Raw genomic sequence first — 144,179 nt, forward strand, 5'->3', positions numbered from 1 at the left:
AACATGGGTCACATTGCATGCACTTCATACACAAACATGGGGTCAAATGCTAATCTGGTAACATCCATAAAACAATGCAGTGCGCATCATACCTCCATCCTGTGTGTCAGTGTCAAGTATTTAAATAATAAGGCCTGATAATCCCATTGTTATCTTCTCCTATGTCTTTTACTGTGTTACATGAATGTAACACAGTAAAAGGCAAATACACCCACACTTCTGGTTATTCGGTCCTACAGCTGAGCAGGGAAGCCATTTTGGATTATATGGACACATATAAGCCCCTGAACATTGCCACCCACAGACATTAGGCACTACACAAGTGACCATAAATAACAACATTAGTGTAAAACAGTAAGAGGCATAGGAGAAGATAATTGACACATGGGATGGAGGTATATTATGTACTGTATTGTTTTATGGATGTTTCCATTTTAGCATTTGACCCCATGTTTGTGTACTAAGTGCATGCAATGTGACTAATGTTGTTTAGAACAGTATGCTGATGTGACTTGTGATCCCACCCCTCTGTGGAGGGCGAGGGACTTGACACCATGGTTGATACCATAGTATGATATATAAGCTGGTGTTCAGTCATCCATACTTTTGGCTAAGAGGAAGAGGGCTTGACCTTTGAAACGCATAAGCCATTTTGGATACTATGATGTCTTCCCAAGTCATCAGTTGAGCGCTGTGGACCTGGAGTCAGTCTAATTTGTATTCCTTGATACACTTGTGCATATCATGTGCTTGTGAGTATATCATTTGCAATATATAACACCTGGGAGTAGGCAGACTTAACCCTTTTCTAACTCCTGGGCAGCCTTCCCACTTACTAACACAATACTGACATAACAGATGTACCCATACATATTTTACAACTCTCTTAAACAACACAGTAAAAATGAAGTGAACTTCATTTTGTACCACACACCTGTAAACACCTGCTTACAGGATCATGGGGCGGTTCACTCCATTCTGAAAAAACATCAGAGTGAAAATGATAATGAGACGGGTCTACTCAATTCAGATCTGTCAATATAATCAAGCTAGACAAGAAGTTTCATTTCTTTTGAAAAGAGATGTTTCTGTGGATGGAAAAACAGGTTGTACAAAGGAAACAAAACCACCAGAACCCAGTGGGTGATAACACACGATGACCACACAGAGATGGAGAAGACCTTCGAGGCACTACACACACACACAAATACATATGCTGCAATAATGTTTTCAAAATACGTATATGAAAGAAGTGTAAAAAATATTGCCATATGAGAAGATTTCACATTTAGCCTCACCTTGCTGAATGAGTAATCGTCACATATGGCCATGCAATTTTTTTTATACCACCTTACCTATTAGTCCTGAAACATCCTCACGCTAACAAACATTTTATTATGTACTAGCCCTTGTCCCCACGGGAGAGATTTCCCATCTGGGAGCATACTGAGCAGCTAAATGAAGTCTGCTCTGCTCTCAACATTTTTCTATTTTTTTTTAAAGCTTCTTAAAATGTTTCAAACACATGGATACTCATTGGATCTGCCTGAGTAGGAGCAAGCATGATACAGCTTGGGTGTAGACTGGTGGAATGTTGTACTATGAAGACATTTAGGTCTAGCTTCAAAATCTATCAGTCAGCTCGAAAAACAGTGAACTTTGAGTTTGGACATTGGTCAGTTAAATCATTCCTTGTTTTATATCTTACAGGTTTCAGTCCCCATAAGTTCCATACATTGGTTCTTCCCAAGGTATGTGGTAAATTGTATTCTATTTTAATTGATTTTAAACTTTGAGTTAAGGTTATTGGATGTAACGAGCCCCTGCTTGCTCGGTTCCACTCTCCCGACACCCCTCTGCGGCTATAGATCCAGATTGCAGATCGCAACATCTGATGGTTCGGTCATCCGATGCTCCGGGACTAGAACTACAGCTATGTGCCGTTCTAATCCAGTTGTGTAGCTCAGAACAAACACCAGGCAGGCTGTATGTAAGTTCAACCAGGAATCTCTTTTATTGAGGAATACAGGCTCTTTTATACAGTAAAAGAGGAGGTGCATATCTCCTGCTCATATTACTCTGAACATACACCTGTGACCAGAAACCGAATTAACCTGGGCTAATTAACTAATCCCTTTAGACAGCCTAGATGACTCAGACATGACCTTTAGGCCAGACTGGCTGTCTTGTAGCTCAGAAAACCCAATCAACATTATCACAAATCCACACCGAACTTTTCTTCACACAATAGCAGAGTTAATTAACACAAACAACAATGGGGATCGAATGACTCTAGACTTATTTACAATATACATTCTAGCAGGCAACAGACAGACAGGTGGCTGGAATTGACATCAGCATCTCCTAACAGTATTTGTCCCAGCATTATGAATCGGCCACTATTTCTAATATGGCAAATCCAGGGTCCCCAGAGTCTGTGTGTCCTGGGGGACTAGGACCCGAATCCACAGTAATACCACCTCAAGGGTCCCCAGGCATACAGCTCACAAAGAGCACCGTTCCCCCAAATGCCAGGGCCCAGGATCAATCAGCAAAAGGCTAGCATTCAGTCCCCTCCAAAAGTCTCTCTCCCGGCTAGGTCTGTCACATTGGATATTTATTTTTGTATTTTGTTTTATTTAGTAGATCATGGAGGACAGCTGAAGCTTTTTACATATTGTTGCATTGATTTTTTGCTTTGGAGTCAAGGTGCCTCCCCACTTTTTTGGGGGATTTTCGAGTTATTGTTTGAACTGGATTTTCCAATATATATTAGCTTGTAACCTCCTCATTTATAGAGTATGTAGTTATAAAATGTAATTAAAGCTCGGGCCAGAAACTTCCCTTCCCACTAAACATAATACATACCAACACTCTCCTCTTATTAATTGTCTCAGTATATGTAGAAAAAAAATTCCAAATTAATTTCCTATATCTATGGTCATGTGACACTTGGGATCCCAACTTCCTTCTGGAAGGAGGTTCCTTCTTCAAGTATCCTTGTCATTGCCTGTTGACATGGACACTTTTTATTGGGTCCATTAGCAGGATTCTTACAGGGCCCTGAAGACTCCATCAGAAGAGTGATGATGTCTCAATGAGGAGCAGCAATAAGACAACCTGGTCATGGGCCCAAACTGCAGCAGTGGATCACTGGTTGTCAGGGAATTCCTGTGAGACGTCTGGCTAACAGAAATGCGCATGCATGTACAAATCTTTGCAGAAGGGCTATCAGGAATGCGCACACGCGAACAGGCACATGCACAATGTATGTTGGCGCCAGACACACTATTTAAGGATGCCTTTGTCTGTGCTCTAATGCTGACTGGTCTTCAGCTGTTCCATGTGTCCTGTGTACTTCCAGTGTGCTCCCTCGGTTGGTGACCGGGCTTATTCTTGACCTGATCTCGGATCCTGCATGTCTTGATGCTAATTCCTGACCCGGCTCGTTCCTGACTTTGGCTCTGCTCCGGATTCGGTGCCTCGCTGCCCGCCTGTTGACGACCCTGCCACACACTCGGGTCCTGCAGTGCAAGTGGAGTTCTTCCTTAACCTCAGCTGAACTACGGTGCATGGCTACTACTCCTGATCTGACGGTTCTCCTGTTTCCTTGGAATCACATCTCTTGCTGCAAATCCCTGGGTCTATACCTACAGGCACTCTTTTTCCTCCTGTCCCTCGGCACCCTCTGTTTCACTCTCAGTGGGTCCTGGGTTGGAGATACAAGAGAGGCCGACCTCATTTCAGTCTCTCTTCAGGTACGTGACAGCACCAGCCAGTGATGGAGTCTGAAAGAAGGTGGGGGGCAGGATTAGGGCTAACAGGGGGGTTTGGGGGGGATTTGTGCTGGGCGGGGGTGGGGGGATTTTGGCAAAAAGGGGGATTGGGGGAATTTGTGCTAAGAGGGGGGTTTGGGGGAATTTTTGCTTGGAGGAAGTGGGGGGATTTGGGCTAAGAGGGGGGTTGGGGGGATTTGTGCTAGGAGGGGGAGTTGGGGGGGATTTGTGCTAGGAGAGGGTGGGGGGATGTGTGCTAGGAGAGGGTGGGGTGATGTGTGCTAGGAGGGGGGATTGAAGGGACTTGTGGTAGGGGGGAGGCGGGATTTTGGCTAAGAGGGGGATTTGGGGGGATTTGTGCTAGGAGGGGTTTGGGGGGGAATTGTGCTAGAATGGGGAGTTGGGGGGATTTGTACTAGGAGGGGGTGGGGGGGTGCTAGGAGGGGGTGGGGTGATGTGTGCTAGAAGGGGGGATCTGAGGGATTTGTGCTAGGTGGGGGAGGCAGGATTTTGGCTAAGAGGGGAATTTGGGCTAAGAGGGGGTTGGGGGTAATTGTGCTAGAAGGGGGAGTTGGGGGGATTTGTGCTAGGAGGGTGTGGGGGGTGTGATAGGAGTGGGTGGGTGATGTGTACTAGGAGGGGGGATTGGAGGGGGGATTGGAGGGACATGTGCTAGGAGGGGGAGGTGGGATTTTGGTTAAGAGGGGGATTTGGAGGGATTTGTGCTATGAGGAGGGTGGGGGATTTTGGGCTAACAGGGGGTATTGGGCGGGTTTGTGCTAGGAGGGGATATTGGGGGGGATTTGTGCTAGAAGGGGGTTGGGGCATTTGGGCTAAGTGGGAGTTCGGGGGAGGGAATTGGGGGGGGGAGAGCGGGATTGGAGGGCAAAGATTTGTGCTGGGAGGGGGATTTGGACTGGGAAGAGGGGGATTTTTGTTTATAAAACTTTTTAAGGAGGGGAATTTTTGCATTTTTGTTTGGTGGAATTTTTGGCTTGCATGCTGTTTTTTTGGGGGGTGGGGGGATTTCTGCAGAGACATGATGCTTTCACATCATAAGGGGGGGTGCAGTTTATCATCCTCACCCTGGATGCCAGATGACCTTGTCCCAGTACTACCCACACTGCACAAAGGGCACTTAACAGATCTCCTCCTCTCAACACAGCACATAGCTGAGATCAGATTCCCTTACAGGCACAGCCTCAATCTGCTCAGTGTGTAGCTGGCTGCTATTTTGCAATTCTGACCTGTGAAATTCCCAGATCAGAATGGCAACTACATTCTGGGCAGATCAAGGCAGCGTGGGGAAGAGGAGATCTGTTGAGTGTCCAGGCTGTGTGTAGTGCAGGGATGGGAGGAGGAGCTTTGCTGAGTGCCCTGCCAGCAGCGACCCTGTCCTCTTCTCTGCTGAACACTATCTTCTGCCCTGCTCAACTCTGTTCACTGCACTACTGACCCATGTCCTCTAACCTGCTGACCCCCTGTACCCTGATGACCCCTGTACTCTGCCCTGATGACCCCTGTAGACAAGACAGGGGGCTTCCATCATAACAAATGTAGAGTGTGGTGGTCTCAACCCTTGCAAAATGAACCATAGAAAAAGAGATCCCCCTTTGATGGGACTTTAACAGGCCACCACCTATTAAAATGTAATTTTATTGAAATACTTAAAAAAGACGTAGAAGCGTCTATAACATACAAGATAAAAAGTCATTCCATACTCAATAAATACAGAATCAGATCACAAAATGTATACAGGGTGAAAAAGGTAGATATACTCTCACAGGGGTGGTGTGCCCCGATACCCGACGAGTTTCCGGTATTCTGGTACCTTCATCAGGGGTTTGAGAGTTGTAGGTATTTTGTACATATATGGATTCTACAAATACACAAACAAACATGTCAAAAAGAGCACATCACATTCTAGAGATGAACTGTGACTCAATACTGAGACCAAATGAGCACAAGTATAAAAAATAATAATTAAGCATGCACAGTGTGGTAATGTATAGAACATACATGTTAATAATAGTACATACCCCACTGAATGATTCTGTGTTCAGATAGCACCCATAGACCCTATGATCAGATAACATGTTTTCGTATATGCCAGACCATGGCTGTATGAGAATCATACATGTATTGGGTTACCGATATCTATAGAAGAAATGTACGTATAAAATGATTTTATGATTTCCACATGGGGTTGGTCCAGGTAGAGGGAAAGAGGCGGTGGGATGGGGAAACGGATAAAAAGGAGGGCCAAAAGGGTGAAGATAATGGAAAAGTGGAGTAGTGCAAAGAAGGTATCGATAAAGAACCCTTGCCCCAATGTAAGAGACACAGCCCATGTAGCAAACAGGGAAAGGATGTGGAAAGGGTAACAACAGAGGGTGTGCTGCCAAGGAGGTATAGTTAGCGAATGCCACTAGTGTGTTTAGAGATACAAGTAACAGTGGTATAGAGGCACCGTATAGGTGCGTGTGGTGATATATATAAACAAAGACTCTACTCAGGTTGTAAAGAAGTGGGGTGCTGGGAGTGATGACAGTGATCAGAGGATGACCCCTGTACTCTTTCCTGCTGACCCTTGTACCCTGCCCTGCTGACCCCTGTAATCTCCCCTGCTGACCCCTGTACTCTGTCCTGCTGACCCTTGTCCTCTGCCCTTGTGAACCCTGTTCTTTGCCCTGCTGACCTCCCATCCTCTGCCCTACTGACCCCTGTCCTCTGCTCTGATATTCCACTATACACTTCACTACCAACTGCTGGCCCTATCCTCTGCCCTTCTGACCCCTTGTACGCTGTCCTGCTGTCTTCTATACACTGCCCTGCTGACCTCAAATCTTCTGCCTCCCTGACATTTTTTTTACTGAACTCCCACATTAGGCAGACTGGATAGCAATAAAAATAAATGAAAAACTAAATAAGTGATAAAAAAAAAGGAAATTAAAATAAAATGTAATAATTCAAAGAAAATTAACTATAATCCCCATCATCCCACAAACACGTATAATTGCAAAAGCAAGCACAGGGTAAGTACGTTTATGTAGACGAGTGCTTCTTAACCTTTTTTCAGTCAAGGCACCCTTTAAAAATTATGGACAGTCTCGAGGCATCCCATTCTAAAGTGTAAAAGCTATTCTAATAGTTTTACATAATACAGCATCATCCACACACATATAACATCCAACATTAGAGGTGATTTATTCTTCCAAAGCAAATACACTTTTAAAAACTGACTAGTATTCCAGTGTTTCTCTTCTCGCTCAGTTCTTCAATAACTCTAGGGCAATAATTCATAGTTAACTCTAAATTGATACGCTATAAAGGTTTTTTTCTCACTGCCTATCACGGGCGCATGAAAATTTAGGTCTTGACGTGTTTGATATCTGTTTACTTAATGCAACCCAATCTTTTATATTTTACCAAAACATTGGGTATTATATTGTGTTTGTTTGCACTAAAATTCATTTTAGTGTATATTTTCTTGAAAAAGTGCGCTTGAAAACATTTGCGCAAAAAAATCTTTATTCTACAGGGCCTCTGCTTTAAAACGATATATAAAGTTCTGGGGAGGAAGGGGAGTTGTTAAGTCATTTTAAAACCAAAAAACAGATTTTTTAACGTGTGTAAAAAATGAAAAACAATTGCTCTAAAAGGGAAGTAGTTAATCTGTATTGGAGTTAGAAGTCATTGGCCAAGCTGTATTACTTTAAAAGAAGTGGAGAAAGGTGAGGTTGGAGACCTAGCTTTGATGTCGAGCAGGGGACACTGATTCTTAAGTTTGGTACTTCTGTTTAAATTACTTTTATTCAAATGTAAGAGTGATTAATAATGCACAAAATTATGTACATAACATATTAGTTCACAAGAGCTGTGTTTGTTCTTGGAAATGCACACACATGAAATGTTCTACTTGTCTTCAATCCTCTTTAAAAAAAAAAACACTATCATCAAATATAAAATCATAAAAATATAAAAGCTAATAATATATATATATATATATATATATATATATATATATATATATATATATATATATATATATATAATATATTTATCAATAGTACCTTAAAGAGGAGGGCCCATTAAAAAAAAAAAATTAAAGTCAGCAGCTACAAATACTGCAGCTGCTGACTTTTAATTGGACACTTACCTGTCCCAGGGTCCAGCGATGCGGGGGATCGAAGCCCCGCTCGTCTCCTCCTCCGTTCGGGGGCACCGGCATTGCAACTGTGGGCGCCGGGCTGTGGCTTCACAGCCGGGCACCCACTGCGCATGCGCGAGCGGCGCCACGCACCGTGATTGGCCGCTCAGTCACCTGGGACCTGTAATGGGTCCCAGATGATTGACAAGAGGGAGGGAGCAGAGCGGAGCCCTTCCTGTCCTGAGGGGAAAGTGATGTCACCAGCCCAGGCACTGAAAGAGGCAGACTACGAGGGACCCCCTAGCGACAGGCATTTAGAGGTGAGTTAAAAAAAAAAATTCCAAATGTTTTTTTTAATTTTTTTTTTTTAATTTTCATGCATTTTTTTTATTGGGTGGAACACCACTTTAAACTTCAACAAACAAAATAAAAATAAAGATATACAATGTAACAAAATAAAGCTGCAACTAACCTTACTTGTTTCGCCATCTAGTGGTAGAGAGATGGAATCAAGCTCAACATAACGTATATGGAATGTTCCCAAATATGTCTATTGGACAGATTTTTTTGCCTTCAAAAATGTAGATAGGTGAGTTGTATATGTCAGACGTGCTATTTATGCCCATTTAGGACGGAATGAGAGTATTACAGAAACCTCATCTGTGCGTCAAGCACTGAATCCAATATGTCATTTTCTATGTCTGCCTCCCTCCTGATTGTACAGTGATACGTTATAATACTCTAATACAGAGGTGCCCAAACTTTTGACCTTCCCAGACCACATTGGAATAAGAGGAACTGTCTTGGGCCGCACATAAAATACGCTAGCAATAAGGATAGCTGATGAGCAGAAAACGTTGGGCAGATGACAAGTTCAACAATCACTGATATAGTTAATGTATTTATCTGAGTAATAAAACTTAATTTTTTGTAATTTTTTTTTTTATTATAAAAGTAAAAGAGAGCAACATAAAACAAGTGCAAAATTTGATACAGTTTTTGATAAACTAGCGCAATATCTGGTTTGATGGATTGAGTAACATTTGTTAATGAATTCCCAAGGTGCTTATCAGATACTTTGGCTCTAATTTTGATCTTCATGTTCTTCACCCTTGAAAATAGTTATCATAAATATAGGTGCTGCCGAAAACTGATGACATGTGTAGCGCGCCCTCTGGTGTGCTATTAATTTTGTGCAGGCAAATTTATTGACTCATGGTAAGTGTGAGTCTGGAATCTGAATTAGGGTTTACTGCAGGTCAGGCTGGATGCAGACAAGTCTCTGGTGCCTCCCACTGGTTCTGGAAGTTTGGAGAAACTTCTAGGAGTTAGTGGGCGCAGGCCAGGAGGGTTGATCTGAATACTTAGGGGAACCTGGCCAATCCCCAGACGTACAGTCCTGGCAGGGTGGCTGGGCCAGCTCTTAAATATGATATGAGGCTAGCCTGGGAATCGGATGGAAGATGGAGTGCTGAGGAGACTGTTGGTGGCCTAGGAGGGGTCTCCTAGGTCTAGAGGGAACCCTTGTTCCTGGCTGGGCTCGGGCTGGCTCAGGAGGATCCATTCAGCAGAGGTGTTTGATTCTCACCTGAATAGCTGTGGGAGCAAGGAGGACAGAGTGAGTACATCTGTGCTGTGCTGTAATAGGGGAACCAGTCAGCAGCAGCCCCTGCTGGTAGTAGTGCTACACATGAATAAGGTGTGATTATGAAGAGTGGGAGATCTTTTCTTTGGGAAGATGAAACTTCTAAAAATCCTGTGGAGAGATCCTGTCAAATTTTTCTTCATCCGCATGTGTTCGTTAAGGCCCCTTTCACACTGGGGCGGTTTGCAGGTGCCATTGCGCTATAAATAGCGCCTGCAAACTGACCTGAAAGTGCCACTGCTTTGTCTCCAATGTGAAACCTCCGAGGGCTTTCACATTGGAGCGGTGTGCTGGCAGGACGGTAAAAAGAGTCCTGCTAGCAGCATCTTCGGAGTGGTGAAGGAGTGGTGTATACACCGCTCCTCCACCGCTCCTGCCCATTGAAATCAATGGGACACCGCGGCAATATCGCTGGCAAAGCGCCTCTGCAGAGGCGCTTTGCAGTGGTTTTTAACCCTTTCACGGCTGCTAGCGGGGGTAAAACTGCCCCGCTAGTGGCCGAATACCAACAGTAAAGCGCCGCTAACAATAGCGGCGTTTTACCGCCGACGCCGCCCCAGTGTGAAAGGGGGCTAAATGTAAACGCAATTTTCCACAAAATGTTTTTAGAAAAGCAACAATCAACAATGTCTGGGGGGATCAGAGGGCTTATAGCAGGCATGTCCAAAGTCCGGCCTGCAGGCCAATTGCGGCCAGCGTTCCGGTTTCGGATGGCCCGCCTGGTCATTTTGACATGTTCATCTTTTTGTGGCCCCAACGAATCCCCGAGTGCCAGGGGCCACAAAAAATGTACATGCTGGCTGCCTTGGAGGGGACAGGGAGGGGGCGGGATGAGTTCCGTACAGGAGTATTTTCTGTTTACACGGCGACCTCTGTAAAAGGAAGTCTCGTCTCCTGCGCTGCCATTAGATGACTGTTCTGTCCATCACAGGAGGCGGGACTTTCCATTAAAGAGGCCGCTGATAAAACAGGAGTTTCTCCTTTATGTCTGTCGGTGCTTGTCCCACCCCACTCCCTGTCTCCTCCAAGGCTGTAATAGCGAGTCTCCATTCATGTCAATAGGGATGCTGCATTCAGGACAAGGGGGGTGCTGCATTCAGGACACGGGGGTGTTGCATTCAGGACACGGGGGTGTTGCATTCAGGACAAGGGGGTGCTGCATTCAGGACAAAGGGGTGCTGCATTCAGGACAAAGGGGGTGCTGCATTCAGGACAAAGGGGGTGCTGCATTCAGGAGAAAGGGGTGCTGCATTCAGGACAAAGGGGGTGCTGCATTCAGGACAAAGGGGGTGCTGCATTCAGGACAAAGTGGGTGCTGCATTCAGGAAAAGGGGTGCTGCATTCCAGCCATAGGGGGTGCTGCATTCAGGACAAAGGGGTGCTGCATTCAAGAGAAGGGGGTGCTGCATTCAGGACAATGGGGGTGCTGCATTCATGACAACGGGGGTGCTGCATTCATGACAACGGGGGTGCTGCATTCAGGGCAAGGGGGTGCTGCATTCAGGGCAACAGGGGTGCTGCATTCATGACAACGGGGGTGCTGCATTCAGGGCAACGGGGGTGCTGCATTCCAGACAAAGGGGGTGCTGCATGTATGGCACTTGTGAGGCTGCATTAATGGGCACTGACCCTTATTTTGCTTCACAGTTCTTTATTTAAAATTTAAGATTTTTTTCCTGAATCTTCCTTCTTAAAGTGAAGGTGCGTGTTATACACCAATATATACGGTATATCCAAATAACACGCCCAAGCTCATGTCTTTACTCACACACAGCCACAGAGGCTAGAGAATTCTTGTTGGGCCGTGTATTAGTGCTCGGATGAACACACTTAGACCGAATTTTAATGGTTCACAGAATGTCGGCCCTCACGCATGTTCACTTCATCAAATCTGGCCCTCTGAAAAAAGTTTGGACACCCCTGGCCTATATAGTAGAGCGGGCTGTGTACGTGTCCGCTCTGCATATGCAGAGTGGACACAGACCTGTCATCTGCCCGTGCAGCTCATTGTGGCCCATGACCAGTTACCAAGTCGCTAAAGTGGCCCTCGCTCTTCAAGTGTTGGGCACCCCTGACATAGAGCTTGTTCATCCGCAGCAGGGACAAGGATGTTTTGCTGCTGAGCCTTCAATGATACATACATTTAGAAAATAATGACAGACAGCAATGAGAGGGATGCAGAGATCCTCTCTTTTAGAACCCAATCCACCAATCCACCAATATCCACCAATCTGTCCCTCTTTTCTTTCCAAATGTCCCTCTTTTAGCTCTGACATAGAGATTAGTATAAATAAATAAATATACTATTTCACTGGCAAAGTTTTTTTTGCACTAAACATGTTTTACTGTACATATACTGTAGGAGTGAGAATATTATGTATGTATTTGTTCTTTCGGTAACAGTAATGTGGAAATCGTTCAATAAATTGGGTCTACCCAAAGAGAGGAGACCTCACTTCCTTTGATGGGCTTAAGTACGTGTTTATGCATGAAGCAGACCCCATCATGATCTGAAGATCTTTGAAAAAACCCCAAACCTTTAAAGAAGAGACTGGATAATCACCTGCTGCCCGCACTTATGATCTGTAGGACACAGTTCATATATGGAGATCAGAAGGAGGAACAAGTGAGTGCTGTGTCAGACCACAGAGATCACAGTCCCAATATGTCAGTTTCTCTGCGTTGATGTCTTTTATTTTAAGGCTCTACTTGATACTTTGGAGGGAAAGAACTCTCAAACAGAGCAGAGTTGTGTAAGATGGCAAAAGTGGTAAGTATCAAGCCTTTTCAGATTCTCTCTCGGGATCTCGTTAAACCTCCAGAAATGTAACTTTTTTTAGGCTTGGATATATAGATGATGGCTAAGAATGCCTGCCAGGATTATATGGCTCAAGGAGGTGTGTAGAAAAAGAGATTCTCAAGGTGTGGTTGGCAGTCCTGATGAAGTTTATTTATCACAGTAATCATGAAACAGCCAATGTATTTTGGGAGAGCCAAGGGCCCCCCTTCATCAGGGCTCACTGAAGATGGACTACACAGGACCTGGCTACCAAACCAGCGTCCAGAGCAGATCTTGTGCTTTTATCAAATTGTAGCCTCAGAATTTTTTTTTGTTGGCCTAGACTTTCTATCCAGTGTAGAGCATACTCAGGGCCATCATGCCCAGCTGGTACATTGGTACTTTTAACATACACCGGGTCCATCACTCCATTTCTTCAGGATTATAATGCTGTCTGTGACCTCAGTGGGAAGATTTTCTTGTATTTTTTTTTTTTGGTGACCATTTTTTCCCAAAAGTTTACAGCTTTCAGTGGAACTGCAGATGAGGGGAAATCTCCCAATTGGGGACCCCTGTTCCAGTGATAGCTGTCTAAAGGCATATTTTCCATCACTTTCAGTAGCGTTTATCTCACTTCCTGTTGTGTCTCTGAAACAGGAATTGAGAGGAAATCTGGTAGCAGTTCCAACCATTCCCTAAGCTACCTAAAAGTTTGGGGAAAATTTTGTCAGAAGTTTTACTTTAAGGCCTAACTGAACTTTCAGGTTGTGTAAAATCTTACAGCCACAGCCTGAGTAGAAAAGTCTATCCCCTGCCAGCATACTATAGAGAATTACCCTAGGTCTGTGTGTAAGCAGTTGTCTCTCTGCAGAGGTCTGCTATGCCCCCTGCTGAGTCAGAGCTAGAGCTCTCCAATTAGCAGGGGCCTTGAGTTTTGCTAATTGCACAGCTATAGGTCTGCAGAGAGACCACTGCTTCCTCAAAGATCAAGGGTCCTTTTTTTCCTCTGTACACTTGGGGTCACTTGCTTGGAACCACCACCACTCAGAGAATGTCTTGTATTTTTTTAAATAAATAAATCTGAATGGAGGATGGGCAGTCCTTTCAATCATCCGTTTCTCCTCCATTCAGGGAGCTTGGGCTTTGCTAACTGCACAGGTTTAAAGTGATTGTAAAACCTCAGACATGGCATATGAACACAGCATATCCCTCTATAGTGTGTACTTGTCTCAATTAAGAACACAAAGTGTCATTTCTGTCTGCTGCCTCCTTCCTCTGATATCAGCATGGATCACTTCTGACACGTTTTCCTGACACCAAGAGAAAAATAGTGAAGGGGAGGGATCTCCAGCATGCAGCATGACAGTTCTGACAAGTTTATCCCCTTCCCTCCGACCGTACGCACATCTGCGTACTCGGCTTTCCGGGGTTATACCGGGATGATGCCTGCAGCTGCAGGCATCATCCCGGTACCGTTGTTTAGAGGGTGATCGGCTATCCGAGTATAACAACCGATGCGGCTAAAAGCTGCTCGGCTGTTATACCGGAGGAGCGGGAGGGGACATCCCCCCCTTCCGCCGCCTCCCGCTGCTCTTACCGGGCCTCCCGTGCCCGGTGTCCAATCGGCCGCCTTCGGCGGCTGGGGGCGGGCTGGAACGAAGCTGTGGGTGTCTTCGTTCCAGCCTTCTCAATGTAAACGCGGAAGCGACGTCATGATGTCACTTCCCGTTTACTCGGCTGCCAATGGCGCCGGTTTTAAAAAAATATACAGTGTTCAGAATCGCCGTTTTCAGGCGATCTGAATACTGTGAAGTGCAAAGGAAAGATCGGGGGTCTTTTAGACCCCCGATCCCTCCATAAAGAGTACCTGTCACCACCTATTACTGTCACAAGGGATGTTTACATTCCTTGTGACCGCAATAAAATTAAAAAAAAAAAAAAAATTTTTAAACACAATTTACAAGTAAAAAAAAAAAAAATAAATAAATAAAAAAAAAAAATGTAAGCGCCCCTGTCCCTGCGAGCTCACACAGCGAAGAAAACGTATACGGAAGTCGCTCCCGCATATGTAAAAGGTGTTCAAATCACACATGTGAGGTATCGCCCCGATCATCAGAGCAAGAGCAATAATTCTAGCCCTAGACCTCCTCTGTAACTCTAACCTGGTAACCGTAAAAAAAAATTAAAGTGTACCGTAGTTTGTTGCCATTCCACGAGTGCGTGCAATTATAAAGGATGACATGTTTGGTATCTATTTAACTTGTAAACACCACATTTCAAAAATAGGCTTAGTCATGAAAGGGTTATATATTCTGAACTTTGAACGGATGTAGAGAAGAGAAGGCCACAGACAGGGCCAGGACAAGGGGTGGGCAGGAGGGGCGGAAGATTGTAGGGGAGGGGATTTGTGTAATAAGGGTGAATTTGGGGGGGGTGGCAGGGGAAATATTGTTATTCTAGAGGGGGAAATGTGGGGGGGGGGTTGCTAAGAGTAGTTATTTTGGGGGATTTGTGTTGGAAGAGGGGGGAGGAATTTGTGCTGGGAAGGGGGGAGAAGATATGTACTAGGAGGGGAAATCTCAGAGGTAGAGAATTTTTGCTAGAAGGGGTACATTTTTGGGGGGGCTGGGGGGATAAGAGGGGCAAAGATTTGTGCTGAGAGGTGGGATTTCAGCAGGGGGTGGATTTATACTGGGAGGAGCGGAATTTATGCTTAGGGGGCATGCATGCAGATTAGTGCCTTTTCTGCAGCATGTTGGCAACAATCAGGCTGTGGGTGATTTTTTTTTAAAGAAAATGAACTATTCACCAGTCCAGCACTCTTCATAAACAATCATTGCCTTCTCTTGATCTGCCAATTCAATATGGCACTTTTTATTTATAGGCAGGAAAGAATGTCATGTGGATGTGCAGGGAAAATAATGTTCACCTATTTCTAAATAGAACAATGTCACAATAAAGTCCTTTGTCATAATGAAGAATGAAAGTTGCCAAATGTCAGAGAATGTCATTTTTGAATGTTGCACCAATAGCCACCAATTAGGTGTTCATACTCTGGGTGAATGGTGATCAAAGAATTTTGAGTGAATATTTGGCAGTTCCCTCCTAATGTTTAATAAATAGACCCCTAATGCCTCGTACACACGATCGGATTGTTGGCCAACAAAACCATGGAATTTTGTCTTGCATACACACGCCACATAAATGTTGGCCAACAATTACAAACATAGTGACGTACTACGTGGTTTTTCAGCTCTTTAACGCCACCCTTTGGGCTCCTTTTGCTAATTTTGTGTTAGTAGAAGTCTGGTGAGTGTTGATTTGCGCTTTTCTTTTTGCGTTTTTCATTTAGTGCTTTTCTTTTCGCGCTTTTCAGTTCATTTCTGAACGGACGTTCGTTAACCAGACATGTTGGGGAATCGGAGGAGATAACGTGTTATTTATTATTGGCCTTGGAGTTATTGCTTTGACATTATTTTTTGGGTTGAATAATAATGATTTGATTTGTTATATTTCCTAGATTTTTAGATGCATAGAATGCACTTTTTGGTTAAGTTCTCTTGGCAGATAGCATGTCTAATTTTATTTGTTTTCTTTTTTAATGCACAATAAAATAATTGTGTAGAATAATACTTGGCTATTTGTTTTACTTCAAATGACAGTTTGGGAGTCGGCAGTTACATTTTAAAAAATACAATGTAAAATTGACAAGAGACACCAACATAGTTGTATCTTTGATCTTAAAAACTATGGGATAATGGTGTTGTGGTAACTTGCCCAAATAAAAAAAAAAAAAACACAATAATATTATTCTTGATATCACTAGAAAAAAAAAGCCTTCGAAAATTCGTTTGCAATAACTCCATCAGTATCACCAGCAAAGCAGCTTCATTATTATCCCATTAAAGAAGAAGAGAATTGTGCGCTACATTTCAAGATTTCATAATTTGCTGCGTCACGAATGTTAATTCTCCATTACGAACGCTAGTTTACAAGACCGACCGCTTCTGGCTCATCCACGCTTCAGAGCATGCGTGTTTGTACTTTTGAATTTTGTCCGACGGACTTGTGTACACACGCTCGGAAAATCTGACAACAAACATTTGTTGGCGGAAAATTTGAGAACCTTCCATCCAACATTTGTTGCCCTAAAGTCCGACAACAATTGTCCGATGGAGCGTACAAACGGTCGGATTTACCGCCAACAGCCTGACATATTTTTATGTGTGCAGCATTTTTATCAAATGCAATTAAAAAAATATATATACACTAACGTATTTAATAAAAAAAAAAGCATTGTGTAAAAAAAAAAACCCAATATGATAACCAATTGTTTGGTACAATATAAAAGATGATGTTACGCTGAGTAAATCGATACCTATCATGTCACACTTTAACCACTTCAATACCGGGCACTTTTACCCCCTTCCTGCCCAGGACAATTTTCAGCTTTCAGCGCTGTCACACTGTGAATGTTAATTGCGCGGTCATGCAACACTGTACCCATATGACATTGTTATCATTTTTTTTCACACAAATAGAGCTTTCTTTAGGTGGTATTTAATTACTGCTGGGTTTTTATTTTTTGCTAAACAAAGGGAAAAAAATGAATATTTTGAAAAAATATATAGTTTCTGTTATAAACTTTTACAAATAAGTAAATTTTCTCCTTCACTGATGGGCACTGATGAGGAGGCATCGATGAGGCTGCATTGATAGATGGCACTGAAGGTGACACTGATGTGCACTGATAGACAGCACTGATAGGAACTGATAGGAGACACTGATAGGGGGAACTGATGGGCACTGATAGGCAGCACTAATGGGTAATGATTGGCACTAGTGGGCTGCACTGATCATCAGGACACTGATGGTCAGTGCCTTGATTATTAATGTAAATTTCCCATCACTGTTGCCGGTTACCAGCTCTTTTTCCTCACACTGTGACAACGCGTGAAGAAAGCAATGCCGATAACCAGCAAGTTTGTTTACATGTGATCAGCCGTGATTGGCCCTTTACCCTGATCTGTGATCAACTGTGTCCGAAGGATTTCGATGTAATATTTTATTGTGGGTGATCTGTGGTCTGTACAGAGTGTCTGTATGTTGGGAGGAATCTGTCAGATCTTCAGGGATCTCTTCTGACAAATCCAGCTGTGTTGGGATTGACAACGATCCTCATTATATCCAGAATCTGCTTCCCACCATACACAGTCTCCTGAGGATCCTGATAGATGAAATCTGTGTAATAAATAATAATGAGTAGTTATGAGTATTTATTGTTTTCTGGATGAACAACATTCATATTCTCAGTGTAGATGAAGAGTCACTTACAGGCCGGTATTATAGAGCCGACCGTCCACCCATCTCCATCCATCTCCATCTCTGTACAGACCAATCCAGAACTTTCTATCTGTTTGTTGGTTGATAGATCTGTTTATAAACTCCTGGGAGAAGAGAACATCATCTGTCACAATTAGGGTTGCCACCTTTTCTGCAAGCCAAACCCGAACACTTTAGCAGTATAGGGCTATTTTTTTTTTTTTTCACAGTAAACACTATAGGATTATAAAAGACCTGGGACATATTTGGGTGCCCCAAGGAGAGTAGTAATACAGCGAACAGTGGGTGTGGTGAAATTGCCCTTGCTGACATCATCGCCCCACTCTTCAGTGATGCTAAATCTGCCCCCAGACAGCCACCCGCAGCTCCCGTACGGCAACAGATTTGTGTGTGATTATCTCAGTTTCTTGGGGAGCCACAGCCCGGTCTGAATATTGTGTCCGGGTTTCAGGCTGACTGAAACCTGGACACATGATTAAAAACTCAGACTGTCCAGGTGAATCCTAGACAGGTGGTAACCCTAGTCATAATCCAGCCACAGACATCGGACACACAAATTGGATAGAAGTATGAAGATCTGTTTATTCCATTGTTTGTACAAAAGCTGTATGAAGATCCGTTAACTGGATGTATTTGTCAGTTTCCTGTTGCTCCATTGAAATAACAATCATTTTACATATCTAACCTTCTATATTAACCCCTTCGCGTCTAAGGGTAAAACAAATCTAAATGCCTAAAACCAATTTAGCATTTTTAACATGTGTTAGTAAAACCGTACATATTATCTGCTCCTTACTATCAACCACTTTGTGCATCCAGGTGGATTATACCACATCTTTTTTTTAGTACAAATTGGCTTTCATTTGGTGATAAATGGTAATGGATATCTCCTGATTTTTTTTTTTATTATCAAAAGAAAACTGACCCAAAATAGTAAAAAAAATATATTTTTTCTAAATTTAACTGTTAACTTCTTGCTACTACCATAACCAACCACCAAAGAACAAGGTAAGGTGTCAAACGGAGGAGCCTGCAGTAGGCAGATGGCTTCTGTGTCGGCGAAAGCGTCTTTTTTTTTTCAGGTGCGGCGAGCGGCATGATTGATGATTGGTCTACATTGGGGGACACTGTTTTTTATTTTTACATTTTTTTTACAAAGGATTTCTCAAAAACTGTCTCTGTGATTTTATTCCTTTTGGACACATCTTTGGTGAATGGGTAACCCATACTCATTCACACAGGGGGGCTGGGATCTGGGGCCCCCTTTGTTAACCACTTCAGCCCCGGAAGGATTTACCCCCTTCCTGACCAGAGCACTTTTTACAATTTGGCACTGCGTCGCTTTAACTGCTAATTGCGCGGTCATGCAATGCTGTACCCAAACTAAATTTGCGTCCTTTTCTTCCCACAAATAGAGCTTTCTTTTGATGTTATTTGATCACCTCTGCCGTTTTTAATTTTTTTGCGCTATACACGGAAAAAGACAGAAAATTTTGAAAAAAAATGATATTTTCTACTTTTTGTTCTAAAAAAAATCCAATAAACTCAATTTTAGTCATACATTTAGGCCAAAATGTATTCGGCCACATGTCTTTGGTAAAAAAAATGTCAATAAGTGTATATTTATTGGTTTGCGCAAAAGTTATAGCGCCTACAAACTAGGGTACATTTTCTGGAATTTACACAGCCTTTAATTTATGACTGCCTATGTCGTTTCTTGAGGTGCTAAAATGGCAGGGCAGTACAAAATCCCCCCAAATGACCCCATTTTGGAAAGTAGACACCCCAAGGAAATTGCTGAGAGGCATGTTGAGCCCATTGAATATTCATTTTGAATTCAAGTGATTGAATAATGACAAAAAAAAAAAAAAATTACAAAAAGTTGTCACTAAATTATATATTGATCACACAGGCCATGGGCATATGTGGAATTGCACCCCAAAATACATTTAGCTGCTTCTCCTGAGTATGGGGATACCTCATGTGTGGGACTTTTTGGGAGCCTAGCCGCGTACGGGGCCCCGAAAACCCAGCACCACCTTCAGGATTTCTAAGGGCATACATTTTTGATTTTACTCCTCACTACCTATCACAGTTTTGAAGGCCATAAAATGCCCAGATGGCATAAAACCCCCCCAAATGACCCCATTTTGGAAAGTAGACACCGCAAGCTATTTGCTTTGAGGCATGTTGCGTCCATGGAATGTTTTATATTTTGACACAAGTTGCGGGAAAGTGACAATTTTTTTTTTTTTTTTGCACAAAATTGTCACTAAATGATATATTGCTCACACAGGCCATGGGCTTATGTGGAATTGCACCCCAAAATACATTTAGCTGCTTCTCCTGAGTACGGGGATACCACATGTGTGGGAGTTTTTGGGAGCCTAGCCGCGTACGGGACCCCGAAAACCAATCACCGCCTTCAGGCTTTCTAAGGCCGTAAATTTTTGATTTCACTCTTCACTGCCTATCACAGTTTCGGAGGCCATGGAATGCCCAGGTGGCACAAACCCCCCCCCCCAAATGACCCCATTTTGGAAAGTAGACACCCCAAGCTATTTGCTGAGAGGCATGGTGAGTATTTTGCAGCTCTCATTTGTTTTTGAAAATAAAGAAAGACGAGAAAAATTTTTTTTTTTCTTTTTTCAATTTTTAAAACTTTGTGACAAAAAGTAAGGTCTGCAAAATACTCACTATACCTCTCAGCAAATAGCTTGGGGTGTCTACTTTCCAAAATGGGGTCATTTGGGGGGGTTTTTTTTTGCCACCTGGGCATTCCATGGCCTCCGAAACTGTGATAGGCAGTGAAGAGTGAAATCAAAAATTTACGGCCTTAGAAAGCCTGAAGGCGGTGATTGGTTTTCGGGGTCCCGTACGCGGCTAGGCTCCCAAAAAGTCTCACACATGTGGTATCCCCGTACTCAGGAGAAGCAACAGAATGTATTTTGGGGTGTAATTTCACATATTCCCATGGCATGTTTGAGCAATATATCATTTAGTGACAACTTTGCGCAAAAAAAAAAAAAAAAATAAAAAAAATTGTCTCTTTCCCGCAACTTGTGTCACAATATAAAATATTCCATGGACTCAACATGCCTCTCAGCTAATAGCTTGGGGTGTCTACTTTCCAAAATGGGGTCATTTGGGGGGGTTTTGAACTGTCCTGGCATTTTATGCACAACATCTAGAAGCTTATGTCACACATCACCCACTCTTCTAACCACTTGAAGACAAAGCCCTTTCTGACACTTTTTGATTACATAAAAAAATAATTTTTTTTTGCAAGAAAATTACTTTGAACTCCCAAACATTATATAGTTTTTTTAAAGCAAATGCCCTACAGATTAAAATGGTGGGTGTTTCATTTTTTTTTTTCACACAGTATTTGCACAGTGATTTTTCAAATGCATTTTTTGGGGAAAAAACACACTTTTTTAAATTTTAATGCACTAAAACACATTATATTGCCCAAATGTTTGATGAAATAAAAAAGATGATCTTAGGCCGAGTACATGGATACCAAACATGACATGCTTTAAAATTGCGCACAAACGTGCAGTGGCGACAAACTAAATACATTTTTAAAAGCCTTTAAAAGCCTTTACAGGTTACCACTTTAGATTTACAGAGGAGGTCTACTGCTAAAATTACTGCCCTCGATCTGACCTTCGCGGTGATACCTCACATGCATGGTGCAATTGCTTTTTACATTTGACGCCAGACCGACGCTTGCGTTCGCCTTAGCGCGAGAGCAGGGGGGACAGGGGTGCTTTTTTTTTTTTTTTTTTCCTTTATTATTATTTATTTTTTTTTATCTTATTTTTAAACTGTTCCTTTCATTTTTTTTTTTTAAATCATTTTTATTGTTATCTCAGGGAATGTAAATATCCCCTATCATAGCAATAGCTAGTGACAGGTACTCTTTTTTGAAAAAATTGGGGTCTAGATTTCTCCTCTGCCCTCAAAGCATCTGACCACACCAAGATCGGTGTGATAAAATGCTTTCCCAATTTCCCAATGGCGCTGTTTACATCTGGCGAAATCTAAGTCATAAAATGCTCGTAGCTTCCGGTTTCTTAGGCCATAGAGATGTTTGGAGCCACTCTGGTCTCTGATCAGCTCTATGGTCAGCTGGCTGAATCACCGGCTGCATTTTCAGGTTCCCTGTTGAGACAGGAGAGCCAGAGAAAAACACGGAAGACGTTGGGGGGGGGCATTCCTTCCCACTGCTTGTAAAAGCAGTCTAGAGGCTAATTAGCCACTAGGATTGCTTTTACATGAAAGCCGACCGCTGGCTGAAAAGAATGATACCAAGATGATACCTAAACCTGCAGGCATTATTCTGGTATAACCATTCAAAGTCGTGAATGGCGTACCTGAAGACAAAAAAATGGTTAACAATAAAGCACAGTAAACGGTAAAGTATGAAAAATTGTATACCTGAAAAACAAACATGATAAAACATAATAACAATAATACATTGCAGAATAGAATACAGTAAAAAAGAGCAGAACAATAGAGAGAGAAGAGAGAGAGAGAGAGAACAATGAAACAACAACTATTTTTTTTTATTTTATATTTTTGTTTGTGTTTTTTTTTTTTACACTTTTTTTTGTAACTGTAACTTTTATAACTGTAACCGGTTCCAGGTTCGGGTCTCTCAAAATGCGATGGCATCTTGGGAGACCCTGTGAAAGTATGCCTAGTCTGTGGAATGCTGTACCCTACGCTAATACTCAACTAGTGAATGGTAGCGTTCAAAACATTCACCAATGCAAAGACCTGGATTGTCAGGACAGGAGGGACAATAATACCGGGTGTCACGCCTATATCTGCACTTGCTGCAGACACAACATCTTTTTTGGGGGGTTCGCTGGGTAGGGGTACTCGGGAGGACATAAAGAAAATGCCTCTCATGCAGCCGACTGCATTTGGTTGGGGATGTGAATGGGGGGGAGTACGGGCGCTGCAGAAGCAGTGGGTTCCCAATTATTAGGATTGGCGAATGTAGCAGGAAGGGCACTATGGGCACCACGGGCCTGTGTTTGTCTTCTTGGTGGCAGCGGGACACTACTTGTGTGTGCCACTTCACCAGCTTGAACTGCACTTATGGGACTCGCCACGTCACCAAGTGTTACTGCAGTGCTGGTTTGACTACGACCGGGGTGTACTAGGCCACTGGTGCTTGCCAGTTCACCAAAACGCTACCAAAAAAACTGTTAGCAATCGCAGGGATCAGGCCTGACTCTGCGAACGCTGCAGTTATGCGTTTAGTGTTCTGTAAGTGTCAGTGATCGATCGATACTGCACTTGGGTGGGCTTGGCTGGGCCGGGCGGAGGGGCAAAACGCAGGTGCTAGCAGGTATCTGGGCTGATCCCGCTAACACTGCGTTTTTGGGAACCCTAAACTGCTGGGGACGCTAGTATAGATCTGATCGGATCAGATATTAATCCGTTCAGATACTATACCACTAAGGGAGGCGTATGCTGCGTGCGTGGGTGTTAGCGGTACTGGCGCTAATCTGACGCTGCCTGGGGCAGGTGCTTGCCAATTCACCAAAACGCTACCAAAAAAACTGTTAGCGATCGCAGGGATCAGGCCTGACTCTGTGAACGCTGCAGTTATGCGTTTAGTGTTTTGTAAGTGACAGTGATCGATCGATACTGCACTTGGGTGGGCTGGGCCGGGCGGAGGGAAAAAACGCAGGTGCTAGCAGGTATCTGGGCTGATCCCGCTAACACTGCGTTTTTGGGAACCCTAAACTGCTGGGGACGCTAGTATAGATCTGATCGGATCAGATATTGATCCGTTCAGATACTATACCACTAAGGGAGGCGTATGCTGCGTGGGTGTTAGCGGTACTGGCGCTAATCTGACACTGCCTGGGGCGACGCATATCACCGCCGGGCGATCAGGGGGCTAAACCTTTATTCGGTAATAAACGGCGGGTGCCCTGACACTATAAAAAATAAACGAACTAACCTGCATCACCCGTAATGGTTATAAGGTGATCAGGGGTGAAAGGGTTAACTAGGGGGCAATCAAGGGGTTAAAACATTTATTAGGTAGTATATGGGGGTCCCTGTCGCTATAAAACGCTGACGGCGAACTTCAATATTTACCTCCCTAACTAGCGTCACCAGCGACACTAATACAGCGATCAGAAAAATGATCGCTTAGTGACACTGGTGACGGGGGGTGATCAAGGGGTTAAAACTTTATTAGGGGGGGTTAGGGGGGTACCCTAGACCTACAGGGGGTAATACTCACTGCCCTAACACTTCTAACTGTCACAAACTGACACCTAGCAGTAATCAGAAAAAAAAAAAAATACTGCTTGGTGTCAGTTTGTGACGGGGGGGGTGATTGGGGGGGGATCGGGGGCGATCGGGGGGGGGATCGGGGGTGTTTAGTGTGCCTGGCATGTTCTACTGTCTTGTGTGTGTGTTTGGTGCACTCACTTGTCTTCTCTCCTCGGCGCTGGAACGGAAACTGCCAAGCCGAGGAGAGATGACATCACATCCTCTGCCTGTGTGAAACTACACACAGGCAGGGGAGGATTCCCATTGGCTGGGAGCGATCGCGAGGGGGGGGCCACGATCGGATGGTCTCCCCCTCGCCTCTCAACGCTCCCAGTCACAAGCCGACCGCTGCTGGCACCGGGGGGGGGTCCGATCGGGAGGAACGTGATTCTGCCTGCCCGTGCCATTCTGCCGCAGTATATCTGCGTTAGGCGGTCGGCAAGTGGTTAAAGGAGGCTTCCAGATTCCGATAAGACCCCCACAACCACTGGCCACGGTTGTGGGGATGAGGCCCTTGTACCACACTTCCCGGGGAAAGATCGACGCAAGCTTGTGCGGCAAACTACGCAAGGTCCGGCCCTCCTCCTTCTCCCCCCCGCTGCCTTCTGGGAGACACACAAGTCCCAGAAGACAGCAGGGACCATTCAGCACTCAGAGCTGAGGGACGGGTTGGCTTCGGGTGCCGACATCGTGGGCTCCCTGGACAGGTAAGTGACCTTATTTTTTTTTTTTTCAAAAGATTTTATTGAAATTTTACAGGTTAACATGTAATGTTTGCCATACATCTTAGAGAAAGAAACAAACAAACAATCAATGGGCAGCATGCACTTATAGAACAGCAGAGTATAAACATGAGCCAATATAGACCTTTGTAATCATGCATGAGGCTCAACAGTCTAACAAAGTAGGGATCGCCACTTACCACTATGGAGGCAAATTCAGATAGAGAGAGAGCGGGTGTGGTTTGCAGAGCAGGGCCAGACCGCCTTATAAGCAATCCCGCTTCCGTTCACCCCCGACGGGATCTTAGCTGTGAACGAGAACGGGATACCTGACAAGGCATGAATAGTAGTTAACATAACGGTCTGGTGACTGGAATTTAAAACCTGTACGAGGAGGTGAAGTCGTCCAAAGTGTAGGGCGGACTGAGGATGAATCAGTCGCTCGAAGGGGGAATCTATGAAGTCGCTATTGAGTAAAGGCGTGTATGATATGCATGTATACGGCAAGCATTAGGTTTCCTGAAAATGTCAGGTCTATATCTTTGGTGGGGGGAGGTATAGGGAGAGGGGGGACAGTAGGGGCGGGTGTGTTAACAAAAGTGGACACTAGTGCACTTGTCGTGTGTGCCTCTCAGGGGGACTGAGGGGTTGGTTGGGCCAAGGCCTGTTGCTTTTGTGAGCTTCTATACTCAGTCCAACAGGCCCACGTGGCCTGAAATTTGGTAGGAGTATCCGCTGCTTGAGCGATGAGTTGCTCCATTTCCGCTATTCGGTCTACCCTGAGAGTCCATTCTTGAACTGTGGGAGGGGAGGGGTTCCTCCAACGTGCCGGTATGCAAAGGTTGGCTGCATTAATCAGGTGTATAGTTAGGGTCTTTTTGTATGAGGAAGGGGGCCCTCGTCTGTGGTGCAATAAGTATCTGGCGGGGGAGAAGTCTGGAGTATATGTGGTGATTCGGGAGATTAATTCATGAATGTCTGACCAGAAGGGTTGGAGAAGGGGGCATTCCCACCAGATGTGAAGTAGAGTACCTCTAGCGGTATTACACCTCCAGCAGGTAGAAGGGACAGAGGGGTGGAAGTGGTGTATTTTGTCGGGGGTCCGGTACCATTTTGAGAAAATTTTGTATCTATTCTCCTGCGTCGTGACATTAATGGACCCCTTGTGCATGAGGGTAAATATGTGTTCCCACTCTGAGGGGGTGAGGTCTATGGCTAGGTCCTTTTCCCATTGTTGTGTAAGGGTGTCATCTTTAATTTTGTGGCCTGAGAACAATAGTGCATAATTTGAGGAAATGAGATGGCCTTGTGGTTCTGTTGAGGCGCAAAGCAATTCAAACGGCGTGAGGTCTCGGTGCCAGGCAGAGTTTTGGTTGGAGGGTTGGAGGAAATGTCTTATTTGCAAGTATTTGTAAAAGGGTATGTCGTAGTTAGGTAGAGTAGTGACAAGTGTCGGGAAAGAGAGGAAAGACCCATTTAGGAAGAATTTCTGTGCTCTAGCTGGGGAGCCGAGGGTATCCGGGGCAGGATCTTTTAGGAAAAGACCCGGGGGAAAGGCTGGGTTGTCGTCCAGCGGGGTCATGGGGCCTGGTGAGGGTGTGAGGGCTAGTATTTTGCATGCTCTTTTGAACACTGAAAGTGTGGTCCCAATGAGGGGATGAGTAGTGAATTCCTTGGGAACATTAGTGTGGGTCATCCATGGTGTGTTGGCTAAGGGCAGGTGTGTGAACGATGCTTCCAGTGCAATCCAGTCCTTGGAGGGATGATGTGTATGCCAATCCACCAATCTGGTCAGGTGGCAGGCCCAGTGATATTTTTGGAGGTCTGGGAGACCCAGACCCCCCAGTCTTTTAGGGAGAACAAGTCTGTCCCAGCCAATACGCGGAGTTTTGGAGGCCCACACAAAGGTTCGGGAGAGCAGTTTATAAGAGGCAAAGAAGGAGGTAGGTAACGTGATCGGGAGAGCTTGAAGGAGGTAGAGGAGCCTGGGTAGGATGTTCATTTTTAATATTGCAATTCTACCCAACCAAGAAAAGGAACCTAGGTTCCATTTCTGCAGGTCGCCCTGGATGGAGCGGAGTAAGGGGAGGAAATTTTTGGCGTAGAGGTCTTTTAGGTCAGTAGTAATTTTGATCCCTAGATATAGTATTTCGGCTTGCTCCCAAACGAATGGGAAGTTACTACGACATAGCTTCACCGTCTCCCTTGGTAAAGTGACATTAAGGGCCTTGGATTTACTAAAATTAATTTGGAGATTGGATAAGTTCTTGAAAAGGGTAAAGTCCGCCAGGAGGTTAGGTAAGGTCGTGATAGGGTCTGTCAAAAAAAGTAAAATGTCATCAGCGTATGCTGCTAACTTATATTGTTTTTGTTGGATGTTAATTCCCTTGATAGCCGAATTTGCTCTCAGTTTACGGAGTAGGGGTTCTAACGTTAGAATGAATATAAGGGGCGACAGAGGGCACCCCTGTCGCGTCCCATTGGATACAGAGAAGGCGTCCGACAAGCCACCATTGATCCGGAGTCTAGCGGTCGGGGAGGCATATAGCGCTAAAATCATGTTTAGCATGCGAGGTGGTAAACCCACTGCCTGCAAAGTAGCCTCCATATAATCCCAAGCTACCCGGTCGAACGCCTTCTCTGCATCCAGTGAGAGAAAAAATCCCGGTGTGGCCGTTTTAGTAAGCCAATGATGGATGTTGAGGGCCTTAGTGGTGTTGTCCCTGGCCTCGCGGCCCGGGACAAAACCGACCTGATCTAGAGAAACCAGGGCTGGGATGAAGGGGACGATACGATTGGCCAGGACTTTCGCGTACAGTTTCAGATCGACATTAAGAAGCAATATGGGATGATAGTTAGATACCAAGGAGGGATCTTTGCCCTGTTTCGGGATGAGGGTAATATGCACTTGCAATAAATCTCTATGGGCTACCGAGGTTGTTGTAAGGTCATTAAGTGCGTTGGATAGATGTGGTAGGAGAAGTTTTGGGAACGATTTGTAATAGGCTGCCGTGAGACCGTCCGGTCCCGGGCTTTTGCCTGTCTTCATGTGTTTGAGAGCAAGGAGAATTTCGTCCGACGTTATTGGGTGGTCTAGAGTCTGTGAGTCCTCTGGGGTAAGCGGGGTGGGTCCAAATTGTGCTAAAAAGTCAGTTAGGGTCTTCCTACGGTCAGCTGGAGCATCAGAACTTTCGGCATTCGGGAGGTTATATAGCTTGGTGAAGTATTGTACGAATTGCGCAGAGATGCCCTCGTTTGTGACCACTGCCTCTCCTTTGGGTGTAGTAAGCTTATGAATAGTATGAGAGGCTTTTTTAGACTGAAGAGCTCTCGCCAATAGTTTACCGGCTTTATTGCCGAATTCGTAATATAGCTTATGTGATAACGCATACTTGCGTTTGACCGCTGTCGTCAGTGTGTCTAAGAGTTCTTCCCTAGCCTGAGAGAGTTCAGCAAGTGTGGACTTGGCGAGGGAGGCCTTGTGTGTCTGCTCTAGTGTACGAATGCGAGCCAGCAACTCCGCCATGCGGGAGTTCTTGAGTTTGTTACGGTGTGCAGCTATATTCATCAGTTCCCCGCGGACGACACATTTATGCGCTGCCCATGTAACCGTGGGAGCCACGTCTGGGGACGAGTTATCTTGAAAAAAGTTGGAGAGGCAAGTGGTCAGTCTCTGAGCATATATCTCGTCTGTTAATAGGGAGCTGTCTAGGCACCAAATACGTGGTTTCCTGGTGGGTGATTGCAGTCGTAAAGTCATGGAGATGGGATTGTGGTCCGAGAGGATGGCTGGGTCAATGGTTGCGTTGGCTAGGTTGGAAAGATCTGTCTGGGAAAGAAAGAAGTGGTCAAGTCTTGAATATTTGTTGTGTGGGGGAGAGAAGAAGGTATAATCTTTTACTTTGGGGTGTAGTGTGCGCCACGTGTCATGTAGTAGGAGGTTATGAAATTGTTGCTTGATCGACTTTAGGGCCCTATAGGAAAGGGAAGAGGCTCCATTTGAAGTATCAATGGAGGGGGATAAAGAAACGTTAAGGTCGCCGCCCACGATGAGGGTTCCTGAGTGGAAGCTGGAGAGTTGCTGTAGAGTATGTCGGAAGAAGGTCACTTGGCCAGTATTAGGAGCGTAAATATTCGCAATGGTGAGAGGTATTTTGTTCAGGGTGCCTCTAATAAAAAGAAAACGTCCCAATGGGTCCGTTTGTACTTCCGTTACTTGGAGTGGGCAATTTTTGGCGATGAGGATGGTGACCCCCTTAGATTTGGCTTCCGGGTTGGAGGAATGGAATGCTGTGGGGAAGTAGTGATTTTTAAGCTTAGGGATAGAGTCTGACCGAAAGTGGGTCTCCTGTATGAGTGCGATGTGGGCGTGAGCTTGCTGTAGCGAATGGAGAAGTTTAGATCGCTTTTCCGGAACGTTTAGGCCCCGAATGTTTATGGAGTATAGTTTGAGTGAGTGTATTTGTTGTGAAGTAGTATCCGTAGAAGGGTTGGTGTCCTGTGTGCCCGCCATAAGTGAAGGGAAGGGGTAATAGAAGGGTAGTTAGAGGTAGGGGGGAAATCCGAGGGGCTAAGGATGTGAGTGAGTCAGATGAGTGTGTATTCTGAGAGTATCCGAAGAGGTGTGGAAGTACTTATCCAACAACCTCGAGAGTAGCAATCGGCGTAAAGCGGAGCACGGGTAGGAAGAGAGTCCTTACATACGGACAATATCCCTAACCGAGTCCGTGTGGGGGTTGGCCGAGAAACCTGGCAGCGATGGACGAAATGAGGGTGACGTTCAATGAACGGAATGTGAGCCGCCATCACGGGATGGTTTGTAGCTTGAAAGGGGTAGGTATATCTAATGGAGCACCTCTAGTGGGTGGGTTAACGTCCCAGTGGGTAATGTAATAACAAAACAGCTCCCCGAGGGTGGTGCGGCGGTGAGAGGTGAACCTAGCTATGGGTAATGTGCAGGTTAGCAGTAGGGAGCCTTACAGGTCTGCAATGCTCCCCAGTCAGGGAAGAGGGCTCTAAGCCGATCCTTCCCCACCCCCCACCCCCCACTCGGGGTCCGTGAAGGCGGGGAAGGGACGGTGGCAGCCGACACAAATCAGGCTCTGCAACCCCCAAAGACACTTAATAGGGAGATTTGTCTGGTCTTAGGGGGGTGACCTGTGCATGTCTGTATGTACTTAAAACATCTTAACAGTATAGTTAACCTCTAAAAACTCTTACGTTACTCTAGGCTGCTAGGAAAACAAATTGGTGCAGGTCAGCTATGCAGCCAACAGTCCGCTGTGTTGAAAGGGAAGCAAAAAAGAAAAACGGCTAACCAAAAAAATAGAACTTATACTTATAGACTTGTTGTAACGGCTGTGATGTTTCTAGGACAGTGTAGGTGTGAGTCCTTGAGTCTCTTGCCGATGTAAGTAGACGGACGTCTGTCGCAGTGTATCGGTCGGTCTGATCCTTTGATGACTAAGCAACCAGATCCTCAAGGCAGGACAGTCGGCCAAAGTGGGAGTTCTAAGTTCCGCAGGTCGTACACCTTGTTGTTGAATGAGGAGGAGCGGATCTCATCTCTTCGGATGGAAGGGTAGTGCTGGAGTCTGCGTGATCGAAAGATCCCAGTGCGTCCGCTGTAGGTTGCGTGATTGAAGAGACTCTGCTAGTGTTACGAAAATTGTAGTGCCGGGTTAGGAGTAGTTCAGCGTTGTGTCCTGAGGCCGTAACCAAAGAGGTCTGAGCGAAGGTGTGGGCCGTAAGCCACATGTAGATCTGTAAACGGACAGGTAGGCTTGAGAACGAGCCTGGGTATCCTGTGAAGATCTTGCGACCCTGCGGGCCTGAACGGGTGTAATTGAGGAGACAGCCTATAGACATTAGTATCCACACTTCTGTAGTGACATATGGGAGTCAAAAATTAGGTCCCAAAACAAAATTCTTCAGATAAGGGACTGAACAAAGCTCAACGAAACTAAAGGAAAGAGAAACGTGTAACAGAGATATAGAGTCCTGTCGCCCCGATATTAGCGGTCCCTGCGCCTCCTCCTTGATCTTGGGGAGGTGGTAACGTAGTCAGCTCCAGGACCGCTCCGGTAGGTGGGTTGGTTCCTATGGGTGGAAGGCGAGCGTCTTCTGCGGTGTCTGGATTCCTGAGCCTCCATGGGTTCATCTCTAGGTTGGTCGAGGTGTAGTGGGACCCTGCGAAAGGCGGCATACCAATTAGGCACTGGCACTGTGGCAATCCCAAGTGTGGCGCAGAACTGAGGCAGATCCTCTGGAACTTTGAGTATTGCTGTGCGGCCGTTGTTGGAAGCTGAGAGGCAAAAGGGAAACTTCCACTTATAGAGAATACGTTTCTCCCTTAAGACATCTAGAAGTGGCCTCAGGTCTCTTCTATGTTGAAGTGTGATCCCAGATAGATCTTGGTATATTTGGATATGGGCACCCGCGTGTGTGATTTGCTGGCTGCTCCTGGCTTGGTGTAGGATGTCCTCTTTTAGTTTGTAATCGACAATGCAGCATATTATGTCCCGGGGAGGATCTGTCTCCCGTCCCTTGGGGCACAGTGCGCGATGTATCCTCTCCATGTGAATGGGGGTTTGCGGGGGTCTGTGGAGAAGGCCGTTGAAAAGGCTGGTTACTTCTTGAGAGATCTGTTCCCCCTCAAATGCCTCCGGAAGGCCTCTGACACGGAGATTATGCCTCCGACCCCTGTTGTCAAGGTCCTCTAAGTGACGCTGCATGTCACGCATCTGCAGTGTGTGGGAATCAACGCAATCAGTGACTAAGTGAATAGCGGTGTCGTGGCATTCAGTTACTGTCTCAACTCTCAGGACTCTCTCGTTCAAGGCGCGAAAATCCAGCCGTAATTCCGCTATGGCTGCGGACAAAGTGTCCTTGATATCTTCAGCAATCAGTCTTATGTCTTGGATATTGAGCTGAGGCTGGGGGGTAAGTACAATTCCGTCTCCTGCAGCATTTGATCTGGTCTGACTAGAGTCAGACGTGTTTGGAGGCAGAGACTGTGCTCCTGAGTGCGGAGGGCCGTGAGGGGCAGGCGCCATATTGCCTCTGCCGGTTCTGAACATCTCCGGTATATGGCGGTTTCGGGATTCAGTTAGCTCCCTGGGGGATCTCGAGCGGGATGCAGAGGATGATCGAGAAGCCGTGCCCATTATCCACTGGTAGGATAGTGTGAGAGTACCTACCGGTTGCTTAGTGTGTCTCCCGTGATGGACAAAGCTCAGGGTTTAGGTGTCCGTCGCCATATCAAGTTGGGCGACGCCCCTCAGAAGAGAAATCAGGTGAGGTGATCCTGGGGGAGCAAGATGGCGGCCTTCTTCCACAGTTAGGCCAGGACCTCCTATTAACTTAGGCTGTGACCGGGGATTTGTGTGGCAGGCCGCGGGTGTCCGATATCGGCCTTTCCTATGTGGCTGCTGGTTTACGGGGCTTGTATGGAGAGGGCCTACCTTCCGGAGGTGTCCGCTGTACACCGGGCCAGGTTCGGATATGCTCGTACCGCCGCTCGCGGTACTCCCGTTCGGGGGAGCTGGAGGCTCCACAGGCTTCAAGATGGCGGCGGGCCGCGAGCGTTCGGGACCAATCTTCCAGATTTTATCAGTGCCAACACAGCGCCCGATCCTCCCTCGCTATATCTGTAGTGGATGGCGGCAGTGTGGCACCTCCGAGTTTGGCCGATTACAGCACCTGAGTCCGGGGATGAAGAGGGGCCGTAGGCCGCAAGATGGCGGCGAGTCTGTCGTGAGGAAGAGCGGGCCGCGAGCGTTCGGGACCAATCTCCCAGAGTTTGTCAGCTGCCACAGTGCCAATACAGCGCCCGGTCCTCCCTCTCTATGTCTGTAGTGGATGGCGGCAGTGTGGCTCCCCCGAGTTCGGCCGATTACAGCACCTGAGTCCGGGGATGAAGAGGGGCCGTAGGCCGCAAGATGGCGGCGAGTCAGTCGTGAGGGAGAGCCGGCCGGTGCTTCAGAGGGCCCGATCGAGCATGTAAAGTTCCGAAATTCCCCCTGGGTTCTGTGGAAGAGGTGCCCAGGAACTGGTGGGTGAAATTTTAAGGCTCCCCTGTTGGTCGAATACGCTGGATGGCGTTAGATTGTATGGGTCTCTGTGGAGCTATCAGTCCATACGTCCATTCACTGCGAGGTCCGGACACGCCCCCCGTAAGTGACCTTATATTGAAAGTCAACAGCTACTGTATTTTTAGCTACTGACTTTTTTTTTTTTTTTTACCCAGGAAATCTGCTTTAAGCCCTGCCTATGCTCTTCCTCCCTGCCTTGGTGCTTGTCTCCATGTGCACCTGACCTGTGTCCCTGCATCTTGTATCCTGATCCTGGACCCAGATCCCGACCCTGCAACCTGATCCCTTCCCATTTGCTCTCTCCGTCTCCTATTACCCTCTCCCTGTCCTGTCCGGCTCCTAGCTCCCTCTGCTTGATCTCCCGTATATGACCCTGGCTCTGTTACCACTATGCTTTGCTTATCCTGTTTGCTGTATATATTTGGTTTGCGCAGTTCATTGTATGTCACTATTTGTTTGGTTATCTGGTTTGTTTTACACAGTTTTGTTATATTGAAGGTGCATTTACGTTTATGTTATTCACTTATTTTTAAAGGGTAACTCCACTTTCGTTGGGGGAAAAAATAGCAAATAAAGAAAAAAGAATATAGCGTGTACAATTGTGATACAAGTCATATTGTAATTGAATGTTATTAAAAATTACCTTTCCTTTTCAATCTGCAGCCGTTGTAATTTTTTATAAATGCAATATGGCTAACATGGGGTTGTTCTGCACACAGAGTGTGTACTGACCACTCACCAGAAGCATCATTTCCTGCTTCTGTGATTGGCTCACCAATTCTCCCAGAAGTCTACACTAAGATACAAGTCAGATTTCAGGCATCCCCTGCAACAATAATGTCATTTTTGGTGAGATAATTCCAATTGGAACACGTCCTCATTAGAGCCCAGCAGCTGCCACAGCTGATTGAGAATTATGAAACCACTCTCATTAGACCCACTTAGCCCAGAGGCACAGACAAACACACAGGGATTCTTTCAGAATAACAAAAGATAGGAATCTGCAACAAAGGTTGTTATAATCCTCGCAGTGTACATCAATCACCCAGAGGGGAATGTTTTTTCCTCAACAAAAGTAAATTATATTATATTATAATATATATATATATATACTGTATATATATATATATATTATAAATATATTATTACATACATGTGCATTGACAAAAAATGTGTTCGTTTTCATTTTCGTTTCATTCATTTTTTCGGAAATTCGGAAATCCGAAAATTCGGATTTTCAAATTTCTGAAATTTTAGAATTTCCGAATTTTCAAATTTCAGAATTTTTAATTTTCTGAATTTGGAATTTTTAAACTTCCAAATTTTCAAATTGCAAATTTCTGAAATTTCGAATTCCGAATTTCGGAATTTTCAGAATTCGAAAATTCAGAAATTCAAAAATTCGAAAATCCGAAAAATCGAAAATCTGAAAAAAAGAAAGAAAATCTGTAAAGTTCGAAATAACTATTAAATTCTAGGTATTGGAATTTCCTTTCAAATTTGGCTGTTTGTGAACGTAACGAATACAAATTTATCTGAATTATCTGAAATAACGAATGCCACATCTAAACAAATGGTAACCTGGTGGATCCGGACATAAGGTAACCAGGTGGATCCGGACAATATTGTTGGGATCCATCAAGATCCTGGAGTTTCTCTACTAAGTCAGCTGAGAACAAGTAATAGCTCGCTATTAACTGATTCTGGATCACAGGAGAGTAACTGAAGTGCACTCCTGTGACCCAAAAGAGAAGTATTCAAAGTGTAACTAAACCCAGGAGCCTGCATTCACTATATCTGGTTTCCCACAGTACACAGAACATGGAAAGGCAATTATTTTAGTAAATATAAATTGCTAAATACCTTTTCTCATCAGCATTATATAGCAGTCTTGTGACGTCTGCCAGTGTCTGGTTAAAACTTGTAGGAGGAGTTTTCATTCTCCTCTGACTGTCCTCTGAGGCTGCAGGACCCCTGACCCTCTGTCTGGACAGTGCTGATTGGACCTGTGCTGATCACATGCACCCTTCTGAGAAAAAACTCTCTAGCAATACACACCAAACTGAGCATGTGCAGAGTGACTCCAAAGACTCTGTACTATCAGGAGATGGATTGGGGACAGTGGAAGAAGGGGGAAGATCAGAGAAGATCGGATCAAACAGACTTTTTACACAATGCAGAGGATTAACCCCTTAGGTTCCATAGTGAGTATAACAAGCATGTTTTACTGCATATACAGATGATTTTACTATTGTGCTTTTAGTAACACTTTAATTTGTATCACCATTGCTTTTTTGACACAAAGAAACGATCAGTATAATTCCACCTTGGCTGGGTCCAAATCAATCAAGAGCTCACTACTATACCTGCTGTTCCCGGTCCTCTATGACCAGTAGATGGGCTCCCATCCCTTCACACACTTCCCGACTCTCATTCCATGTTCTGTATTCTCCTCCAGATGAAATGTTATAACAGTTCTCTCTGTCCCACAACCAGCCACTGGGACAAAGCGCACAGACTAGAAGAAAATGTTTTAATTGCCTTTAAAATCTGTATAAATTAACCTTGTCCTTAAAAACTCAGTTGCCTTAGCCAAACAATTAGACAATTAGATATGTGTAGTTCATTTCATTTTCAAATTTAAATTCGGACAACTTTTTCATTATACAATAGTAACAAATTTAAACAAATTTTGGATGAAATTAAAATTCGAATAGTTTTCAAATCAAATTTGAATAGTTTTTAAATTGTTTTCAAGTTGAAATGGAAGTTTCTGAAGAGAATAAAATAGAATAGAAAATGAAGGAATATAATAGAATAAAATAGAAAAAATGTACCCATCTTCTCAAATTCGAATTTCAAATAGAATAAATTTTAATACAATAGAAAATAATAGAATAGCATATAATAGAAAAAAAAAGAATAGAAAAAATAGAATAGAATAAAAGGAATATATCCTTCTCCTGAAATTCAATTTTCAAATAAAATTAATTCAAATTCGAAAAGAATAGAATAGGATAGAAAATAAAACAATAACATAGAAGTTCGAATAGAATAAATTTGAAATTGAATAGAATAGAATAGAATAAAAAATAATAGAATAGGATAGAAAATAAGAGAATATAATAGACAAGAATAGAAAAGAAAAGAATAGACTAGACAATAGAGAGGAATAAGCTAGAAAGACTATATCAATATAACCGTTATCCAAAATTCTAATTTCGAATAGAATAAATTCTAATTTGAATAGAACAGAATATAATAGAAAATAAATAAAAAGAACATGAAATAAAAGAATAGAATAGGATAGAAAAAACAATAGAATAGAATGGAACAGAAAGAATATAACCATCTTCCAAAACATCCCACATATTTCTCTCATTCAAACTGTATTTTAACCACTTCAACCCTCATATGCATCTCTTATGAACCAGATCAACTTTTAACTTTTTAATATGGGCCTACTGTTTAGGCGTACCAAACACGCCCAATGTTTTTCAATTACTTTGTTAGGACATGTGTTCAAAGTCCATAACTAGTTCATTTCACTGCATATTTTCCATTTTGCCTTTTGGAACTGATGACTCATTGTTTGAGCACTTTGTACTACAAGGCGGTGGGACTGTTCACCATTTATTTATTTACTTGGAGTCACCATTAAGTATTTGCTGAGTTACCACATATGTGCTAGTATGATACTAGCCCTTTTGCACTGAGATTTTTCTTTTGATAAGTATTTGCTGAGTTACCACATATGTGCTAGTATGGTACTAGCCCTTTTGCACTGAGATTTTTCTTTTCTTCTGTTTCAGTATTTACATTATATTTTTTATGTGCTAGTAAGATACTAGCCCTCATGCTCATTATACCTTTATATTTTGTATAATTTTTTCATTTTTCATTCACCTCTCTATGCATTTGAGCTAGCCCCTTCCCCTTCCTCCTCCTTCCTTCCCCTCTTATCATAGCGCAATCACCACTTACTTTATTCACACTCATTTCACTGCATACTTACCAACTGTCCCAGATTTGCTCCTGTCCCTGTTTTGTTAGGAGTCCTGCAATGTCTACATCCCGCATTGTGTCCTGGGAGAGGCTCATTGAGGATTACTGTGAGTCAATGTCTACTACAGTTGACAGCCTAGTCTGTAGTTCAGTGATCTGGCAATGCCCCATAAATAGTGACCCCTGCTGGTCAATATGTTGCCTCCTCACTACCCGTTTTAACTCCTAAAAGCCTGAACCACTTTGCAGTTGCAGTGCAGACCCATTCACTTGAATGGTTCATGTTTGGCAGGAGGTACTGCCCGCCAAACACAACGGCGGGGATAATTTGACCCTTTGATGAAGCCACATGTTCAGTGACGCAACACGTCAGAGAGGAGCCAGGTGTCCTCACCTCCTGTCGTGGCCGAGACCAGAAGTTCCTTACTAAGCTGTACCGAGTGTTTTGAACTGTAAGTTCCTACTTGTTTTTTAATAAATTGGATTGAATTACTGCACTATGGAGCCCCCTTCTTTATTGCATGTCTATACTGCATTTGATGAGCCTGGAATCCACCCTGATACCGGCATTGCTGTGGATATCTGTGGGAGTCGATTGATCGCTGAGGATCCAGTGTATATTCATACAAAGGCCTGATTGTAACTGTAGTGGTCTTTCTATGAGGTGAGAGGCTGGGGCAAATGAATGGCGCACCTCAGGTGGTGATATCAATCGGATGAAGTGGATTTTTTTCGGTTGCTTTGCACATGCACTTTTTCTTCTATGAACTGTCACTTGAAGAATTTCTTCTTTTTGTACTGGACTTTTATTGCACTACTAGCACTTTGGAGCATTTTTTGCACTTTATTCCTATTTTTGCACTTTATTAGACATTATTGCAATATTCATTTATATTATTGTTACCTATGTTGAAGATTTGTTGCACTTTATTATCCAGTATATAGCTTTAGCACGGCCTCCGAAGTTCTATCTATTTAGTGTGTCCATTGCACATATTATCATTGATCACATTTTTACCATTTATATTTATTCATTTGAGTTAGCGCCACATACCTCTTTATTCATTTGCTATTCTGTGTGAAAACACTTTATGTTGGCAGCTTCTCTTTTAATTTATCATAGTTAGTCTACTTTTGCGCATTAGTTACCTTCCTTTTCAGCGGGGATAATTTGTTGCCATGCTGCAATGCAAACCATCACTGCTGCAGCATGTGTGTACCCCATACAGCTGCCTTTGCAGCTGAAGGTTGATGTGTTTTTACTGCTTCCCAACCGCTAGTGTACACTAAGCCTAAAACAATGTACAAGGATAGAAAACAGGAATGAATTGATGATGCTAAAGCTTTTGTGCACATTGCACTGGCATTAGTCTTATTTTAAATGGTTTATTTGTATTCTTCAAAGATAGGGAGGTTGATTTATTAAAGGCAAATATACTGTGCACTGCATGTGCATTTGCTCTAGATCTGAGGGGAAGCCCAGATGACTTCTATCATCCAATCGTGTACAAGCAAAAATGCTGTTTTTTATTTTCCTTGCATGTGATTGGGTATTCTTTGCAAAGTAAAGCCTGACCTCATTTATTACGCTCTGGAGCAACTGCACTTGCAGTGGTGTATTTTGGTTTTGTGCTGACCTAGGCAAGACTAAAATTGGGTGCCCCCCCTCTCATCTAAATTCATCCCACCCCAGCCGCAATTGTTCACAGTGAACAGTTGTGACCTCTTCATCAGACCCTGAGACATGATTCATCCAAGTACCACATATGTGGTCAATGGAGCAGAGGATGGGGTCAGTAGGGCATAGGATGAGGCGGCACTGATGAAGCTGCACTGATGGGCACTAATAGGTGGCACTGATGGGCAATGATAGGTGGCACTGATGGGCACTGATAGGCAGCACTGATAGGTGGCACTGATGGGTGGCATTGAAAGGTGGCACTGATGGGCACTAATAGGTAGCACTGATGGGCACTAATAGGCGGCACTGATAGGCAGCACTGATGAGGAGGCATTGATTGGCAGCACTGATGGGCACTGACAGGCGGCACTGATGGACACTGATAGGCAGCACTGATGGGCACTGATAGGTGGCAATGATGGGCACTGATAGGCAGCACTGATGGGCACTGATGGGCGGCACTGATGGGCACTGATAGGCAGCACTGATGAGGAGGCATTGATTGGCAGCACTGATGGGCACTGTTGGGACTGTACTGATCATCAGGACACTGATTATCAGTTCCCTGATTATCAGTGTAGATGTCCCCTTTTACACTTGCCAGTCACCAGCTCACTCCTCTCCTCATACTGTGACAGCATGAGGAAAGAAATGCCGATATCTGGCAAGCATGTTTAGATCGTGATCAACTGTAATTGGCTTTTTACCCTGATCTGTGATTAGCTGTGTCCGAAGAACACATCGATCACAGATCTTGCTGTGATCGATGCCCTCCCAGAACTTGGTGACCACGCTGTGGCTATCATTCGGCTATAGCGAGGTCGCCTGGAAAATGCTGCCCAAGGAAAATGCCTTGTTTGTCTAGCGGCAGGTACGCCCCTGGTGTACAGTATATTTTCCTTTAGTAAATCAACCATAAAAAATATAAAAAAGATAAAATTAAAAATGTGGAATGTTTTTTAAATATTTTATGCCAAATGCGTGTGCAGTGTAATTGGTGTTTATCACTGTGCTCTCTGTATAGGCCCATACAATGCTCATGTTTGGGAAATGACTTGTCACTGGGTGGGTGGAGCCTGATGAGGAACGGAGAGAGTAGTTTCCCATTGGGTCAGTTTCACTTTTGAGTGGCAGTGCACAGCACTGGGCGGATTCGAAAGTCTCTATTGGTCCTTTTAGCCTTTATGGATCCACCCACTTCCCAAGAGGGAAGTTTCCCACCTGGCTATGCCCACCAATAATATAAAAACTCTTCACCAAGCTCCCGTTAGTGTGATGGGCACAGTGGCCAGAGAGGGAGGGCACGAGTGAGTGAATTAGGGAAGGAGTGTCCGATGTGACGTTCCTTTTACAGTGCAGACGTGGACAAATTCATGTACCTGTCTGTGACAAGTACTTGAATTGTGCACAAGCACTAAGAGCCAACAAAAGAGTTTTCCCCGCACTAGTGTGGATCCAAACCAGGTATAAAGTGGATGATTCTCTCCAGAAGAGCCCCAGGTGCTGGCTAATGCTGATTCATACTGTGAGTAGACGAAAAATCCGTACAGCCGCACACCAGGAAGATATTATCCAAAAAGGTTTCTTTATTGTAAAATCAGGATCATACCATGTACAAGACACCGTAGACAAAATGTACAGGCAATCAGATAACCCGTTTCGCACTTATGCCAAGCGCTTACTCATAGCTATGAGTACATGGTATGATCCTGATTTTACAAGAAAGAAACCTGATTTTTCGTCTGCTCAAAGCACTAAGAGCCCTTTCACACCGGGCTGCCCATAGCGTCGGCGGTAAAACGCAGCTATTTTTACGGCCACGCTTTTACCCCCCGCTAGCGGTCGAGAAAGGGTTAAAACCGCCCGCAATGCGCCGCAATAGCGGCGTTTTGCCGGCCTTATCCCAGCGCTGCCGCATTGATTTCAATGGGGAGCAGCGGTGGAGGAGCGGTAAACACACCGCTCCTTCACCGCTCCAAAGAAGCTGCTGGCAGGACTTTTTTTTCCCGTCCTGCCAGCGCAGCGCTCCAGTGTGAAAGCCCTCGGGCTTTCACACTGCAGACAATGCTGCAGCTGTTTGAGGGCGGTTTGCAGTCGCTCTTTTTAACGCTATAGTGCCTGCAAAACGCCGTCGGTGTGAAAAGGGTCTAATACTGTCAGTGCTATACACTGATGGAAAGGGGGGGGGGGCACCCTTTTTGGATTCCCCTGATTGAGCAGAGCTTTGCTTCTATTCAGAAGATAGGAAAGTGACCTCCCTTGGAGCCACCTACATGGGAAAGCACACAAGTGTGAGCCTGGCCTAACATTTGGGATTGAAATATTTTTTTAGCTGGAGAGAGGTCACTGCAAGGTTCTCAAAATATCTTCATGGCAATGAATATAAAATGTAGCGCTAGAAAATAAACACATATACATATGTTTGTGATAAATCAAAAATTGTGTGATCATACAATAATGATAAAAATATGGAAAAGTTCAGTGCCTGTAACGGTCCTAAAAAAGACCAATATAAAGGCTTGGCTTTCTGCTTGTCACATTGCCCCCTATTTTTACTCTGTGATCACAGTTTTTACTCATATATTTATGATGGTTTTTAGAAATAAAAAAAACCCTTTTTGACCTACACCATATGGAGGCATTTTTTCTTTGCATATACTTTTGGACGAGAGTTCCTGTGTGGTCCAGTTTTACCTCCTGTACCCAAATTCCAGTCCTGGTATTTTTAACATCTAAAGTCCAGTACGGTGGCTGTTTACAACATTCCTTGGAGTCGTATTTGGAGGTCCTCAGTGACCTGGAGTCTCGTTTACTTGCCGAGGATCGGCATCCCTGCCTTTATGACTCGTTGTCGCTGACACTTGAGTCCACCTGTTCTGGTAAGAGTAGATTTACTTTACCTATTTCCTGATTGAACATGTACCACCTTTGATGCCCTCATTGTCAGAGTGTTCCAGTGTTTATATCTTTTATTAGATATTATTTGGTGGTGGACTTTATATTGGTCCTTTTTAGGACCGTTACAGGCACTGAACTTTTCCATATTTTTATCATTATTGTATGATCACACAATTTTGGATTTATCACAAACATATGTATATGTGTTTATTTTCTAGTGCTAAACTTTATATTCATTCACTTTTCAGCATTTTTGTCACGTTTGTGTAGCAGCTTCTTCTATTTACTTTTGATTTAGCGAAGTAATATCCACATCTTCATGGCAATGGCTACTAACTCTATGATGTGCAACATATATTACTGAGTCATTGTGAGCTGCCCCCATTTACTGTGTCTTTATAGACCCATTTCCTTCAAGGTTTGCATTTGTGCACCATTCCAATTATTCTCTACTTGATATGATCACATGGATAGTAGATAATAGGACATACCGTCAGGTTTCTCACCAGTGTTCACACAGAGCTGCTTCTTTATTTGCATCCTGATTCCCCCATCACAGAGCTGATCTATGAACAAGGAAAACAGTGGAAAAATAATTTGTAGGAGGTGTTCAATGTTTATCTTCACTTCTTGTGTGAAATAGGTTTGTCACTGTACACTGTACATATACACCATCTTGCCAAAAGTATTGGGACACCCATCCAAATCATTGGATTCAGCTATTCCAATCACCTCCATGGCCATAGCACGTAGGCACGCAGGCGGCTTCTACAAACATTCGTGAAAGAATGGGTCGCTCTCAGGAGCTCAGTGAATTCAAGCGTGGTACTGTGATAGCCTAGGTTGTCACCTATGCAGTAAGTCCATCAGTAAAATTTCCTTGATAATAAATATTCCACAGTCACCTATTAATGGTATTATTTAAGTGGAAGCAACTGATAACAACAGCAACTCAGCCACAAAGTGGTAGGCCACATAAAATGATAGAGCAGAGTCATACTGAAGCTCACAGTGCGCAGAAGTCACCAACTGTCTACAGAGTCAATAGCTACAGACCTCCAAACTTCGTGTGGCCTTTAGATTAGCACAACATTGCGTAGAGAGCTTCATGGAACAGGTTTCTATGGCCGAGCAGCTACATCCAAACCTTACATCACCAATGCAATGCAAAGCTTCGGATGCAGTGGTGTAAAGCACGCTGTCACTGGACTCTAGAGCAGTGGAGACGTGTTCTCTAGAGTGACAAATCACGCTTCTCTGTCTGGCAATCCGATGGACGTGTCTGGGTTTGGCGGTTGCCAGGAGAATGGTACTTGCCTGACTTCATTGTGCCAAGTGTAAAGTTTAGTGGAGGGGGGGCTTATAGTGTGTGGTTGTTTTCCAGGAGTTGGGCGCTCGCCCCTGAGTTCCAGTGAAGGGAACTCTTAAGGCGTCAGCATAACAAGACATTTTGGACAATTTCATGCTCCCAACTTTGTGAGAACAGTTTGGGGATGTCCCCTTCTTGTTCCAACATGACTGCCCACCAGTGTACAAAGCAAGGTCCATAAAGACATGAATGAATGAGTTTGGAAGAATGGTCAAACATTCCCATAGACGCACTCCTAAACCTTGTGGACAGCCTTCCCAGAAGAGTTGAAGCTGTTATAGCTGCAAAGGGGGGGCCAACTCAATATTAAACCCTGCAGACTAAGACTGGGATGCCATTAAAGTTCTTTTGCGTGTAAAGGCAGGGGTCCAAATACTTTTGGTAATATATATATATATGTATACACACACACACATACACATATATTGTGTAGCCCAGGCAGCGCTGACAGCATACCTCCCAACTTTTGAACTTCAGAATGAGGGACACTTGAGAGAGGAAGTGTCACTACGCACGCAGTGGAAAAAATGGGTGTGACCAAATGACTAAGAGTGGGAGGGGCTTATGGAGCGTGGTGAAACGAAACCCGGGCTTCCTATTTTGATTGCTGTGCCACAAGCAAGAGTCTTACAAACGCAAACCCCAGCACAATCGTTTAAAAAAAAAAAAAGAATAAAAAGCTTCCATTACAAATGGTTTTGCACACACTGTGGAAGAGTGTGTTACACAAAGTGTGGAAGGATTCAGTAGTGCATTACGTACAGAGTGTGAGGTTAGGAAGTGAGTTACATACAGAGTGTAAGGTTCAGGAGTGCATTATGTACAGAATGTAAGGTTCAGGAGTGCGTTACGTACAGAGTGTAAGGTTCAGGAGTGCATTATGTACAGAGTGTAAGGTTCAGGAGTGCGTTGCGTACATACAGTGCGTGTTATCCTATGCATACAGGAACTTCTAATTTCCCTGTAATTCAGGCTACGCTGGCAGTTATACTCCCCCTGACATTATCGACATGCTGGCAGTTATAGTCCCCCTGACATTATGGTCATGCTGGCAGTTATAGTCCCCCTGACATTATGGTCATGCTGGCAGTTATAGTCCCCCTGACATTATGGTCATGCTGGCAGTTATAGTCCCCCTGACATTATGGTCATGCTGGCAGTTATAGTCCCTTTGACATTATGGTCATGCTGGCAGTTATAGTCCCCCTGACATTATGGTCATGCTGGCAGCTATAGTCCCCCTGACATTATGGTCATCCTGGCAGTTATAGTCCCCCTGACATTATGGTCATGCTGGCAGTTATAGTCCCCCTGACATTATGGTCATGCTGGCAGTTATAGTCCCTCTGACATTATGGTCATGCTGGCAGTTATAGCCCCCCTGACATTATGGTCATGCTGGCAGTTATAGTCCCCCTGATATTATGGTCATGCTGGCAGTTATAGTCCCCCTGACATTATGGTCATGCTGGCAGTTATAGTCCCTCTGACATTATGGTCATGCTGGCAGTTTTAGTCCTCCTGTCATGGTCATGCTGGCAGTTTTAGTCCTCCTGTCATGGTCATGCTGGCAGTTTTAGTCCTCCTGTCATGGTCATGCTGGCAGTTTTAGTCCTCCTGTCATGGTCATGCTGGCAGTTTTAGTCCTCCTGTCATGGTCATGCTGGCAGTTGTAGCCACTCACCCTCTGCAGCCCCCTCTCGATCTCCCCGACCTTGGTTATGATGGGCCCCCTCACAGCATACAGCACCGCCGCCAGCACCCGGGGTTCAGAGACTGCAGGGTAAGGATTTGCCTCCACACTGCGGGGGCCTCCGGACCGTCACCAAACTCTTGGCCCTCCTGGGGGCCCTGATGTCCATCCTCTTCAGCCTGCCAAGCAGCAACGACCTCACAGTACCCTCGTGTCACCAGGTGACCGCTGCTCTGTGGTGGGCGGAGTCAGAAGGAGAGGCAGGGTGTTAAAAGGACATGCAGGGTGGCGCTCTGTGGTGGGCGGAGTTAAAAGGACGTGCAGGGTGCCGCTCTGTGGTAGGTGGGGTCAGGGAGGGACAGGGTGCCGCTCTGTGAGGATCGGAAAAGGGAGGAGGAGCAGGGTTCCCCTCTGTGGTGGGTGGGGTCAGGGAGGGGCAGGGTGGCGATACAGAAAAAGAAATTGACTCCTGCGCACAAGTGGTCAACCAGATGGATGGAAGGACGACACAGGCCTTGCTGCCCTCAGGGATGGGGAATCCTAACAGACAAAGAAATAAAAAGAGAGAGGGGCGCACCGGCCATGTGCATTATTTTTTGTAAAACATTTATTGAATAAAATGATAAAAGAAATTACTCACAAGCAGTAGTAAAATCTGGTGTCAAAAAACTCGAGCAACAACAAGCAGCTTGGTGGTGATGATGAGCGAAGCCTTCCAAAGGTCTTAGAGGAACATGTAAGCTTCACTACTAGCTGACGCGTTTCGAAGGGCACGTCCCTTCTTCATCAGAGCTCAGCAGTGAACCCTCCTTCAACACTCCCTGTATATATATAGAGTGTATGTGCCAGAAAGCCCAGTCAGTTGAGTAGGGCGGACATGTGGGGCCCCCCCCCCTTAATGGATCCCTCCCTCATGGGCAACTCACTTGTACAAGTGAGTGGATGGTGATAGATGCTAAATAAATAAATCAATAAAATTAAATGTAAAAAAATTGGATAAAAAATAATACATAATAAAAGAATGTAAATAAGGAGTTGAGAATGATATAAGATATAAATGTGTAATCTACAATCCAAAGGAGTGTCAATGTGGTTGAAAATGTCAACAAACCACAGCAAAAGTAAACCAGAAGTACACATGACATACAGTGATAGCGGCACAATGTTCAGAGTGGCACGGGGAAAGTGCACCTTTAGCAGGGGAAGTAGTCATATAGACAGCAGGCTAGCTTAATGTAACGAGGCACTGTACCTTCCATGCCCGATCCTGATCTCTGTGTGAGCGGCTCTGTGTATGAGAGCCGCTCACCGATCGTTTCCGCGTGTTTTTCTATGTTGGAACGCACGCCAGTGTGCTTGCGTTCCAGACAGGAGGAAGAGGCAGTGCGCGTCACTTCCTCTACGCCTGCTGTCGCCTGCCAGTGACGTAAGCTGCAATGGGTCGTTCGGCGCCATGTTACTGGGGGCAAACCTTCGATGGAAAAGGGGCTGGCACAGCGCAGAGTCAACCCGACGCCAGCCCAACCATAGGTCCGCCCCGCTGACTGTAGCTGCGCTACCCACTGCCAAAAGTGTGACACACGAAAACTATAGAGGTACTCATGAAGTAGAAGAGGTCACTGTACTACAGAAAATACACTATGCATATTTCATTCTCTTGTATAGTGCAGAGTATGCACCTGAAGAGAAGTGGGAAAGTGAATAACTACTACATTATATCACACATAGCATTGAAACCATTGTCGATAATATACACACATAAGTGCATATACATATATATACACGCATATAATGTGCATAGATAAATCAAACATTAATGTAGGTGCACATTCCATATGCCAATCCGCACATGACGAGCATGCCCATATCACTGACATATCATGAACCAACCCCGGGTGAATGAGGAGGTTGTGTAAATCAAGGGAAATTAATTTATGTGTACACAGGGGTGGTATTGAAGGAGTGGACACATGTGGTACAACCAGTAGCTGGCATGATGACCGCTCGGTATTAGTATGCAGATGATATTACTAGTGAGCCCCACAGGAAAGGGGGAGGGGGGGGGGAAACATGTTTCCCTAGCATGGGCAAAATACCAAGCGGTCCCTACCTCGCCACTGTGTGCAACATATGCGGAGTGACAGACTTGTCACTAACAAAAGAATACCCTTATCATATTGATGCTAAACATATCACTAATGGTAACACAATAATGATGTTATTATAATAGTAAAAATTGTAAAAATTAGTAGAGAATTAGAATACACTAATGATAGTACACTAATCATAGATCACTAGAACATGAGCAATATAATACGCTGGTTAAAAAACCTAATAGATATCAACAGACGAAGCCGACCTGATCTCAAAGGCAGAAGGGGCACGGAAAGGTGTGTATGTGTGAGTGTGTGTGGAGAGAATGGCAGTGGCATATGGTGGCACCATGGGTGGGCACTGCGGAGTCACGTGATTTTATGGACCTCAGGGTCCTCATTCAGGCCCCCGGGGGTCATGCTCCCGAGGGTGAAGATCCAATAGGCTTTGCGTTTGCAAAGCCTTTGGTGTCTTCTACCCCTATCGAGGCTACCTCCAATAGACTCTATCCCAAATACTTTCATACCTGACGGATCACCGTGATGGACTTCCTGAAAATGCCGGGGGACTGGATACTTGACCCGTGTATTCGTGATGTCGCATTTGTGTTCGCCAATGCGTACTCTCATGGGACGGGAAGTGCGGCCAACATAAAGGTGACCGCATGGGCAAAGAATGCCATAGACTACGTGGTCCGTCCCACAGTTGATAAACTGCTTCAAATGGTGGATCCTCCCGTCTCTGCCAGTGACTGTCTTTTTTCTGTGCCACATGTATTGACATGTGCCACAGTTCCTGACACTGCATTTGTAGCTGCCCTTTTGGTCAAAAATAGTTGACCATGCGTTTGTGGACCTATTTATGGGTTCCCTCACCATACTAGGGGCTATAAGGCCTCTCAGATCTCGTGGTTTCCTATATACTATATTTGGTCCATCAGAAAGGTACTCACTGGATCACGCTTTAAAATACTCCAGCTTTTCCGTAAAATACTTTGTATTTCAAAGGCTTTGTTGGTGTATTGTGTGGAAAAAGGGGCAGGGTGCCGCTCTGTGATGATCAGAGAAGGGAGGAGGAGCAGGGTTCCCTGTGGTGGGTGGGCTCTGTGTGTGTGTGAGGAGTGTCAAGAGGCCGTTTGAGCACAATGTGCCTGACGAAGGGGGCGGGACACCTGATAGGGCCCGCCCATCCCCGACATCAGAGGCAGAATCTGACAGCTACACTTTGTCTTACTGAAGTCAGCGGTACCCCAGCTGGCTTTCCCACCAATCACTGGCTGTGCTAGATGTACTATACGCTGCTGCAGGTCCTGCTCTTCTGTTACGGTGTTACCATATAATGGAGTAATGTGGGAATGCGGGACAAAGGCCCTGTACTCCGGGACTGCGGGACAAAGGTTAAAATGCGGGAAAGTCCCGCCCAATCCGGGACTGTTGGGAGGTATGTGACAGCACAGCCAAGTCTCTGACCTCCCTTTTCACCAATGTATCTAATCCTATACAGCCTGGTCAAAGCAGACAGTGGAGGAGCCACAGCTCACTGATGATGTTATCCCTGTGCTCTCTCTTTTTTTCTCCCTGTGTTGGACTAATGCCCCATACACACGATCGGACTTTCCAACAACAAAGAACGTGGAATTTTTTTGAATTTTTGTTCGAAGGTTGTTGGCTCAAACTTGTCTTGCATACACACGGTCACACAAATGTTGGCCAACAATTACGAACGTAATGATGTACAAGACGTACAGCGAGCCAATTAAAATGAAGTTCAATAGTGATATCTCCATTACGAATGCTAGTTTTTCAAGACCGAGCGCTTCCGGCTTGTCCTTGATTCCAAGCATGCGTGAACTTTTGTGCGACGGCTTGTGTACAAGCGATCGGAAAGTCCAACAACAAAAATTTGTTGTTGGAAAATATGAGAACCTGCTAGCCAACATTTCTTGGCGGAAATTCAACAAATGTTCGATGGAGCATACACAAGGTCAGACTTTCCGCCAACAATCTCATATTGGGGGCAAACCTTCGATGGAAAAGGGGCTGGCACAGCGCAGAGTCAACCCGACACCAGCCCAACCATAGGTCCGCCCCGCTGACTGTAGCTGCGCTACCCACTGCCAAAAGTGTGACACACGAAAACTATAGAGGTACTCATGAAGTAGAAGAGGTCACTGTACTACAGAAAATACACTATGCATATTTCATTCTCTTGTATAGTGCAGAGTATGCACCTGAAGAGAAGTGGGAAAGTGAATAACTACTACATTATATCACACATAGCATTGAAACCATTGTCGATAATATACACACATAAGTGCATATACATATATATACACGCATATAATGTGCATAGATGGATCAAACATTAATGTAGGTGCACATTCCATATGCCAATCCGCACATGACGAGCATGCCCATATCACTGACATATCATGAACCAACCCCGGGTGAATGAGGAGGTTGTGTAAATCAAGGGAAATTAATTTATGTGTACACAGGGGTGGTATTGAAGGAGTGGACACATGTGGTACAACCAGTAGCTGGCATGATGACCGCTCGGTATTAGTATGCAGATGATATTACTAGTGAGCCCCACAGGAAAGGGGGAGGGGGGGGGAAACATGTTTCCCTAGCATGGGCAAAATACCAAGCGGTCCCTACCTCGCCACTGTGTGCAACATATGCGGAGTGACAGACTTGTCACTAACAAAAGAATACCCTTATCATATTGATGCTAAACATATCACTAATGGTAACACAATAACGATGTTATTATAATAGTAAAAATTGTAAAAATTAGTAGAGAATTAGAATACACTAATGATAGTACACTAATCATAGATCACTAGAACATGAGCAATATAATACGCTGGTTAAAAAACCTAATAGATATCAACAGACGAAGCCGACCTGATCTCAAAGGCAGAAGGGGCACGGAAAGGTGTGTATGTGTGAGTGTGTGTGGAGAGAATGGCAGTGGCATATGGTGGCACCATGGGTGGGCACTGCGGAGTCACGTGATTTTATGGACCTCAGGGTCCTCATTCAGGCCCCCGGGGGTCATGCTCCCGAGGGTGAAGATCCAATAGGCTTTGCGTTTGCAAAGCCTTTGGTGTCTTCTACCCCTATCGAGGCTACCTCCAATAGACTCTATCCCAAATACTTTCATACCTGACGGATCACCGTGATGGACTTCCTGAAAATGCCGGGGGACTGGATACTTGACCCGTGTATTCGTGATGTCGCATTTGTGTTCGCCAATGCGTACTCTCATGGGACGGGAAGTGCGGCCAACATAAAGGTGACCGCATGGGCAAAGAATGCCATAGACTACGTGGTCCGTCCCACAGTTGATAAACTGCTTCAAATGGTGGATCCTCCCGTCTTTGCCAGTGACTGTCTTTTTTCTGTGCCACATGTATTGACATGTGCCACAGTTCCTGACACTGCATTTGTAGCTGCCCTTTTGGTCAAAAATAGTTGACCATGCGTTTGTGGACCTATTTATGGGTTCCCTCACCATACTAGGGGCTATAAGGCCTCTCAGATCTCGTGGTTTCCTATATACTATATTTGGTCCATCAGAAAGGTACTCACTGGATCACGCTTTAAAATACTCCAGCTTTTCCGTAAAATACTTTGTATTTCAAAGGCTTTGTTGGTGTATTGTGTGGAAAAAGGGGCAGGGTGCCGCTCTGTGATGATCAGAGAAGGGAGGAGGAGCAGGGTTCCCTGTGGTGGGTGGGCTCTGTGTGTGTGTGAGGAGTGTCAAGAGGCCGTTTGAGCACAATGTGCCTGACGAAGGGGGCGGGACACCTGATAGGGCCCGCCCATCCCCGACATCAGAGGCAGAATCTGACAGCTACACTTTGTCTTACTGAAGTCAGCGGTACCCCAGCTGGCTTTCCCACCAATCACTGGCTGTGCTAGATGTACTATACGCTGCTGCAGGTCCTGCTCTTCTGTTACGGTGTTACCATATAATGGAGTAATGTGGGAATGCGGGACAAAGGCCCTGTACTCCGGGACTGCGGGACAAAGGTTAAAATGCGGGAAAGTCCCGCCCAATCCGGGACTGTTGGGAGGTATGTGACAGCACAGCCAAGTCTCTGACCTCCCTTTTCACCAATGTATCTAATCCTATACAGCCTGGTCAAAGCAGACAGTGGAGGAGCCACAGCTCACTGATGATGTTATCCCTGTGCTCTCTCTTTTTTTCTCCCTGTGTTGGACTAATGCCCCATACACACGATCGGACTTTCCAACAACAAAGAACGTGGAATTTTTTTGAATTTTTGTTCGAAGGTTGTTGGCTCAAACTTGTCTTGCATACACACGGTCACACAAATGTTGGCCAACAATTACGAACGTAATGATGTACAAGACGTACAGCGAGCCAATTAAAATGAAGTTCAATAGTGATATCTCCATTACGAATGCTAGTTTTTCAAGACCGAGCGCTTCCGGCTTGTCCTTGATTCCAAGCATGCGTGAACTTTTGTGCGACGGCTTGTGTACAAGCGATCGGAAAGTCCAACAACAAAAATTTGTTGTTGGAAAATATGAGAACCTGCTAGCCAACATTTCTTGGCGGAAATTCAACAAATGTTCGATGGAGCATACACAAGGTCAGACTTTCCGCCAACAATCTCATATTGGGGGCAAACCTTCGATGGAAAAGGGGCTGGCACAGCGCAGAGTCAACCCGACGCCAGCCCAACCATAGGTCCGCCCCACTGACTGTAGCTGCGCTACCCACTGCCAAAAGTGTGACACACGAAAACTATAGAGGTACTCATGAAGTAGAAGAGGTCACTGTACTACAGAAAATACACTATGCATATTTCATTCTCTTGTATAGTGCAGAGTATGCACCTGAAGAGAAGTGGGAAAGTGAATAACTACTACATTATATCACACATAGCATTGAAACCATTGTCGATAATATACACACATAAGTGCATATACATATATATACACGCATATAATGTGCATAGATAGATCAAACATTAATGTAGGTGCACATTCCATATGCCAATCCGCACATGACGAGCATGCCCATATCACTGACATATCATGAACCAACCCCGGGTGAATGAGGAGGTTGTGTAAATCAAGGGAAATTAATTTATGTGTACACAGGGGTGGTATTGAAGGAGTGGACACATGTGGTACAACCAGTAGCTGGCATGATGACCGCTCGGTATTAGTATGCAGATGATATTACTAGTGAGCCCCACAGGAAAGGGGGAGGGGGGGGGGAACATGTTTCCCTAGCATGGGCAAAATACCAAGCGGTCCCTACCTCGCCACTGTGTGCAACATATGCGGAGTGACAGACTTGTCACTAACAAAAGAATACCCTTATCATATTGATGCTAAACATATCACTAATGGTAACACAATAATGATGTTATTATAATAGTAAAAATTGTAAAAATTAGTAGAGAATTAGAATACACTAATGATAGTACACTAATCATAGATCACTAGAACATGAGCAATATAATACGCTGGTTAAAAAACCTAATAGATATCAACAGACGAAGCCGACCTGATCTCAAAGGCAGAAGGGGCACGGAAAGGTGTGTATGTGTGAGTGTGTGTGGAGAGAATGGCAGTGGCATATGGTGGCACCATGGGTGGGCACTGTGGAGTCACGTGATTTTATGGACCTCAGGGTCCTCATTCAGGCCCCCGGGGGTCATGCTCTCGAGGGTGAAGATCCAATAGGCTTTGCGTTTGCAAAGCCTTTGGTGTCTTCTACCCCTATCGAGGCTACCTCCAATAGACTCTATCCCAAATACTTTCATACCTGACGGATCACCGTGATGGACTTCCTGAAAATGCCGGGGGACTGGATACTTGACCCGTGTATTCGTGATGTCGCATTTGTGTTTGCCAATGCGTACTCTCATGGGACGGGAAGTGCGGCCAACATAAAGGTGACCGCATGGGCAAAGAATGCCATAGACTACGTGGTCCGTCCCACAGTTGATAAACTGCTTCAAATGGTGGATCCTCCCGTCTTTGCCAGTGACTGTCTTTTTTCTGTGCCACATGTATTGACATGTGCCACAGTTCCTGACACTGCATTTGTAGCTGCCCTTTTGGTCAAAAATAGTTGACCATGCGTTTGTGGACCTATTTATGGGTTCCCTCACCATACTAGGGGCTATAAGGCCTCTCAGATCTCGTGGTTTCCTATATACTATATTTGGTCCATCAGAAAGGTACTCACTGGATCACGCTTTAAAATACTCCAGCTTTTCCGTAAAATACTTTGTATTTCAAAGGCTTTGTTGGTGTATTGTGTGGAAAAAGGGGCAGGGTGCCGCTCTGTGATGATCAGAGAAGGGAGGAGGAGCAGGGTTCCCTGTGGTGGGTGGGCTCTGTGTGTGTGTGAGGAGTGTCAAGAGGCCGTTTGAGCACAATGTGCCTGACGAAGGGGGTGGGACACCTGATAGGGCCCGCCCATCCCCGACATCAGAGGCAGAATCTGACAGCTACACTTTGTCTTACTGAAGTCAGCGGTACCCCAGCTGGCTTTCCCACCAATCACTGGCTGTGCTAGATGTACTATACGCTGCTGCAGGTCCTGCTCTTCTGTTACGGTGTTACCATATAATGGAGTAATGTGGGAATGCGGGACAAAGGCCCTGTACTCCGGGACTGCGGGACAAAGGTTAAAATGCGGGAAAGTCCCGCCCAATCCGGGACTGTTGGGAGGTATGTGACAGCACAGCCAAGTCTCTGACCTCCCTTTTCACCAATGTATCTAATCCTATACAGCCTGGTCAAAGCAGACAGTGGAGGAGCCACAGCTCACTGATGATGTTATCCCTGTGCTCTCTCTTTTTTTCTCCCTGTGTTGGACTAATGCCCCATACACACGATCGGACTTTCCAACAACAAAGAACGTGGAATTTTTTTGAATTTTTGTTCGAAGGTTGTTGGCTCAAACTTGTCTTGCATACACACGGTCACACAAATGTTGGCCAACAATTACGAACGTAATGATGTACAAGACGTACAGCGAGCCAATTAAAATGAAGTTCAATAGTGATATCTCCATTACGAATGCTAGTTTTTCAAGACCGAGCGCTTCCGGCTTGTCCTTGATTCCAAGCATGCGTGAACTTTTGTGCGACGGCTTGTGTACAAGCGATCGGAAAGTCCAACAACAAAAATTTGTTGTTGGAAAATATGAGAACCTGCTAGCCAACATTTCTTGGCGGAAATTCAACAAATGTTCGATGGAGCATACACAAGGTCAGACTTTCCGCCAACAATCTCATATTGGGGGCAAACCTTCGATGGAAAAGGGGCTGGCACAGCGCAGAGTCAACCCGACACCAGCCCAACCATAGGTCCGCCCCGCTGACTGTAGCTGCGCTACCCACTGCCAAAAGTGTGACACACGAAAACTATAGAGGTACTCATGAAGTAGAAGAGGTCACTGTACTACAGAAAATACACTATGCATATTTCATTCTCTTGTATAGTGCAGAGTATGCACCTGAAGAGAAGTGGGAAAGTGAATAACTACTACATTATATCACACATAGCATTGAAACCATTGTCGATAATATACACACATAAGTGCATATACATATATATACACGCATATAATGTGCATAGATGGATCAAACATTAATGTAGGTGCACATTCCATATGCCAATCCGCACATGACGAGCATGCCCATATCACTGACATATCATGAACCAACCCCGGGTGAATGAGGAGGTTGTGTAAATCAAGGGAAATTAATTTATGTGTACACAGGGGTGGTATTGAAGGAGTGGACACATGTGGTACAACCAGTAGCTGGCATGATGACCGCTCGGTATTAGTATGCAGATGATATTACTAGTGAGCCCCACAGGAAAGGGGGAGGGGGGGGGGAAACATGTTTCCCTAGCATGGGCAAAATACCAAGCGGTCCCTACCTCGCCACTGTGTGCAACATATGCGGAGTGACAGACTTGTCACTAACAAAAGAATACCCTTATCATATTGATGCTAAACATATCACTAATGGTAACACAATAACGATGTTATTATAATAGTAAAAATTGTAAAAATTAGTAGAGAATTAGAATACACTAATGATAGTACACTAATCATAGATCACTAGAACATGAGCAATATAATACGCTGGTTAAAAAACCTAATAGATATCAACAGACGAAGCCGACCTGATCTCAAAGGCAGAAGGGGCACGGAAAGGTGTGTATGTGTGAGTGTGTGTGGAGAGAATGGCAGTGGCATATGGTGGCACCATGGGTGGGCACTGCGGAGTCACGTGATTTTATGGACCTCAGGGTCCTCATTCAGGCCCCCGGGGGTCATGCTCCCGAGGGTGAAGATCCAATAGGCTTTGCGTTTGCAAAGCCTTTGGTGTCTTCTACCCCTATCGAGGCTACCTCCAATAGACTCTATCCCAAATACTTTCATACCTGACGGATCACCGTGATGGACTTCCTGAAAATGCCGGGGGACTGGATACTTGACCCGTGTATTCGTGATGTCGCATTTGTGTTCGCCAATGCGTAATCTCATGGGACGGGAAGTGCGGCCAACATAAAGGTGACCGCATGGGCAAAGAATGCCATAGACTACGTGGTCCGTCCCACAGTTGATAAACTGCTTCAAATGGTGGATCCTCCCGTCTTTGCCAGTGACTGTCTTTTTTCTGTGCCACATGTATTGACATGTGCCACAGTTCCTGACACTGCATTTGTAGCTGCCCTTTTGGTCAAAAATAGTTGACCATGCGTTTGTGGACCTATTTATGGGTTCCCTCACCATACTAGGGGCTATAAGGCCTCTCAGATCTCGTGGTTTCCTATATACTATATTTGGTCCATCAGAAAGGTACTCACTGGATCACGCTTTAAAATACTCCAGCTTTTCCGTAAAATACTTTGTATTTCAAAGGCTTTGTTGGTGTATTGTGTGGAAAAAGGGGCAGGGTGCCGCTCTGTGATGATCAGAGAAGGGAGGAGGAGCAGGGTTCCCTGTGGTGGGTGGGCTCTGTGTGTGTGTGAGGAGTGTCAAGAGGCCGTTTGAGCACAATGTGCCTGACGAAGGGGGCGGGACACCTGATAGGGCCCGCCCATCCCCGACATCAGAGGCAGAATCTGACAGCTACACTTTGTCTTACTGAAGTCAGCGGTACCCCAGCTGGCTTTCCCACCAATCACTGGCTGTGCTAGATGTACTATACGCTGCTGCAGGTCCTGCTCTTCTGTTACGGTGTTACCATATAATGGAGTAATGTGGGAATGCGGGACAAAGGCCCTGTACTCCGGGACTGCGGGACAAAGGTTAAAATGCGGGAAAGTCCCGCCCAAACCGGGACTGTTGGGAGGTATGTGACAGCACAGCCAAGTCTCTGACCTCCCTTTTCACCAATGTATCTAATCCTATACAGCCTGGTCAAAGCAGACAGTGGAGGAGCCACAGCTCACTGATGATGTTATCCCTGTGCTCTCTCTTTTTTTCTCCCTGTGTTGGACTAATGCCCCATACACACGATCGGACTTTCCAACAACAAAGAACGTGGAATTTTTTTGAATTTTTGTTCGAAGGTTGTTGGCTCAAACTTGTCTTGCATACACACGGTCACACAAATGTTGGCCAACAATTACGAACGTAATGATGTACAAGACGTACAGCGAGCCAATTAAAATGAAGTTCAATAGTGATATCTCCATTACGAATGCTAGTTTTTCAAGACCGAGCGCTTCCGGCTTGTCCTTGATTCCAAGCATGCATGAACTTTTGTGCGACGGCTTGTGTACAAGCGATCAGAAAGTCCAACAACAAAAATTTGTTGGTGGAAAATATGAGAACCTGCTAGCCAACATTTCTTGGCGGAAATTCAACAAATGTTCGATGGAGCATACACAAGGTCAGACTTTCCGCCAACAATCTCATATCCAACATTTGTTGTCCGAAAATCCGATCTTGTGTACGCGGCATAATACCAATGTATGTAAGCCTGATGGCCTCACAGTTCTGTCCCATAGGGGAGGAGGGGGCACAGACAGCTAATTACATATTTTGTTACTATTATTACCGGTACTTGTATATCACCATCAGTTTGTGCAGCACTTTACACATTTATATTATACATTCATATCAGTCACTGCCCTCAAGGAGCTTACAATCTAAGGTCCCTAACTCACATTCATACACATACTAGAGCCAATTTAGACAGCCAAGTAACCTCTCAGCATGTCTTTGGAGAGTGGGAGGAAACTGGAGTACCCGGAGGAAACCCACACAGGCACAGGGAGAACATGTAAACTCCAGGCAGATAATGCCATGGTTGAGATTTGAGCCAACAATCCTAGTGCTGCTAGGCGGAAGTGCTAACCACTTAGCCACTGTACTGTCCAATTTACTCATATATTAAAGCATTTATATAACTGGATTAACTATATGTTTTTATATCCATTTAAAGTTCTGCTTAACCCATCGCTGACCGTATAACTTAGATACTAGGTGGCCCTGCTGCGCCAGATCATGTACTAGGTACGTGACCCAGCACTTCCGGGTAAGGGGCGCGTGCGCGCCACCGGCAACACGGCCGTGCTGTGATTAATAACAGCAGATGTCGATCAGCAGGGGCCAGCCAATAGATCACCAGCTGATTGTCCTGAAAACACATGGGACAGGGCTTTGCCCTTTACAAACAAGGCAGAACTCCCTCATGTCAGTGGGGAAGGTTTGGATTCTCAAAGCAGGGAATGAATTCCATCACTTCCCTTAGTAAAAGCAGCATACACTGTACACTAAAACACTGGCTAGGCACACATTTAACCCCTTGATCGCCCTAGATGTATTAAACGTCTTCCTAGTCAGTGTCATTAGTACAGTGACAGTTCATATTTTTAAGCACTGATCACTGTATTTTGGTTCCCAAAAAGTGTCAAATATGTCATATTGTCCTCCGCAATATCACAGTCGCTGATCGCCACCATTACCAGTATAAAAAAATAAAATAAACAAAAATTCCAGTATACAGTATATCCCATAGTTTGTAAACACTATAAATTTTGTGCAAACCAATCAATATACGCTTATTGGGATTTTTTTTACCAGAAATATGTAGAAGAATACATATTGGCCTAAATTTATGAAGAAATTAGATTTTAATTTTTTTTTTTATTGGTTATGTTTTATAGCAGAAAGTAAAACAAATTTTTTTTTTCAAAATTGTCGCTCTTTTTTTGGTTTATAGCACAAAAAATAAAAACCGCAGAGGTGATCAAATACCAGCAAATGAAAGCTCTATTTTTTGGGGGAAAAAGACATACATTTCATTTATGTACAGCATTGCATGACCACGCAATTGTCAGTTAAAGTAATGCAGTGCCGTCAAGTGGTTCAAGAAAGAAATGCATGTGAGTCATTAGTTCTCAAATTCATCATGTCATTTAACTCCCACATGCAACACATATATACAGCTCCCAGTCCCCGTTTAAATTGGTAGCTGGTGGGACTGGCTCCTGATCATGTGACTGCTGTGTGAACCAATTACAGTGGTCACATAATCGCCAATCCTTCCTGCCTCCCAGGTGTACAGACCCTATTAACCACTTCAGCCCCGGAAGAATTTACCCCCTTCCTGACCAGAGCACTTTTTGCTTTTCGGCACTGCGTTGCTTTAACTGACAATTGCGCGGTCGTGCAACATTACACCCAAACAAAATTGACGTCTTTTTTTCCCCACAAATAGAGATTTCTTTTGGTGGTATTTGATCACCTCTGCGGTTTTTATTTTTTTGCTCTATAAACAAAAAAAGGTCGACAATTTTGAAAAAAAAGCAATATTTTTTACTTTTTGCTATAATAAATATCCCAAATAAATATATAAAAAAACAAATTTCTTCCTCAGTTTAGGCTGATACGGATTCTTCTACATATTTTTGGTAAAAAAAAAATCGAAATAAGCGTTTTTTTTTTGGTTTGGTTTGGTTTGCAAAAAAGTTACGTCTACAAAATAGGGGATAGTTTTATGGCATTTTTATTATATTTTTTTTTATTAGTAATGGCGGCGATCTGCAATTTTTATTGTGACTGTGACATTGCGGCAGACACAGCTGACAATTTTGACACTATTTTGGGACCATTGTCATTTATACAGCGATCAGTGGTATAAAAAGGCACTGATTACGGTGTAAATGACACTGGCAGGGAAGGGGTTAACCACTAGGGGGTGATCAAGGGTCTAAATGTGTTTCCTCAGTGTGTTCTAACTGCAGGGGGGGTGGGTTCACTAGAACATGACAGCAATCACTGCTCCCGATGACAGGGAGAGTAAAATGTCATTAATTAGGCTGATTAAAACAACTGATTTAAAACAATGATACCATTTTTTTTACATAGGATATCACAATCCAAGGAAAGGAAGCAGAGGAAGGAACTTTCCAGGAGACGTACAGTAAATGTGTTTTAATTATGTCTTTGAATCACAGTTTTTAACTTTTTTTTTTGTCTAATTTTAACCTTTGTTTAAAATGTATTTCAATGGATAAAACTTTGGTGTTTTGTTTACAAGGTTTTACAACTGCAAAGAAGAAACTGGCAAATGTAAGACATTAAATTTTTTTGAAATATAAATCAAAAAGCAAAGGTAAGTTATAATAGTTTTGGATCAATTTTATTTAATAAACATCTAATACATGAGAAGGAATTTTCCAGAGCACCATGGGTTAGCTAGAGAAAGCACTGTTAATGTAGTCTGCTTTCAGGTATGCTGTTTTTCACTAGACATGTGCAGAACAAAAAAAAAAATTTGTTTCGTTTTGATACGTTAATTACATAAATTAATTTAGTTAAATTAGTTTAATTGGTTTTCTGAATTTGTTTTGTTTATTCAAACTCAAAATGATTTGAATTTTCTGAATTTGACTGAATTTGGGAAAATATGAATCAATTCCAATTAAAATTTTGTCTGAATTGCATTTGAATTCAAATCAAATTCCCATTGAATTGCATTCAAATCTAATTCTGTTTGAAATTGAATTTGTTCTATTCAAAATTTGAATTTTGAAAGATGGTATATTCTTTCTATTCCATTCTATTCTATTGTGTTTTTTTTTTTCTATTCTATTCTTATATTTTCTGTTCTATTGTTTTCCTTTCAATTCTATTATATTTAAATTCAGATTTATTCTATTCTTAATTTAAATTTCGGAAAACGGCTATATTGTTATATTTGTTCTAGTCTATTCTTTTCTATTGTTTATCCCATTCTATTCTTTTCTATTTTATTATTTTATTTTCTATTATATTATTTTCTATTCTATTCGATTATTTTCTATTATATTCAAATTCAAATTTATTCTAATAGAAATTATAATTTTGGAAGATGGTTATTTTTTTTTCCTATTCTAGTCTATTTTTTTATATTCTGTTCTATTCTATTCTATTATACTCTATTCTATTCTTTTATTTTCTATTCTATTCAAATCTATTCTTTTCTATTCTATTCAAATTCAAAGTTATTCTATTGGAATTTTGGGAAATGGTTATATTCTTTCTATTCTATTTATTGTAATGTTATACTATTTTCTATTCTATTCTGTTCTATTTTTTTCTATTTTATTCCATTCAAATTCTAATGTATTCTATTTGAAATTCAAATTTAAGAGGATAGTTATAATCTTTCTATTTTATTTTATTCCATTTTTAATCTATTCTATTATTTTCCTTTATTTCCTATTTTATTTTATTCTGTTCTTTTATTTTCTATTCTATTTTTGTTCTGTTTTACTCTATTTTCTATTCTATTCTTTTATTTTCTATTCTATCCCTTTATTTTCTGTTCCATTTTTTTCTATTCGTTTATTTTCTATTCTTTACTGTTCTATTCTATTATTTAATATTCTAGTCCTTCATTTTCTATTCTATTTTAGTCTCTTCGGAAATTCAAATTCAAGTTTGATTTGAAAATTATTCATATTCAATTTGAATTTCCTCTGGAATTTTGTTTTGTTATTCCCAATTTGTTTAAATTTGTTGCTATTGTAATTCGGAAATTTGGATACATCCAAATTTCAGATTAATGAAAAATGTGTCTGAATTTCAATGCGGAATGAAACGAGCTGCACATGTCTCTCTTTCACTGAAACCTCAGACTGGACCTTATGATAAGGGGGAATTATTCACTTGTGTGTTCATTTTAGCTGAATCTATTAAGCTCTGTAAACAACAAACATTTTACAATATTAGGTACAGAAATGGGGTAAATATGTGAAAAGGAGAGCCCAGAGCTCCACTTGGCTAGATAAAAGACAACAGTTATATATGCAATATTTCATATTTTCATGACTAAAAATGTCATCTTTATTAGGGATGGGCCGGACACCCCCCAGTTTGGTTAGCAGCAGAACATGCAAACAGGCAAAAAATTTGTTCGAACATGCGAACACCGTTAAAGTCTATGGCACACGAACATGAAAAATCATAAGTGCTAATTTTAAAGGCTTATATGCAAGTTATTGCCCTAAAAAGTGTTTGGGGGGGGGGGGGGGTCCTGCCACAGGGAACATGTATCAATGCAAAAAAAAGTTTTAAAAATGGCAGTTTTTTCGGGAGCAGTGATTTTAATAATGCTTAAAGTGAAACAATAAAAGTGTAATATTCCTTTAAATTTCCTACCTGGAGGGTGTCTATAGTATGCATGTAAAGTGGCGCATGTTTCCCATCTTTAGAACCGTCCTGAGAGCAAAATGACATTTCTAAAGGAAAAAAAGTCATTTAAAAGTACTCGTGGCTATAATGAATTGTCGGTCCCGGCAATACACATAAAGGTTCATTGATAAAAACGGCATGGGATTCCCCCACAGGGCAACCCTGAACCAAAATAAAAAAAAACTGTGTGGGGGTCCTCCCAAATTCCATACCAGGCACTTCAGGTCTGGTATAGATTCTAAAGGGAACCCCGCACCAAAATTTTTTTTAAAAATGGTGTGGGGTCCCCCCAAAAATCCATACTAGACCCTTATCCAAGCACGCAACCTGGCAGGCCGCAGGAAAATAAGGGGGACGAGAGAGCGCCCCCCCCCTCCTGAACCGTACCAGGCCACATGCCTTTAACATTGGGAGGGTGCTTTTGGGTAGCCCCCAAAGCACCTTGTCCCCATGTTGATGGGGAGAAGAACCTCATCCCCACAACCCTTGCCCGGTGGTTGTGGGGGTCTGTGGGCGGGGGGCTTATCGGAATCTGGAAGCCCCCTTTAACAAGGAGACCCCCAGATCCCGGCCCCCCCTGTGTGAATTGGTAATGGGGTACCCCTACCATTTCACAAAAAATGTGTGAAAATGGTAAAAAAAAGACAATACACGTCTTGGGACAAGTCCTTTATTAAAAAATTTAAAAAATAAAACTGTCCCACAAAGTCTTGTTCTTCTCTCGCTCTGACAGACCGAAAAAGAAAAAAAAGCCTATGATCTGCTTCCATGGAAGGCACCCGCCATAATGACGGGCCTCTCAGGTGACAGTTCTTTTATAACTGAAGGCGGCGCCACATGATGACATCGCCGGGGAACCCTGCTCCCCTGTGACACACAGGGACATCCCTATGGCTTTTCAGTAGCGTCAGAGGAGGCGGGGTCACTCAGTTACATCATTTCTGTCAGTCGGAGCGAGAGAAGAAGAAGAACAAGACTTTGTTGGACAGTTTTATTTTTTTATTTTTTTAATAAAGGACTTGGTCCAAGGCGCGTATTGTCTTTTTTGTACCATTTTCACACATTTTTTGTGAAATGGTAGGGGTACATTTGTACCCCCTTACCACTTCACACGGGGGAGGTGGAATCTGGGGGTCCCCTTGTTAAAGGGGGCTTCCAGATTCCGATAAGCCCCCTGCCCGCAGACCCCCACAACCACCAGGCAAGGGTTGTGGGGATGAGGCCCTTCTCCCCATCAACATGGGGACAAGGTGCTTTGGGGGACCCCAAAGCACCCCCCTAATGTTGAGGGCATGTGGCCTGGTAAGGTTCAGGACAGGGGGCGCTCTCTTGTCCCCCCTCTTTTTCTGTGGCCTGCCAGGTTGCGTGCTTGAATAAGGGTCTGGTATGGATTTTTGGGGGGGGGGGGTTCCCCTTAAAACCCATACCAGGCCTGAAGGGTCTGGTATGGAACTTGGGGGGGCCCCATGCATTCTTTTTTTAATTTTGGTTCGGGGTTCCCCTGTGGGGGAATCCCATGCCATTTTTATCAATTAACTTTTATGTGTATTGCCGGGACCGACAATTCATTATAGCTGCAAGTAGTTTTAAATTACTTTTTTTCCTTTAGAAATGTCATTTTGCTCTACCCCCAGGTTCGAAATTTAAAAGAATATTACACTTTTATTGTTTCACTTTAAGCATTATTAAAATCACTCCTCCCGAAAAAACGGACGTTTTTAAAACTTTTTTTTGCATTGATACATGTCCCCTGGGGCAGGACCCAGGTCCCCAAACACTTTTTATGACAATACCATGAATATAAGCCTTTAAAACGAGCACTTTTGATTTCTCCCATAGACTTTTAAAGGGTGTTCCGAGGCTTTCAAATTTGCCATGAACACCCCAAATTGTTCACTATTCGGTAAACACCCGAACACCCGATGTTCGTGTCGAACGTAACCATCCCTAATCTTTATATGTTGTTCTGTCCATAATAAAACAGAAGAATGTGCAAAACTGCTATACATTCCCATTAAAGGATAAATGTACTTTTTGTATCTTATCCTTTAATTATATTATAGATATTTTTGTGCACTGCATATAGTGAATGCTTTTATATAATGACATAAACATGAAGTGCAATATAAATCTCACAGGGTCCCTCATAAGTTTTAGTTCTGGTTCCTGCCAGTTCAAAAGAATCTTCAATATGGAGTCAGTGGAACGTGTGATAATTCCTTAGACTGTATCTAATAACAATAAATACTGTATACCTGCAGATGACTGGTTGAGGTTCATCCACAGCTGGTTGTTCTTATTTTCCAAAGACTGACCTTTATAAACTGCAAGACACAAAGACAGGAGATTAAAATAAATGTAAAGGGGTGCCAACCAACCAACAAAAAAAAAATTGTTTTTGTGTAAAAAATAATATTTGTGAATAAAAAGTGCCAAGTGGTAAATAAGGCTGCTGTCTTTAAATGCCCAACATGCGCTATGGGGTTGATTTACTAAAGGCAAATAGATTGTGCACTTTGTAAAGTACAGTTGCTCCAGAGCTTAGTAAATGAGGGGAAGCTCTGCTGACTTACATCATCCAATCATGTGCAAGCAAAAATACTGTTTGGTTTTTTAAATTTTCCTTGTATGTGATTGGGTATTGTTTGCAAAGTGAAGCTTCCCCTCATTTTACTAAGCTCTAGAGCAGTGATTCTCAACCAGGGTTCCTCCAGAGATTGCTAGGGGTTCCTTCAGCATTGGGCAATTTCTGCCTCTCAGATAAGTTCCCACTGACACCATTGATCTTTTTTATCTGTAAGGAGGTAATTCTTCCCAATGACCACAAGTGTAAGGACCATTCTTCTCACTGACCATCACACTAATGTATTATGAGTTGTAGATTTCTAATTTTTAGATTTCTAAATTTTAGTCTACCTGAGACTGGAGAACCATTTCAAGGGTTCCTCTGTGTTGATGGGTTGAGAAAGTCTGCTCTAGAGCAACTAAGTGCACAGCCTATTTGCCTTTAAAAAATCAACCCCATAGTGATATATAAGAAATGAAAGCAAGCAGCTGCTACCAGATACACAATAAGCCCCCCCCCCCTGCAACATTTGGCACCTTTCGGGGGGGGGGGGGGGGGCGGCCGGTATCTGGTTCTGACAGGTACCCGCTCCCATGTCCAGCCGAGTTTGCCGCAGCCCCCCTCCTCCTTCCCCTGCCGCCAGGACATTCACAAAGCGCAGCGCGCTTCACGCATGTGCAGTAGGAGACTGACTGGTTTCCATTAGCCGAGATGGCGGCAGCACCTGAGAGCTGTCTGGATTTGTGGACAGGTAAGTGTCCTAGTATTAAAAAGTCAGCAGCTACAGTGTTTGTAGTTGCTGACTTTTATTTTCTTCTGAAGGAGCCTGGATCTTTTTAAGTCTCGGATCACAACTAACAAGTGGCGATCCATTAAGAGCAATGAAACCGTTCTGATCGGAGCGTCCCAAGTCGCTCCGACTTAGAAAAAGGTTCCGGCACTACTTGGGGGCAACTTCAGAATGACTTGCATTGACTTCTGTTAAAGACTTTGAATCCGTGCCAGTGTGAACCGACTCTAACTGCAAATAATTCATGTGCAAACCGTATATAAACATATGAAATAAGTAAAAATACATAAAAATATGTGATATAATGTATATTGTTTCACATATTTGTATGCATTTTTACTTATTTCATATTTTTGTTTATGGTTTGCATATGAATTGTTTGCAGTTAGGGTAGTGCCTAACCCATTTATCACAGTGCCAATCAGAGAGAATAATTATTTTTAATTTTTTTTTAATCTTCGTGTCTCTTCAGCAACCAATCAGATACTACAGTATATTGACTCCAAATACTCTCCCTTTTTATGGATTGTGTCTAGCATACTTGTCACGTATCTGATAGGGGACTGAAATAACAAGGTCGACTTCTCTTGTATCTCCAGCCCAAGCCCCTCTGAAGGTGGAACAGACGGTGTCAGGGGACAAAAGGAACACAAGTGCCTGTTGATGGAAGAACCTGTAGCAAGAGATGTGATTCCAAGGAGGCTGGCGAACCAGGGGGTCAGGAAGCATAGTAGTGTTCAGATGTCTAGCCCAGGTTAAAGAGGCATTCTGCTTACACCGTTGGTTCAGGACGTGCAGCTTGTTAGGACTCTCAGAAGACTTGAGGTGGGAACACTTAGTGATGCACAGCACTGGTATAGCCGACAGCCAAATAGGCACTTGAGCAGAACAGGAAGTCAGGATCAGAGACAGAAGCTTGGTCACAGGAATAGCCAGGCTCATCAGCAGGCAGGCAGCAAGGTACCAAATCATGAGCAAAGCCAAAGTCAGGAATGGAACCGGGTCAGTAATTAACAAAAAGTTAGGAGAATCCAGGATCAGGTGAAGAGCAAGCCTTCCCAGCATCAAGGGAATCATACAGAATAAACGCAGGACACTGGGAACAGCTGAAGATCAGTCAGCATAGAATATGGGTATGAGCATCCTTTAATATAGCCCCTCTGGAGCCAACAGGGATTGTACATGTGCGTGCCTGCCAATCAATCTGCAAGGAATGCCATGCGCATTCGCATACTGTATCTGCTCACCAGACGTCTCACTGGGAGTCCTTGACAATACTGTACAACTTACCCAGTGCTTCAATAATGCGGATGAGGACGATATTGGATCCCACAAGGAGGGTTATAATGACCCCTTTCCAGGAAGGACGCCAGAGTTTCTTCTCACTGTTATCTGTAGAGATTATCAATACATCACTCATTAATCATAATACTCCAGAACTCAGTAGCATGCAGAAATAAAGTGCAGTGGCGGGCTTCCTATCAAGTGGGCAATCAGGAGTCACTCCTATCTTATTTTATGGAAGAGGAAGAGATGTCACTGTGAGGCAACTTCCTCCTCTACAGAATTGCACAGCCTGGAAGTAGAGTGGAGCTGTGGAACTTCCCAGCCACAAGCCAATCACATGTTGATAGTAACAAGTCCCACATCTCTAATAAAGTCTAATCTAAACCCAAAACAAAAATGTAATATATTGCAGTTCACCAGTCGTTAGATGCAGTGGCTGTATTTGCTTTAATTTCTTAGGCTAACAAACTATTCAGTAATTACAGGAAACACCTGTTGATCTTGCCAGAAATGTCCATGCCACGTCCGTAAGCTGAAAGCAAAGTACTAACACAGTTATCTGCCTTTTGTAACCTGCTAGTCCCATCAATCCACTATGTATGGAGATGAACAAGTGCAAACATGTTTAAAGTCCAGAATATATATAAAAATGCAGAGCTAAACACAAAAAATATATAAAAAATATATATACACAATACAATGCATATATATGGCAATCAAACTTTCAGCGTGATGGTATGGAAACCATATGTGAAAATAAGAAAGAGGGGGGCATATATGCCCCAGTAGAAGGACCTCTCGTCTGAAACATGTTGGGTTGCTATTAGCTATTTGCCCTTGGTACCACGCTGTTTTATTTTCTATTGTGATCACTTTTAACCATTGCTGCTGCTGTCCGGATTTGTACCTTGTTTGGTTTGTAATAAACCTGTTTTTATGGATTCAAGCACTATGTGGGGTCTTCTCCTCCTTTTGCATGTTCCCACGTTTGCTGAGTAAAAGCTACACCCTCTGGTCATCTATTTGCCGGGAAGGTGACTACATATATACCCTGAACATCAGAAATCCCTAGGTCGCCTATGGTCGCCAGAAAGGAACCAGTTGAACCTGCCGCATACGCCTCTCCGCAAGCATCTATCTGGATCGGTTGATCCACAAGCCTGAATGACACCTAGCCATACGGCAAACGTGTCCACCCTCTCCAGTAAGCGTATTTGCTCCTTCTACTTTCACCTGTGGATGTCTAGTACAGGAAGATCACCTTTGCGATTCACATTGCACCTATATTATATATTCTTCTCTTTTGACACCGAAGAACACATGTTGTATAATTGAATGGACATTCATGCAATTATGAACTATAATGTTTCCCTTTGAAGCTCACCCCTCTTTCTTATTTCCACATATGGTTTCCATACCATCACACTGAAAGTTTGCCATATATATGCATTGTATTGTGTATATATATTTTTTATATATTTTTTGTGTTTAGCGCTGCATTTTTATATATATTCTAGTTTCTTTCACATTGTCACTACACTGTTGATGCTGGCTGCTATTTTTATTTTTATTTTATTATAATTTTTTTATAGTAGAGCAACAATATTTCGTACATTTTTGCTTTTCAATGTTTAAAGTCCAGCCATGGCCATACCTGGGAATATATCCATACCAGACCTGAAGGGCCTGGTATGGAATTTGGGGGGACCCCCACGCATTTTTTGTTTTTAAATTTTGGTTCGGGGTTCCCCTTAATATTCATACCAGACCCAAAGGGCCTGGTAATGCACTGTGGGGGAATCCCAGGCCGTTTTTTTCAATGACTTTTATGTGTATTGCAGAGACCCGACAATTCATTAATAGCCGCAAGTACTTTTAAATAACTTTTTTTTCCTATAGAAATGTTATTTTGCTCTCGGACTGTTCTAAACACAGGAAACATGCGCCCCTTTACAGGCATACTATAGACACCCCCCAGGTACGAAATTTAAAGGAATATTTCACTTTTATTGTTTCACTTTAAGCATTATTAGAATCACTGCTCCCGAAAAAACTGCCATTTTAAAACGTTTTTTTGCATTGGTACATGTCCCCTGGGGCAGGACCCGGGTCCCCAAACACTTTTTATGACAATAATTGCATATAAGCCTTTAAAATAAGCACTTAGCATAGACTAACGGTGTTCACGTTTTTTGCCTGTTCGCATGTTCTGCTGCGAACCGAACAGGGGGGTGTTCGGCCCATCCCTACTCCTGATCTTTTTTTTATCCAAAAACATTTTATTAAGTGTTCTTGCATAGCAAGACCACTTACTGTTATCTCACATATATATTATTCTTATTATTATAGCCAAATTTACCACCCTAACTCCTCCCACAGTTTTTACACTACATAGACAAGTAATATACCGAAACGTGCGGATTGTTCCCGAATGGTGTGCTATTACTTTGTGGAACGTTTCGCCGAATGGTTCACGAAATATCGTCGTTTTTGCAGCGAAATTGGTCCCATAGGAATGAATGGGGAAACTAGAGTGGGAGATGACAAAAGCTGGAAAATCAGAACATGATTTCTAAACTGCCGCCACTCCCTCATTTTCAAGCCCACCTACACAAATCTTATATCAAAACGTTCAGCTATCCCTGCTGCCACTAAACATGTCCACGGCTAAGCCATAGTCCTGATAGTTTTCACAATATGACCATTTGTTTGTAACTCACGCCGTCCATTGACATTCATTGAAACTACACTCTAGCCCCCTCCAAATTTGAAGGGCAATTTCTAAACTGCGACTGTGCCTTCATTTTTAATATTTCAGAGACATACTATACATCAAAATCTAGGTCTGGGTCTTGTGATTCTCACAATATAAAGATCTTCGCTGTAGGATGTATAGTTTTTAAAATACGGCCATTTGTTTAGAGGTCATTTCAGGAAATTTTAGCCATTAATCAGAGTGTACTGTTAGTGTTTGTTTTGTTGCCATGGTTACCAAAGCTTCTGTTATACACAGGGGGGGAAGGTGGCTGGAGCATCTCAGCTGATTACAGAGCCCGGGGGAGGGGACAGACACACCATGTACTGATTTATAATAGAGGAATATGATGGGGCAGTTTTGATGGGGTAATTCTGATGGGGCAGTTTTGATGAAGTAGTATTTGTGAAGCATAAACAGGGCATGAGCGTTGCTAGGAAACAGTGGTTGTAAACACAAGATGCTGAGACACTCCAAATGCATGTGACTTCATCTGCTAGACTTGATAATGCTTGTAGACTCCTCCCACAGTTTTTACACTACAGAGACAAGTAATATACCGAAACGAGCGGATTGTTCCCGATTGGTGTGTTATTACTTTGTGGAATGTTTCGCCGAATGGTCCACGAAGTGACGTTTTTGCGGCGAAATTGGTCCCATAGGAATGAATGGCGAAATGTTCAAAACTAGAGTGGGAAGTGACAAAAGCTGACAACCCCATGATCAGCCAAAACATTATGACCACCCCATGATCAGCCAAAACATTATGACCGCCCCATGTAAAAAAAAAAATATTTTTGAAAAAAAAAATTATTTTTGAAAAAAGTAAAAAAATAATTTTTGAAAAAAAAAAATCATTTTTGAAAAAAAAAAATATATTTTTGAAAAAAAAAAAATTATTTTTAAAAAAAAAAATATTTTTGAAAAAAAAATTACTTTTAAAAAAAAAATTATTTTTGAAAAAAAAATATATTTGAAAAAAAAAAAATATTTTTGAAAAAAAAAAATTATTTTTGAAAAAAAAATTACTTTAAAAAAAATAATAATTTCGAAAAAAAAATTATTTTTGAAATAAAAAAATTCATTTTTGAAAAAAAAAATTACCTTTGAAAAAAAAAAATTACTTTTGAAAAAAAAAATCATTTTTGAAGAAAAAAAAATCATTTTTGATTAAAAAAAATTCATTTTTGAAAAAAAAAATTACTTTTGAAAAAAATGTTCAGCTCTTTCAGCGAATGATGGAACTTTTTTACTACTATTTATACTTTTTAAAATATTAAGCTTTTTAACACTTTTCACAGTTACTCAAGCCACTCCACCCCACCCAGTTACTCCGCCCACTCCAGTTGTAGAGGCAAGAACACTTTCACAATTTCCCCAGAAATTGTACCTTTTCTAGTTGAAATTGAAATTGTGTTTCTACAGGTAGTATCCAAATGTCAAATGCACAATACAATGTTGTGGTGTAAGACAAAATAGTAACATGAGGTTATCAGTGCACAGTTTAACCACTTCAGCCCTGGAAGATTTTACCCCTTCCTGACCAGAGCACTTTTTACAATTTGGCACTGAGTTGCTTTAACTGACAATTTAATTGCGCGGTCATGCAATGCTGTACGCAAACAAAATTTGCATCCTTTTTTTCCCACAAATAGAGCTTTCTTTTGGTGGTATTTGTTCACCTCTGCGGTTTTGATTTTTCGTGCTATAAACAAAAAAAAAGCACCAATTTCGGAAAAAAAGCACAATATTTTTTGCTATAATAAATATCCCCAAATTTTTTTTAAAAACTAATTTCTTCATCAGTTTAGGCCAGAAAATATTCTTCTACGTATTTTTGGTAAAAAAAAAAAAAAATCACAATAAGCGTAATTTGATTGGTTTGCACAAAAGTTATAACGTCTACAAACTATGGGAAAGATTTATGGCTTTTTTATTATTTATAACCGTGATTTTTAGTGGTACTGCGACATCGCGACGGACAGATCGGACACCTTGACACATTTTTGGGACCATTGACATTTATACAGCAATCAGTGCTATAAATATGCACTGATTACTGTGTAAATGTCACTGGTAGGGAAGGGGTTAACACTAGGGGGCGATCAAGGGGTTAAATGTGTGTTCCCTAGATGTGTTCTAACTATATGGGGATAGGACTGACTGGGAGAGGAGACATATCGTTGTTCCTACTGGCCCTCTGGCAGCTCTTATAGGGGAAAACGTACCCATGCGGGGTTTCGCCCAGGAGAGCCATTCTGCAGCAGTATATCTACCTGAGCTGGTCAGGAACAGGTTAAGCCAAAGGTCTTTAAGTCACATATGGATGTCGTAACAGACTAAACAGAATAGGTAACACGTATTAGGTAACTAATATTAATAAACTAATTGCATCTGACGTGTGATGCCCTCTAAGTTAACTGAACAGTAGGGTAAGCCAAATAAGTTTAGGGAAGGAATTCGCCAATGGGGAAGTGTGACATTTTCAAGGGAAAGAGGGGCATCAAGGTTTTCACTCCTGGAGGAGGGATATTGTACATTGAAAGGCAGGGTAAAGCATATCGGAAATTTTTCAAGGGAGAGGAAGTTTAACTATGGCCAATGTGGTTTTCCCTTGTAAAGAATATTCCAGGAGGTAATTGTCTTGTTAAGGTATGGGAGACCGCGAAAGAGAGAAGAAAAAAAAAGGGGGGAGGGGGGTGGAGAGGGATAGAAGGGAAGAGGGGCAGGGATGGAGAGGGAGGGGACTTACCAGGAGGCATCTCTGGCAGAAATGTTGTCCAACTAGGTATTTTTTGTCAGCCTGGTTGTGTCTAACTGTTTAAGAAGGTCGAGGGGTGGAGGAAGTGGGTGGTGTTGTAGAGGGATCTAGTAGATGACAATAAGCTTCATTGGTTTGAAAGTGTACCCAGCACACCCATGTGGAGGAGCATCCGGATGGGTAGTCATTCACAATGCAGATGAGTTCCTCCATTTCCTGCTCCTGATCTTGCTCTTGCTCTTGCCCTGCATCCTGTACCCTGCACCATGCTGCCTTATATTTGCTCCCCTTATTACTGATCACAGTCATGGTCCTCCCTTCCTTGCATCTCTGGTATTCCCTGTCACCGTTGTTCCTCATATTGTATATATTGTGTACATTGTAATATAGTTAGGTAGTTAGATATTTTGTCATTCAATTAATTGCTCACTTATATCTTTATGTAAGCTGTTTGCTGGTGTTTGAATACTAAAACAAATAAACTGGCGCTCAGAGGCTATAAGGCAAATGACTTTAAAAGTTAATGAAATTATAAAGTCTAAAAGCTGGATCAATCACGGTGTAATCAGGACGGTGTTGGAAGTCTTGGACAGGAGCCAAGAAACAGTCTATAAAGCAGGAGAGGATCCCTGGAGGATAAGTCATAGGTAAAACAAAACACCGGAATAAAACTTTTCTTTTCTTGTAGGAATTTGTGTGGCCAGATTCACGAAAGGCAGCTCTTCTTGTTGAGAGAAGTCAAACTCAGATCCATCCAGGTAAAAAAGAGAGAGAGGAGCGCCACTAAGAAAAATTATTTATTCACCAATATAAAAACAAAGTATCAGCTTACATTTAGGAGCGGTATATAGAACAGACAGATGTGATTCCTGATAGAAGAGGGGGAAGGGAACAGTCAGTGATTCCCCGGGGATGCCTCCAAATACGACGCAGTCTGGCGGGGAGGCCAGGACGGTGCACAGTCTGTCTCTGCGGGAGGACGGAGCGGCAGCCCAGGAAGCCGCTGGCAATGTTGTCAAAGAGGAGAAAAAACACAACGAGTTTCTGTGCATGCGTAAGGTCTGTACGGCACATGCGCGCTCCTTTATCAGGTGTCTTGATGACACTTGATAAAGTCTACAGCATGAAAGTTCAGCCACAGTGACCCCTGTGGTGGGATGACTATTGCACAACATAACTGAACCAGAACTTGCAGCAGACTTGCAGATTGTTTGCAAAGAAAGTTGATCTGGAGTCATGCAATGAGGACTTGCTGCAATTATGCAACAAACTTGTGAAGCCTGAAAAGTCATTTTTAAACTTGCAGCTCAATTGCTTGCTATCATTGGTGGTATTAACTGTGCACTTAGGAGGCAAGGCATTTAGTCTTTTCTTGCAGTGGGACTGTGCTTGAATAGGATCCCCATCGCACCTGCTGGGAATGGACCGTTAATGTGCTGGCTGTCATAGTACTCTCTGTCGCAATCTCTGCGATTCCTCTTATTTCTATGACTCCTACTTACAAATGGAGAGAGACAACAGGAAGTGAGAGGAAATCTACCCCTAGGAAGGGGAAATCACTCCTGTAAGTGTTATCATGGGAAAAAGTGTCTCCACTGATGCTTTATCACCAATCCTTGTTTCCACAACAACCTAAAATTTACAAAACCCAATTGTCATTGGGACAGAAAGTGAGGTGAAATCTTCTGAACAGGGGCACAGACAGCAAATTAAGTTACAGGGGTGTTAACCCTTCCTTATACTATCCAAAAAAAAAATATATATATATTTTTTGGCTGGAGTTACACTTAGAAAATGTACCTGTTCTGACCTGTTCTGACTTACATACAAATTCAACTTAAAACGGAGCTCCAGGATCCTAAAGAAAAAATTAGTCAGCAGCTACAGCTCTAATAGGCTTCAAAATAGGGTGGGCTCGGATCGCAGAGCATTGCGCATTAGCCCAGCCAGGTGTTACAACAGTGAATTCATATTCGCTTTTGTAACACTGATCCTCAATCCGGCCAATCAGAAGCAGGTCTAAGACCTGTTTTCCGAATGGCTGAAAAGAGAAGACTCCCGATTGACTGCCGAGGAGGAGGGAGGAAACGGAAGCTGCCGATGCCCGTGGAGAGCAGAGGAAGGGAAATCTGTTGCCACCGCCGAGCAAGGGAAGCTGCCGGTGAAGCGGTGCATAAATGGGGTAAGTTTACCAGACCCACCCGCCGACCGATGGGGGGGTGGTACTGTTTGCCGCCCCCCCAAAACAATTACCACCGGCCGCCACTGTTTCCTACTGTGTATGTGCAAAGCACGCTGCACTTTGTAAATGCCCCGGGGCGGGGCAAAGAGGAGGGAGCCAAACTTCTAACTGACTTCACTGCAGCAAGATCAGCCGGAAGTGGGAGCAGGTACCTGGTTTTGACCCCCCTGAAAGGTGCTAAATGTGGCAGCGAAATGGGGGAGGAGGCAAACAAGCAGTGCTTCCCCTGATGGGTGGAGCGCTGCTTTAAGAACAAACCTACAAAATCTATCTTGTTTGTAACCTGGGAATTGTGGCTGGGACAGCAGCATGCCATCTGTGAGTAGCTAGTTTGAGCAGCAACAAGCAGTGCTGGCAAGAGTGTGTTGAAATGCGGAAAAAGGTGCCAGAGGGTATCAGAGAGAAAGTTAGGAGGAGGGGTGGTACTGCTCACAGGCGAGTGGGTGAAGATGTTTGGAATGTGACCGTCAACGAAATGTGGGCTTGAGTGTATAGGGAGTGACTGGCAGGGATAGTTGTGAAGGGACAGTGGGCTGGAGTACATGTGGACTAGAGAGGGGTCATAAACACTATGGGGTCCTGGCTTGAGGGGGTGACAAAAAAAAAACTAACTAGGGGCTGATGTGGCAATTATTGGGGGTGAGATACTGGCTGAAGGGAAAATAGATGTTAGGAATGTAAATGGACTGAGGGCAGGTGGGAAGTACAAACTTGGAGCTAGCAGGGAGGCTAATAGGTAGGAGATATGGCTGATAGGGATACAAATGTAGGGTGGATCATGGTAGATGTGGTGGGTAGGATAGGAATGTGAGTGGTGGGCCAGCACAAATAATGTGGATGGCTTAGGCTTAGGGGATCGTCTCAGACCATGATCTGCTGACAGGTGCACACATAAATGAATTGCCATGCCATGGTCCAGGAGTAGAAAGGCTGGGGCCCAGCAACAGGATGTGGACTGGCAGTTGAGAAACCCTGATATGCAATATGTGTAAGTGTATTTGTGAAAAATATTTTTAAGCTATGATAATTCTGTAGCCAAAAAATACATGTTTTTCTTGTACTGCAGAACAATAATGATGTGTACATTCAGCTCAGGGTACCCTTTTAAATGAAGCAGATGCTTCACTTGCATTACATATGAACTAGAAGTTAGTGGTACAGGGGGACAAGTCTAAGAATCAGTGACCTGTAGTAATGCAGCAGGATATTAAAGATATGGCCTGATGACATTGCCAGTGTTATTGCTGAATACTATATCTAAAAGCGGATGTGGGAATCCCTCCAGTTGTATTGTACATGTTATTCCTATAGTCCCATGTACTGCCCTATATGGTGCCTGTACATATATTTGTTTGATGTTCATTTACAGTTATGGGAACATTTTCAAGGCATAATATACACTATATTACCAAAAGTATTGGGACACCTGCCTTTACACGCACGTGAACTTTAATGGCATCCCAGTCTTAGTCCGTAGGGTTCAATATTGATTTGGCCCTCCCTTTGCAGCTATAACAGCTTCAACTCTTCTGGGAAGGCTGTCCACAAGGTTTAGGAGTCTGTCTATGGGAATGTTTGACCATTCTTCCAGAAGCACATTTGTGATGTCAGGCATTGATGTGGACAAGAAGGCCTGGCTCGCAGTCTCCGCTCTAATTCATTCCAAAGGTGTTCTATCGGGTTGAGGTCAGGACTCTGTGTAGGCCAGTCAAGTTCCTCCACCCCAAACTCGCTCATCCATGTCTTTATGGACCTTGTTTTGTGCACTAGGGTGCAGTCATGTTGGAACAGGAAGGGGCCATCCCCAAACAGTTCCCACAAAAGTTGGGAGCATGAAATTGTCCAAAATGTCTTGGTATGCTGACGCCTTAAGGTTTCCCTTCACTGGAACTAAGGGGCCAAGCCCAACTCCTGAAAAACAACCCACGCCATAATCCCCCCTCCACCAAATGATTTGGACCAGTGCACAAAACAAGGTCCATAAAGACACGGATGAGCGAATTTTAGGTCGAGGAACTTGACTGGCCTGCAGAGCCCTGACCTCAACCCGATACAACACCTTTGGGATGAAATAGAGTGGAGACTGCAAGCCAGGCCTTCTCATCCAACATCGGGACCTGACCACACAAATGCGCTTTTGGAAGAATGGTCAAACATTCCCATAGACACACTCCACCTTGTGGACAGCCTTCCCAGAAGAGTTGAAGCTGTTATACCTGCAAATATTGAACCCTACGGACTAAGACTGGGATGCCATTAAAGTTCATGTGCGTGTAAAGGCAGGCGTCCCAATATTTTTGGTAATATAGTGTATAAGGTCGGGACCAAAGGACAGACAGGACTGATGCCCATAATAATAGCATTTCATCATTTTTTCCTTATCCTGCACAAAAAAATTAAGCATGGAGTCTGAATTCCTCAAGTCATGTGACACTAATGAGATGACTGCTAGTACCGGTGATCACTGTTCTGGAACCTTAAATCCCATCAGTCATTTTTACAATATTATAAAACAGAAGAGCTTCTTACCTGTTCTCTCCATGTCTGATAAGACAAGAAGAATTCTGAGCTGCTGTATTGTGGTGTCCGGTCTTTTAGGTTATATGTATTGTATAACTATCACTATACATAGTGTGCCTGCACTGCCATCTCCCTGTTCCTGTGTGGTCACCCAGGCTGAAATCTCCCCAGTCCAGTCTAACCATGAAGAACAGTGTGAAGATCAACATCCTGTATTTTAGAGTATGTGTGTGTGCTAGTATTACCATGCAAGGATATTAGACTGTTAGCTTTCTTGGGGTGCAGGAACTTATTAGTATTATTATTATACAGGATTTATATAGTGCCCACAGTTTGCGCAGCGCTTTACATGAGGGCAGACAGTACAGTTACAATACAATTCAATAAAGGAGGAATCAGAGGGCCCTGCTCATTGGATCTTACATTCTAAAAGGGGAGGGTCAAGTGATACAAAAAGGTAATAACTGTGGGGGATGAGCTGATAAAGAAAATAAAAGTAGAGTTGCCAGGTGGGGGTGGGATAGGCTTCTCTGAAGAGATGAGTTTTCAGGGGTCATCTAAAATTGGACAGAGTATGAGATAGTCGGACAAATTGGGGTAGGCAATTCCATAGGATGGGAGAGGCTCGGGAGAAGTCCAGGAGACAAGTATGGGAGGAGATGATGAGGGAGCTGCAGAGCAGGAGGTCTTGGGAGGAATGAAGAGGACAATTTGGTTGGTATATTGAGACTAGGTTAGTGATGTAGCTGGGGGCCAAGTTGTGGATGGCTTTATAAGTTATTATTAGTATTTTGAATTTAATTTGTTGGGTGAGTGGCAGCCAATAGAGGAATTGGCAGAGGGGGGTGGCAGACACTGTATTGAATGAAGGGGCGATAGCCTATGTAAAGGTAGGCCAATGAGGAGGGAGTTGCAGTAGTCAAGGCATGAGATAACCATGGAGTGAATTAGGATTTTAGTGGTTTCATTGGTTAGGAAGGAGTGTATTTTGGAGATGTTGAGGTTGGAAAGTGATTGCATGTGGGACCGAAAGGATAGTTCAGAGTCCAGGATAACATCTAGCACACTGGCTTGCAGGGATGGGTTGATGATTGTGTCATTGATCTTCACAGAGAAGTTGGGGGAAGATGCACATGGAGGAGGAAATATTAAGATCTCAGTTTTGGATAAACTGAGTTTGAGGAAGAGGTGTGACATCCAGGCTGATATGTTTCTTAATAAATTAGTGATGCGTGAGGAGACTGTTGGAGTGAGCTAAGGGATATAGAGATAGATCTCGGTGTCTTCCGTGTAGAAATTATTTTGAAAGCCATAGGATACTATGAGCTGATCCAGGGAGAAGGTGTAGATTGAGAAAAGGAGAGGTCCAAGAACAGAACCTTGGGGGACCCTGACAGAGAAAGGAAGAGGAGAGGAGGAAGCAGAATTGTAAGTGACACTAAAGGTGCAGTGGGAAAGGTAGGATGAGAACCAATGAAGAGCGCAGTCACGGAGACCAAAGAAGTTAGGTTTTTTTGAGGAGGAGGGGGTGGTAAACCATATCATAGGCAGCCGAAAGGTTCAGGAGTAGGAGTACAGAATAGTGTTTTAGCTGTTAGTAAATCGTTTGTGAGCTTTAGGAGAGCAGTTTCTGTGGAGCGTTGAGGGTGAAATCCAGACTGAAGGGGATCAAGGAGGTTATTCTTAATGAAGTGGTCACTCAGTTGGTTGTAGACCAGACATTCAAGGAGTTTGGAGAAAAAGGGAAGCAAGGAGAAAGGACAAAGTTTGTTAAGATTGGTGGGGTCAAATGAAGGCTTTTTAAGTATGGGGGTGACTAGTGCATGTTTTCGAGAGTTGGGGAAGATGCCAGAAGTGAGGGAAATCGATGCCAGAAGCGAGGGAGCATAGGATAGAGTTAGAGGGTGACTGCAGTATTTGAGAGGGAACAGGGTCCAGGGGACAGGTGGTTAGGTGGGCGTTAGAAAAAAACTTAGCAACCTTGTCTATAGTAGTAGGGTTTAATAAGGGTAGTGTTCAGTGTACCTGTGAACATGGAGTGTTAAGTGGTGTGGATATTTCATCACAAATTGTATCAATCTTATTTTTGAAGTGATTGGCGATCTCCTGGGCAGTGACTGAATTAGTGGGTGGAGGCGGTGGAGGACGAAGTAGAGAGTTAAAGGTAGAGAAGAGTTGACGAGGGCTGAATGAGAAGGTGCTAATGAGAGTGATAAAGAAGATCTGCTTGGCATTGTGGAGGCAAGAATTGTATTTTTGAAGGGCAGATATATATTAGTTGAAATCTTTGTGAGACTTAGTCTTACACCACAGAAGTTCAAGAGCGCGGCTATGTTTTTTCAGACTTCTGATGTCATCTGTTTGCCAGGGCTGTAGGGGTCTAGGCCTCATTCTGTGTGTAGTGAGGAGGGATGGAACTCATCCAGGGTGGAGGACAGGGATCTCTTGTAGACAAAAGTGGCAAGATTGGGACAGGACAGGGATGAGATTTTTTCATAGAGGTGGTCGGTAGCAGAGTAGAAAATAGAAGAGTTGAGGTGGCGAAGGTTTCTATGAGTAACTGTTAGGCGGTTGGAGGGAGAGGTAGTGGAAGACAGGGAGAAAGCAAAATGATTAAGGTGGTGATCAGAGAGAGGAAAAGGATTATTGGAGAGGTTGCATGGAGTGCAAAGGTAGGAGAATACAAGGTCGAGGGTGTTGCCATCAGAGGGAGTAGAAGCATGTACCTATTGCTTCAGGTCAAATGAGGAGGTTAGACTAAGAAGTTTAGAAGTGGCAGGAGTGTTAGTATTAACAGGGATGTTGAAGTCACAGAGAATGATTGTGAAAATTTCAGAAGATAGAAAGTAGGGTAGCCAGGGGGCTGGTAGATAACATAAATTCTTAAAGAAATTGGAGAAAATAAACAAATACAGTGAGCTTCAAATGATGAGAGGGACAGAGAGGGAGGAGAGGGAAGAACCTGGAAGGTGTTCTGTGGGGATAGGAAGATTCCCACTCCACCTCCCTTGCATCCACTAGGTCTGGGGGAGTGTGGCCACAATGAGTGCCAGATTCAAGGAGCCAGGTTTCGGTGACAGCAAGTAGATTAAAGGAGTTGGTAACAAAGAGGTCATGAACAGAGGTGAGTTTGTTGCAGACAGAGCAGGCATTCCAAAGGGCACAGGAGAAGGGGAGGCTGATTTTGAGAAGAAGAGGTATGGAAACTGAATTGTGTGGATTGTGGCTGCTGCCAGAGGGTACAGGGTGATGGGTGCGTTGGGTACAGTTAGATATAGAAGGCCCAGGGTTTAGGGATTTTTCTCCAGAGGTTAGAAGAAGAAGAAGGGTGAGGGAAGCAATATGAGAGTGTGATTTATATGAGGGGACATGCCTTTATTAGCATGTGGAATTAGAATTAGGAGAAGATAATGAGTGCAGTGATAAGGGGAGGACAGAAGAGGGTCATACAGTATATGCAGATTGTGGGGTGGACAAGAGGGGTGAAAGCGTTTAAGGAGAGAGGACACAACTGTGAAAAGAAGAGATAGAGAGTGAATGTTACAGAAGGTAAGGAGAGGTGAATGGGCAGACGAGGCCACCTGCAGTCTGGTGGTTTGCAAAGCAGTTGCTGTAGATTTTCACTTTGTGCAATCGCTGAAGTGCAAGGGGGATCTGCCACTTAATTAAAGAACCCCACTTTAATATGAAACGGTCCACGATGTGGCTTTGTCAACTCACACTAAAATTCAGGGAGTAAATATGTATTTTGCTGTTTTGCTTACTGTTTCTAAAAGGTCGACAACATTTACATCAACATTGCATAGTACTACTTCTTTTTATTATACACACTAGATATAATTCTGTTTTGGTTCTTTATATATCAATGTGATGGAGTACTGCTTTATGTCTACTGTACGTTGGGTGTAATTCTCAGTATCTGTCCTAATTCTGCATGTATAGACTCTGCACAGTATGACTTTTGTTGGTAGTATTATGTCTACATGGACACTGCATGGTACTACTTCCTTTGTATCCTGCAATTTAATTTATTTGTTCTTATTTGCTAAGTGCATTGCAAAACATTTCTGTTCAACATCTTTTTGGGAGGATTGGTCCATTAACAGGAGATAATTCATGTAACCCATAATGTATATTGCCTAAGAATGGAGCAGAGCTAGGACTGGGGCAAACACCTTATTGAAGGCCTGGCGTGTCATGGACAGGCCAAAGGGGAGGACGACGAATTGGCAATGATGTGTGCCCACAGAAAAACACAGATGACATTATTTAGATGGAAATATGAGGATGTCCAGGGGGGAAGTGTGTGGATGCGGGAATTGGATCTTTTCTTTGTTCAACCTTCCAGTTAAAGGGAAAAAAATGAATCATGTAGGGCCAACCTTAGCGAACCTACACCCTAAATAAAAGTCAGACATGGTAGCTGTGACAGGAGTCACTTTGGGCGGAGGGGCTTGTGGAATTCAGCTTACCTTGGAGAGCTCTGGAAACTCCTTGTCCAGCTCCCCTGGCCCCTCCTATGTGAAAGTAACCTGTGTCTATTAGGGGCACATGGTGACCGAGAACCCCAGTCTGATCTGCACTAATCAGACTCACTGTACAACCACACCGGACTCAGCATTTCCTTTTACCTAATATCCAGTGTGGTATGTGTTGAAGGAATGAAGGGTGCTCTTTACTTGGGACATTAATATTTCTGAACAATATCCCTTAAGAATATATGAGGATAAAATCCACCTCTCCTCAGACACCATTGCTAGATGGTTAGAGGTGGGGTGGGGGTTGCTATGTGTTTGTTAAGTGCCTGTATCCCATTGTTCTATTGTGCCTGTCTGCCATGGGAGAAAAGTATTATGGGATGTATATGTGTATGTGGATTAGCTGTGAGGAGCGAGGGGGGAATTCCTCCAACAGCTCTCCCTGCTGATAGGACAGTCTACTGATGAGAAGTTTGAATACACCTGTGTGTCTGTTACTGAATGTAGTTTACCCCACCCTGTTTTATTATGCAAAGAAGGGGGAATGTCCCCTGAGTGTATATCTCTGTACCTGTGATCAAATAAACAGTTCAAGTTCCAGCTTTGCAGCCAAACGAGTCCTGCCTAATTCTTGGTTGTAATATGCAGCAATAATATCTAATATTTATATTCAGACTGGAGGAAGTGGTATATGACCAAAGCACTCAAGCGGAGTGGGACGGGGTCCTGTTACAGTAGCATTTATAGATTTGTAGGAGAAGGGGTGTGCGCTTGAGAGGGCAGCTGAGTTTCCAGAGAAAGGCAAGGAATCAGACAGGGTGCAATGATGAGAATTAAATAATTAGGAAAGACACCCCCTCGCCCCGAGCTGTTACCTGCGTATAAGCATGCACTAAGTTTCCCTAGAGTGGTACTCATGACCTTCACTGCTGCAGAGAGATAAGGGTGAAGCCTTCTGTAGGCTGCTGGAATTCAGAAAGCATCCAAGGCTCACGGTGCTGTAACACTGGAGCTAAGAGCAGTGTGTTCCATCAGGAGAAAACACACCAAATGGAAAATAATTTTATGTGCATGTTCAAGAGGGCCAGGAAGATCAAAGCCACACAGACACATAAGCACATGACAGACTTGCAACAGAATGGGCCCAAAAAAGCCTCAAATATTAACAGTTCTGCCATTCAGCTCCATGGGTGTGACAAATGTGAACTCTGCGATAACTACTAGGTATTGGGGTGTCAGCACACTGGGAACAGAATAGGGTACAAGGCCCGGTATTTAGTGTGACAGACGTTTTTACTCTAGAGTAGGATGTTGGGAACAAGCTCATTCTGGCTTCACCCTCCACAATTGGCATAGCCTTAAGGGCAGGTCTGAACATGTATAACACCTTGCAGCTAACTTAACATGCCACACTGGTGAGCGCCTTTACAAGATCCAGTGCTCATCCATGTCTTTATGGACCTTGCTTTGTGCACTGGTGCGCAGTCATGTTGGAACAGGAAGGGGCCATCCCCAAACTGTTCCCACAAAGTTGAGAGCATGAAATTGTCCAAAATGTCTTAGTACAGTATGCTGACACCTTAGTTCACTGGAACTAAGGGGCCAAGCCCAACCCCTGAAAAACAACCTCACGCCCAGTGGTGGCTGGTGTTTTTTTTGGGGGGTAGGTGGTCCCTCATTTACCCCATCTTGGTCATGGATGGCGGGAGGCGGGCAGCTGGCAGCGGCTCCTACGTCCTCTTCTCCATCACGATGGCTTCCACCATGCGTCTCCTCCCCTCCTCCTAGGTGTCCAATAGGATCACCTGTCCTTTTAGCCAATCGGATGACAGGATTCAAGAACCGATTCCTGATTGGCCAGGAGGAGGTTCAGTGTTACAAATAGTGAATTGTCATTCGCTATTGTAACACACCTGGTGGGGCTCAGTTCGCATTCTCTGCGCCCTGAGTCCACCCTATTTTGAAGCTTATTAGAGCCTCTGGCTCTAATTAGGTGCTTCAAAAAAACACCCCCCCATTGAAATTCATGCGTCCGGCGTCCTGCATAGGGGCCACATGGATAGGGGGACGGTGCCCGTGTGCCCTTAATGGACTGGCTGCCCCTACTCTCGCCATAACCCCCCCTCCATCAAATGATTTGGACCAGTGCACAAAGCAAGGTCCATAAAGACATGGATGAGCAAGTTTGGGGTGGAGGAACTTGACTGGCCTGCACAGAGTCCTGACCTCAACCCGATAGAACACCTTTGGGATGAATTAGAGTGGAGACTGCGAGCCAGGCCTTCTCGTCCACATCAGTACCTGACCTCACAAATGCGCTTCTGGAAGAATGGTTAACCACTTCAGCCCCGGAGGATTTGGCTGCTCAATGACCAGAGCACTCTTAACAATTTGGCACTGCGCTGCTTTAACTGGTATTTGCGCGGTCATGCAATGCTGTACCCAAACAAAATTTGCATCCTTTTTTTCACACAAATAGAGCTTTCTTTTGATGGTATTTGATTGCCTCTGTGATTTTTATTTTTTGCGATATAAACGGAAAAAGACTGAAAATTTAGAAAAAGAATTATATTTTCTACTTTTTGTTATACGAAAAATCCAATAAACTCAATTTTAGTCATACATTTAGGCCAAAATGTATTCAGCCACTATAATATTTATTGGTTTGCGCAAAAGTTATAGCGTCTACAAACTAGGGTACATTTTCTGGAATTTACGCAGCTTTTAGTTCATGACTACCTATCTAATTTCTTGAGGTGCTAAAATGGCAGTACAACCCCCCCCCCCCAATGACCCAAATCTGGAAAGTAGACACCCCAAGGAAATTGCTGAGAGGCATGTTCAGTCCATTGAATATTTTATTTTTTTGTCAAAAGTGATTGAAAAATGACAAAAAAAAAAATTACACAAAGTTGTCAATAAATGATATATTGCTCACACGTGCCATGGTTATATGTGAAAACCAAGCACTGCCTTCAGGATTTCTAAGGGTGTAAATTTTTGATTTCACTCCTCACTACCTATCACAGTTTTGAAGGCCATAAAATGCCAAGATAGCACAAACCCCCCCAAATGACCCCATTTTGGAAAGTAGACACCCCAAGCTATTTACCGAGAGGCATGTTGAGTCCATGGAATATTTTATATTTGTCCACAAAATGACAGGTTTTTTTTGCACAAAGTTGTCACTAAATGATCTATTGCTCAAACATGCCAAGGCATATGTGAAATTATGGAGTCTAGCCGTGTACAGGACCCCAAAAACCAATCACCGCCTTCAGGCTTTCTAAGGGCATAAAATTCTCTGATCAGCTCTATGGTCAGCTGGCAGAACCACCGGCTGCATTCTTGGGTTTCCTGTTGGGACAGGAGAGCCCAAGAAAACCATGGAAGACGGAGGGAGGGGGGACGTTCCCCCCCACTGTTTATAAAAGCAGTCTAGAGGCTAATTAGCCACTAGTATTGCTTTTACATGAAAGCCAACCGCTGGCTGAAAAGAATGATACCAAGATGATACCTAAACCTGCAGGCATCATTCTGGTATAACCACTCAAAGTCCAGCAACATACCAGTACGTTGCTGGTCCTTGTTGGGCATACATTGTAATGTTCTTTTTTTCATGCGGCCTGTGGGCTGAACAAAAAAAAGAGATTGATTGGTGGGTATGCCCACCATTAGAATACTGCCCTTCACCCACCCACTTCTAATGATGGGCATACATGCACCATTTTTTTTAAAACTGTGGTGGTGAAATCACCTCCTACAGCGCTGGAGTCGCTGATTTATGTATCGTGGGGGCAAGCGCTGTTGTTGTCAAGATAGATAAATCAGTGCTGCAGCTGAATGGAGTACCTGCTAAGCAAATGGTTAACAATAAAACAAAGTAACATTACAGTATAACAGTAATGCCCCGTACACACGGTCGGACTTTGTTCGGACATTCCGACAACAAAATCCTCGGATTTTTTCCTACGGATGTTGGCTCAAACTTGTTTTGCCTACACACGGTCGCACAAAGTTGTCGGAATTTCCGATCGCCAAGAACGCGGTGACGTCAAGCACGTACGACGAGACTAGAAAAGGCCGGTTCAGAACCAAGCGCAGCACCCTTTGGGCTCCTTTTGCTAATCTCGTGTTAGTAAAAGTTTGGTGAGAGACGATTCGCGCTTTTTCAGACTCGTGGCTTTCAGATCGTTTTCTGCCGTTCAGTTTGTGCTTGTGGGTTTGTATCTGCTCTTCAGTGCGTGCAGTCAGTTCGTATTGGAGTTTTCTGTGCGATCTTGTCCGCTCGTTGCTGTTTTTCAGGTCGCTCTTCACAGGCCTTGCTGTTCTTCAGTGCGTTCTGTTACTTCGTTCTGAGCAGCCGACCGTTTTCTAGCCATGTTTCGTATGCGTACTCCTCGTAGAGTTCGTGCTGTGCGGGGGCTTGGTGTTGGGGTCCTGACCTTGACACAAGTCCAGTCCATGAACAGGGTGGGGAGGAGTTCATGGACCAAGAATTGGTTGCTTCAGCGTGACCAGTTCTGTCTTATGCCTTTGCTCCGTGAGATCCGTGAGAATAATCCTGATGGTTTCAGGAACTTTCTCCGGATGACGGACCCCGTGTTTCACCGTTTGTTGGCTTCGCTGACCCCCTATATTAGCAGGCAGGATACCTGCATGAGGCAAGCCATCACTCCGGAGCAGAGGTTGGTCGCTACCCTGCGGTATTTGGCCACAGGGAGAAGCCTGCAGGACCTCAAGTTCTCGACAGGCATCTCCCCCCAGGCTCTGGGGATCATTATCCCAGAGACCTGTTCTGCCATCATCCAGGTCCTGCAGAAGGAGTATATGAAGGTAAGATTTTTATCCTTTTATATCACATTTTATTGTATTGAATGTTTGATAATATATTGTATTTCTTTCCTCATTCCCTAATTACCATGATTGTATTATGCTGTGAATGTCCCCTTTGTCCTCATGCATGCTGGATTTTTATGTAATTATTATTTTAGGTCCTTCATACATATTTGCCCTTCAATAACCTCCCCAGCATGGTGTCTCCTGCCCTATATTCACCTCATGTAGTCACTTAACAATGTATTTTATCAGCTCCATAGTAGTGCTTTACCCCAAACACCCCATAAAATGTTTTGAAATGTTATTTTTGATTTAAATTCAGGCAGAGGGCCAGAGGCTTTTTTTTGTGGTATCCCCAAATTTTTTGTAACCCTCCCTCCCCCAACTGCTAAGTCAGCTGATCCCAATTCTCTATCCTCAATCATCTATCTGCTGACTTTGCCAAACCCATACACACTATACCCACCTCTTTAGTGCTCAGATTTATGGATGAATTCCCCAAACCATGTAGTGCAAGGGCCTGCCTGTATACTTTCCAATGGTACTGTTTAAAGTTCTTGTATCCTATTATGATCTTGATAGGTAATAGCAGAATGTCCAAATGTGCTCAAATGTGTACAGTGTGTATTTATATCTTTGTATTATGACACTTCTTACCTGTCCAGTGGGCTGCCAATAGTGTAACTAAGGAGGGGCTGTTCCAAGTAATACCCTGTATTTAGGCATTCATCTCTCAATGAAGTGAAGAGGGTTACCTGTCCAAGAGTTCCCCCCCCTATAATGTTAGAAATGGCCCATGAGAGGGGGGGGGGGGATATGATAGGTGTACCTTATACTTTGTTGTAGTTAAATTCCCCTTAATAAATGCTATCTGGAGGTTGCCCCATAATGTTTGTGTCTAATCTGCTTGCCAGGTTTCTGTGAAAAAATAGTAATGTTTATTGTTTTTTCCTCAACAGTTTCCTTCCACGCCACAGGAATGGCAGACTGTGGCCTCCCACTTTGCCCAGCGGTGGGACTTTCCTAACTGCGGAGGGGCAATTGATGGGAAACACGTCCACATCGTCCCACCACCCAACTCGGGGTCGTACTATTATAATTACAAGGGGTTTAATAGTATAGTGATGTTGGCGGTGGTGTCGGCTAATTACGACTTCTTGTATGTGGACGTGGGGAAGAATGGCCGGATGTCCGATGGTGGAGTGATCGCCCAGATGGAGTTCTACAGGCGTCTCCAGAATGGCAGCTTGGACTTGCCACCTCCAGAGGACAATGTTGAAGGTCTCCCATTTGTGTTCGTTGTTGATGAAGCATTTGCGCTGGGGGACCACCTGATGAGGCCATTCCCGATGAGGACCCTCACCCCGGAACAGAGGGTTTTTAATTACCGGCTGGCCAGAGCCCGAAGAGTGGTGGAGAACACATTTGGAATCCTGGCCAGCCGGTTCCGATTATTTATGACACCCATCCATATGGCGGAGTATAAACTGAACCATATAATACTTGCGTGCTGTGTTCTCCATAATTTTCTACGAAAACATTCAGCCAACTATGCTGGCTCAGCTGGGCCTGAGGCCGGAATCCCAAATACATCAACAATGACGGCACTTGAAAGCGGCCATCCTGGCTTGCCCTCCCTGAATGCCCGTGATGTCCGGTTATGATACCTGGAGTTCTTTGCGGGTAGGGGGGCTATCAATATGCCAGACAATCTGTGACACCTTTTTCAAATAAAAAACAACCAAAAGAAATTCTTGGTGGACATTTACTGCTTGTGTTTGTTTTAGCTGACCCTGACAGAAATGTGTTGAGTGCAGAAAATGTCGTGATTGGGTAACCTTATAAAAAACAGTGTTGGCTGGTACTTCCTAAATGCAAAAACACATTTCACTACAAGTGCACTTGCAACTGCACTGAACCTGCACTTGTAGTGCAAAGAGGATTTGCCCTTAGGAAATAAAACCCATTTGTGCATAAAACAACAATTACATCACCCCAAAAGTGTTGTAGTGTTGAGACAATAATCCACACATTCTTGAGTAAGGCACTTTTTTATACCTGCACAATCACATGCGCATTTACCAAAGGTTTTTAAAACAAACCAACATGTTTGTTGTATAAAATGTTTGCAGTAGCATTATGAAAAATTGAAATATCCATTTCAGATAAAACAGGCCTGTGTAAAACCAACAAGAAAGCCAAAAAACTAGAACTTACAAAGTTCACATTAGGTAAAACCTGAAGGCTATATCAGACATCAGTATTTAGGAACTGGGTTTGATATAGCGTTCAGATGGGGGGAAATCACCCCTGGAAAAGCCAAATTTGGAAGATGCACACCAATTTACGAATGTCAACATGTGCTATCTGCCATCAGGGGGGATCAAGGGACGTGTTTTGGGGGAGCAAGCCCTTCCTCAACGCTACTTTATAATTGAGGAAGGGGTTGCCCCCCCAAAACGCGTCCATTGATCTCCCGTGATGGCAGATAGCACATGTTGGCACACTGTGTGCATCCTCCAAATTTGGCTTTCCTAAACATTGAAAAAAGTTTGGTACCATAAAACAGGTGATTTTGTGGGGTTTAAATTCGCCCCAAAACATCAATGATGTTATTATTTTTTTTAATAACATCAGTGATTTGTTGCTGGATGTTTTGCAATTGGAGATTACACCCCATGATCTCCCCTATCAGTATCTGGGCACTTTCAGAAGTAAAGCGTTCTCTCTCCCTCACATCACGATCACCTAAAAAGAGATAAAGAACAAAAAAAAAGGTCTCAAAAATCTGACAACATCCATCTCTTTTACCTGAGCCTGTGGTCGCAGACACTCACCTGTTGTGGTGCCAATCTCCACCACGTCTTCTTCTTCCTCCTGCTCTTCTTCTTGGGTAGGTATTTCCCCTTCTTCCAGAGGGGGGGTCTCTGGTCTCCTGGGATGAGGGGTGTCCCCCGAGTCTTTTCTCCCCTATGTAAAACAAAAATGGTATACTTAGCACACAGATATTTGATGGCAGAACTATAGAAATAGGAAACATTGCTTAGAAGTGGGGTACAATTGTCTATTTTAGCCGAGTTCCAAGATGTATATTTTTTATTGCCCTTTGTCAAGCTGCAATACTTTACCTGTTTGGTACAAGCTTCACAGATGGAGACCCCCCTATAGTATACACTGGAGCACCTGTGTGGGCCCCCTAATAAAAATGGTGTTCTTGTGTCCCACACTAGTGCTCCAGTGTCCAGATGTGAAAACAGCTGCTTAGTGTCCTCTCCTTACACACAATCTAGTTTGCATTTCATTCTAGTAACAAACCCATCTACATAAACAAATATTTGGCATCCAAGTAGGCCCAAAAAAAATGTGGGAAAATGCATATGGCCTAAACAATGATGTTCTAGAGGCCGAACGAAAAATGTTTGATACGAACGAATAATGGGCCCATGAACATTAAAGTTGACCTTTTTAAACGTTACAATTACTAAAATCATATGGAGCAGAACGAACGGAATAAAGACAGAAAGAATAGGAACACAGCACAACTACTTACTTTTTTGCAGCACTCTCCGGATCTTTCGGTACTGCTCTGGCTCTCTCAACTTCAGGTCCGACCACCGCTTCCTGAGCTGATCTTTAGACCTTCGTACCCCGAAATTCCGCTCGAGACTCCTGACCACTTTCGCCATGATTTTGGCCTTTCGGATGTTAGGGTGGGGGTAAGGCCCATATTTTCCGTCATAGTCGGACTTCCTCATGATGTCGACCATCTCCAACATCTCCCCAAACGACATATTTGTGGCCTTAAAACGTCTCCTTCTGGATCGGGACGTGCCTGGATCCGCCCTTTCCTCCTCCTCCTCGTTGCTACAATTAGCCCGCACCTGCTGTATGTCCGCCATCATGCTCTTCCCCCACTGCGCCGAAGGAAAAGGGGCGGGGAATACACTAGAAAGAACGTCAGGGGCGGGCGGAGTTACACGCATGCGCAGTGTATATAAAGCGTAACACGCGTGCGTATTACGTTTGATCTGTGAGCGGAGGAAGGAGCATTGAACGCGGCAATCATAAGAACTAAGGTAAGAGACAAACTTGGGCCTATACTGCTTCTATAGATTGAGGCCTATATTGTAACAAGATTAGGAGAGTTTGGTGTGACATTAGGCTTTGTCTTGTGTTGTGTCTTGCAGTGAACATGGATATGGTACTGGAAGATCAGAACTTCATTTCAGTCTTCATAGAGATGCTAAGGGAGCTGCCCTGTCTGTGGGAGATTAAACACCCCCATTACAAGAACCAAATAAAGAGGAAGGCAGCACTGGAGCAATTGTGTGAAATTGTGAAGCAGGTGATCCCCACGGCAGACATCACTTATTTAAAGATCTTCATTGGTGGCCTGAGGAGCACATATCTGAGGGAGCGCCAGAAAGTCCTTGATTCACAGAGATCCGGAGCAGCAGATGACATCTATGTCCCCAGGATGTTGTACTACGACAGGCTGCACTTTCTGGCAGGCCAGACTGAACCCAGGCCATCCCTCTCAAGTCTTCCTTCCACGCTTCCTTCCCCCCCGGCTGAGACTTCTGACGCCCAACCTGGGCCTTCCAGGCCACATGTGGAGGAGCCCAGATTGAGCCAGGTATAGCATTCCTATAAATATTTCTGCTTGTCCAATCAATGATGTTAACTAGATGTTAGTTGGGAGTACTAATTTATGATTGTGATTGATGATGCAAAAACTAAAACCATGTCCCTTTTTCATACACAGGGAAGTCTCAGCCAGGAGGTGGCTGATCTGCAGGTCCCTCCACCCCCCCTGGAAACAGAAAGTGGCAGGAGGAGGAGTACCCTAGAGGAGGCGGCTATCAGATTTTTTTGTAGGGCTACAGAGGTCCTGGGAGCACCACACACCAGGCAGGAGAACCTTGCGGCATTTATAGCCTATAAAATGCAGAGGATGGAGGAGGGCCAAAAAGCCATGTGTGAGGCCCTCATATCTGAGGCTCTGGCGAAAGGTGTGAGGGGCCAACTTACACCTCACACACAGCTTTGGGATGGTCCTCCTCCTCCTCCTGCAGGTCCTACTCCTCCTCCAGGTCATACTCCTCCTCCTGCCACATCTCCAACTGCACAGCCACAGCCCGGAAGGAAGTGTGAAAGGAAGACCAGACAGTGAGGACCCTGGATCCAGTCTGGTCGGCCAAAAGATGCAGCCTCTTGTGGTACCACAGCCTGGGGACACTGATGTCATCTGCTGCTATCCAAGTCTCTGTGAATCCCGGACCAGACTGCCCTCCCTTATATATGGACTCCTCAGGCCACCAATTTTGAGGTTTAAGAATTTATGTCTGCCGTGGGGGTCCCAGGCTTCACTAATTTCTCCTGTTGATCCAGTGTTGCCTTCCTCTTTGTTTGGTTCTGAGCCCTTAATAAAGGATTTTTGTTTTGAATTATACTCTCCTATGTGTTTTACTTCTTCAAAAATGATGGTTTGTTTGTGAGGATTCAGGTACATTTCAAATATACAATGTGAAATGAACAAGGGACACCAACAACAAAAAATCTCATGGAGATTAAATAATAAAAGATATCAATGGTGTTGGGGTAACTTGCCACACAAAACACACACAAAAATATTCTGGAGTAAAAATAAAAATAACATTAAACAAAGATCAGCCTTGGAAAAAATCCAAACATTAAAGAAAAAAAAAGGCTTAAAAACAAAAAAAAAAAAACATAAAAAATATAAAACTGTCAGATGTGACAACTAATAACAATATATTGAGGGAATCCCACTAAAAAAACACAAATAAAACTTTGTGAGAAGTGTGTGTGAATATGAGCAGCAAAACTACTTAATTCTTGTCACATTATAAAGAAGAAGAGAGTGCGCTGTATTAAACCATTTTTAACATTGTAGCGTGACGAAAGTGCTGTATCCATTGCGAACGCTAAGTTTACCAGAACGAGCTGTCCCGTGTCGGAATTTCTTCTGAGCATGCATGGCACTTTGTGCGTCGGAACAGGCCACACACGGTCGGAATTGACGCGATCGGATTTTGTTGTCGGAAAATTTCATCTCCTGCTGTCCAACTTTGTGTGTCGGAAAATCTGATGGAAAATGTCCGATGGAGCCCACACACGGTCGGAATTTCCGACAACACGCTCCGATCGGACATTTTCCATCGGAAAATCCGACCGTGTGTACGGGGCATAAGACTTACCATACCTGCAAAGCAAATACAATAAAACATAGTAAAAATAAAACATTTTTTAAAGCAATCTGTGCCTAAAAAAAATATGCTGAAGCATGAGGGCAATCTGTCCCTAATGTTAGGAGCAAATCGCTCCTCCACCCCTGCCCCCATGCTTCGGCATATATGCTGTTTTTTTAACTGTGGTGGTGAAATCACCTCCTACAGCGCTGGAGTCACGGCTTTACATATCAGGGGAGCTAACGCTGTTGCTGTCAAGATAAATAAACCCATGCTGCAGCTGAATGGTGTACCTGAAAACAAAAAAATGGTAAACAATAAAACACAGTAAACAGTAAAGTATAAAAGAATTACATACCTGAAAAACAAACATGATAAAACATAGTAACAATAAAACATTGCATTGTAGAATACAGTAAAAAAAGAACAGAGCAATAGAGAGAGAATAGAGAGGGAGAGAACAATAAAATGACAACTATTTTTGTTTTTTTTATTTTATATTTTTTGGGGGTTTTTTTTTTCATCCCTGGATTATGTTTTCCACTTCATACCAAGGGTAATATTTGGCTTTTTATCTATCTATGTTTTTTGTGCTATCTTTGATGTTATCACTAATTCTATGGTGAGGCACTCACCTGTTTTCCCTTTACACTTGTAGCAAGGTCCCAGGCCTCCTTCGGTCTAATGAGAACCTCCAGGGCCATAGGTATCTGACATCCTTCTGTATATGGTGGGTTGTGAGGCATGGTGGGTGCAAAGTAGTTTAAAGTCATTGGGTGCCAGACATTTCTTAAATGCAAAAGATAAATTTTATTCCTCTTAATAGAACTTTGGGAGAGAGGGTTAGGACCTTAGGTAGTTGCAAGATTAATTGGCAGACTTCAAGACTTCAACAGGACAGCCATGCAGGGAAAGGCATCCCGCAAGACGCCACATCTGCATGTGTAGAAATGCTGTCTTCTAAGGTAACTGTCTTTAACAGTTCCTAACACAAAGTGTAACAGTTCATTCACTTCTACTACAATCACTTCTTGTAGTTCCTCAGCCCACTGAGCTCCCAGTCTCTCACACTTTACTAGATGATTCTCTGCCACAGAATCTCTTGAGCTCCTCCAATCTTCACTGTAGTATCTTCCTCAAGCGTCACCCCCGCTTCTCTGTTGGGTCCCTAGCCTGGCACTCAAGATACTTCTCAAGCTTCACCCCACTGGCCTGCTTGGTCCCTCGCTTGACACACAAGGCTGCTCTTCAAGCATCACCTCTGCTTTCTGGGTCCCTGGCTTGATGCCTACTGAAGTTTCCCGATTCTTCATCGTCCCTGGTTGGTGAGAATACTGCTTCGGTACTTGCTTCAGTTACTCACTGTGGTCCCTGGTAATAAGGTGGTTGGTACCTTAATGCAGACAGCTTCCCGGCCGGCAGAACCGTCACTTCTGGTTGGACTGCAAGCCGCAATCCCAACCATGCGCTGCTCTATTGCTTCTGAATAGGTCCTCAGACAGCCTAGAAGCCAGATGTGCCCAGGATAGGCCCAATCTCCGGCCTAGCAGCCCGGTCAATACAACACATGTTCACCCAAACAGCCGTCCAGGTGGCACAGAACACTGATCACCTGACTCTACCTAAATATATAGGCTCTCCCAGCAGGCCAAGGGTTTTAAGAAAACACCTGCCCATTGGCTGAGATACACCATATACCCATCATCTGACCTTGCATTGCCCTTCTCGTATCTAATGCCACCAGTAGGGATGAGCCGAATACCCCCCGGTTCGGTTCGCATCAGAACATTCGAATAGACCGAAAGTTTGCGCGAACTTTCGAACCCTGTTAACGTCTATGGGACTCGAATGTGTGAAATCAAAAGTGCAAATTTTAAAGGCTAATATGCAAGTTATTGTCCTTAATAGGGTTTGGGGTCCTGCCCCAGGGTACATGTATCAATGCAAAAAAAAGTTTTAAAAACGGACGTTTTTTCGGGGGCAGTGATTTCTATGATGCTTAAAGTGAAAAAATAAAAGTGAAATATTCCTTTAAATATCGTGCCTAGGGGGTGTCTATAGTATGCCTGTATGAAAATCATATGGATGAAAATCATTGAGAACCCCCCACCCCCCAGCCCATTACCAGACCCTTTGGATCTTGTATGGATATTAAGGGGAACCCCGCACCCAAATTAAAATAAGGAAAGGTGTGGGGCCACCAGGCCCTATATACTCTGGACAGCAGTATACAGGCGGTGCAAACAAGACAGAGACTGTAGGTTTGTTCTTAAGTAGAATCTGTTTGTAATCTTGAACTGGTACATTTTTTACGTGTAGCTCCAGTCAAAAAATCTATTTTTAAGCTTTTTGGAAAACATAGGGAAGGATTATCACTCCTGTAACATTTATTTTGCTGTCTGTGGCCCTGTTCAAAAGATTTCACCTCACTTTCTGTCCCAATGACAATTGGATTTTGAAAATTTTGGTTTTTAGTGAAACAAGGAACTCTTACAGGAGAGAATTTCCCTTCCTAGCCGTAGATTTCCTATCACTTCCTGTTGTCTCCTTCCATTTGCAAGTAGGAGTTGTTTGTAAGTTGGATGCTTGAAAGTAGGGGCCTGCCCTATATACTCTGCAGAAATTTGGGCCTTAGGTGTTGATGTTGCCACAAGACTGTAAGCCCTCACAGTTACTCTTGGTGGGCACAGGAATGGGCCCTGATAAGAAATATTAGATCAAGAATAGGGATGAGCCGGACACCCCCCGGTTCAGTTCGCACCAGACCTGCGAACGGACCGAAAATTTGCACGAACGTTAGAACCCCATTGACGTCTATGGGACTCGAATTTTTGAAATCAAAAGTGCTAATTTTAAAGGCTAATTTGCATGGTATTGTCCTAAAAGGGGACCCAGGTCCTGCCCCAGGGGACATATATCAATGCAAAAAAAAAGTTTTAAAAACGGCCGTTTTTTTGGAAGTAGTGATTTTAATGATGCTTAAAGTAAAAAAAAAAAAAAAAGAAAAGTGAAATATTCCTTTAAATATCGTGCCTGGGGGGGTGTCTATAGTATGCCTGTATGAAAATCATATGGATAAAAATAATTGAGAACCCCCCCCCCCAGCCCATTACCAAGCCCTTTGGATCTTGTATGGATATTAAGGGGTGTCTATAGTATGCCTGTAAAGTGGCGCGTGTTTCCCGTGCTTAGAACAGTCCCTGCACAAAATTACATTTTTAAAGGAATAAAAGTCATTTAAAACTGCTTGCGGGTTTAATGTAATGTCGGGTCCTGGCAATATGGATGAAAATCAGTGAGACAAACGGCATGGGTACCCCCCAGTCCATTACCAGGCCCTTTGAGTCTTGTATGGATATTAAGGGGAACCCCGCACCCAAATTAAAAAAAAGGAAAGGTGTGGGGCCACCAGGCCCTATATACTCTGAACAGCAGTATACAGGCGGTGCAAACAAGACAGGGACTGTAGGTTTGTTGTTAAGTAGAATCTGTTTGTAATTTTGAACTGGTACATTTTTACCGTGTTTAGCTCCAGCCAAAAAATCTATTTTAAGCTTTTTGGAAAACATAGGGAAGGGTTATCACCCCTGTGACATTTGTTTTGCTGTCTGTGCTCCTCTTCAGAAGGTTTCATCTCACTTTTTGTCCCAATGACAAATGTTTTTTGAAAATTTGGGGTTTTTAGTGAAACAAGGATTGGTGATAAAGCATCAGTGGAAAGGAGAAACGTTTTTCCCATATTAACTCTTACAGGAGAGAATTTCCCTTCCTAGGGGTAGATTTCATCTCACTTCCTGTTGTCTCTTTCCGTTTGCAAGTAGGAGTCGTTTGTAAGTTGGATGTTTGAAAGTAGGGTCCTGCCCTATATACTCTGCAGAAATTTGGGCCTTAGGTGTTGGTGTGCCACAACACTGTAAGCCCTCACAGGGCCCTGCTGTGAAATATTAGATCAAGAATTGTAATTACATGCCCCTGTTGAACAGGGGCATAAAAATTGGGCCTTTGGTGATGGTGGTGGTGCTGGTGCCACAACACTGTAAGTCCTCACAGTTACTCTTGGTGGGCGCTGGAACGGGCCCTGCTGTGAAATATTCGATCAAGAATTGTAATTACATGTCCTTTTTGAACAGGGACAGAAAAATTGGGCCTTAGACACTGGTGCTGGTGCCACAACACTGCAACCCCTCACAGATACCCTAGTTGGAGCGCAGGAACTAGCCCTGCTGCAAAGAATTGCATCAAAAATTGTAATTACATGCCCCTGTTAAACATGGGCTGAAAAATTTGGCCTTAGACACTGGTGCTGATGCCACAACACTGCAAACCCTCACAGATACTCTAGTTGGAATGCAGGAACTAGCCCTGCTGCAAAGAATTGCATCAAAAATTGTAATTACAGGCCCCTGTTAAACAGGGGCTGAAAAATTTGGCCTAATGCCCCATACACAAGGTCGGACATTGATCAGACATTCCGACAACAAAATCCTAGGATTTTTTCCGACGGATGTTGGCTCAAACTTGTCTTGCATACACACGGTCACACAAAGTTGTCGGAAAATCCAATCATTCTAAACGCGGTGACGTAAAACACGTACGTCGGGACTATAAATGGGGCAGTAGCCAATAGCTTTCATCTCTTTGTTTATTCTGAGCATGCGTTGCACTTTGTGCGTCGGATTTGTGTACACACAATCGGAATTTCCGACAACAGATTTTGTTGTTGGAAAATTTTATAGCCTGCTCTCAAACTTTGTGTGTCGGAAAATCCAATGGAAAATGTGTGATGGAGCCTACACACGGTTGGAATTTCCGACAACAAGGTCCTATCACACATTTTCCGTAGGAAAATCCGACCGTGTGTACAGGGCATTAGGCACTGGTGGCGGCGCCCAGAACCAAAAATGTTCTTACAAGCTATCAGCATGATCATTGAGGAGGAAGAGGATAATTACTCAGCATAACAGGATAGTCACTCAGCATCAGCATAGGCAGTCTTTGAAGGGATCTGACATTTCAAAAAAAAATATTTGGTTACATCAGCATCAGGTGCTTGGTAGCTGGTGGTGATCCAAGACTGATTCATTTTTATGAAGGTCAGTCGATCGACCGAGTCGGTGGACAGACGCACCCTGTGATCGGTTACAAAGCCTCCAGCAGCACTGAATGTGCGTTTGGAAAGAACGATGGATGCAGGACAGGCCAGTAGCTCAATTGCATACTGTGCAAGCTCTGGCCAGTGATTCATCCTCAAGACCCAGTAACCCAGAGGATTTTTGGTGGGAAAGGTGTCCAAGTCAGATCTTGCCCCTAGGTATTCCTGCACCATGTAAAACAGACGCTGGCGATGGTTGCTGGAACTGATCATACCTTGGGGCTCTGGACTAAAAAATTGTCTGAACGCATCGGTCAGACGGACACCTTCTCCACCGCTCCTTCTTTGGATGACCTAAGCCTCAGCAACACGTTGTCCAGGAACAGGAGTTTGTAACCTCCCAGTCTCTGGGAGCGCGTTGCACAGACCTTTCTGCAAGGCCTCCCGAAGATGTTTCATCCTCTGCTCACTCTGCAACGGCAAGATAAGGTCCGCAACCTTACCCTTGTAACGTGGATCAAGGAGGGTTGCCAGCCAGTATTGATCCCTCTCCTTGATACCACGAATACGAGGATCCTTCCGTAGGCTTTGCAGGATCAGGGAGGCCATGCAGCGTAGGTTTGCTGAAGCATTCGGTCCCGAGTCCTCTGGGTCACCAAGGACGACATGATCCACAGCCACCTTCTCCCAGCCACGTACAAGTCCATGGGTTTCTTGGGACTGTAAATGATCGCTTAAAGACTGCTGCTGATGCTGAGTGCCAGGCTCCACCTCCATGCTGACACAATCCTCCTCCTCCTCTTCCTGTGTGATCGGCGGGCACGCAGGAACACTGTCTGGATAAAGGGGGCCTTGAGAGCTAAGGAAGTCCTCCTCCTCCTGCCTCTGTTCTGCCTCAAGTGCCCTGTCCATTATTCCATGCAGCGTGCGCTCCAACAGGTGGACAAGGGGGACAGTGTCACTGATGCATGCACTGTCACTGCTCACCATCTTCGTGGCCTCCTCAAATGGTGATAGGACAGTGCATGCATCCCTGATCATGGCCCACTGGCGTGGGGAAAAAAAACAAGCTCCCCTGACCCTGTCCTGGTGCCATAGTCGCACAGGTACTCATTGATGGCCCTCTGCTGCGTGTGCAGCCGCTGCAGCATGGCCAACGTTGAGTTCCACCTTGTGGGCATGTCACAGATTAGGCGGTTCTTGGGCAGGTTAAATTCCTTTTGGAGGTCTGCCAGCCGAGCACTGGCATTATATGACCAGTGGAAATGCACACAGACTTTCCTGGCCTGCCTCAGGACATCCTGTAAGCCCGGGTACTTGCCCAAGAACCGCTGCACCACCAAGTTAAAGACGTGAGCCAAACAGGGCACATGGGTCATTTTTCCCTGTCGGAGGGCAGAGAGGAGGTTGGTACCATTGTCGCAAACCACCATTCCTGCCTTAAGTTGGCGTGGCGTCAACCACCTCTGAACCTGCCCCTGCAGAGCTGACAGAACCTCTGCCCCAGTGTGGCTCCTGTCCCCCAAGCACACCAGCTCAAGCACCGCATGGCATCTTTTTTGCCTGCGTACTTGCGTAGCCCCTTGAATGCCTACGGAGCACCGCTGGTTCCGAGGACAAAGCACAGGAAGAGTCCATGGGGGAAGAAGAAGAGGAGGGGGTGGAGGAGAGAGGTGTGTCAGAATCACCAGTAGTGGCATTTTGGAGGTGTGGTGGCGGAACAACCTCCAATACTACTGCACCTTGTCCTGCATCCTTCCCAGCTGCCAGCAGAGTCACCCAATGCGCCATGAAACTTAGGTAATGTCCATGCCTGCTGGACCATGAGTCAGCGGTAATATGCACCTTACCACTGACCGCCCTGTCCAGAGAGGCCAAGACATTACCTTCCACATGCCGGTAGAGAGCATTCCAGAGAAAAAGTGGCATTTGGGAACCTGCCACTGAGGAACGGCACATTCCACAAACTCACAGAAGGGGGCAGAGTCTACCAACTGAAAAGGTAGCAGTTGAAGTGCTAGCAATTTTGCCAAGCTAGCATTCAACCGCTGGGCATGTGGATAGCTGGGAACAAACTTATTTCTGCAGTGCAGCAGCTGGGGCAGGGAAATTTGCCTGGTACAATCTGACGTCGGTGTACTGATAGCAGATTGCCCGCAAGTACTTGGCTGTGACACACCTAATTCTACACCTTCATTCCTCTCAGTGCAGGTCTCAGAGAGGACTGAAGGTATAGTGGGGTTGGAGATCCCAGCTGATGAGGAGCAAGGAGAGGTCCTCTTTGTTCTTTGGTGTGGGTCTTTTAGGTACACTTGCCAACGAACTGTATGGCAGGTCAACATATGTCTGGTCAAGCATGTGGTGCCCAAGCGGGAGATGTTTTGGCCACGCGACATACACTTGAGACATATGTTGCAAATAGCAGTGGTGCAATCTGATGCACTCGTGTCAAAAAAGGCTCACACCAAAAAACTTTTGGAATAATGCACAGAGACAGCAGTGCCCTGCACATGCGGAGCTCTGCGGTGTGATGCAGTCGGTTGGTTGCCCTTAAGCTGGCCCCTGGAGGGCATCCTGCCTCATTGGAGATGTGCCTCCTCCTCTTCCTCCGCCTCCTCTGTCCTATCAGGCACTCAAGTAGAGTCAGTGAGCTCATCATCCCCTTCCTCCTCGTCACTGGAGCAAACCTGGCAGTATGCTGCAGCTGGGGGAACATGATTGCCAATTTGTTGTCCTTCTTGGGCAACCCCTCTCTCTGGGCTCACGTTACTGCCTTCCTCAAGCTGGGTACCATCATCTGAGCCTTCAAAACGCTGCGCATCCTCCTGCAGCATGTACCCGACACTGTGGTGGAACAGTTCGAGGGACTCCTCCGGTGGGGCTAGGGAAGGAATAACTGATGATGACCTCGAGTCCAAGGAATAAGCCGCTTTGGCACCTGCATTGGCAGCCAAGGTAGCCTGGGTGACAGAGGATGAAGAGGATGAGGACGGCTTGGTCATCCACTCTACCAACTCTTCGGCATGTTGTGGGTCAACATGGCCAGCTGCCAAGAAAAAGGACAAGCGTGCCCCATGGCCACGTGCAAATGAGGATGCACCGTGTCCACGACCAGCACTGTTTGCCTCTAGACACAGAGCCTGCTTGCCCTCTTTTATTGGCCTGTGACTGTCTGCCTCTCCTTGTTGGCCTTCCAGACATACTGTCTTTGATGTATTGGAATGGGTACACAAGGAATGGCCTGCAGTGGGATGTAGCTGCAGAAAGCTGGGATATATATACTGATTATACTGCAGCTAGCTGAATCGCCTGCCTGCCTGTAGTATTATTAGGAAGAAAACAACAGGAATTGTCTGCAGTGAGCTTTAGCTGCACACTGTGCCCAGTATACAGTACACTAATATACTGCAGCTAGCTGAATCAACTGCCTGCCTGTGGTATTATTAGGAAGAGAACACCAGCAATTGTCTGCAGTTAGCTTTAGTTGCACACTGTGCACAGAATACAGTACACTGACTGAAAATACTGCAGCTGCCTGCTTGTGGTATTATTAGGAAGAGAACACCAGCAATTGTCTGCAGTTAGCTTTAGTTGCACACTGTGCACAGGATACAGTACACTGACTTAAAATACTGCAGCTGCCTGCCTGTGGTATTATTAGGAAGAGAACACCAGCAATTGTCTACAGTTAGCTTTAGTTGCACACTGTGCACAGGATACAGTACACTGACTGAAAATACTGCAGCTGCCTGCCTGTAAGTATATTAGGAAGAGAACACCAGGAATTGTCTGCAGTTAGCTTTAAGCCGCGTACACACGAGGGACTTTCGAGCAAAAAGGAGTTCCCCTAGCGGACTTTAAAGGCACATTTTTTAAGAAAATATTTTAAAAAAAGGTATGTAAAGTAGATAACAGTTTATTAGTTACAAAAAATAATCAAGTGAATCACATAGTTACAAAGTTAAAAACAAGGAATGCATTTCCAAAAATATAGAAGTTGATACCAATACATGTGCACATGTTTTGGTATCAACTTCTATATTTTTGGAAATGCATTCCTTGTTTTTAACTTTGTAACTATGTGATTCACTTGATTATTTTTTGTAACTAATAAACTGTTATCTACTTTACATACCTTTTTTTAAAATATTTTCTTAAAAAATGTGCCTTTAAAGTCCGCTAGGGGAACTCCTTTTTGCTCTAAACTCGAATTTAGGATGTGGCACAATAAGTAGATAATTGATCGATCAAATATTTTGACACGAGGGACTTTCCGGCATACTTGGTCCAGCGTACCGGAGTCCGTCGGACAATTCGATCGTATGTGGGCTCCAGCGGACTTTTTTTTCTCAAAAGTTTGACGGACTTAGATTTGAAACATGTTTCAAATCTATCCGACGGACTCGAGTCCGGTCGAAAAGTCCGCTCGTCTGTATGCTAGTCCGATGGACAAAAACCGACGCTAGGGCAGCTATTGGCTACTGGCTATGATCTTCCTTGTTTTAGTCCGGTCGTACGTCATCACGTACGAATCCGTCGGACTTTGGTTGATCGTGTGTAGGCAAGTCCGTTCATTCGGAAAGTCCGTCGTAAAGTCCGTCGAAAAGTCCGCCGGGCAAAGTATGCCGTAAAGTCCGGTCGTGTGTACGCGGCATTAGTTTCACACTGTGCACAAGATACAGTACACTGACTGAAAATACTGCAGCTGCCTGCCTGTGGTATTATTAGGAAGAAAACACCAGCAATTGTCTGCAGTTAGCTTTAGTTGCACACTGTGCACAGGATACAGTACACTGACTGAAAATACTACAGCTGGCTGCCTGTAAGTATATTAGGAAGAGAACACCAGCAATTGTCTGCAGTTAGCTTTAGTTGCACACTGTGCACAGGATACAGTACACTGACTGAAAATACTGCAGCTGCCTGCCTGTGGTATTATTAGGAAGAGAACACCAGCAATTGTCTACAGTTAGCTTTAGTTGCACACTGTGCACAGGATACAGTACGCTGACTGAAAACACTGCAGCTGCCTGCCTGTGGTAATATTAGGAAGAGAACACCAGCAATTGTCTGCAGTTATCTTTAGTTGCACACTGTGCACAGGATACAGTACACTGACTGAAAATACTGCAGCTGCCTGTCGTATTAATAGGAAGAGAACACCAGCAATTGTCTGCAGTTAGCTTTAGTTGCACACTGTGCACTTGATACAGTACACTGACTGAAAATACTGCAGCTGCCTGTGGTATTATTAGGAAGAGAATACCAGCAATTGTCTGCAGTTAGCTTAGTTGCACACTGTGCACAGGATACAGTACACTGACTGAGAATACTGCAGCTGCCTGCCTGTGGTATTATTAGGAAGAGAACACCAGCAATTGTCTGCAGTTAGCTTTAGTTGCACACTGTGCACAGGATACAGTACACTGACTGAAAATACTGCAGCTGCCTGCCTGTGGTATTATTAGGAAGAGAACACCAGCAATTGTCTGCAGTTAGCTTTAGTTGCACACTGTGCACAGGATACAGTACACTGACTGAAAATACTGCAGCTGCCTGCCTGTGGTATTATTAGGAAGAGAATACCAGCAATTGTCTGCAGTTAGCTTTAGTTGCACACTGTGCACAGGATACAGTACACTGACTGAAAATACTGCAGCTGCCTGCCTGTAAGTATATTAGGAAGAGAATAACAGGAACGGATCTAGCTAAACTGAATACAGTGTGTATATATATATATATATATATATATATATATATATATATATACACAACACCTGGGATGCATATATATACTAAATACACTGACTGCAGCTAACTGACTCACCTGCCTGCTCTATCTAACTCAAATGAAATGACACTGTCTCTCTCTCTCTCTATCTCTCAGCACGCCGAAACACACTACACATGGCCGACTTTCAGACGCGCCACTCGAATTTGGCGAGAACGGCCCATAATGTTCGTAATTTGACCAATGGTCGAACGGCCGATGTTCGAGTCGAACTTACGTTCGATTCAAACTCAAAGCTCATCCCTAGCCACAAGGTACCCAGCCACCTAGCGGCAGAAGAGAAAAGTGCAGCAGTGCCAGACTTAGGGAGAAATCAAATGATCCGTAACAATTAGCCAGGGTAGCTACTCCTGGCAGGTAAATACAGGAGCAACCCTGCCTAAACACCAGGGTGCTACATCCTCCCCCTGCCTACAAAATGACGTCTCGGAGTTTGCAGAAAAAACTATTTTAGCTCTCAAGCCTGAGAGCGAGTGTCCTGGTAAAAAACAGAGACAGGTGGGGAAACAGGAAAAGGTTAACAATATAACAATATATGTGGCGTATCACATGGAATAAAACGTAGACATCAGTTATATAAAATGGTAAGTCGCATATGACAATGAAGTATCAAAAATATTTATAAACAGTATTAAGGGCAAGCATAAGCAATGACCCCCCTTTTTTTTCCCTGTAACTATCTATCTAACATATACAGTATTAACAAAATATAAAATGGTTAGTGTTCTCGACAGATTCCTGTCTCTCCTTAGCCAAGGAAGACGCACCGATACAGCAACACCTGAAAGAGAGAAATCAACAGCAATGCAAATACATTGATAGGATGTAACAAAGTGCAGTATACTATATATATATATATATATATATATATATATATATATATATATGTATGTAATTGAATAGTTTTTAAATGTCCTCAGCAGAAGACAGCACAGCAGTGTAAATACACCCTGGGCATGACTCACAATACTCCTTGACATCTGCATGCATATCAGGCCAAAAGAATCTCTGGGTTATTCTCTCCTTAGTTTTCTCTATACCTAGGTTTCCACTCATTACATGACTATGAGCTAAATCTAATAACATCTGGTGATATGTTTTTGCGACCACTAGGTGTTCTACCAACTCCTCCCCTTGCTTTACCACTTGATACAGCAGGTTATTTTTAAGAGCCATGTAGGAAAAAACACTCCAACATCGAGTTCAATGGGTTCCCTATCTATCATTTTTTTTTTTTTTAATTGTTTATTTATAACAGAGACAAGACCAACATGGCCCAACAAGTCAGACAGTAGTACAAATAATCACATATATTCACTGTTACAGATTCAGGTGCATCGGAGACATGTCCAAACAGGCAAAATTCCTGACAACAAAATAAAACATTGCAGTCAAATGACCAATGTGTCATCTTTAACCACTTACCAACCGGCCCATAGCCGGATGACGACTGCAGGGCGGTTGGATAAATCTGGGAGAGCGTACTATGACGTCCTCCCAGAATTCCCCTCTCGCGCGCCCCCTGGGGCGCGCACCCGAACACATCCGTGACCTGGACCCGGCGCATCACGGATCCCGGTAAATGGCCGCTGATCGCGGCCGTTTACCATGTGATCGCGCCGTCAAATGACCTCTCCTCTCCTCCCCTCCTGTGTACCGATCGGTACACAGTGAGCGGGGAGGGGGATGGATGGATGTCTGCAGCGCTGTGGGCTGTATGTGTAGTGCCCACAGCACTGCACAGAGACATCCAGCCATCCATCCATCCATCCATGCTCAGCCATCCCTCACTACTCTGCAATGCTGTGCAATACTCTGCAATACCCCCACAATACTCTGCAATGCTGTGCAATACTCTGCAATACCCCCAAAATACTCTGCAATGCTGTGCAATACTCTGCAATAACCCCACAATACTCTGCAATGCTGTGCAATACTCTGCAATGCCCCCACAATACTCTGCAATGCTGTGCAATACTCTGCAATACCCCCACAATACTCTGAAACGCTGTGCAATACTCTGCAATGCCCCCACAATACTCTGCAATGCTGTGCAATACACTGCAATACCCCCACAATACTCTGCAATGCTGTGCAATACTCTGCAATACCCCCACAATACTCTGCAATGCTGTGCAATACTCTGCAATACCCCCACAATACTCTGCAATGCTGTGCAATACTCTGCAATGCTGTGCAATACTCTGCAATACCCCCACAATACTCTGCAATGCTGTGCAATACTCTGCAATGCCCCCACAATACTCTGCAATGCCCGTGCAATACTCTGCAATGCCCCCACAATACTCTGCAATGCCCCCACAATACTCTGCAATGCCCCCGCCATACTCTGCAATGCCCCCGCCATACTCTGCAATGCCCCCGCCATACTCTGCCATACCCCGCCATACTCTGCCATACCCCGCCATACCCCGCCATACTCCACAATACCCCGCCATACTCCGCAATACCCCGCCATACTCCGCAATACCCCGCCATACCCCGCCATACCCTACCATGCTGAGCCATGCTCAGCTGTACTCGCCCTCTGTATGTGGCCAGGCTGTGGAAGTCTCACACATGTGGTATCGCCGTACTCAGGAGGAGCAGGAGAATCTATTTTGGAGTGTCATTTTTGGTATGTACATGTTATGTGGTAGAAATATTGTATAAATGGACAACTTTGTGTTAAAAAAAAAAAAAAGCGTTTTAACCACTTCCCGCCCGCCGGCCATCATACAACGTCCTTGACTTTGTGCAGAGATATCTGAATGATGGTTGCAGCTACAGGCATCATTCAGATATCAGCTTTTTCAGCCGGCGATTCCCTACACCATGAGAACAATCATAGCAGCTGTTGCACTGCTTGATCGTTCTTACGGGAGGCGAGAGGGGATGTCCCCCCCTCCCGCGCTTCTACCAACTCACCGCTACGATCGAAGCCAGGATCGTTTTTTTTTTTTTTAATTTCAGGCTTCCCAGCCTAGAGGTGAGATGTGGGGTCTTATTGACCCCATATCTCACTTTAAAGAGGACCTGTCATGCCATATTCCTATTACAAGGATGTTTATATTCCTTGTAATAGGAATAAAAGTGGTCAAAAAATTTTTTTTTTGGAAAAAAGCATCAAACTAAAATAAATAAAGTAAAATGAACAATAAAAAAAAAAAAAAAATTTTAAAGCGCCCCTGTCCCTGTGTGCTCGCATGCAGAAGCGAACGCATACGTAAGTCCCGCCCACATATGAAAACGGTGTTCAAACCACACATGTGAGGTATCATTGCGATCGGTAGAGCGAGAGTAATAATTCTGGCCCTAGACCTCCTCTGTAACTCAAAACATGTAACCAGTAAAAAATTTTAAAGCGTCGCCTATGGGGATTTTTGAGTAGCAAAGTTTGGCGCCATTCAACAAGCGCGTGCAATTTTGAAAGGTGACATGTTGGGTATCTATTTACTTGGCGTAACTTCATCTTTCACATTATGCAAAAACATTAGGCTAACTTTACTGTTTTGGTTTTTGTAAAGCACAAAACAGTTTTTTTTCCAAAAAAAACGCGTTAAAAAAATTGCTGCGCAAATACTGTGCGAGATAAAAAGTTGCAACGACCGCCATTGTATTCTCTAGGGTCGTTGCTAAAAAAACATATATAATGTTTTGGAGTTCTGTGTAATTTTCTAGCTAATAAATAATGATTTTTACATGTAGGAGAGAAATGTCAGAATTGGCCTGGGTGCTCCAGAACGCCTGAAGGTGCTCCCCTGCATGTTGGGCCTCTGTATGTGGCCACGCTGTGTAAAAGTCTCACACATGTGGTATCGCCGTACTCAGGAGTAATAGCAGAATGTTTTTTGGGGTGTAATTTGTGGTATGCATATGCGGTGTGTGAGAAATAACCTGCTAATATGACAATTTTGTGGGAAAAAAAAAAAGTAAAAAAAAAACCTTGATTTTGCAAAGAATTGTGGGAAAAAATGACAACTTCAAAAAACTCACCATGCATCTTTCTAAATACCTTGGAATGTCTTCTTTCCAAAAAGGGGTCATTTGGGGGGTATTTGTACTTTTCTGGAATGTTAGGGTCTCAAGAAATTAGATAGGCCGTCAGTACTTCAGGTGTGATCAATTTTCAGATATTCGCACCATAGCTTTTGAACTCTATAACTTTCACAAAGACCAAATAATATCCACCGATTTGGGTTAATTTTACCAAAGATATGTAGCGGTATAAATTTTGGCCAAAATATATGAAGAAAAATTACTAAATTTGCAAAATATTATAACAGAAATGAAGAAAAATGTATTTTTTTACAGATTTTTCGGTCTTTTTTCTTTTACGGCGCAAAAATTAAACCCAGCGGTGATTAAATACCACCAAAAGAAAGCTCCATTTGTGTGAAAAAAAGGACAAAAATTTCATTTAGATACAGTGTTGCATGACTGAGTAATTGTCATTCAAAATGTGAGAGCACCAAAAGCTGAAAATTGGTCTGGTTAGGAAGGGGGTTTAAGTGCCCAGTTGTCAAGTGGTTAAAGGTGTCTCTTGTGTGTTCAGTGGTTGTCTCCGTGTCTCTCCAATCATTATAATATGTAAGCAGAGAAGTTTCTCTGGCATAGTGTGTGTGTACCTGGTCCGGTTATAAAATTAAATGTCGGGGTCCATGCGTCCGGTCCCTTCATTTTCTTTTCCACACCTTCCCCTTCCTTGAAAGAGAAAGAGGGAAGATGGGTAATCCCACGAGTGTGGGTAGTAAGAGTTGGAAAGAATGGAATGGTGAAAGAAAGCAATATGGAGAACAGAGAAAGAAAAAAGAATAGGTATAGGTGGTCAGAAGTAGGAGAGGTAGAGGTAAGAGGGTAGAGGGGTGTTAGTCCCTCGTACATGGAGTGTCAGAGAGGGTACTCTGGTGTCCTATATACAGTGTTTCGCGTTAACGTTCATAAAGAGTGGAAGGAGGCATGTCGAGCTGGAGGATGTGCAATCACACAGCCACGGCAGGGGCTCTTAATGCCTGACCCTCATTCAATAATATGAAGATGTTCCATAGCTGCCAGGTTTTAGTGAATATTTCCTGCCTGTTTTGCGCCATGAGAATGAGATCCTCCATGCGTTTTATTTCCTCCACTCTTGTAAGCCATGATGCAATTGTCGGTGGGGGATGTGGACTTCCAGTGGATTGGGATGCAAGCTTTGGCTGCGTCTAACAGATGTCTGATTACTGATTTTTTGTATACTTTCTCCGAGATGGCAGATGCATGCCAGAGAAAGAATGCAGGGTCATCTGGTATGACGTACTCTGTGAATTTCTGAGTCACTTCCCTCACCACACGCCAAAAGTGGTTCAGGACAGGGCATGACCAGAAAATGTGCACCAAAGTACCCTTGTCTGCTCTGCATCGCCAACAGAGGTCAGATGTTGTCCGGAAAAATCTGTGGAGAAGAGTTGGTGTTCTGTACCATCTCGAAAGCAGTTTATAATTGGTCTCTTGGGTTTTGGCACAGATAGAAGATTTGTGAGTAAATCTAAGAATGCGCTGACGTGTAGCTATACTGAAGTGACAGTTTACTTCCTGTTCCCATTTAATTAGACCCAGGGGTATGAAATCAGCCTGCGGGGTATTTAGTAGACTGTAGGTCAAGGATAGAGTATGTGGTATTGTGCCTGGAGTGTTGCAGATTTCTTCCAAAGTTGTGAGGGGTTGATCGTTGGCGCCTGGAGATTCCAGGGAGTGAAGGAAGTGTCCTAGCTGACAGGACCTCAAGAAGTCCAAGCGAAACGGGCCCTCCGGGTCCGAAAGCTCTGCAATTGTGTACCAGCGTCCCCCAGAATTAAAGTGTGAGGCCTAATATAAGCCTGCATCTCCCAGGCTCCTAAAGATCGCATCTTGTATTCCCGGCTCGAACCTAGGGTTACCCAGTATGGGATATATTTGGGAGTTTGGGGAAGTTATGGATTTTTGAGAGATTAGTCGGGCACACACTCGTGCTGTGTTACCAATCAGTGGGTGGCCTTTTATTTCTGTCGGTAGGTCCGTGTAACACCAGGGGGCTCTGTTGAGGGGGACCTTGCTTTGGTTCTGCTCTATTTGTGTCCAGATCTTGGTTTCCCGGTGACGACACCAGTCTATCAACCTCACTAAGTGTGTTGCCTTGTGGTAGGCTCCTATGTCCGGTACCGCCAGTCCGCCATCGTGTTTGGGTAGAGTCAGAAGTCTATGGGAGAGTCTGGGTCTGGCCCATATAAATTCTGTGAACATGGATTGTGTCTGTCTAAAATAGGATGAAGGGATGTTGATAGGTAATGCCTGCATGAGGTAGAGTAATTTCCTGAGAATCGTCATTTTTAATATATTACATCTTCCTATCCATGAATGTAGGCCTGTGTTCCATTGATTTAGTAGTGTTCTAATCGTTCTCAATAGTGGTGGAAAGTTGAGGTTATATAGTTGCGAGAATGTGTGTGGCATGTGTGTGCCCAGATATTTTAAAGCGGTTGTCGTCCACTTCAATCCAAAACTGGATTGGAGATGTGTGAGCCGTGATTGCAATATCCCCACTCCCATCGCCTCTGATTTGGCTAAATTGATTTTTAGGTTTGAAAGTGCTCCATATGTTGTAAATTCCTGTAGCAAGTTTGGGAGGGAAACAGAAGGAGTAGTAAGTGTGAACATAAGGTCATCCGCGTAAGCGGATACCTTATGCTGAGTGTGTTTTATTGTTATGCCTGATATGTTAGGGTTCCGCCGCACATGACACAAAAATGGTTCTAATGACAATGCAAAGAGCAGGGGGGACAACGGGCACCCCTGCCTCGTGCCATTGGTGATTGGAAGGATTCCGAGATCACCCCATTTACCCTGACCCTGGCCGATGGTGTCGCATACGCCGCCGCGATCCAACTCAACATGTTACTCCCCAGGCCTATGTGTCGTAAGGTAGCGAACATAAATGTCCAATTGACCCGATCGAACGCCTTTTCCGCGTCGGTTCCTATAAAGACACTGGGTGTTTTGTTACATGTGACCGAGTGTAGCAAGTTCAAGACCTTAATGGTATTGTCCCTTGCCTCCCTCGTGGGGACAAAACCCACTTGGTCTAAATGTATTAAGTGGGGTAGATGGGATTGTAATCTGGTGGCTATAATTTTAGTGAACAATTTCAAGTCCGTATTAAGCAGGGATATAGGGCGGTAGCTCCCGCAACATGTCGGGTCTTTGCCCTCCTTAGGAATAACGGATATTTGGGCCTGTACTATAGTGGTATGTAATAGCTCTCCTTTGGCGAGGCCGTTTAGTAGTTTGAGAAGGTGGGCTCCTAGGGATGGCAATAGTGTATTGTAGTATATAGTCGTGAGACCGTCCGGGCCTGGTGCTTTCCCTGGCTTAGTACTTCCTATCGCAAGTTGTATCTCAGGTAGTGTGATGGGGTCTTTCAGTAGTGTCCGTGTCTCTGACGGTAGGGTGGGCATGCAGGATGAGGTTATGTAGTCTGTCATGTGGTCCAAGTGCGGGGGTGTCGTGTGTAAATTGTAGAGTGACTCATAAAAAAACTTGAATTCCTGTGATATCTGTTGGGATAGAGTTGCTTTCTGGCCTGTCACTGTCTGTATGTATGGTATATAGGACGCCAGTTTCTGGGAGCGTAATGCTTGTGCTAAAAGTCTACCACACTTATTACCCGACTCATAAACTTTTTTGCTTGAAATTTGGAGTGCTGCCTTAGCTTTAAAGTTGAGCAGGTCTGTGACTTGTGTGCGGACTGTGTCTAGTTCGTTCTGAAGTGTGTCAGTCGGGGTTTGCTTGTGACGACTTTCCAGTATCTGGAGCTTACTGAGAAGTAATGCTAATTGTGCAGACCTTTGTTTCTTAAGTCGCGCTCCGTGCTTTATAAGTACCCCCCGGATTACCGCCTTGTGGGCTTCCCACACCAAGCCCGCCTCACTGTCCGAGTCGTTATTCGTTTGGAAGTAATTGGTTATCTCCTTCGTCACGTCAGCTAGGACTTCAGGGTCCTGTATTAGGCTCTCATTGAGCCTCCATAGTTTCCTTTGACCTCTATAGAAGTCAGTCAGGGCATATCTTTTTTTGAAAATTTCTTTTTATTGAGTTTTTTCAGCAAAGTAATATACAACTGGGTGTGTCATGTGGCACCTTCCCAGTGACAACTTGGCCTCGCAGGGCCTTAAACACGTCTAAACCCTACCAGAATACAATCTAGGCCTACCCTAACCCTCCACATTCCCTCCCTCCCTCCCTCCTCCCCCTTGAACTTGTCACAGCTCAGGGACATTTCTTAGCAGAATAATTGCATAAATTTGCTTTTCATAGTTTTTACTTTTTTTACCATTGTATTATCACTTTTACTACCACCTCCTTGTCTAATTCCTTTGATTCTGTCTCCCCTCCCCACTATTGCATATAGTAGTCTGTTTCTTAATAGGTTATTTTTTTAGTGTCGTTCCATCCAACTATGTAAACCATGGATTAGATCACTTATCCCACCGTATTGCTAGATTCCCACCAAACCTTCCATATTTTGTCAAATTTTTTCTCGCAGCCCCTTGCTCTATAAGTTGTCTTATAGTATGGAAGCATATTGTTAACTAACTGTTTCCAAAATCTGCCCTCTGGAGCATTCTTATTTTTCCATTTAAGGAGGATCGCTTTTTTCCCGTAAAATAAGAGAATAGTGATTAGCGTTCTCATCGCCCTAGTTGGAACCAGGTCCTCTACCAGCCCCAACAGGCAAACCTTTACTGTCACTGGGATAGGAACTGAGATCAGGTCTGAGATGCATTGCGTGATTTCCTTCCAATATGTTTGAATGTGTGGGCATGACCAAAATATGTGTTCCGCATTTGCCGGAGAGAAGGAGCATCTCCAGCACTGTGCTGTGGCTCCCCCATACATTTTTGCAAGTCTGGCCGGGGTATAATAGCTTCTATGGAGAAACTTAAATTGGATCAGTCTGTCTCTTGCTGCAACTAAGTATTGAAAAGGTTGCGTCCATAGGTCGTCCCAATCCTCCCCCTGCAACTCTGGAACCTCATTCTCCCAATTTGTTCTGCATTTAAGAACTGCTTTAGGGGTAGTTTTAAAAAATTCCTTATATGTCACTGAGAGAACTTTAGGTAGCTCTTCGTCTGTTAAAAGAGATTCGAGAAACGAGGGCAGGGATTCCACCCTCCTCTCCCTAAATTGCTCTTGGAAGGCGTGCCTGATTTGAAAGAAACGGAAGAGGTAAGAGTTCGGTAGGTCATGTCTGGCCTTAAGTTGCGGGAAAGTCAAGAGTTCACCAAAAGATGTGATATCCTTCAGTGTTTTTATACCTCTCACTGCCCATATCATTGGATCTGGGAGACTGTAAAACTGCGGCAGTAGGGGATTCATCCATAATGGTGATGACGGTGAGAAACCCAGAAAGCTAGGAGATGCCAGTTTTACTGCCAGTCCCCACGCTCTTATTGTGGCTGTCATTGTCTCTGTAAGTGGTAGGTCTGACTTTGTACCCCTAAATAGGGCAAGTCGTAGGCTTTCGTACGACCCCAGATGGGCCGCCTCCAAAACCGTCGCTGCGTCCCCATCATCTGTCAGTAGCCATCTGCGGGCAAACACCATTTGTCCCGCCAGATAGTACTTATGCCAGTCCGGTAACGCTAGCCCCCCCTGTGCACTAGGCTCCTGGAGGACTCTGAGACCCACTCTAGGGAGCTTGGGTGTCCACAAAAATGAGACTATCAGACTATCTATACTCTTGAAGTATGTCTTGGGTATCCAAACCGGGGCATGTCTGATAAAGTACAGGATTACCGGTAGGATTTTCATTTTTATAAGGCATATTCTGCCTATCAGGGAAAGGGGCAATCTGGCCCAGGCCTGAAATTTTTGTTTAATGAGAGTCAGCAATGGTATTAAATTTAGCTTGAAGTAATCCTGTACTTTTGCTGTTATTTTTACTCCGAGGTATTTGAGTGAGTCAACCCATTGTAGTGGAAGACTGGGGTCTGCTCTGTCTTTTGCCTTGATGTCTATAGGCAATATGGACAACTTACTCCAGTTTACCCTGAGCCCTGAGAAGTGGGCAAATTTATTTAGGATTTCTAGGACTGCTCTCAATGAGGTATCCGGGTCATTCAAGAACAGAAGCATGTCGTCTGCATATAAGGCCAACGTTTCATGAATCGTACCCACTCTAACCGCTTTCACCTCACTCGAGGATCTGAGTGCAATGGCCATAGGTTCCATTACCAGGGCAAATAGAAAAGGGGATAATGGACACCCTTGTCTAGTGCCCCTACCCACCTCAAAAAATTTAGATACCGCAGACCCCAGTCTAACAGCCACCTTTGGATCCCTGTAGAGCATTTGAATCCATTTCCTGAAATTTGGCCCGAAACCCATAGCCTCTAGCACTTTAAACATGAAGATCCAGTCGACTGAGTCGAAAGCCTTTTCTATGTCTATGGATACCACTATCCTCGTCTCAGAGTCAGTGGGTGGCAGTTGTAGGTGTGTAAATAGTCTCCTCAGATTTGTGTCCGTCGACTTGCCTGGCATAAAACCCGTCTGGTCAATGTTTACTATGGCCGGGATCACCGTCGCAAGTCTCGTTGCCAGAATTTTAGTTAGAATCTTTAAGTCCGTGTTTAAAAGTGCTATTGGCCTGTATGATGCGCATTCCGTGGGGTCCTTCCCTGGCTTTAATAATAAGATCATGTAAGCCTCCAGCATAGAATTAGGGAGTGCTGAAGTTTTGTGACAATGCTCTATTAGCCATTGAAATCTGGACGCCAACTGTTCTATATTATCCTTGTAAAAATCAATGGGGAACCCATCTGGCCCTGGAGCCTTGTTAGACGGGAAAGCAAAAATTGCTGCCTGTATTTCTTTAATAGTTATATTTGCCTCTAAGAGTTGACAGTCATTGTCAGACAGTCTCGGGATACGTAGTCCCTCCAGAAGTCTGTGCATCTCCTCCGTATCATAGTCGGGTATTGGTGAGTAAAGGGAGGAGAAGAAATCAACAAACTCCTGCATTATGGCTGTCGGTTCATTTACCAAAAAACCCTGCTTGTTTTTTATCACCGGTATATGAGCAATGGGTGATTGGTCAGCCACTAACATTGCCAGGAGCTTGCCATTCTTGTCCCCCTCCGCAAACACCCTATGTGCCGCCCTAGTCGAGTCCGAGCTAGTTAAACCCTTTATGTGTATAGACAATCTCCGTCTTGCCTCCAGCAGAGCGTCATAGGAGGACCCCGTATTAGATTCAGCATGAACTTCTGCACATTCTCTCTCCCCCTGTTTTAGAGTTTCCATTTCCTCATTTTGATTTACTCTTTCAGTTTTTATAGCCGATATGCATTCCCCCCTGGCCACCGCCTTGAAAGCATCCCACACCATGTTTGGATCGGCAGATTCTGAATTTTCGGCCCAGTATGAGTTGATAACTTTCTCTACCTGGGTCGCCACCTGCTCATTCTGTAACCAAACGGTCGAGAGTCTCCATCCTCTCCCCCCTGCTCCGGTTGGAAGGGACAGAGCAAGAGAGAGAGGATTATGATCCGACAGGCCGCCAGCCAAATACACCACCTTATTCACGTATTGTAATATTTGATTGTTACCAAATGCAAGGTCAATCCTTGCTGCCGACCTATGAGTAGTTGACAGGTGAGAATACCCTCTTTCCGCTGGATGTTTCCATCTCCACAGTTCTGTTAAGCCCGCCATCGTGGCCCATCCACACAGGTCCGCCGAACTCACCCTGCCCGGATTGGAAGAGTCCAATGCCGCATCAAGTACCGCATTGAAATCTCCCATCAGGAGCACAGGGAGATGCAGAAACTGGGCCAATCGGGTCAATATGTCATAAAGCATTTGAATCTGAATGCTGAGTGTGTTTTATTGTTATGCCTGATATGTTAGGGTTCCGCCGCACATGACACAAAAATGGTTCTAATGACAATGCAAAGAGCAGGGGGGACAACGGGCACCCCTGCCTCGTGCCATTGGTGATTGGAAGGATTCCGAGATCACCCCATTTACCCTGACCCTGGCCGATGGTGTCGCATACGCCGCCGCGATCCAACTCAACATGTTACTCCCCAGGCCTATGTGTCGTAAGGTAGCGAACATAAATGTCCAATTGACCCGATCGAACGCCTTTTCCGCGTCGGTTCCTATAAAGACACTGGGTGTTTTGTTACATGTGACCGAGTGTAGCAAGTTCAAGACCTTAATGGTATTGTCCCTTGCCTCCCTCGTGGGGACAAAACCCACTTGATCTAAATGTATTAAGTGGGGTAGATGGGATTGTAATCTGGTGGCTATAATTTTAGTGAACAATTTCAAGTCCGTATTAAGCAGGGATATAGGGCGGTAGCTCCCGCAACATGTCGGGTCTTTGCCCTCCTTAGGAATAACGGATATTTGGGCCTGTACTATAGTGGTATGTAATAGCTCTCCTTTGGCGAGGCCGTTTAGTAGTTTGAGAAGGTGGGCTCCTAGGGATGGCAATAGTGTATTGTAGTATATAGTCGTGAGACCGTCCGGGCCTGGTGCTTTCCCTGGCTTAGTACTTCCTATCGCAAGTTGTATCTCAGGTAGTGTGATGGGGTCTTTCAGTAGTGTCCGTGTCTCTGACGGTAGGGTGGGCATGCAGGATGAGGTTATGTAGTCTGTCATGTGGTCCAAGTGCGGGGGTGTCGTGTGTAAATTGTAGAGTGACTCATAAAAAAACTTGAATTCCTGTGATATCTGTTGGGATAGAGTTGCTTTCTGGCCTGTCACTGTCTGTATGTATGGAATATAGGACGCCAGTTTCTGGGAGCGTAATGCTTGTGCTAAAAGTCTACCACACTTATTACCCGACTCATAAACTTTTTTGCTTGAAATTTGGAGTGCTGCCTTAGCTTTAAAGTTGAGCAGGTCTGTGACTTGTGTGCGGACTGTGTCTAGTTCGTTCTGAAGTGTGTCAGTCGGGGTTTGCTTGTGACGACTTTCCAGTATCTGGAGCTTACTGAGAAGTAATGCTAATTGTGCAGACCTTTGTTTCTTAAGTCGCGCTCCGTGCTTTATAAGTACCCCCCGGATTACCGCCTTGTGGGCTTCCCACACCAAGCCCGCCTCACTGTCCGAGTCGTTATTCGTTTGGAAGTAATTGGTTATCTCCTTCGTCACGTCAGCTAGGACTTCAGGGTCCTGTATTAGGCTCTCATTGAGCCTCCATAGTTTCCTTTGACCTCTATAGAAGTCAGTCAGGGCATATCTTTTTTTGAAAATTTCTTTTTATTGAGTTTTTTCAGCAAAGTAATATACAACTGGGTGTGTCATGTGGCACCTTCCCAGTGACAACTTGGCCTCGCAGGGCCTTAAACACGTCTAAACCCTACCAGAATACAATCTAGGCCTACCCTAACCCTCCACATTCCCTCCCTCCCTCCCTCCTCCCCCTTGAACTTGTCACAGCTCAGGGACATTTCTTAGCAGAATAATTGCATAAATTTGCTTTTCATAGTTTTTACTTTTTTTACCATTGTATTATCACTTTTACTACCACCTCCTTGTCTAATTCCTTTGATTCTGTCTCCCCTCCCCACTATTGCATATAGTAGTCTGTTTCTTAATAGGTTATTTTTTTAGTGTCGTTCCATGCAACTATGTAAACCATGGATTAGATCACTTATCCCACAGTATTGCTAGATTCCCACCAAACCTTCCATATTTTGTCAAATTTTTTCTCGCAGCCCCTTGCTCTATAAGTTGTCTTATAGTATGGAAGCATATTGTTAACTAACTGTTTCCAAAACCTGCCCTCTGGAGCATTCTTATTTTTCCATTTAAGGAGGATCGCTTTTTTCCCGTAAAATAAGAGAATAGTGATTAGCGTTCTCATCGCCCTAGTTGGAACCAGGTCCTCTACCAGCCCCAACAGGCAAACCTTTACTGTCACTGGGATAGGAACTGAGATCAGGTCTGAGATGCATTGCGTGATTTCCTTCCAATATGTTTGAATGTGTGGGCATGACCAAAATATGTGTTCCGCATTTGCCGGAGAGAAGGAGCATCTCCAGCACTGTGCTGTGGCTCCCCCATACATTTTTGCAAGTCTGGCCGGGGTATAATAGCTTCTATGGAGAAACTTAAATTGGATCAGTCTGTCTCTTGCTGCAACTAAGTATTGAAAAGGTTGCGTCCATAGGTCGTCCCAATCCTCCCCCTGCAACTCTGGAACCTCATTCTCCCAATTTGTTCTGCATTTAAGAACTGCTTTAGGGGTAGTTTTAAAAAATTCCTTATATGTCACTGAGAGAACTTTAGGTAGCTCTTCGTCTGTTAAAAGAGATTCGAGAAACGAGGGCAGGGATTCCACCCTCCTCTCCCTAAATTGCTCTTGGAAGGCGTGCCTGATTTGAAAGAAACGGAAGAGGTAAGAGTTCGGTAGGTCATGTCTGGCCTTAAGTTGCGGGAAAGTCAAGAGTTCACCAAAAGATGTGATATCCTTCAGTGTTTTTATACCTCTCACTGCCCATATCATTGGATCTGGGAGACTGTAAAACTGCGGCAGTAGGGGATTCATCCATAATGGTGATGACGGTGAGAAACCCAGAAAGCTAGGAGATGCCAGTTTTACTGCCAGTCCCCACGCTCTTATTGTGGCTGTCATTGTCTCTGTAAGTGGTAGGTCTGACTTTGTACCCCTAAATAGGGCAAGTCGTAGGCTTTCGTACGACCCCAGATGGGCCGCCTCCAAAACCGTCGCTGCGTCCCCATCATCTGTCAGTAGCCATCTGCGGGCAAACACCATTTGTCCCGCCAGATAGTACTTATGCCAGTCCGGTAACGCTAGCCCCCCCTGTGCACTAGGCTCCTGGAGGACTCTGAGACCCACTCTAGGGAGCTTGGGTGTCCACAAAAATGAGACTATCAGACTATCTATACTCTTGAAGTATGTCTTGGGTATCCAAACCGGGGCATGTCTGATAAAGTACAGGATTACCGGTAGGATTTTCATTTTTATAAGGCATATTCTGCCTATCAGGGAAAGGGGCAATCTGGCCCAGGCCTGAAATTTTTGTTTAATGAGAGTCAGCAATGGTATTAAATTTAGCTTGAAGTAATCCTGTACTTTTGCTGTTATTTTTACTCCGAGGTATTTGAGTGAGTCAACCCATTGTAGTGGAAGACTGGGGTCTGCTCTGTCTTTTGCCTTGATGTCTATAGGCAATATGGACAACTTACTCCAGTTTACCCTGAGCCCTGAGAAGTGGGCAAATTTATTTAGGATTTCTAGGACTGCTCTCAATGAGGTATCCGGGTCATTCAAGAACAGAAGCATGTCGTCTGCATATAAGGCCAACGTTTCATGAATCGTACCCACTCTAACCGCTTTCACCTCACTCGAGGATCTGAGTGCAATGGCCATAGGTTCCATTACCAGGGCAAATAGAAAAGGGGATAATGGACACCCTTGTCTAGTGCCCCTACCCACCTCAAAAAATTTAGATACCGCAGACCCCAGTCTAACAGCCACCTTTGGATCCCTGTAGAGCATTTGAATCCATTTCCTGAAATTTGGCCCGAAACCCATAGCCTCTAGCACTTTAAACATGAAGATCCAGTCGACTGAGTCGAAAGCCTTTTCTATGTCTATGGATACCACTATCCTCGTCTCAGAGTCAGTGGGTGGCAGTTGTAGGTGTGTAAATAGTCTCCTCAGATTTGTGTCCGTCGACTTGCCTGGCATAAAACCCGTCTGGTCAATGTTTACTATGGCCGGGATCACCGTCGCAAGTCTCGTTGCCAGAATTTTAGTTAGAATCTTTAAGTCCGTGTTTAAAAGTGCTATTGGCCTGTATGATGCGCATTCCATGGGGTCCTTCCCTGGCTTTAATAATAAGATCATGTAAGCCTCCAGCATAGAATTAGGGAGTGCTGAAGTTTTGTGACAATGCTCTATTAGCCATTGAAATCTGGACGCCAACTGTTCTATATTATCCTTGTAAAAATCAATGGGGAACCCATCTGGCCCTGGAGCCTTGTTAGACGGGAAAGCAAAAATTGCTGCCTGTATTTCTTTAATAGTTATATTTGCCTCTAAGAGTTGACAGTCATTGTCAGACAGTCTCGGGATACGTAGTCCCTCCAGAAGTCTGTGCATCTCCTCCGTATCATAGTCGGGTATTGGTGAGTAAAGGGAGGAGAAGAAATCAACAAACTCCTGCATTATGGCTGTCGGTTCATTTACCAAAAAACCCTGCTTGTTTTTTATCACCGGTATATGAGCAATGGGTGATTGGTCAGCCACTAACATTGCCAGGAGCTTGCCATTCTTGTCCCCCTCCGCAAACACCCTATGTGCCGCCCTAGTCGAGTCCGAGCTAGTTAAACCCTTTATGTGTATAGACAATCTCCGTCTTGCCTCCAGCAGAGCGTCATAGGAGGACCCCGTATTAGATTCAGCATGAACTTCTGCACATTCTCTCTCCCCCTGTTTTAGAGTTTCCATTTCCTCATTTTGATTTACTCTTTCAGTTTTTATAGCCGATATGCATTCCCCCCTGGCCACCGCCTTGAAAGCATCCCACACCATGTTTGGATCGGCAGATTCTGAATTTTCGGCCCAGTATGAGTTGATAACTTTCTCTACCTGGGTCGCCACCTGCTCATTCTGTAACCAAACGGTCGAGAGTCTCCATCCTCTCCCCCCTGCTCCGGTTGGAAGGGACAGAGCAAGAGAGAGAGGATTATGATCCGACAGGCCGCCAGCCAAATACACCACCTTATTCACGTATTGTAATATTTGATTGTTACCAAATGCAAGGTCAATCCTTGCTGCCGACCTATGAGTAGTTGACAGGTGAGAATACCCTCTTTCCGCTGGATGTTTCCATCTCCACAGTTCTGTTAAGCCCGCCATCGTGGCCCATCCACACAGGTCCGCCGAACTCACCCTGCCCGGATTGGAAGAGTCCAATGCCGCATCAAGTACCGCATTGAAATCTCCCATCAGGAGCACAGGGAGATGCAGAAACTGGGCCAATCGGGTCAATATGTCATAAAGCATTTGAATCTGGAATGGAGGAGGAACATAGACATTTACCAGTAACATTCTACTATAATACACATCTATTACCATTGCCACATATCGTCCATTAGGATCAGTTATTATTTGGTGTATGTTACATGGAATTGATTTGCTAACCAATACAGACACTCCCCTAGCAAATGTAGAGTATGTGGAGTGGAAAGCTTTTTGTATCCATGGTTTGCGGAGAGACATCACCTTGCCACCGTCCAAGTGAGTCTCTTGCAAGAAGACTATGTGTGGTTTTGCTTGCTTTAGGTATTGGAACACCGAGGCCCTCTTGAATTGATTATTCAGGCCTCTGACGTTCCAAGACACTATGCGCAGATTATCCGTTCCGGCCATTGACGTGATAGTAATATTTGTTACTTCCTTTTACAGGAACACTTTCCCATCTATGCATTTTGTATCGATAAATTGTGAAATCCAGACCACTTATGTCCATCTGAGCCGTGACAAGTTTTCTAAACCCTCCCCCCCCCTGCTATTATACCAGTGAACAACCCCAACCGAACATAAAAAAATCTGGCATGTAGCTTTATCCCAAAAAACGAAAAATCAAAAAGTAACTTAGACGTCTGCCGCATCTGGCGAAAGTCCAACAGCTCTTCAGGTGTAATATTCGTCCTTCTTCAAGGTGCTCCGGGCAAGATGATTCTTGGAGCACGTAGATTGTAAGGGGGCTTGTGGGGACTTAGATGACCGGGGGGCCCTAGCAATAGTCCCCCCCCCCTTTTTAAGAGGAAAACAACCAAAAATAGGGAATAATAAAAATAAAAATAAAAATATGTAAAAATAGAGAATTTTGAATAGAAAAAAGAAAGAAATAAAAATTTTCTTGAAGTATGAAAAAATAAATTTTTTTTTAGAAATATAAAGCATTTTTCCATTGAGACGGAGGTCTTCCGGACAAATTATGATTAGTAATCCATTAAATCACAGAGACTGAGGTTTAGGATATGCTCGATCTTCTTGGCCCTAAATTGATATATCATCTCCTTCCGATAGTGATGTTGATTTCAGGGGCAGTCTTGAGGTCACCATTTTCCATCTGTAGGATTCCTCTTCCTGGTGCCAGGACTGGTGTAGAATAAAATGGCGCTCTGCAAACTCCAACCGCTGGAATGAATGTGGCAACTTACAAACATTCTTTCAAACAGTTCTGTCTTTAAACAACAATTCAACTGCATCAGCCTATTCCGTTGTCCTTCCTCAGAACACTGGGTTTAGGAGAGTTCCTTATCCATCCATTCGCATGCTTCAACGGGGTTATCAAAGAACCTCACATTGCCTTTAAACTGAATTCTGAGCCTGCTAGGATAAAGCATACTGTATTGCACTTCCTTCTCCCTTAAGCGTTTTCTTACATCATTAAAGGAGCGACGCTGCTGCTGAGTGGCTGCAGAAAAGTCTGGGAATAGCATTATCTTGGCATTTTCAAATTTTAGCTCCTTAGCCTTTCTGGATTGTGTCAGGATCATATCCCTGTCCCTGTAATTTAAGAATCGCACCAGAAAGGGTCTGGGGAATGCTCCCGGTGGTCTTTTCCCTGTGGGGACTCTATGTGCTCTTTCCACTACATAGGTGGGGGGTAAATCATCCAGTGAGAGGAGTTTTGCAAAGAACTCCTCTGCAAATACTGCAGGCCTGTCCCCCTCGGCTCAGTCAGGGCATATCTTAAGGTGACCGGAGCGTGGTCTGACCACGTAATGGACCCTAGCGAGATATCTTTAATAGCTTGGAGTTGGTTGTGGGGGATTAAGAAGTAGTCTATTCTCGAGTAGGAATCATGTGGACATGAATAGAAAGAATAGTCTCGCTCGCCAGGCTGGAAGAGGCGCCAGGTGTCAATTAGTTGTGCTGTGTGTAGTGCCATGTGTAAAGCTTTGCGTATACCCGGGGTGACAGAAGATCTTCCCGTGGAGGTATCCTCTGCTGGTAACAAGGGGATGTTGAGATCACCGCCTATTATAAGCTGACCTTCCGAGAATTTTTGGAGGCTAGTTAACTGTTTTTTGATGAAAGTGTCTTGTTGGCTGTTTGAGGCATATAGGTTTGCTATGGTAACCTTTACTCCCCCAATCTGTCCTTTGATAAATAAAGATCTGCCCATTGGGACTGACTTTACTTCCCTCAGGGACCATGGGAGACTCGCCGATATTAAAATTGAGACTCCTCTAGACTTAGCCTCCGGATAGGTAGAGTGATAAACTGTCGGGTAGAATCTGTTTTTGAGTATTGGGAACTTGTTTTCCCTGAAGTGTGTCTCTTGCAGTAGGACAATGTCCGCCCGTAATCGTCTCATATCATTAAGAAGCATGCGCCTTTTTTCAGGAACATTGAGACCTCTCGCGTTCAGAGTGACAATGTTAACTTTGTCCATGTTCATAAGAAGGTGAGGGAATAGGTGGGGGGGAACAAAAGGTAGAGAAGGAAAAATAGGGGGGAAGAGAGTTATAGAGTTAGTGATGAGAAGAGGAGAGAGAAGAGTATAGAAAGAGCAGACCCCTGAGGTTGACCACTACTACAGGGGTGTATTTTGCGGCCGCTGAGGAATTATGTCCACAGCGGTCACCTACCAGTCTAGCTGGGTGTCTAAGATGTCAGCAATGTATTTGCTATTACGCTCCCCAGTGTTACTTGGGATATGAGCGTTGTCCTAGGTGGGGATGTGATCAGCAAGGGTCCGTAGGAAGTCCTCAAACCCTTCCCGACCTCCCCGGCCTATTCCGATAATGTAAGTGTGAGCTATAAGTAGGGATGAGCCGAACACCCCCCTGTTCGGTTCGCACCAGAACATGCGAACAGGAAAAAAGTTCGTTCGAACATGCGAACACCGTTAAAGTCTATGGGACACGAACATGAATAATCAAAAGTGCTAATTTTCAAGGCTTATATGCAAGTTATTGTCATAAAAAGTGTTTGGGGACCTGGGTCCTGCCCCAGGGGACATGGATCAATGCAAAAAAAAGTTTTAAAAACGGCCGTTTTTTCAGGAGCAGTGATTTTAATAATGCTTAAAGTCAAACAATAAAAGTGTAATATCCCTTTAAATTTCGTACCTGGGGGGGTGTCTATAGTATGCCTGTAAAGGGGCGCATGTTTCCTGTGTTTAGAACAGTCTGACAGCAAAATGACATTTTGAAGGAAAAAACTCATTTAAAACTACCCGCGGCTATTGCATTGCCGACAATACACATAGAAGTTCATTGATAAAAACGGCATGGGAATTCCCCAAAGGGGAACCCCGAACCAAAATTAAAAAAAAAAAATGACGTGGGGGTCCCCCTAAATTCCATACCAGGCCCTTCAGGTCTGGTATGGATATTAAGGGGAACCCCGGCCAAAATTTAAAAAAAAAAATGACGTGGGGTTCCCCCTAAATTCCATACCAGACCCTTCAGGTCTGGTATGGATTTTAAGGGGAACCCCGCGCCAAAAAAAAAAAAAAAACGGCGTGGGGTCCCCCCAAAAATCCATACCAGACCCTTATCCGAGCACGCAACCTGGCAGGCTGCAGGAAAAGAGGGGGGGACGAGAGTGCGGCCCCCCCTCCCTCCTGAACCGTACCAGGCCACATGCCCTCAACATTGGGAGGGTGCTTTGGGGTAGCCCCCCAAAACACCTTGTCCCCATGTTGATGAGGACAAGGGCCTCATCCCCACAACCCTGGCCGGTGGTTGTGGGGGTCTGCGGGCGGGGGGCTTATCGGAATCTGGAAGCCCCCTTTAACAAGGTGACCCCCAGATCCCGGCCCCCCCCCGTGTGAAATGGTAAGGGGGTACATAAGTACCCCTACCATTTCACGAAAAAAGTGTCAAAAATGTTAAAAATGACAAGAGACAGTTTTTGACAATTCCTTTATTTAAATGCTTCTTCTTTCTTCTATCTTCCTTCATCTTCTGGTTCTTCTGGCTCTTCTGGTTCTTCCTCCGGCGTTCTCGTCCAGCATCTCCTCCGCGGCGTCTTCTGTCTTCTTCTCCTCGGGCCGCTCCGCACCCATGGCATGGGGGGGAGGCTCCCGCTCTTCTCTTCTTCTCTTCTTCTTTTCTTCTTTTCTTCTTTTCTTCTCTTCTTCTCTTCTTCTTCATTTTCTTCTCCGGGCCGCTCCGCAATCCATGCTGGCATGGAGGGAGGCTCCCGCTGTGTGACGGCGCTCCTCGTCTGACAGTTCTTAAATAACGGGGGGGCGGGGCCACCCGGTGACCCCGCCCCCCTCTGACGCACGGTGACTTGACGGGACTTCCCTGTGACGTCACGGGGAATGCCACAGGGAAGTCCCGTCAAGTCACCGTGCGTCAGAGGGGGGCGGGGTCACCGGGTGGCCCCGCCCCCCCCGTTATTTAAGAACTGTCAGACGAGGAGCGCCGTCACACAGCGGGAGCCTCCCTCCATGCCAGCATGGATTGCGGAGCGGCCCGGAGAAGAAAATGAAGAAGAAGAGAAGAAGAGAAGAAAAGAAGAAAAGAAGAAAAGAAGAAGAGAAGAAGAGAAGAGCGGGAGCCTCCCCCCCATGCCATGGGTGCGGAGCGGCCCGAGGAGAAGAAGACAGAAGACGCCGCGGAGGAGATGCTGGACGAGAACGCCGGAGGAAGAACCAGAAGAACCAGAAGAGCCAGAAGAACCAGAAGATGAAGGAAGATAGAAGAAAGAAGAAGCATTTAAATAAAGGAATTGTCAAAAACTGTCTCTTGTCATTTTTAACATTTTTGACACTTTTTTCGTGAAATGGTAGGGGTACTTATGTACCCCCTTACCATTTCACACAGGGGGGGGGCCGGGATCTGGGGGTCACCTTGTTAAAGGGGGCTTCCAGATTCCGATAAGCCCCCGCCCGCAGACCCCCACAACCACCGGCCAGGGTTGTGGGGATGAGGCCCTTGTCCTCATCAACATGGGGACAAGGTGTTTTGGGGGGCTACCCCAAAGCACCCTCCCAATGTTGAGGGCATGTGGCCTGGTACGGTTCAGGAGGGAGGGGGGGCCGCACTCTTGTCCCCCCCTCTTTTCCTGCGGCCTGCCAGGTTGCGTGCTCGGATAAGGGTCTGGTATGGATTTTTGGGGGGACCCCACGCCGTTTTTTTTTTTTTTTTTGGCGCGGGGTTCCCCTTAAAATCCATACCAGACCTGAAGGGTCTGGTATGGAATTTAGGGGGAACCCCACGTCATTTTTTTTTTTTAATTTTGGCCGGGGTTCCCCTTAATATCCATACCAGACCTGAAGGGCCTGGTATGGAATTTAGGGGGACCCCCACGTCATTTTTTTTTTTTAATTTTGGTTCGGGGTTCCCCTTTGGGGAATTCCCATGCCGTTTTTATCAATGAACTTCTATGTGTATTGTCGGCAATGCAATAGCCGCGGGTAGTTTTAAATGAGTTTTTTCCTTCAAAATGTCATTTTGCTGTCAGACTGTTCTAAACACAGGAAACATGCGCCCCTTTACAGGCACACTATAGACACCCCCCAGGTACGAAATTTAAAGGGATATTACACTTTTATTGATTGACTTTAAGTATTATTAAAATCACTGCTCCTGAAAAAACGGCCGTTTTTAAAACTTTTTTTTGCATTGATCCATGTCCCCTGGGGCAGGACCCAGGTCCCCAAACACTTTTTATGACAATAACTTGCATATTAGCCTTTAAAATTAGCACTTTTGATTTCTCCCATAGACTTTTAAAGGGTGTTCCGCGGCATTCGAATTTGCCGCGAACACCCCAAATTGTTCGCTGTTCGGTGAACTTGCGAACAGCCAATGTTCGAGTGGAACATGAGTTCGACTCGAACTCGAAGCTCATCCCTAGCTATAAGTAAACCATTGTGTGTGCCTTAACTATGCAGTGCATGTAAATTGATGTTAAATGTCTGTACCGGTGTAACAGTTTGTATTTAACACTTTAAGCAGATTTAGCGAGTGAACACAAAGAGAACAATAAAGAAAACAGAAATAAAAACAGAAACGATAATATTCAACCCTCCGTATTCCCAGGCTGGGCTATCAACCAAGCCATGCCTCCCCAAGGGCAGCCACCCCCCCACTGCCCCCCCGGCAGTGTGTTGTATATCCAGTGACCCGACCCCCCTCCCCCTCGAGATTAATGATTCATACATCCATCCTCGAGACTCACATGACCTGCACGTATACATTAGTGTGCTTCTTGCTGTCCCAGGGACCCCGAGAAGCATATCGTCCACAAGTCCTGTTCAGGATTAAGTAGTTGGTGAGCCTGTGTAGATCTCATCGATCTGCCGAGGGCAGGGAAGAAGGGTGCCATAGGACTTGCTTTAGGAGCTTATAGCTGTCAAGTTGTCTCTGGGGTTTAGCTGCATCAGTCCCCTTATTTGTTAACAGTGGCGCTACAGTGTCAGAGGAGGAGGGGGGGAATCAGGCACCGGCATCGAAAGATTATGGCTCTCAAGGGAGCGGGGGATGATGATTTTCGGGTTTCGCCTCTCATCACACAGCTCGCCCAGGAGAGGTGCAGGGTAACATTAAGTATTGTGGCCCGGCCTTTATTTCTCTGAGGCTCGGGGTAGGTCCCAAAAGTGGTATAGTTCTGGGTCCGGGGGAACTGTCACCAGCAGATCCCTCCCGTATCCACACAAGGGGAGTTAGCTGGCAGGCACATCAGATCAATTCCCCGCTCCCTCTCTCCCCCAAAGCCCAGGAAAGTCACCAGAGATGAAAGGCGGGGCGAGGGCATCTACCCCAGACCAATGACCCACGGTCGGAGGCACTGGACCACGGCAGAGGGGGGGTGGGGGGAGGAAGAGGGACACAGGGGGGACCCGACCAAGGGGACACAGCAGCTATGAAATGTCAAGAACAGCCTGAGAAAAGGGGGATGTCCATGGAAGACCTTCAGGACTCATGTGATCCGGCGTTTATTGGAGCTCGGGCACGGCTCCGTTGCCGTCTAGCGCGGAGAGGCCGGTCGGATCTGCCTGTAGATGGGCCCGAACGGCCCGCTGGAGGCTGGCTCTTCTGCAGCCAATTGGGCACTGGGATCAGTTCTGCTCCAATGAATGTGAATAGGTCCGGCAGCTCAGCCGGTGTTCTTAGTGTGAAGGAAGCTTGGTCTGTACGAAAGGTAACCGCCAGGGGGTATCCCCAGCGGTGTGTGCAGTCGTGTCTCCTCGCAATCTCCAGGACAGGTTTCAGAAGCGCACATCGCTGCAATGTAGCTCTAGAGAGGTCTGGCAGGACCTGTATGCACGCCTCATCAAAGTCAATTTCACTTAAGTCCCATGCCTTGCGCAGTATGGCCTCTTTCTGAGTGTAACGATGCAGACGACACAGAACATCACGAGGTCTGGAGGGATCAGTAGATTTAGGCCCCAGGGTACGATGTACTCTATCTATTTCCAGTAATGGTGGTGGGATTTCTAAAATTCTGTGAAATATGGCCGTAACTGTCTCCGTCAGATCTTCGGGACCCGTGGCTTCAGGGATTCCCCGCAGCCGCAAGTTATTACGGCGGCTGCGGTCCTCCATTTCCTCCAGGTGCAATTGCATCTCCTGTGTCTCTCTGATGTGAGAGGCATTCTTGTTTTCCAGTGCCTGTACCCGGGACTCCAATGCCGCTACTACTGTTTCCCGGGAGGTTACTGTATGAAGTTCCGTTCTGATCTCCTGAATGTCTCCATTATGCGCTTCTTCTATGCGCTGGATCAATGTCTCAATGTCCACTCTCGTGGGGAGGGCCTGGAGCATGGCTCATAGATCTGCATCTAGGCTGCTCTGGCTGTGACTAGACCCCTCCATATTTGTTTGAAATATAGCCGGTGTCCCTGGGAAGGGGTCTGTAGTCTGCGGAGGTGTCTGTATAGGCGACCGCGTCTCAGCAGGGGATAACTCTGTGCGGGGGTCACGTGGCGCGGCCACGATGGCGCCTGGAGAAGGCCGCAGGGGAGTTTTCAAAAAACGGCGTATGGTGGGTTGGGAAGTCTGCCCTCTGTTTCCTCTGGTCGCTGATCGAGTTCTGTACCGGTTAGAGGTGAACATGCCGTGCTCACACGGATGTGAAGTTAGCTGGTGGCCGTTAGAAGTCGGGTTGGGCCGGGAGCACCTCCAAAGAACGTCTCTACTCGGCCATTGCTAAGCCACGCCCCCCCATCTATCATTTTATTATTTTCTCTGGCTCTAGTAAGCATGGAGTCCTTCAGTTGTTTCTGATCAAAATCATCTTTTCGGACTTCTAAGTCTGGCTCTGCATTCTGTCCACTCTCATTATTAGTGTCAGAGATAATTTCCTGTTCATTATTCTCAAGCAGATCAAGTACAAACTGCAGGCACAAGAGTAATCAAAGTGAGGCCAGGGTCAGTAACGGAAGACAGATGGGAGGATAAGCAGAAAGAGTAGGCAGAGAAATCCAAAGACAAGCCAGGGGTCAGTATAGGTAGCGTTCAGGCAGAGTCAGGAGCTGATCAATTCAATAACAGAGAGTCAACATAGGAACAGGTAGCGGGTATTCAGGAAATGTAATAGACCAAAGCGCACCTATGAATTGTTCATGGACCAATCTTCTGTGCACAGGAATGCGCCTTTCCTCACAAGTACTCTATGATTCCAAGTAATGCATGGACTTGCTTTTTATTTATAGGTTGGGGCCAATTTTGAATCGTCTCAGTCTTATTGATCTGAGGCTTAATAAGCCCTCAACCAATTATGTAGCCAAGGTATTTGGCCTCCTCCAAGCCTATGGCACCCTTTTTGGGATTGACAGTAAGTCCTGCTTTCCTAAGGGAATCCACTACTGCTTGAACCCAGGGCAAATGAGACTCCCAATCAGGGCTGTGGAAGTCTACATTGTCCAAGTAGGTGGCTGCGTATTGACGATGTGCATGTCAACAACAACAATGCATTGGAATATGCAACAACAAAACAGGTAAAAATCTCTCTCTGTCTCTCTCTGTCTCTCTCTGTCTCTCTCTCTCTCTCTGTCGCTCTCTGTCGCTCTCTGTCTCTCTCTGTCTCTCTCTCTCTCTGTCTCTCTCTCTCTCTCTCTCTCTCTGTCGCTCTCTGTCTCTCTCTGTCTCTGTCTCTCTCTCTCTCTCTCTCTCTCTCTGTCGCTCTCTGTCTCTCTCTGTCTCTCTCTGTCTCTCTCTGTCTCTCTCTCTCTCTGTCTCTCTGTCTCTCTCTCTGTCTCTCTCTCTGTCTCTCTCTCTGTCTCTCTGTGTCTCTGTCTCTCTCTGTCTCTGTCTCTCTCTCTCTGTCTCTCTCTCTCTGTCGCTCTCTGTCTCTGTCGCTCTCTGTCTCTCTCTGTCTCTCTCTCTCTGTCTCTCTCTGTCTCTCTCTCTCTCTCTCTCTGTCTCTCTCTCTCTCTCTCTCTGTCTCTCTCTGTCTCTGTCTCTCTGTGTCTCTGTCTCTCTCTGTCTCTGTCTCTCGCTCTCTCTGTCTGTCTCTGTCTCTCTCTCTCTCTGTCTGTCTCTGTCTCTCTCTCTCTGTCTGTCTTTGTCTCTCTCTGTCTCTCTCTGTCTCTCTCATCTAGGAGAATTAAAAACCTCCCAACCCTGTATGTGGTTTGTATATTGCATAATGTTTTTGGCCATACACAATGCAGCTGTTGACAGCTTTCTGCTTTCCCTTCATTAGAAGTTGGTCAGGCTGACTTGATGGGCACTGGTAAGGCAGAGCCAGAGCCTGAATGGAAGAAACACCAAAGAGGCAAAACCCCCCTACGACAACAGGTAAGTAGGCAAAAAATTCTAAATAAAAAATGTCAGAAGGGTTAATTAATGTAAAAATCTGTCATGTGAGGTCACGGTGTTGACACTACCAATAGAAAAGTTTCTAACAATTCATAAGTTTCAACTGACACCTCATTTATTTAAACTAGCTCACTGTAGGACAGTGATTTTTACCCTTGGCCCCCCAGATGTTTTGGAACGACATTTCCCAATTCCCACGATGCTTGAATACACTGCAGAATATGCGCATCATGGGAAATGTAGTTCCAAAACATCTGGGGTGCCAAGGTTCTTGAGACCAGACGGTCTATGAGACCACTCTCATAGTTGAGACCAGAGTAATAAATTCGAAATAATTTCTTCATAGGATATGGATATCAGAAATTTTTTCAGCAAAAAAGGGTCAAAAGCATCAGGAGAAGCTGAGCCTGAGTCTCAGGAAGAAGCTGTGAGCACGGATCAAATTTCAGAATGTGATGACAGTATTTTACTTGCAGAGGAACTGGAAGGCACTTCTAGTACCACAACAGATACAGAAGTGGGTGATGGATCCATTGCTATGACTGCAGTTTGTGATGTTACTGATCTAGGAGATGTGGATAGTGGTTCTATGCAGCCTAAACTAAATCAATATCCATATGAAATGTTTGGTTCACAAAAGCGATCATTCCAATTTCACTGGTTTGAAAAACATAATTGGCTAGAATATTCATGTTCCAAAAATACTGCATTTTGTTTTGCTTGTCGAAATTTTGCCCCAAAAGGCAAGAGGCACAATCTGGACGCATTATTAACCACACAAGGTTTTAAAAATTGGAAACGTGCTTTAGATTCCTTCAAGGAGCATGAAAGAAGTGCTCTTCACAAGTCTAGCATGTTGGCATGGGCAGCTTGCAAAGATGCTAAACTGCGTGGAAATGTTGTAGAACAAATAGAAAAAGCTACTGAACTCCAAATTCGAGAAAGGCGACAATATCTAGAATGAATAGTTGCAACCACAGTGCTTCTTGCCAAGCAGGGCATATTATTTCGAGGTCATTTAGAAGGAGAAGGAAGCCTAAATAGAGGCAATTTTAAAGAGTGCTTAAATTATTTACGTAAATTTGATCCTTTCCTTCAAAAGTACAAGCCTCCAGGCAATGCTACGTACACTTCACCTTCATCACAAAATGATCTCATACAGTGCTGTTCAGAAGAAGTAACAAGTACAATTGTTAGGCAGTTAAAGAAATCTGGAATGTATGCCATAATGGCAGACGAAGCAAGGGATAAAAGAAAAGAGCAACTTGCTATCTGTGTACGCTTTGTTGAACCTGACACAAGTGCTGTAAAAGAACATTTCCTGGGATTTTGTGAACTGAAAGATTTAAGTGCAAACTCAATAACAGAATCTTTGGAAGATTGCCTCACAGTTAATGGTTTAGCCAATGTCCTCTGTGTTGCTCAAACGTACGATGGAGCTGCAGTTATGAGTGGCGTAATTGGTGGTGTACAAGCAAAGTTTCAGAAAAAACATCCTGAAGCTATTTATGTTCACTGTTATGCCCATGAACTAAACCTTGTACTCTGCTATACCTGTAAAGCAATCCCAGAGGCTTCAGATTTTTTTCAAACACTAGAAAACCTTTATACTTTTTTTAGTGTTTCTTTTACACAGCACCAAAAGTTCATTGATGTTCAGGCGCAACTTGGACTAAAAGAAACAGAACTAGTACAGCTCTCAGAGACACGTTGGTCTTGCCAGATACGTTCCATTACTGCCCTAATACGCAACTTTACAGCTGTTGTGCAGTGTCTTAAAGAGGAGAAATCTGCCATAGCCACTGGCTTGTTGATTAAATTACGCAGGTTATCAATGCGTTACTGCCTTTTTGCATTTGAATTGTTACTGGGTACTACAGAAGGTTTCCATAAGTTGCTTCAGAAGGAAAACCTAGATTTGTCTACTGCATTAGAGTATAAAAAAGATGTTTGTACTTCATTAAGATCTCTAAGAACCAATGCCAAATCAAGAGATATACTTCAAAAAGCTGTTTCTTTGTTTGACACTGACACTGAGAATCCACAAACATCCAGGCAAATTAAAAAACCAAGAATGATGGAAGACTTTGTGTATGAAGCCAGACCAACACCACGTGATCATTTGTCAAGTGAAGATGATCTTAGAACAAAAATCTTTTACCCTTGCTTGGACCGAATGCTCTCTGAACTTGACCATCGTTTCTCAAGCATTAAAGAAACTTTGGTCAAGGGCATTGAGGCATGCAACCCACTTTCTTCATCTTTTCTGTCAGAAGACATAAAGGCACTTGCACAACATTACAAAATTGATCTGCACTATGAAGAAGTAGTTGTTGCTAAAAACTTCTTTGAACGCAAAAAACAGGAAGGTGTGGTACTAACAGTACAGCACATTTGCAAACTTTTGGATCCTTTAATGTTTCCAACGGTTAAAAAAATCATGCAAATTGTCCTAACAATTCCTGTGAGCAGCTGCTCTTGCGAAAGATCATTTAGTGCTTTGAGACGTCTTCATACATGGCTCAGAGGTACAATGGGGCAAGCAAGGCTTCATCATCTTGCAGTTCTTTCCATTGAAAAGGGCGTTTTGGAATCGGTGTCTGATGAATGTGTAATTGATCATTTTGGTAACAAACGATCACGAAGGCATACCTTGGTTCTATCAAGAGATTAACCATTACAAGCACTTCAGCTGCCTCAGTAAATTGAATTTGCTCCTGGCTGAAAATAATATTCTAAACTATACCTATAGTAGGGGTAGGGTAGCTAAAGAATAACAGTTAATGGTGGTTGGCTGTTTGGGATGCTATGTACAGTATCTCACAAAATAAGTACCCATACACCTCACATTTTTGTAAATATAGCTTTTCATGTGACAACACTGAAGAAATTACATTTTGCTACAATTGAAAGTAAAAGTAGTGAGTGTACGGCTTGTATAACAGTGTAAATTTGCTGTCCCCTCAAAATAACTCAACACACAGCCATTAATGTCTAAACCGCTGGCAACAAAAATGAGTTTACCCCTAAGTGCAAATGTCAACATTGGGTCCACTCCAAAGTCTTAATATTTTGTGTGGTCACCAATTTCTCGCACTGCTTTAACCCTCTTGTGCATGGGAGTTCACTGGAGCTTCAAGGTTGCTACTGGAGTCCTCTCTGGCTCTTCCACTCCTCCATGACAACATCACGGAGCGGAGCTGTTGAATGTTTGATACTTCCGCTCCTCCACTTGCAGTTTGAGGATGCCCCAACGATGCTCAATCTGGTTTAGGTATGGAGATATGCCCAATTTGGGGGTATACTCTTGCCAGCAGTTTAGACCTTAATGGCTGTGTGCGTTATTTTGAGGGGACAAATTTACACTGTTATACAATCTGTACACTCACAAATTGTAGCAAACTGACATTTCTTCAGTGTTGTCAGATGTAAAGATAGAATAAAAGATTTACAAAAATGTGAGGGGTGTACTCTTGTGAGATGCTATATGTACCCCTTTATTGCAAAATTATTTCCTACAGTAAGACAATGTCTGAACAAGTACAATTGTTAGTGAATTTAATCGAATGTATGCCATAGTAGCAGACAAAGCAAGGAAGGGATAAAAGAAGGCAGCAACTTTGTATCTGTGCAAGCAATGTTCAACCAGACACAAGTGCTGTCAAATCTTTCAGTTCACAAAATCCCAGGAAATGTTCTAAGTGCAGATCCAATAATAGAAAATCTTCAAAAGATTCTCTGGCGTATCACTTGTGTAGACAATCTCTTCTCTGTCTTACTCAGACATCAAAAATTAGTTACCGAAAATGGAATATTGTAATACTATACTACAGTTTAAAAATGATGGCACTTTACAGTATGTTTACTATATGGTTAACGAGTTGTAATATTTGTAGTTTTACTACAACAAATTGTTTGCACTTTTATTTAAAGTTTTAAACTGGTGTATTTTCAACTCATGAAGCAACTTGCACTTTTTTTTTTTGGTTTGTTTTTCAAGAAACTCCAAATTGTAGTGAATCAAAATACAAATGGCAAAGATCAAGCTATGGATACTACTAGTACTACAGTCGATTTTGGAGAATTTCTCCATATTGGTTATTTTTATCTCCATTTAGCATTTTGATCTTTGCTATCGCTTGGAGTTTATTGAATAAACCACTGTTATGTGTTAAATAAGTGTTATAACAAGTGTCCTAAATATCGACAAAGAAACCCATGCCATGTTTAGGGTATTCTCTCCTTCCAGTATACCTCTATGAGTCTGACCCTAAAAGTGGGATAGTTCTATCTATACTATAGTCTATAGGCACCAAAATAACTTTAGCTTAATGAACCATTTTTTGTGTATTATTAATCCTGCCCCTGCAATCTGTCTCACTGCTCAATTCTCTGCCATTTAGCTGTTAAATCACTGAATATTTTTTTATTTTTTTGTTTTTCAGCCTAGTCATAACCCTGCCTTGTGTGACTAACACAGCTTCCTTAAAATGTTGCTGTCAAGAGACATCTAATGTTTAGACTTCCTTTACTGTACATTGGGGTTGATTTTCTAAAACTAGAGTGCAAAATGTGGTGCATCTGTGCATAGTAACCAATCAGCTTCCAGGTGGTATTGTGAAAGCTGAACTGAACAAGCTGAAGTTAGAAGCTGATTGGCTACCGTGCACAGCTGCACCAGATTTTGCACTCTACTGTTTGGTGTTTAAAAGTTATCTCCTGCACTGTAATTTGCCTTTAGGGGACACCTCCCGTATCGTATGTGCTTAAGGTTAAATTTACAGAGGAGATTAAAAACCTCTACAGTGAGCAAATTCTGATGGGAAAATTAAACCCTTTTTTTTTCATGGCTGTGTCAGTCACATGCAGGGGAGGTGTAACTAGGGCTGCCTGCATCCATTCAAAGGACAGAAACAAAAGTGTTTCAACGCCTAAATGGCAGAGAAACTAAAGGTGTATATGGGTGGGGTGGTCTATACACAAATGGATTAAGCTAATTTTGTTGCCTCTTTCCTATAGTATCCCTTTTAGTAGTGAATGGACGTGTGTAAACTGCCTTTTATGGATAGTTTTGGACTTCAAGATTTTAAACTGATGTTTATTTCACATCAGTCAGTACCTTGTACTTTTTTGGTTGTTTTTTTTCACTAAACTCAAAATTCTAGTGAACCAGAACCAAAAAGGCAAAGATCAAGCTAAAATTGGCAAGCTATGGCTACAAGGCGAGTTTGATAATTTCTCCATATTAGCTATTTTTACCTGCATTTTGCTCTTTGCTATAGTTTGGCATTTATTGAATAAACCCGCTATGTGTTAAATGAGTCTTGTATAACACGTCACGTGTCTTAAATATTGCCTATGACACCCATGCGGCATGGGTTCTTTGAGGTTGACTGGAATGAGAGAATAACCTAAACATGGCCATGTCCATGCCATGTTTAGGGTATTTTCTCCTTCCAGTCTATCTCTATGACCCTTGGGCCTTGTTCACACCTATGCATTTTTATTGTTTTTTTGCATTTTGCAGATTTGCACTACAGTCTATTTAACATTGTTTCCAATGAAGCACACTCTGTAGTGCAAATATGCAAAAAGCACTAAAAATGCATAGGTGTGAATCAGGCCTAAAAGTGGGATAGTTCTACAATATTTAAAAATATACTATAGGCACCAAAATAACTTTAGCTTAATGAAGCAGTTTTGGTGTATGAATCATGCCCCTGCATTCCTACATGCTGTCTCATGGCTCAATTCTCTGCCATTTAGCAGTTAAATAACAAATTTTTTATTTTTTTTGTCTTTCGGCCTGACTGAGCCTAGTCATGCCTTGTGTCAGTCACTCACACTGCCTCCCTAAAATTTTGCTGTCAAGAGACATCCAATGTTTAGAATTCCTTTACTGTACATTGGGGTTGATTTTCTAAAACTAGAGTGCAAAATGTGGTGCATCTGTGCATAGTAACCAATCAGCTTCCAGGTGGTATTGTGAAAGCTGAACTGAACAAGCTGAAGTTGGAAGCTGATTGGCTACCGTGCACAGCTGCACCACCAGATTTTGCACTCTGTTTTGTGTTTACAATTTCTCATCTGATTCATGCACTGTCATTTGCCTGTAGGAGCCACCTCCTGTATGTCATGTGCTTAAGGTTCAATTTACAGAGCACTCAGAGGAGATTAAAAACCTCTACAGTGAGCAAATTCTTATGGGAAAATTAAACCCTTTTTTCATGGCTGTGTGAGCTGTCAGTCACATCCTGGGGACGAGGTTTAACTAGGGCTGCCTCACCTGCATCCATTCCATGGACAGAAACAAAAGTGATTAAACGCCTAAATGGCAGAGAAACTAAAGGTGTATGGTCTATACACAAACTGATTGAGCTAGTTTTGTTGTCGATTACTTGTAGTATCCCTTCTAGTAGCGAATTGATGTGTGTAAGCTGCATTTTATGGGTAGTTTTTGAATTTTATATTTAAACAGATGTGTATTTCACATCAGTGAGTAGCTTGCACTTTTAAGTAGTGAATTGATGTGTGTAACCTGCATCTGTTTGTATTGGATGTTGATAACTTTGTTTTAAGTATAATAAAAATACAACTTATTAAGACATTTTGTATGCTTTTCTTTTTTACTTGAGACAAGTTGATAGTCTGAATTTACTCTTCTGCCAATGTGTTTTGGTGTGTGCATTTAACAAAGGGGATGTGTGTGCGCAATGCCCAAGCATATATTCTATTTTGCTCCCTGCATAAGATTACTACTGACTTAAACATAGGTTTTTATAATACTTGTCGTAGGTGAGGTCAGTGTATGTCAGTTAGCCAGGTCAGTGTAGTGTATGTATGTCAGGTAGGTAGGTAAGGTGAGGTCAGTGTATGTATGTCGGGTAGGTGAGGTCAGTGTAATGGTCAGTGTGTCAGTTAGGTGAGTTTAGTGCCCATCATTGATGGGCAGCACTGGTAAGCCAGGCAGCAACCAGCAAGTTAGCTTACCCCCCACCACACAACCCCACCACCCAGCCAAAAACACCCGCGACATGACAACCCCGGATCCCCCATGGTGCCACCATCGGCCTTCGGGCTGAAGCCCCTGGTCTTTTTGACACCTAGCAACGCCCCTGGCCTTTTGTCAGTTGCATTTTGTGAGTACCCACTTTTATACAAAAATGTATTATTATTAAATTATCTTTGGTAATGCACTAGGTGTGCGCGCCTTCCATTTCTGTTTTTCTTGTATCCATCTTCACACACTGTGAGTTTGACCATTGTAGCATTTTTATCTTTACCATATTAAAGCCGACTTACACCAGGTTCGCGTTCACTTCTTTTGTGTTTTGACTATATGTGTTCCTGCCACAGGCTTAAAAAAAGGGTGGGCTCGGGGCGCAGACTGATGGGCCGACTGTGAGGGGTGATGGGGGGTGCCGGCCGACCGGGGGGGTGGTTGTTCGGCGCAAACCCCCCCCCACCAAAAAAAAAGAGCAGCTGTTACTGAGTATAGCCCAAGGTAATGTAAAATAAAAGGATCAGGGGACTAGGGGACTATAAGGTCCATAACATATTCATAAACAGGTGAAAAAAAGTATACATTTCACATAAATGAATAATAATCATTTGTAGCTTACAAATATGTATTAGAATGCATATTTAATGTTGTGATTTTACATATTTATGAACTATACTGTGCATAGTTCATTAGCAAAGGTATAAATGTAATAATATGATAGAAAAAGCCCTGATGAAGTAGGTGCCTATGGACCCCCCAAAACATTATGGTTACTGAACAAGAGATAGCTATCCTATATGTATTTCTGTATATTTAGCTGTTTCAAATAATGAATCCGACAAAAATTAGACAAAACCATTTAACTGCTTGCCGACCAGCCACCGTCATTATACTGCGGCAGGTTGGCACTCCTGCGCGAATCGCCGTAGTTGTACGGCGGTCCGTGCATGGAAGATAGCGGGCGTGCGCATGCGCGCCTGCTACGCATTGCAGGAGTGTGCCAGCAGGTCTGTTGGACTCGGTGTCTGCCGGTGACCCGCAATCACGTTGTACAGAGGTAGCACATGTCAGAGATCTGCTGTTCCCAGTGATCAGGAACAGCGATCCCTGTCATGTTCCTGGCAGCCCATCCCCCCTACAGTCACACATCCAGGGAACACAGGTAACCCCTTGATCGCCCCCTAGTGACACCCCTTCCCTGCCAGTGTCATTTTTTTAGCACTGATCAATGTAATAATGTCACTGGTCCCCAAAAAGTGTCTTTTGGGGTAAAATGTGTCCACTGCAATGTCGCAGTCCTGCTAAAAGTCACAGATTACCACCAATAACAGTAAAAACAATAAAAAAACCTCCTTAAATCTATCCTATAGTTTGTAGAGGCAATAACTTTTGCGCAAACTAATCATTATACACCTATTGCGATTTTTTTTTACCAAAAATATTTAGAAGAATATTTATCGGCCTAAACTGATAATTACATTTTTTTAAAATATTTTTTGGGATATATATTATTGCAGAAAGTTAAAAAAAATTGTCACTCTTTTTTTTTGTTTATAGTGCAAAAAATAAAACCGCAGAGGTGATCAAATACCACCAAAAGAAAGCTCTATTTGTGGGAAAAAAGGCATCAATTTTGTTTGGGTACAACGTCGCATGGCCGCGCAATTGTCAGTTAAAACGACGCAGTGCCGTATTGCAAAAAATGGCGTGGTCGGGAAGTGAGTAAATCCTTCAGGGGCTGCAGTGGTTAAAGTATAACTAAAGGCAAAACTTGTTTTTGGTTTGGATAGAGTGGAGCGGAATTGGACCCCATTCCAGGTTTTTTATTGCTGTCTATATACCCATTGGGGGGATTCGCCCTCTCTATTTGTTCTGTTGACGTTATAACCGAAGGTGAAAGAAAATCCAGCATTCTGTATTGTCCCCACAACAGCATTAGAGGGAAATCTTGCAATGGGGACACTAGTTCTGGTGGCCCTGGTGAAAGCCATGGCCGGAACTAGGGGGGGGAGGTGCAGATTTCAGTTGCAACCCCCCCCGGCAACAACTTCCCACCATGGACATTGTGCCTGGGCAGGGTTGCCAACTTCCTATCAGAAGAAGCTGTTGTTAAATTTAGGGGTGGGCTGGCTGCTGCACCTGTGAAAGCTGAAAGTCTGTGACACTCCCACAGAGCCTAACCAGCAGGGCCGTCTTAAAAGCATTATAGGCCCCTGGGCAAAGTAATGCTCTGGGGCCCCTACAATGGAGACAGTGCAGGGAAACAGGCATCAAGTAGGTAGGAGGCAGACAAGCAGAGCTTTCCCTTTTGGGTGGGGCTCCGCATTAACTACATGAACAATCATTCTGTACAGCAAAGAAACAATGGGAAAATACTACATACATGAAGTAACAAAGCTGTCCTGTGCATATAATATATCTGATAGATTGATGCCTCCCCAGCATCCTGACCCCTCTACACCCCTGATATACCCCCAGCACTGTAACCATATACCATAAAATACCCCTTGTATTGTGACCTCACTGCATCCCTGATACCCCCTACACCAGTGATGGCGAACCTTGGCACCCCAGATGTTTTGGAACTACCTTTCCCACAATGCTCATGCACTCTGCAGTGTAGTTGAGCATCATGGGAAATGTAGTTCCAAAACATCTGGGGATCCAAGGTTCGCCATCACTGCCCTACACTGTGGCCTCTCTACATACCTGATACCCCCTACACTGTGGCCTCTCTACATCCCTGATACCTCTAGCACTATAGCCACCCAAGCTACCCCAAGCATTGCTACCCCTATACACCCCAGATCCCCCTCAGCATTGTTTTCCACCATACACCTTTGATATCCCCCAGCACCATTAATCCATCCATGTAGTACCCCCTTTTTCAGTGGAGATACAGTGCATGTAAACTTTTGGCCCTGTGCCCACCTCCAGCACTGCACTCCAGGCATTCCAAGCCTTTTGGTGCAAACAGTGCTGGACAGCTGGGCTCACCATGACACCATCCACAATTCTACTTCCTCAGGTGGGCTTTCAGTGCTGTCGACTCAGCAGCTCCCACTCCAGCTCCTACCCCGCGGCCTCCGAGTCCTGAGCATTCAAGCTTCATGGGGCAGGGTCAGAGCATCACTAGTGCTCTGGCCCCACCCCTCCCTGCTGGCTGTGAAATAATAGGTATCGTTCTGCACTGCATGGCGCACTGCTGCCAGCCTGCCTCCCCTGTGTATTCATCACTCTCAGTGCCATCATGGGGCCCCTAATTTGGGGCAGCGTGGGCTCAAGGATCAGCTGCTTTGGGGAAAGTGCAGGGGCCCTCCATGCAGCTGGGGCCCCTGGGCAGTGCCCAGGTGTGCCCTCTCATTAAGACAGCCCTGCTAGCTAGAGCATTGCCCCCTTCAACAGATGGCAGAGGAAAGGAGGCTCAAACTGCTCTGCCTCCATCCGCCCCATCCCCTGTGTCTGCCCACCCACATGCCAATCCCTGGCCAATGCTGTGCCTGAGAAAGAGGATATGTGGGCATAAAATTTGAAGTGATGCAGCCGGCAGATACATCTGGCTGTATTATTGATGCCGCTGTACCCCTGTACTCTATATATTATGCTGTACATAGACCTGACCAAGGTGTTCATTGTCTCAACAGTTACTGGTTTCAGTGAAGTTCTTCTTTAACCACTTAACAACCGGCCCATAGCCGAATGACGGCTTCAGGGCGGTTGCTTAACTCTGGGAGGACGTCATATGACGTCCTCCCGGAAATCCCCTCTCGCGCGCCCCCTGGGGCGCGCACCCGAGCACATCCGTGACCGCCGGGTCCGGAGGACCCGGCGCATCACGGATACCGGTAAATGGCCGCTGATCGCGGCCGTTTACCATGTGATCGCGCCGTCAAATGACGGCGCGATCACATGTAAACAGACCGGCGTCATCCGATGACGCCGGTTCCTCTCCTCCCCTCCTGTGTACCGATCGGTACACTGTGGAGGAGAGGGAGATGGGTGGATGGCTGCAGCGCTGTGGGCTGCATGTGTAGTGCCCACAGCGCTGCACAGAGACATCCAGCCATCCATCCATCCATGCTCAGCCATCCCTTCTGCTGTGCAATACTCTGCAAAGCCCACAATACTCTGCAATACCCCCACAATACTCTGAATACCCCCACGATACTCTGCAAAGCCCCCATTACTCTGCAATACCCCCACAATACTCTGCAATACCCCCACAATACTCTGCAATACCCCCACAATACTCTGCAAAGCCCACATTACTCTGCAATACCCCCACAATACTCTGCAAAGCCCCGCCATACCCCGCCATACTCCGCAATACCCCGCCATACTCCGCAATACCCCGCCATACTCCGCAATACCCCGCCATACTCCGCAATACCCCGCCATACTCCGCAATACCCCGCCATACCCCGCAATACCCTGCCATACCCCGCCATACTCTGCAATACCCCGCCATACTCTGCAATACCCCGCCATACTCCGCAATACCCCGCCATACCGAGCCATGCTCTATTTCGGGGTGTCATTTTTGCTATGTACATGTTATGTGGTAGAAATATTGTATAAATGGACAACTTTGTGTTAAAAAAAAAAATGCGTTTTAACCACTTCCCGCCCGCCGGCCGTCATACAACGTCCTTGACTTTGTGCGGGAATATCTGAATGATGGGTGCAGCTACAGGCATCATTCAGATATCAGCTTTTTCAGCCGGCGATTCCCTACACCATAAGAATGATCATAGCGGCTGTTACACTGCTTGATCGTTCTTACGGGAGGCGAGAGGGGATGTCCCCCCCTCCCATGCTTCTACCGACTCACAGCTACGATCGAAGCCAGGATAGTTTTTTTTTTTTTTTTTTAAATTTCAGGCTTCCCAGCCTAGAGGTGAGATGTAGGGTCTTATTGACCCCATATCTCACTATAAAGAGGACCTGTCATGCCATATTCCTATTACAAGGATGTTTACATTCCTTGTAATAGGAATAAAAGTGGTCAAATTTTTTTTTTTTTTGGAAAAAAGCATCAAACTAAAATAAATAAAGTAAAATGAACAATAAAAAAAAAAATAAAAATTTTAAAGCGCCCCTGTCCCTGTGTGCTCGCATGCAGAAGCGAACGCATACGTAAGTCCCGCCCACATATGAAAACGGTGTTCAAACCACACATGTGAGGTATCGCTGCGATCGGTAGAGCGAGAGCAATAATTTTGACCCTAGACCTCCTCTGTAACTCAAAACATGTAACCAGTAAAAAATTTTAAAGTGTCGCCTATGGGGATTTTTGAGTAGCAAAGTTTGGCGCCATTCCACAAGCGCGTGCAATTTTGAAGGGTGACATGTTAGGTATCTATTTACTCGGCGTAACTTCATCTTTCACATTATGCAAAAACATTGGGCTAACCTTACTGTTTTGGTTTTTGTAAAGCACAAAACAGTTTTTTTTCCCAAAAAAACGCGTTAAAAAAAATTGCTGCGCAAATACCATGCGAGATAAAAAGTTGCAATGACTGCTATTGTATTCTCTAGGGTCTTTGCTAAAAAAACATATATAATGTTTTGGGGTTCTGTGTAATTTTCTAGCTAATAAATGATGATTTTTACATGTAGGAGAGAAATGTCAGAATTGGCCTGGGTGCTCCAGAACGCCTGAAGGTGCTCCCCTGCATGTTGGGCCTCTGTATGTGGCCACGCTGTGTAAAAGTCTCACACATGTGGTATCGCCATACTCGGGAGTAATAGCAGAATGTGTTTTGGGGTGTAATTTGTGGTATGCATATGCTGTGTGTGAGAAATAACCTGCTAATATGACAATTTTGTGAAAAGAAAAAAAAAAAACTTGATTTTGCAAAGAATTGTGGGAAAAAATGACAACTTCAAAAAACTCATCATGCATCTTTCTAAATACCTTGAAATGTCTTCTTTCCAAAAAGGGGTCATTTGGGGGGTATTTGTACTTTTCTGGCATGTTAGGGTCTCAAGAAATGAGATAGGCCGTCAGTACTTCAGGTGTGATCAATTTTCAGATATTGGTACCATAGCTTGTGGACGCTATAACTTTCACAAAGACCAAATAATATACACTAATTTGGGTTATTTTTACCAAAGATATGTAGCGGTATAAATTTTGGCCAAAATATATGAAGAAAAATTACTAATTTTCAAAATTTTATAACAGAAACGAAGAAAATTTTATTTTTTTACAGATTTTTTGGTCTTTTTTCTTTTATAGCGCAAAAAATAAAGAACCCAGCGGTGATTAAATACCACCAAAAGAAAGCTCTATTTGTGTGAAAAAAAGGACAAAAAATTCATATAGATACAGTGTTGCATGACTGAGTAATTGTCATTCAAAATGTGAGAGCACCAAAAGCTGAAAATTGGTCTGGTTATTAAGGGGGTTTAAGTGCCCAGTGGTCAAGTGGTTAAGGTAGGATCAGTAAGGCAGCTCATACAATAGTTATATTTTTCATTCACCTAGCAGGCTGAACGAAAAAAAAACAAGCCGATTCCCCCATCCACACATTTGATTGGCAGCCCCGATCAAGTGGAAATTTTCCTAAAGATTGGTAGATTGACTTCTGTGCAACGAGCCTGCCCAGCCTGCCCATAACTGCATCGAAATCCGTCCCAATTGCCTGCTTAACTGGATGAATTTCGATCCATGTATGGTCGCCAAAGACAAAAATATCCCTTTTGTGTGCAAAAACATATGGAATAGAAAAGTTTAGTTAAAAAAAAATGTTTCCTTTGTCCTGAGGTTTATTTGCGTCTGTGAGTCTGTGAGAGTTGTGGCAGAGAATTTGTATTTTGCGGGTACAAAGACTGTGCTATATGTGGGCACTGTATACAACAGATTCTGTTCAATCCCCTTTTAACCCCCCCCCCCCACTGGCCATGCACAGGGTGCCCCATGTCTTTCATAATCCTGATCTTGCTCACATTGTGTCATGCTGCTTGACTGTTTAATGTAAAGACAAACTCACTACTTCTTATGAGTATTGTTAATGTTCACATATTTGTTTAGCAAAAAATAAAAAAAAATCCAGTGGTGACTAAATACCACCAAAAGAAAGTTCTATCTGTCTCAAAAAAATGATAACAATTTTGTTTGGGTACAGCATTATTTGGCTGTGCAATTGTCATTCAAAGTGTGACAGCGCTGATAATGGGCCTGGGCAGGAAGGGGGTAAAAGTTCCCAGTATTGAAGTGTTTAATCTAAATGTGATTTCTTAGCGGTGTATTTTTAAGAAAGAAATGACATCGTGATTTTCACAGTGAAATTGCATGTACATTCGTTCTGTGCAAATAGGGCAAAAAAAAAAGAGAAAAATGTTATTGGGCTTTTTCATCATGTGCTTGATAAATGTAAAGTCTCATTTGGCCACTAGATGGCACTAGCTATCATAGGGAATTCCTTTGATACTTTCTGAAATCTAGTGGCCAAATGTGATCTTTTCTTTTAATGGTGATGCCTGTTCTTGTGACAAAGGTCAGAAGATGACATTCTCATCACTTAATTTCATCAGAGTTTCTGTCAGGCGGATCAAGATGATGACTGTTCCAGAAAATGAAGTAATGATAACAATTTTCCAAAATGGGATGCAAAACTTCAATCTGTTATCTTATCTCATTCCTCTCCTGATTAATCTAGAGTAAATTATAATGATTAAAGTGGAAGTCTTGATATCACTGTTAATGTCGGTTTGGTAGAGCCCTGACACTTATATTAATAACCTTATCATCCTACAAAACATGAGCAAATGCACTC

The 144,179-nt window shown here is 44.2% G+C and overlaps 2 protein-coding genes across 3 annotated transcripts; one reads left to right on the plus strand and one right to left on the minus strand.

Annotated features, from left to right (window-relative positions):
• Nucleotides 1-16,191: 16,191 nt before the first annotated feature.
• On the minus strand, nucleotides 16,192-76,320 carry LOC141105222 (killer cell lectin-like receptor subfamily B member 1B allele C). Of its 2 annotated transcripts, XM_073595112.1 has the most exons (7): nucleotides 76,194-76,320; nucleotides 65,910-66,011; nucleotides 63,519-63,587; nucleotides 41,890-41,964; nucleotides 35,181-35,332; nucleotides 17,685-17,797; nucleotides 16,192-17,591 (listed from the first exon to the last, which is right to left on the minus strand). In XM_073595112.1, the coding sequence occupies exons 1-7, from the start codon at nucleotides 76,204-76,206 to the stop codon at nucleotides 17,471-17,473; spliced, it is 645 nt and encodes a 214-aa protein (XP_073451213.1). In that variant the 5' UTR covers nucleotides 76,207-76,320; the 3' UTR covers nucleotides 16,192-17,470. The 2 variants fall into 2 exon arrangements, with proteins under 2 accessions (XP_073451213.1, XP_073451212.1); XM_073595111.1 differs by lacking the exon at nucleotides 76,194-76,320 and having other exon boundaries at nucleotides 65,910-66,126.
• Nucleotides 76,321-129,223: 52,903 nt separating this feature from the next.
• LOC141105624 (zinc finger MYM-type protein 1-like) lies at nucleotides 129,224-135,880 on the plus strand. Its single transcript, XM_073595584.1, has 2 exons — nucleotides 129,224-129,374; nucleotides 129,742-135,880. The coding sequence occupies exon 2, from the start codon at nucleotides 130,612-130,614 to the stop codon at nucleotides 132,067-132,069; it is 1,458 nt and encodes a 485-aa protein (XP_073451685.1). The 5' UTR covers nucleotides 129,224-129,374; nucleotides 129,742-130,611; the 3' UTR covers nucleotides 132,070-135,880.
• The last annotated feature ends 8,299 nt before the right edge of the window (nucleotides 135,881-144,179 follow it).

Source organism: Aquarana catesbeiana, linkage group LG08, assembly GCF_042186555.1.
Source record: "Aquarana catesbeiana isolate 2022-GZ linkage group LG08, ASM4218655v1, whole genome shotgun sequence".
Lineage (NCBI taxonomy): Eukaryota > Metazoa > Chordata > Amphibia > Anura > Ranidae > Aquarana > Aquarana catesbeiana.

Coding starts and splice junctions, on each gene's coding strand:
- LOC141105222 (XM_073595111.1), bottom strand. CDS start 66,039: ATGAGTGATGTATTGATAATCTCTACAGATAACAGTGAGAAGAAACTC. Junction 41,965..63,518: donor CCTCAACCAGTCATCTGCAG/GTATACAGTATT, acceptor CCTTGTTCATAG/ATCAGCTCTGTGATGGGGGA. Junction 17,592..17,684: donor CGGCTCTATAATACCGGCCT/GTAAGTGACTCT, acceptor TTTATTACACAG/ATTTCATCTATCAGGATCCT.
- LOC141105624 (XM_073595584.1), top strand. CDS start 130,612: ATGTATGCCATAATGGCAGACGAAGCAAGGGATAAAAGAAAAGAGCAA.